The following is a 144,179-nucleotide window of genomic DNA, read 5'->3' as shown; positions in this document are numbered from 1 at the left end:
AGACAAGAAGCAGGCAGATCAATTTGGGAGTCATATAGGTTTGAATAAATGGATCAAATCCCTGTGCAGTCTCTTCCTCCTCCCATCTAGCGTAGCCCGACGCATCCACTATTCAAATAATATTGTTACTTACCCAGTTTTTTTTTAATAGATTGGCTAATGATTTGCTGGGTTGTTCATCCTCCCCATATTTTCGTGCCACTGTGTATTTATCTAAGTATTTAATTTACGTGGGAGCGATTTCATTATATTCAGTTACTTTCTCTTTTATCTTCAGCAATATCTGAGATTCCAGCATCTGAGACCATTCCCTCTCCAAGCCTCTAAATTTTAGTTTTAGGATTGCTCATATAGTTACTTTTTACTTTGAGTACCCCACCTTGTTTAGTTCTATGCAGTCCATGGACTACTGCCCTAAAATGTCTCCCACACCATACTAACATCTGATTATGAGCCGACATTTTGAAGGGAGTATTCCAGAATTTTCTGGACGCATCGCATTACGAAACACATGATCTTTAATGTATCAGGTGAGAGGCTCCATATTCTAGGTTTTACCTGGTGATGCAGGGATTTGCAGCTGCACCAGAACTGGTGCATGATCTGAAAGTGTTCTAGCTACATTTTGTGTATCAGCGACTCAGTAGCTTACATCTCTAGTAGATAGCCACAAGTACAGCCTGGACTATAAGGGAGGTACTCAAAATATATATGTACTTTCCCTTTTACTGGCATGCCTCACACAGCAAGCGTTTATGAGTGTGTGATCAGCCATTATTGCTTTCACAGCTGCAGCTGCCCTCCTGATTATGTCTGGCTGTCCCTGATGATCTATCCAGCCCCAGATCCATCACACCCCAAATTATGGCTTTAGGGGACAGTGACATCACCTCGGCCCATAGTGAGTTGAAAAATTGTGCTTCATCATTATTTGGTCCATGTACCTAGACCAATGCTATATGTTTACCCACAAGTATACCTTGTACCATGACATATCTGCCCTGGTTATTGGCAACAGAACATATGTGTTGATAATGAGTCCATTGTTTGATTAGGAAAGCGACTCCTCAGGAGCATGAAGTTTAAGAGGATGCATCAACAAGTGCTGCCCATCTGGCTGATAGGACTTTCTCTGTGGGTTTGGTGAGGTGTGTCTCTTGCAGAATCGCTATGGAAATATCATGCTGCATAAGACAGGCATCGAGCTGGTGAACTTTACGAGGGTTATTTAGCTCTCTGAAATTCCAAGTTTGAAGATTGAGTGAAGGTTTCAGAGCGGAAGGAATGACCCACCGAATGGGTTAGATGTGGAATGGGAAAGCAGCTGCCTGACATATTGGGGAGTACGCATCTATCAAACAGCTGCTGATCTACTGGACGGTAATCTCGGCCGTGCGCTATGAACCACTAAGAGTAATTTTGAATTCTGGGGGACTCTCCCGCTATCAGTGGCAGGATGGCTAGCGCTTCTAAAAATGGTCACGCTGCCGCGGTTGCTCTATTATTTTGGGTCGTTGCCACTATGGATCCCGCGAAAGTTCTTTGCCCAACTTAACACTATGGTCACGGGATTTGTATGGGGCTCCAGGAGACGCAGAGTAGCGCTCGCCACCATGATGAGACCTAGACAAGAGGGGGTCTTTGCAGTACCTTATTTGGAAGCCTACTACCATGCAGCACAGCTGCAGTGGTTCACGAAATGGGTGGCGGGAAGGCTTTGAAATGGAGAAGACCAAGGGAGCTCAGATCCGGGGCTGCGACAGCTCTCACAAGTGTTACTACGGCTCCCATTGAGCGAAAGAGACGCCCCGAGTGATCTGTGGGCGATGCGTCAATGCTGGAACCGGGTTAGTAGGAGAGCTCAGCAACTACCCCCATATGCCCCTGAGATCCCGCTGTTGATGTGCGAGGCACTACCCCATGGGGGAGACTGGCAGGGGTTGCGGCCCTGGGAGGAGATGGGGATCTCCTCTATTGGAGACCTCTACGAGGACAATACCCTGCTACCCTTTAATGACCTCGCGGAGCGTCACGAGCTTCCTAGGCGGGACTTTCTGTTACATGCCTCGCTGACGACAGCCATCCGTAAACATTGGAAAAAGGGAATGGTGGGACCCCTGGTCTCGCTGCCATGCCAGTATGTAGTATCAGCGGCTGGGACGATCAAAGCAGTCACTTGCCCCTATAGGTGGCTCACGCAGGAGAGGAGGAGGCCCTTAGAGAGCCTGAGGGTTAAATGGGAAACAGAACTAGGGACGCCTATGGATGAGAAGGCGTGGGAGGCACTAGTAGAGAGAGCATGGAAATGTTCTAGAAATGCGTGGTTCCAGCTAATTCAGTTGTTTGTCCTCCACAGAGCATATCTCACTCCGCACAAGATTAATGAGTATTTTGGGGCCCGATCAGTCTGTCCGCGATGTAAACTAGAAAACACTGTATTTTTACATATGTTTTGGGAGTGTCCACTGTTAGAGGGGTACTGGAGGGGGATACTGTCTACACTGGGCGACATAACGGAAAGAGACAACACACTGACTCTGGGTTATTGCCTGCTACATTAATTTCCTCATACTGCCCGGAATAAAGTTACCAGTAAGTTTATAGACCTAGGGTTAGTCCTGGCTAAATGAGAAATTACCAGCCACTGGAAGGCGGCCAGCGCTCCTAGTATCCCGAGGTGGCAGAGGGAATTCATGAAATGGGCGGATTGTGAGGGGATTCTTAGGCTGCAAATGGCTCAGAGACTAGATAATGAAAAAATGCTGGAGGCGGCGAGAGCGTGGAAGGCACTGGTTGAGCTGCTCAAGTGCCCGGCAGATAATACTGAACCGCACACTGAGTGAGTGGACCTGTGAGAGAGGACTGAAACGCTGCCCTCCTGGGTTGCGCCCTATGGGAGGAATGCAAACATATAGTAAATGGCGGCCTACCAGTGATTGATGCCTCCCTATTGGAATTACTGTACCTGTTGTCCTACATGGATGGGTATGATCCTCCACGAAATTACTGGCGACCGAGCGGCATGCCTCGGGGGTGGGGAGAGGAGGGAGTTGCATGGGTGGGAGGGGAAGGGAAGGGGTGTGTTATTCTTATTGGTTATTGTTTGTTGTGATCTAATTGAGTTTGGTCTGGGACAACTTATTGAGATACAGATCTCCTAATCCTACTGACACAGCGCATAACTTCCCTGAGAACTCGAGCCTGAACATTGTACTTGATCACGATTTCCGCATGGGCTACGCATGGAGGAATCTGCACCAGGAAATATGCGCCCAACATCCAGCTTAATTGATATCTGTATCTGTTACTGGTCACAAGCTAAGTGCTCTAATACCTCTGGCTACTTTATGAACTTGCAATATTCTGAATAAAGTCTGTTTACAAAAAAAAAAAAGAAAAAATCACTGCCAGTTGGTGAAGGGGTTTCTTCGTGAGAACATTTTTTTTCTCTGTGGAGAAAAAAAAGTGAAAATATATGAATTTGCACAACTGATCCTATTTCCCCTGTGCAGAGTTCTTTGCTATGAAGAACTCCATGCAGGAATATGATTCCACTGTGCATGTCACAAGACCTGCCCAGCTTTCCATGTGTATTTCTGGGACTGTTTTTACATTCCAAAAAGTTGCAAATGTACACTTGCACATAGGTGAAAATTTGCAAGTGCAGATTTGTAACTTTCTTTCTGATTCAGGCCCAGGGTATCCAGCTCAGGCGTCCAACTAAAGGGCGGAGAGATGTTATGGACTGGTTGGTCCTGGAAGGTGCTAGAGTCCGATTGGTTGCCCTTTTTCACTTACTCTGACATCCTTCCTGTCTCTTGTTCAGAAAAGAAAATACATGCATTCAGCAGAATCACTGACTTCATAGTCTCTCTTCGTCAAAGCCAACCACACTGAGGACTTGGGCTTGCACCATCCCCGTTTAGCCCATCTACCACAAATGAATGTATATATCAATTGCAATGATTTCCTCCCTGATGCTCTATAATGGACTACTGTTAGCTTACACTGTGGCTTGTTGTATAATGTTTGTAACTTTCCTCTTCCTGGGTGAACAAATCTTGTAGTACTCTCTTGTTACTTAGCCATGCCTCAAGCGCTCTCATTTCTAGGATGCTGTTGCTTCTGGGCGGATGTTGTATATTATTCTCTGGTTGCTAAACTGTGCCAGGCTTATGTCGATTTTGGGGGAACCCCATATAGTTTCCTTAGGGTGCTAACCGCGTCTCCAGGGCGTGGGCTTCTGCCAATGCATGTGGAGATCTATGTAGTATGTTACATGTGGATCTAATCATGCAAAATCATTAGCAGATCCTACTTTATATTTTAGTCCATCCTAAAGATGGTAAGTATCCACAAGCCTGTTCTCACACTCGCCACAAAATGTCACACTTATGCACAGCAACAACAACGTACCATGTTTAGACCGTATCTCCAAATCTTTCGCACCTACCCCACCACCTTCATGTAGGCTAAACTACAACTAACACCATTTTCAACCATGCTTTTCAAAATGGTACCCAGGAACCTGATACAAATCTCAGTGCTTCACGACCCAGACAGTGGAATACAGTATTCTATAAACGATACAGTCTAATATATTATAATAAATGTTTCACAGACAAATCTGCTGCAGGTGCATTAACCCAAGAAGAGATCTGACTGGTTTTGGAACCGATAGCACGCAAATCAATGTGTCAAACAGCCCCCACCCCATGTAAACTTAACTGGAATGCAAAACGTACACAGTTTATTTACCTAGCTCTTGCTAACCTGTCTTAGCCTCTTTTTATACCATACTGGGTTTGTTTTGACTGTCTTCTTTTCGCCCGTCTGCACATTGGTTTATATGAGCACTTAGATATATAGATGAGAGAAACAACATTTGTGTGGGGCATTTTGGGTAAGTTGCTTTGTAGTTTAATAAACGGCGATATTGCTTCTCGATGCGGTCCTAATTTAACCAATCTTAACAAAATACAGCCTGTGTCTCTGGTATTCAAAGCTGTGAGCGCGAAGGTAAAATGATTTATTCAGCTCATATGTTTTAAAAATGCAAGTTAGAGCACAGCCGTCAATACTGGTATCTATCAGTGCAAAATGCAAATCAAGACAGAAGAATATTGTGAGAGATCGGTAGGATGTTGCTGCGCTGTGATACCCGACTGCACTACGCAACAGGGCTGGGGATGTATAGGTCAAGGGCTGGCGGAGCTGGCGTAGTGCCTCTAGGCGTAGTTCCACTGAGTTTGAAAAAAAAACTCTGTGGAACTACGCTCCGCTCCCTCCCCCCTCCCAAATTAATATTTTTTTTTTAAAGAAGCTACTTACCTATGCGGCTGCCTCCTCCTCTGCCTGGCCGTTCTCCTTCCTGCTCCTCGCTGTCCTTCTATGAAAAAACTCCTACGTTGTACGTCTTGCACGTGTGCATGTGCACGCACAAGACGTACAACGTAGAGTTTTAGCATAGAAGAAGGGCAGCAAGGAGCATGAAGGAGAATGGCCAGACAGAGGAGGAGGCAGCCAACCAGGTAAGTGCCTTCTTTTTACATTTTTAAATAATTTGGGAGGGTGGAGGGGCTGGCTAACTACGCTCCGCCACGGAGAGAAGTTTTGCCTAAACTCCGCATTCGCAACGGAGCACGGAGTAGGCAAAAATCCACAAACTCCGCTGAGGGAGCGGAGTTAACCGCCCTGGGTTACTCTGGAACACAAGATGGCAACAGATCTGCGTAACTCTGTTGGTCCCTAAGCACCTTGGACCTGCTGGAGTTAGTCAATGATGCTGGGACACCAAGGTATGTACGCAGGAGTCGGGAAGAGCTGCATGGCTAAAAAGTGGTAGGCAAAGAGCAGCCAATAAGCAATACCCTGCGTCAGGCTGTAGAGGCTCCTGGGACTGTATCACTCACCACAGGGCACACTATTGCACCTTGGTGCACCTTTCAGCAGACAGGGAAAGTGCCCCTTTTATGCTGAATGCGGTGACCTCAGGGCAGGCAGCGCAGATGTAAACTTTAACCTGCCCTGGGGGAAGCACATTCAAGTGAAATATGGAGCAGCAGTTTCACAGTGCAGGCGGCAACCAGCATGCACTTTCAAGAGGGGCGTGAGATCCCCCTGCAGGCAGGTGCAGTAAGTGATTGCACCCTCCTGCATGAGCATGTCTGGGGGTCCATGAGACCCTCTTTCCCCTTTCCAGAGGGCTGCCCTTAGCGGGCACACTGACAGTGTGCCACCTTTTTGTTCACACTTTCAGTGCATCTCCTGACAGCTTCTTTGCCTTTGCGCCCGCGTCTATAATAAAGCATGGGTGTACGGGCAAAGAGATTTCCCATGCAAATGAGGCAATGTCCTCTTAAAATAGTGCTGGCGCTACATGTGCACCAGCGCTATCAATATTACAGAAGGGGCCGCACAAGCGTCTGCAGACCTTTCTATAACACGAAAGTGCTCTGGGGGCTCACAAAGCAGGTGCAGACGCCCGTTGTACTACCAGGGCACTTTGTATAATACCGCCCCAAGATGTTACGTGCGTACCGGAATTGATGAAGAGGACCATATCAAAAGCAAACCTGAAATCCCTGTGTTCTGAAGGTAAAGTTATTTATTTACCCTATGACCGAAGCTGACTCCATGAGTCGCTCTGGCACTTAAGAACTTGTGCTTACCCAAAGGGATCAAACAGTGCAAGATCAAAAGCAAAAGTTAATGTAAGAGAAAAAAAAGCAATTCAACTGAAGCCCCAGAAAAACGCAGGATGCTTTAAGGGACTACAGGGATTTCTGTAGACCAGGGGTCTCCAACCTTTTCTTTTGTGAGAGCTACTTCTGCTCAAGGGAAGACTTGCAGAGTTACTAGCATATTTTATCTCTGTAATATAGTGACAAAACGTGTTCATATTACACTATGTCCGCCATAAACAGGACTACCAATAGTGACCAATAAGCATTCCAGGCAAGGTGACCAATTGAAATGCCAGGAAAATGTTAATTCATATTAAAAGCCTCCAACGAGTAATGAATTTAAATTCAAATCTTCACATGCCTTGTGGCACCAAGGACATAACCATAGCAGTAAGACTCCTCAACTCACACTCTACTGTCAATAGGCTTTCAAATTTAATGTGTTTTAGAATAGCAATATTTTGTCTTTGTTAGCATATTAGTTATTAAAAATGCACATTTTCCCATCAAATACCACCTTTCTCTTTTTGGCAAGCAAACTTAATTTTCCAAAACAAAACCTTTTTCAGAAAAAATAAAAAAATTGTCATTTAAAAAAAAAAAAAAAATACAAAGTGCCCAAACATAAATACATAATTTTCATCGAGCACTACCATGTAAAAATTCCTCACATGGACAGATTAAGCTTCAAATACTCCGGTATTACAATCATAGACCATAAGTGGTCACCATAACACAAAGAATGCCTGTGTTATGCTAATATTAAAGCCACAATTATCCCGAAGCTACCACTATGCTAAGGTTGGACGCCAGACCATCCAGGGTCCCCATCCTATACCAGCCATGGCCATTATTATGCAAGAAGCTGTCACCATTCTGCCAGAGATGGCTAAAAATATGCCGGTCATGCTCTTAATATGTGAATTGTCGTAGCCAGTATAGTCTAGCTTGACAAAAGGTGACCAAGGATGGCCATTATTATGCTATTGGCACTATTATGAATGCACTGACACAATCGCACCAAAGATAAAACCCTTGACTTTAGACGTGGCTTGCGAGAAACAACACTGTTTATTCGGGAGGGGCACAATGTCAGACAGACACACACATAAATAAATGCAGATAAGGCTCTTAATTTTCTCTACCCTGGATCCATAACCTGCTCTTATCAGCTCCTGGGCTAATCATGCTCCCAACTAACACATTTTCACTCTGGTACCTGCAGTCACACAGTTTGATTGGCCAGCACTGGTAACTGCTGGCACTCTTGTTTGTTGGTGCATTGTTTGCACATGTGGTGCAACTGATAGACCAGTACATTTAACATGGTCAATATCGTTGTGACTTAGTTAGATTTCAAGTGGATACAGATGGTCATTTGGCAGACCCCATAAGCCAACACAGTGCATGTTTGAGTGTTATCATAAGACCCTGTCATTGATTTGGCTGGTCGTCACTCTTAACGGTCTTGAAATGATGATTGCTGCTTTGTTTAATGTGCACAGACTGAGATTGGCTTAGCTTCACCTCTGAGAGCCACTTTGAGGGTGCTGGTGAGCTACCAGTAGCTCCCGAGCTACTCGTTGGAGACCCCTGCTGTAGACCATGATCCAAGTTCTGCATAGCGCCTCATCCCGAAGGTGCAATTGTTATAACTCTTGTACCAGGTATAGTACTGGATCCATTGAACTACAAAATCTAATGAATCATTGGTGCTGCAATCTATCAAGGACTTGAGGCCAAGAAAGTCTTTTGAGTACCCTTTTGGAATGCATGCCTGAGACAAGGGCAACTCCTCCCAGTTACCATGGTGCCACCCAGCAAAGAATAATATACAAGAAAGGTTTCAGGTGTCTCCTTGAGAGGGTTATATTTAGGAGGATAAGCCCATAAAGGGGGAAAATTACTTTGAAAATCTTGTAATTATCGATTTGATGTTGCAAGTCAGAGCAGGTATGCATTATGAGAGTTAATTTGGTGTTTCAGAAATGGAACTATTGTGCATTGTACAGGTCAGAATAGATGCATGCTGAGGCCCTCATTGCGAGATCAGGAGTGGAACAGGAAATGGGCCGGCATCTGCCCCCCAAAGTAACTAATATTGTGGGCATGGGTCACTCTGGCTTAGGGAAAATGCAGCAAAACAAAAGGTCAAGAAATTAGGAAATGAGGAAGGACCAGGGAATAAGGAATAATGCACACGATACCCCCAGTGACTCAGCATTTCCCTCCTTTTTTCTCCTGGAGATTTCATCTACCTGTAGCATGTGAACTCTCCAGATTTAAAACCCCAGTACACCAAAAATCTGTGAATTTTGCAACTCTGATGAGGCTGGTAACAGGAGTTTGAGAGATCTGTAATATGCATATCAATAAATGGAATATCAATGCATGGAACAAGCAAAATAAAGGAGAATAATAAAAAATTGTTTATATTAATGCTATCATGAAAGTATACTTTTCAAAAAAAATCTCCAAATCTATTCTGCATTGGCAAAATCACAACACCAGGCCCGCTACCTCACATGGTGCCACTGTGTGTCACACAGTATTGGGTCACTTCACAAACAGTCACCCGGTGAAGAGTCAATATCACCTGGTGGCAGGGATGATGAGCTGAGAACCCTCTCAGTGAGTCTTTGGAAGCTCTTAGCAGCCAATTTCTTATAAAAGATGTGAAAACAACCCAGGACGTCAGCGGCAGCTTCAGTAAGCATTATTTTTCTATTTTTAATGGGGCAGAGGTAGGTGAGAGTAAGGGGCAGAGGTGTCTCTCAGGCAGTTCTCAGCATGAAGCCCCACCTCCTTCAAGGTCCTGCATCCTCCTCACATGGTGATTTTATTTTAAATTGGCAAGTCTGCAGAGATGTAAAAGAATGGAAGCCAGGCCCCTTCTCACTCCCACCTCTAGGGAGAATCAAGAGATAGCCAGAAAAGGTCTTTCTGGTTCTGTTTTGGCACATTTTTGTGTTCTGTTGTGGCTTTGTCCAGCTAACGTATGGATCTTTTCCTATTCTACATACAACTTGGACGTTTTCCAACTTGTATCCGAGGCCCATAGCCAGGGTTAGATGTTTTTGGGGGTATCTTCCCTCAATAAGCAACTACAGCATAAAAGGAGTCTTGGATGGATATAGTTGAGTCTCTCTCACAGTATCTTTTTTTTAAAACAGCACAATATAGTGAGGTTTTAGAGAACACAATACAGTTGGTTGTATTTTTTAGAGTATTCTACTTTGACATCTGTTTGTGATACATAGCACAACATGCTGCGATTAAAGAACAGTGTGAAAGGAACATTAAGACTTTTTTTAGGAAATGTGTGTCAAGCTTTGTTTTAACAGCATTTCTAGACAATAAAATTGATGTAAACTGAATAGAATACATATGCAGTTATACACGGGGTTGTGTGTTCTACATCAAGGTACCTTTGGGGAAATGTGTGTAAAATGTTGCATTTCTAGGAACATTTTAACAAAACCATTGATAATAATTGAGAAGGCTTCAAAGGCAGTTTTTGACACATTTGAACAGTTATGAATGCACAGACATGATGTATGCAAAGATATGGACTCACTGTCAATTAGCACTACCCTGACTGTAACTGGCTCCTGCAGTGCAACATTTAGCCGCACAGAAAGACATAGGCATAGGTTGTTTGGAGAGCATGGGCACAGCTCAGGGAGTGAGTGTTGCAATGTGCACACTTCCATTAGTCAAACGGATCTAGAAGTTGGCAGGCAGCCACCCATTTATCGTTCCAAAACCTTGATCATGGCGGATGGGATACTCGGTCACAAACTTGACAGATATCCGTATTACAAATTCAGTAGATAATGGAATTGCAATTTGGCAGATGGGAGATCTTTCATGTTTGTGACGGTGTAACCCTGTCCGCCAAGATCGTAATCAGGCCCTGAATTTTCACCATCAAACTTTGACCCAAACCAAAAGACAGAAAGCACACTTGAGATTTAGCATTTCTCAGATTTTTGCCCAATATTATATTCTTCTGCATTTGATGACCTACATTGCAAATGACTTCTATGTAATTTAAGGAGTTTACTGCTGCATATGCATTTTACTATTTATGTGTTGTGATAAACCTTATACCTAAACGCATACGGTCAGAAAAAATAGGAAGCTACAAAAAATATTATAACTTTAATACAGGAAATTTTACATACTAACGCGCTATTGGCTAATGTAATTGTTGATGACTTTAATCTGCACCACCTGGGAACACATAAGAATGACAGGTCGAATCTAACCAGCTCTGAAAGAGTTTTCAATTTCTTTCTGCAAAATTATGACTTAAAGTCCGCCAATGAAATCTGGAAAAGTTTGGATCCCAAACACTCAGGTATTGCCACATTTAACAACTGTTCCACAATTAATTACATCTTCGTATGCAGCTTTCTCATTCAGAAAATAGTTAATTTTGAAGTAAAATCACACAAAACTAGTGATCACAAACTGTTGCAGGTGGAACTAAATTCCAGTATCACACAGAGGGAACAAGCGGCTATAGTATCCCATTCAACAGGGATTGAAGATCACACACTAGTTAGAAGGCTAAAATGGAACAAGCATCAGGCCACGCTATTCAATGCATGGAAAGAAAAGCAAGAGTGTAAAGTTAAGCATCCTGGAAACCAACCTAGTGTGGATAACTGGACGAGGTGGATTGGTGCTCGAAAAACTATACTTGTCAACAACCACAAAGTTAGCCCACATGGAACAACAATGTACACCTCAAAACTTAGACACGACAACATAAAACTAAGCACAATAATACGTAAGCTGAAGGGGGCAAAGAGAGCACAAAGAATTGCAGGAACCCAAAAAACAAGGGAGATGTGTAAAGACCTAGCTAAAAAGCGCAGACATCTGCTATGGTTACTTAAACAAAACAAAATAGTGAAAGACTGGATAACAATACACGAGCTCTCAAAACCACATAAACAACGTCAGCTTTGGCAATTCATAGCCAGACTGGAGAAAGGTAAAGTAGACAGGCGCAACTCCGTACACGCAGATGCATGGCTGAGACACGTCACTACAATCTACATTGAAAAGGAAGGCCCCGAAGACCCTGAAAGCACTGAGATTTGTCGCTCGGCTAGCGCAAATACAGACGTGGAGGCCTCAGTGGAATTCTTGGACAAAGAACAAGAATGCACCACCATCAACCAAGTAATAAAAAAGATAAGAAAAGACGAGGCACCCGGGCCCAATGGTCTTCCAGGAGCTATCTTTAGAGAAGATCCAGTATATTGGGGAAACATTTTATCCAACCTGTTCATCGAATGTCGACTGAAAGCAAAGGTGCCTGATTCATGGCGAGGGTCATTTTTACATCCAATTTTTAAGAGAGGAGACAACACAGATTCAAAAAATTATAGATTAATTGCCCTCTTGGACATTAAAGGAAAAGCCTACGCCAGCACCTTACTGAACGAATTAAATAGATGGATTAAAGAGAACTAAATCCTCCCCCACTATCAGACCAGATTTCGCAAAGGCTGCTCCACAATTGATAACATTGTGGCCATGTCGTATCTAAGCCAGCAAGCAAACGGTAAAAATAATAAACCAGTCTTTGCATGCTTCGTTGACTACTCAACTGCCTTTGATGGGGTGCCCAGACACAAGGTTTGGGATAAATTGCGTAACTGGCATATCTCAGTAGGTCTTCTCAATGACAATATTTCATTGTACAGTAACACCTGGATCAAAGTGAAGTTAGCAGACAACACCACAACGAAGAAGTACTTGACAAATCCCGGACTAAAACAGGGATGTGTACTTGCCCCCACATTGTTTAACTTATACACCTCTGACTTGGGGAAGAAGCTTCATAATGCCAGTCTTATAACTCCGAAAATTGGAACCAACAAACTGCAAACATTACAATATGCGGATAACTTAGTGGTAATGGACCACACAAAAATTGGGCTACAAAGGGGTCTAGACACCCTCAATAATTACAACGAAAGAAATGAGCTCATAATAAATGCTCAAAAAACGCTCTATTGAAATGGCATGTGAGCAAAGAAATCATCGCTACTGCAAAATCCTACAACTACCTTGGGTGAAACGGGTAAAGCAACAGTACATCTGCACAAAATAAAGGCCAGAGCACAGTCAACAACTTATGCCCTATGCAAACTAAATGAGTTAATGCATAGTCCAACAACAGCTCCTATCAGAAAACTAATACAAGCCAAAATAAGAGCAACTGCAGATTATGCACAACAGGCATTCCCGGGCAAAATGGACTATATGCCTGGCCTATAAACGTATTTTCAAATTGCCTAAATACACTCGCAACAGCCTAATTCGTTTGGAATTCGGACTGAAGCAACAAAGTAAAGAATGCATGGGAATGCACGCGAAATATTACTATCAAGTACTAACAGCCCCAGCCGGAAGCATAAAGAGCATGCTGAAGCCAATCTACGGGGGGCAATCAACCCGTGGCAATGTTACATGGAGAAAGCAGTGGAAAAGTTGGATTTACTAATTGAAAATTGGGACCAAGGGTCGATAAACTATCTGGCCATTAAAAACTCAATTAATAAACAATGTTACCAACTGTCGCATAGAAATGACCTAGCGGAATATGTAAACAGGAAGAGGTCCACCAGGGCTGTTAAAATCATATGCAGGGCACAAAATCCAGCCCTATCTCAATCAAGCTCTGGGAAGGAAAGCACTCAAAAATATTGTATGGGCCAGATTAGTGCCCCTCCCAATTACAGAATTAAACCCTGGGTGGAAGTCCATTGAACATAAAATCAGATGTAGAATCTGCAACTTCAAACATGAATCTCTGCTACACTTGATTTGTTGTTGTCCCGGTATTCTTCAGCCCCGTCAGAACCTTTTAAAACAAATATGGCTTCTTTATGGGGTCCAGACAGTGAAAGAAGCTGCCTTGGTTCTCTTTTTCTGCACCCTACCGCTAGACTTGGCCAGGTTTGGGAGATACATGGCCGAACTCCGACATAGACTTATGGAAGAAGAGGGGCCAGGCAATACAAAAGACAATCTGGTTTATCAAACAAACAGTCTCCAGCAACTAGCCTGTGAAGACACCATTTTAACTACCAAACCTTAGTACCCGTATCAAATTTGCAAAAAGGTTGAACTGGCAATCTCTCGCGGTTTTACTAATGTATATAAGCCATCCATTTATAATGTTTGATAGTACTGTACATAAACTCACTTCTTTTATGAATGCTTTTTAATCAATGGTTGTTTTAACTCTCTTTTTAATTGTATGTAAGTCATATTGCAAATGGTTTTAAGTAACTGTGCAATATAAAATAAAAACTCATTCATTCAAAAAAGACAGAAAGCACACTTGAGATTTAGCATTTCTCAGATTTTTGCCCATTATTATATTCTTCTGCATTTGATGACCTACATTGCAAATGACTTCTATGTAATTTAAGGAGTTTACTGCTGCATATGCATGTTACTATTTCTGTATTGCAATAAACCTTCATGGCATTGCTAAATTCTAATCTCCTAATCTCAATCTCCCTTTTTTGAGTCAGTCTTTTCTTTTCGATTGTATTTTTGAAATGCTGGACACATTGCTTCATAGAACTTGAGCTTAACACCATCCTTACTAGCCCAATGTTTGGGCATGCCAATTTAATACAGATTTCTTAGGGTCCTGGGCACCCACACCAATGTCCCAGCATTACTGATGGTGCTCCATGGCAGTGATGTAGCAGTTCCAATGTCACTGTTCCCATGTCAGTGTTGGTTCTCCTGATTCAGTGGCAGTGACTTTGAATCAGTGTTGATTTGTCTTTGTCCTTATCCTAGTGACAGAGTCCATGTGCGAGTGCTCCCGTGTCAGTGTCCTCTTGTTAGAGTCTATGGGCCTGATTACGACGTTGGTAGTGCGACGATGGGTCTGCCCCTCCGCCGCACTGCCAAAGCCGTGGTCAGACCGCCGTCCAGATTAGGAGTTTCCGCCTGTCTGGTGGGCTTTTTTATATATTCCCACAAAAGTGCCCTGAAAATGGGCAGCGCAATTGGAATGTCAAAAACAAGTCCTGCACGGCATGGATTGAAAAGTCCATGTCGTGTAAGAACTGGTGTGCATGCACACAGGGGGCGTCACATGTTGTGCTCCCCTGTGTGCATCCACTTGCGGAGGAGGCACAGGAGGCCCTGCATGGCTCACTTTGTTTCCTCTCCACCACCGTGTTCATGGAGGAGAAACCGCCATGACACCCCGAGCAGAGAGAAAACTCGTAATATGCCTGGTGGGAGCGCTGCTGTCCCACCAAGTATATTACGGCCTCCTGCCTGCCACAATGCCACAAGTAGGGGTGGGCGGAATTTGCGGAATTAACCTTCGCAAATTATCGCGAGAATGTTTAAAATTATCGCAAACAAGCAGAAATATCGCGAAGATGCGGAAGTTTTTTTCCGGCATGTTCGCGCGATTTTCTGCATGGTTGCGGGTCGCCAACTTACCCATGTGGCTGCTTGCGGGCGCGGCCATCTTGTTTTGAGTTGTTCTCGCGGTGCATGATCGCGAGAAGAAAGACGTGATCGCGCGACGCATGACGTCACTGCGGGCGCGAACTGTCGCGAGACAGCGCAAATGGCTAAAAACAATACAACATCTCATGGAGAACGCGACCGGATCAAGAAAACTTGTCGGCGAACGCAGGGATTCAGGTAAGGCGATCGCGCGCGCGCGAGAATGTATCATTTTACAGCGCGAGCAAGAAACAAATTATCGCCAAGCTGCGGAAACCGGAATTTTTGACATTTTCGCGCTCTCCGCGGAACGCAAAAATGTCAAAATATCGCAATTTCCGCGAACGGAACGAAATTTTTGCCCAGGCCTAGCCACAAGGCAACTGCGGTTCCCTGGCAGCTGCAGTGGGGCTGTGGCGGTTCAACCGCCCAACTCGTAAAAGGGCACTCAGGAGACCGCCACCACTGCGCCCCTATGAGGCTGGTGGTTCGTGGCCTGCCAGACTCGTAATCGAGCCCTTAGTGCCAGTGTACATTTGATGCTGTACCCATATCAATGACCCCATACTAATGTTGGTGCTCCTATGGAAGTGAGCATGTGACAGCGTTGGTGCCCCCTTGTCGGAGGCTCTTGTCAATGCTGGGACCCACGTGCCAGTTTTCTGGTGTCATTGTGAGCCACACTCTCCCTATTCTCAGTGTACAAGCCTTAGCAGGGCTGGTTTCATCGCTGGTGGTGCCCAGTGCAACAATCTTTTTTGGCTCCCCTTGCCCCCAATAACCTCCTCCTCGGATTCCCTCACTAATACCCCACAAATATGCCCCTCATCTCTCCATAGCTCCTCTCTCACATACATTTCATTTGTTTTCAAGCACTGGTAAAGGCTGGCTTTACTAATCCACTCAACTATCCACATAAAATAAAAATCTGTTCTTTGCAGCAGGCATATTAATCCTCTGCGCTACTTTATGGTGAGTCAAAACTGGCACTAGACAAAAAAACAGCAGGAACATTAATCACAAGAGTTATCTTGACATTTTGTATTGCTGCCTGAAAGCTGGGCATCAGGAACTCTGCAGCAGGTACTTTTCAACCCTACATTATTGCTAAACACAGAGCCCCCCTCCAGGTCAGCGCCCAGTGCAGCTGCACTGGTTGCACTGCTCTAAAGCCGGTCCTAAGCCTGCCCTGAGCCTTAGAATACCACATGCTGTCATTTTATGTTTGAGTGCTTAATCTATCCTAAATAAACTGCGGAACGCAACGGATATTGATGTGTCCTGGGGACAGGAAGCATGAGGATAAAGATGGAGAGTTCTGGTGATCTAAAAATGAACCAGGGGAGAGGAGTGTTTGAACAGGATATCTTGAAAAACATTATGAAATAATGGGGCTGATTTGCTGAATTTTAGCGCAACTGAGCGCGTCAAACAAGGTTTCGGTGCACCGTTGCTCAAGGTGGAGAGTGCAGAGCAGAGCCTGTTTTCTTTCCCTGTGTTGGCACACAAACAGGCTGCCTAGCACACACACCTTTGCATCATGTTGTAAAGGTGTGTGATGTCTTGCATAGGTTTTTTGCTGGAAGTTTACTCTTGTAGTGTGAAATCCCATGCTTAGATAATTTTGATAACATTCCACACACTGGACATGTGCTGGACAGTGCAGCACACATGCAATATGTGAAATGTTAGGAGAAATAAAATAAATTCTCCAACTTTGCTCCTGCTTAAAGAAGGCCTACAATGTTGATGCAAAGCCCAGGTAGATCAGGCTTTGCATTAATGAACGAGTGGTTGTGCTGTAATGCCCAAATAATAACCATGTAACGCACCCTTGATGCGAAGTAGTGTAAAGTGCAATTTGTACCAAGAAATAGCACCGTTCCATTGCAATGTTATTTTGCACTGGAAAGTAAACGCCTTCCCCAGATTTTGTGGCAGCGCAAAGTTATAGTAAATCTGTCCCAATGCTTTTCATAGGGAGAGAGAGACGAGTACAACATGCATTACTCATGCATCACAGTGCATTGTGACTATCCCCTATACCACATTATTGTTTTTTAGATGTCCACGCAGGAAATGTTTCACTTATCATTTGGAAATGAAGGAAAGGGCTTGATGATTGCTTAAAATGAATGGCAGGCCGTTAATTAGAACTTGCATGCTGAACATATTCGGAGGTGAAGGAAGTGTTAATAAGAGCCAGGCTTTCGTTTTGAGAGCTATCTCTTTCCCTTGTCCTGTGATCCCTGCCTGCTGCCAGTTTCATTCGTGGCAGGAGATGGGGCAATCATTAGTATAGGGCCCCTCCAGGACCCCCTTGCCTTGTGGATTCGTTCCTGTTGGACCCAGTACTGCAGTCTGCAGTCCAGCCTTTCCTCCACCTTGCAACCCCTATTAAATAGCCTTATGAGTACACCAGATTGGCACCATCCCAAGCTGGGCTTTTCCCCAAGAAATACACAGTGCCAAATGTACTTGTTCTTGAATTGCTTCCCCTCCTCGTGTGCACTTTCTTCAAAAAGTCACCATAAACGGAGCCTGGACTGCGAGGAGTATTACTGTAAAGAAGTTGGAAACTGTCCCTGCATGCAGGGTTGAACCGGTGCCACCGTGTGTGAAGTCTCCTGCCAGCAAACCTCAGGTTCAGGACATTGCTGCCTGGGGAGGTCTGTCCTGGTGTGTTTTTTTATCAGACACATCCAATCTTGCCTTTTGAAATGGGATTCTATTTTCTATTTTTTTGTGCAACCTCACTTTTCAGATGGAACGTAGCTGCAAGGATGTGCAATTTCCCAATTCGCACACTGTCCCATGTAGTCATTGCTCACTTATAATTTAACTTATCTCGGTTTGTGTACTGCAGACGTGAAAATGTTGTTGTTGTGACGATTTGCATCAGCAGGCGAGCCGATATGGATCAAGGAAGAACATTGATGCAAACAGTGAAACAAAAGACTAGGCCTGCGCAGTCCTTATGTTGTTTTTTCATTGTCTCGGAAGGAGGTAAAAGTTTAGTGCTGTCAGATGGGAATGTATGCTGCGAGCGACTGAGGGTGAGAGAGCTCTGCTGAATAACCTGTTCGACAGGGTTCGCTTTGAGAAACCGGTTTCATCCGAGTGTGTGTGTGGTGGTGGGGAGGGGGGACTCTAGAAGGGGTGTGGTCATAGAAGCATAACTAGGAATCCTTTCCAAAAGGTGTGCAATTAAGGGGGGTGTCTTAAAACATGTCAACTTAAATTCTGTGCTGAACACGGCGTGCCCCCTGACCAGTATTTGAGTTTCTTTCTGTAAGTTTTGTATCGCATCCACGCATATCATACAACAAACAAATGCATAAAACAAGCCAGGCATATTAGCGTTGCCAATGCTTGTTAGCAGTATCAGATGAATGAGTAGAAAGGCTTTTGTTGTGAATTATTACAATTGAAAATATTTTAATTATGAAAATATGAGTCTGTGAATTAAACATTACTAAGAGGTGTGGGAGAAGGAATGGTCTTCAAAGTGCCCCGTCACTCCTGATCACCACTTTACTCTTCAATCTGATAGACACTTCTCCACCCATTTTTAAAATCCTTTATCTCCACACCTCACAAGTGAATTTCTTCCTCTTCATCACTGTCTTTTTTTCTCTGCTGCTCTACACGCACTTCCTTGTATCAAGTATTTCAAAAATGTAACCCTGAAAAATATTGCCTGCATGAACTTTTATTGCATTTATCTAAGTGTAAAATATTTGGAGGGCTGCACTATGCTTATTTTTGCCTTCTATCTAACTTTCTCCTTTTTTCTCTATCTGCCTTTCTTTCTATCATTTTTGTTTCTTTGTTTCTTACTTTCTTTCTTTTTCTCTCTTTCTTTCTTTCCTCATCTTTTTTCTCTATTCTTTCTTTCCTCAACTTGTTTCTTTCTTTATCTCTTCATCTTTTGTTCCCTCTTTTCTTGTGTCTTTTTCTCTGTCTCTTTGTCATCTTTCATCCTTTATTCTCTTCACCCTTCTCTTTCTCTTTCTTTTTCTATTTTTCTCTTTCTTGTGTTCTTGCTGTCTCTTCTTTCTCTGCATCTTTCTTTCTCTACTTTCATGCAATTCCTCCTTTATTCCTCTCCTTCTTCCTGTCTCATTTCCAATGTTTTACTTTTTTCTCTCCTTCATTTCTTCTCTTATTTGTACCTTTCTTGAATTCTCACTTTCTTTTTCCTTCTCTCTTGCCTTCCACCTTTTCTTTATTGTCCTCCTTCCCCTCTTCCCTTTTATTATCTTTGTCTCAAATGTGTTCCTTATCTTCGGTTCTTCTTTCCTTTCCTATCCCTCTGCTTGGTTCCTAATTTCCTTTCCTTCTCTTTTTCATTCTTTACTTCCTTTTCTTCTCACTTTCAGTCTCTCTTCCTTTTCCATCTCTTCTTTGTTCACCTTTGTCCCTCATCTCCTTTCTCCAGTTGTACCTTTTCCCTTTGTTTCTCTCTTTTCTTCCTTTCTCTGTGCCTTTTCTTCCTCTCCTTTCTTTCTTTCTTTCTTCCTTCCTTTCTTCTTTCCCTACCTTCCAGCTCTCCTTCCTTCCTTCCCTCTTTATTTTTCTCCCTGCCCCTTCCTTTCTTTGTTGTGTAGTTCCTATAAAACCTATACAGGATCTGTGCGTTCGGACAGCATACACTGTAGGATTGGTGTCGGACTGATTCTGAACACCCCCACCGGGTTTGTTGGCCTTTTGTACCAGCTAGCTCACAGTGCCACTAGAATCCCCTCTGACCAAGGAGAGAATAGTTCTTGGCAAGCATCGAACCTGACAACCCTGATCTCTCAGAACCGTGGAAACAATATACTACTCAGTCACTCGTGCTTACTTAGTCTGTCTTAGAGAGGTACACATAATAAACAGACTGGGCGTTTTCAATAAGTATTTATTGAACAGCTATTATTCTGGTTTAAAATAGATGAGCTGCAACAACTGTTAGACAGTAGCAGATATATAGGATTAGAAGCACTACAAAAGTAAACGGATGATAAAGCTCTACCATCTTGCAGTAATCATAAATACATACAAGTACATAAAATACATGATAATAAAAAGATGCGTACTCCTATGAAGTCCCCCTAACTAGATGTACCTAAGTGTACCTAGCATGTGTGTAGGTGTTAAACCAAGAATCCCTCTAGGATAAAGTCAACCCCATTACCTGAAGTGGGAGACTGTGGGACCCCGTCTTGGTCTCTAGTTGGACACCCCACGAGGGATGTTAGACCACTGCGAGCTGGAGTGTCTGAATGCAGGCGTCTCTGGTCAGTGTGTCGGCCGGAAAGTCCTAATCTCCTCTGGCTATCTTAGCAAGATGTGATGTATATATACCCATAGGTCTCCCCAGGGGTCCTACCTCGCTGTATTACTGTGTCGGACTAAGGATGACGTCGGGCATGAACTTTATACATAGATATTACACAGGAGATGGTGGTCCTGCTGTGCTTCCAAGAATCCCCATGCATAATGTATGAGATTTCGAACTAGGGAAAACCAGCGTTCTGAATGCAGTGTCGTATCTAGGTAAAAGGTCAGTACCTGAAAACCGTTTTAAGTGTAATGTAGGGAAGAATATAGGTGAACGGTTATGAAGTTACTTGGGGCTATATTATGGTACCTATATGGAATATAACACCTTCCTTCCTCTCCTTTGTTCCTTTTCTTCTTTTTTCCTTTTTTTAATTTTTCCAATCTCACATTCTCATTTTTTTGCTTACTCTCATTTTTCTCTTCATTCTTTCTTTGTCTCCATTCTTTCTATGCTCCTTTCTTCAAGAGTGCTTTACTTCCTAAAGCAATCTCTTTGTTTATTAATTTGTGTTTCATTTTTGGCTCAAAGATATACCCATAAACATGGATATGGCTGCAAAAATACAGGTATGAAGCCTGCATGTACATATTTGCTAATGTTTATGCTTAAGGATGAAAAGTATATGTTAAAATAACTGTTATTTACTGTGTGTGTTTCTGTATACGCCCCGGAGTGCTTTGGCATTTTGTCCTACACAGTAAAATGTCAAGGCCGTCCTCGTCAATAATTTTTCACATACTAACTCAACAAGTAAACATTCTTCCTTAAGCTTGAAGGGTGGGGGCTGGTTTTAAAGGGGTGGGGGCCGGTTTTGCAGGAGTGCTGCAATATCGGCCCCCTGTAACAAAAGCAGCAGTAGGTCACCCCCCCCCCCTCCCCCCTCACTGGGACCGGTCCGCCTAAATTGCCAGGGCCTGTTTGCTTTTCCAGTCCAGCCCTGGCTATAGACAAGGGCACTGCAAGGGAGCCATGGGCCCTATTGCAAGGAATGAAAATTGGCCCATCATCCCCTGGTTCGGTAGTAAAAAATACGGTCCTGTGAACTTCTCACACTTCTGAGCACATGTGCCATTGCCCCTGCTTCACCTTTGGTAGCTATGCCAAAGCCCATGGCTTTAGACATCTTTCCTATTTTCGGCTGCGTGACATGACTTCATGGACTGAGTTGCCCTCCTTCTTTTATGTATAGAAACAGTTACTTGAAATACACTGTAAATCCTTCGACTGCACAGGGGCTCTCTAGCGTTAGGAAGAAGGAAAGAGAAGGAGAAGTTTGGAGCCCTGCTGGTACTTGAATTGCAAAGCAACACAACAACTGCAGGATCACAGTTGCCTGGAACATGTTAGAGAGAAACATCATTATACTCTTGCTTGCCCTTTTGGCGTTTTATTTTATCAGCATATGTTATGTGTCCATCAGTGTTATGAAAGTGTCTGTACATTGTCCAAAAATACTTCTCCACTTCTGTTAACATGATAAATCAGAGAAGCATTGGCAAAGCCACTATACCTAACCTTCATAATGCGAGTGTTGGGCTATTGTCACTGCATTACTTGTTTATAAAGCATTTTTTTTAAAGTAAAAGAAAACAATTGAAATTCTGGAATAAAAGCAAACCATTATCCTAAAGTATCTCGAAACTGGACTTTGAATTCAATATTTGAAATGCTTTTTGGCATGAATTATTTTTCATATTTCGCTCCAGAAATTCAGAAGACAATTTGCAGGCACTAAAGTAACTATAACAAATGTAATTCATCAAAATACATGTACATTTAAAATACATTTAACAAATAATATCAACAAATTCTAAAATTAAATTATAAATTAAAATGAATTGATTGCACTAATAAAAATGATTCTTAAGTACACATTGGGTATTAATTGAAAATAAATAATGAAACAAAATAAAATATATACAATACCTAATAATTAAAAAGTGTTGACATGTTATACATGTACCGAACCATTAAAGAAACGTTTTTAAATATATTAGTAAAACTAATGTTTATCAAATACTACAACACAAAAAATAAAAACATTTTAAAAATTAAAACACAATTAAAATTGAAATAACATCTACAATCTTAGTCCCTTTCAGATGGGTCCCACATACCATCAGTTACATTGGCCTCAATATAACTAACTACCTTGATGGCTGGGCCAATGCCAATTTGCTAGAATTTTGCAAAAACATCAGGAGATGGCACGCCCGTTACATATCCTAATTAGTGTGAAACGTGATTAAAATAACCATACGCCCCAGATTGCTCCTCCTACTCCAATCCCTACAGCGGATATTAAACTTTCAGAACAAACACCAAGCATTCTTCTCGGTGGGGGGAGTAGATGACTCAGCACATCAAATACGTTTCTGTTGTCTGTTGCTGAGAGACAAAGGTGGACTGGCCTGCCCTGATCTGTTGAACTACTACTGGGTGGCAAAACATCTCTACCTTTCAGAGTGGGTAGATAAGGAAAGTGAGAAGCCCTGTGTGGTATCTAAGGTTACAGAGTCTTTGGAGTTCAAGGTTCTGTAACCAAGGGTGCGTGGTTCAGAGTGGACACTGGCTTGAAAGCGGTTGGAGGCTTCTCACTGCTTGTGCTGTGGATGAGGTCTATGTGTGAAGCTCTTGCTTTAATAAAGGACTTCAACATCTTATCATCATTATGTGGTAACTTAACACCCTGGTTTAACATGGACTGCGCAGTAGCTTGTTCTGTGGGATCCAGTATGGCTTCCCTGCCATAAACGTCCTAAGAGCTCATACATTGCTACACCCACCAAAACAGTGCTTGAAATTTTAGATCAACTGTCAGCCAGAAAGGGCCTTACCTCGTTCCCCTCTCCCAATACTCCTATAGCAAAGAATCCCAACTTCACACCAGTGAAAGACTATAGAACACTGAGAAGTGATCTATTTCAGAATGGAAATATAAAAACATTGCATGCAAAAACAAAATCCACCTTCCTGAAAAATCCCACCTCCAATACTGCCAAATTAGACACTGGGCACTGCACCTACCAAACGCCCTGGCTACCATAGCATCTCTCCCCCAGTTTGAGAAGCTGATTCAATTGAGTGCACAAAATGGCTCATCTAAAAATGTACAGCATCATCGAAGAATCTAATCCTACTACCAAATATCCATTTCAAACTCGCTGGGATGCAGATTAACCCTGGGCAGTGAACTCCGCTCCGCTCACAGAGTTTTCCGCACACCGCGTTATGCAGAGATCGCGGAGTTCCCCAAAACTCCACTTCACGTTGCGGAGCGGAGTTTTTTTCCTCGCTCACGTTCGTAAATGTCATGTTGGTGAGCGAGGAAAATCCACGTCCTGGCAAGATTTGTCCTCGTTCGCGATCGTCAACATCAAGTTGGCGAGTGCGAGCGTGGAAAATCAACCTCCCAGCGAGATTTCTCAACACGGGGAGGTCAGATTTCTCATTGCGAGTGGTCGTGTATGCTCGCGACCACTCGCGTTGAGAAACTGTCCATTCGCGTTCAGAAAGCTGCAGCTCAAGTAAAAATCTACTCTACCCCTTAATTGTTTCTCTGTTTCCCTACCTATTCCTTTTTGCTGTGTCAGATATTAGATTGGGGAATTGAGGGGGGGAGATTAATAGGGCTATAATTTATTTGATGTTGGCATTCCTTTCCTGCCTGCAATAAGATATCTAAATGCCGGAGAGCTACAACATAGCGTGATTGACAATCGAATCTTTACTTTATTCTTCAACTCACCATCCTGCAGACTCTGTATAATGATATGCTGTATGTAATATTTTGTACTGAATAAAAACTTCAAAGAAAAAGATTTAAGGAAAAAATAACAAAATTGCTAATTTTTTCAATATATATATATATACTTTATAATAAGATACCTTTAATTATTTAAAAAAATAAATAGAATTAAATACAAAATAACTAAATCCAATCTAAAAACAGCAATAAAATAGTGAGCAATTCAAAGACACCAATGTAACTACAATACTGCAGACATTAGGAAAAATACACAGAATAGGGCGGGGGAATCAAGTTTACTATTTGAAGTCCAATCTAACAAACATTATGGAGGGTAAGACTTATTATTCTGGCTCCCAGTCTAACAAAAATCGGAGGGAATACGTGCATTAGAGGCCTTTGGGGGCGATAACATTTACTATTCTAAGTGTAAACATTCAGGGTGTCAGATTTACTATTCTAATTCCATTTTAACAAAAGTTGTGGAAAGAGCATACCTTTGGGATGGTAAGATTTACTATTTTAGCTCCACTCTAACAAACATTAGGAAAAGTGTAAATACTGTTAAATTTACTATTCTAATTCCAATCCAATAAAACTTGGAAAAGGTGTACACATTTAGGGGGTGGGCAATTTATTATTCTAACTCTAGTCTAACAAACATTAAAGGGAAATACATACATGGGAAGGGGTCATATTTTGTATTCTAACTCCAGTCTAACTATCAATGGAGAAAGTGCATACATTAGGTGATGAAGGGATTACATTTAATGCCACTTTATGATGGCAGTCGTATGAGCGCCCGACCAACATCTTTTCGGGCACTCGACTGTTTAACAAGGAGTCAGCGGTCCCGACAGCCCAATTACAATACTACCACCAGGCAGGCAGTCGTAAAATGCTTTTTAATATTGTGGCTGTGCAGCGTCCCAAGAAAAGGGGCCCTGCACTAGCGGCAATAGCAAAAAGCATTTTTTAAACATCCACGCACCGTGTGCCAGGCACCATGTGGTGCCTGGCACATGATGCATGGATGTTTGTGGGGCACTACATGTGCCATCCTGGCCACATAGCGGAGCCCTACAGGTGCCCCCAAAGTCCCTTTCTGTCAGCCTTTCCATGGCATTGGGACCGCCACGAAGAGGATGTTGGAAACTGACATCCTAATCCCTACGGCGGTGCCTCTGCAGGCACCGATTCCATTGTAGGGATTAGGCCCGACTGCCACCCCGAAAGGCTCCTTGAGCCTGTCAGAGGCTATGGACTTTCCCCCCCGCCTGATGTGCGCCAGCCGCCTGTATCATAAATCGGCAGTCATACTGCTGCCCTAGATGTCGTTCGGACCGCCACAGACAGCCTGTTAGTGGAGGTATGCCCAACATCATAATCTGGCGCTAAGTATACTATCTCTAGCACAGCAAACATTGGGGGAAACACATATATTGACAGAGAAGAAAGGCCTACTTTTGTAAATCCAGTCTAACAAATATTGTAGAAAGTGTAAACATGGGGGAGAGGGATTAAGTATACTATTCTGCACTCCTATCCAAAAAAATGATAGCAAAAGTGTGTATACTTGGGGTCATATACATGATACAAGTAAGATGAATTACCCATTTGAATTTTTTTTTTACACATATTAGAAAAAACATAAAAATAGCTTGAAATTCTTAACAAATGTAAAACAAATTACAATTTTAACTATTATTATTATTATTATTTAAAATATGAACAAAACCGATTGATAAATAGTGTACTTCAAACACACCCTAGAAACAAACATGCACATGAAAAATCTCTATCACATGATTATTTGCATAATTATCTTTAACGTAACTTATATACAGTTTTACTTAATAACAGAATAATTTTTAAATTAAGAAAAAACGCAGTCAAACCTGCAACACCCCATCACCTTTAAAATAGTTCAAAGATTATATTAAGAAATATGTTTAAATAAATATCGTTATTGAAAATACAATTTAAGAATTAGAATAATTAATATATTAATTAGTTTCTCAAAATTTATAAATATTTGAAATAAAAAAACTACCCACCCAACCGCCCAAGAAAATGATTAAATGCATAATGTAGTAAACTATTTAAAATCTGAGCATATGACAATTAAAAATGTAAAAAATAAAAGATAAATCAATAAACATTAATCTACATAGCAGTGCTAGTAGATTTTAATCTAATATATGGTTTAGTATTTGACCTTCAGAGTAGGTGGGCCTGGTTGCACTTGTAGTAATCAGCACGGTCCCTGGTATCTCTACCCCTAAGTCCTATATCTGTCATCCTGCACACTGATGTATTGGTTGACCCTTTGGTCCCTGGTCCATAGATATATTGGCTGTTAACAATCAGAGAAAGGAACTGGATAAAGGGGAGGGTGGCCACTGAGATTCTAATAAAGAAGAAACATGGAATAGGGCTAGTGTGAAGAAGATGGAAGACGGGCTTGTGGTTGCTGGCACTGAGAAGGAAAGACTAAAAGAGCAGAAGAACCAATCCTAATCACTCTTTCAGGCAACAATTTGGGACGGGAACTTTCAGGTGACTTTAAGCAGTAGTAGTTACATGATGCCGCGCAACGTGCATTATTGAAAGGTTTACTCTCCACTCAGATAATACACTGTTAGCATTCCTGCACTTTTGTTTTGTTTGCCTTTTTCTCCTCTGTGTTTCCTCTACTTAGATATTTCATCTGCCTGTTGAGTGTTCTATCAAGCATTGTGATGCAGTGAGTCGCTTTGCTGGTTTCTGTACTTCTAGCTTGAAAAGGGTCTCTTGGTACTGTCTGGTTAGTCAAGGTCTGTAAGGTAGAGCATGGGGTAAGTCTTCTGCCTAATTAGAAGTTATGGTGGTTGATTACTGTTGTCATATTTGGAATCTATATTCTGTTGTTTCAAGTCTATATGTACCTTGCTGTTGGAAAAGCATACTCCATGTTGTTGGCACCATCCAACTATTTTCAGGCAATCTTCCATTATTCTAATTGCATCAGCCCAGGCAATAAAATTTGCCTCCAGACCCACCAAATGCTAGACTTCGAACATAAACTACCATTCTCTGGAATCGAATAGCTTTTTAGCATCAAGTGACCACACTGCAAGTGCACCTTCAAGATTTTTTGCCTATTGCAAGCAGTTAGAAATGTGATGGAGGTTCAATCTGGTGGCCTTATATGGTATAAGGCCAGATTGATCTGCATGATGGGGCAATTGCTGACTTGCTACTCTTGCAAATATTTTGCCTCAATATTTAGGAGTGAGATTGGACAATAAGATTCACATTGTGATTTCTGTTAGCATTATTTGTGGTTTGAGAGCTTAGTGACATTGACATATGTTTAAAAAATTAGATCAGAAATCAGTTAGGGTTGAGAACCTTCCCTGATTGCATACCGATCTTTGACTGTCATTATTTCTTCTGTGTTCAGAATTTTTTCTAGTTTACACCTATCTGCGTTTGACACTTGCCCAAACCCCAAAAACATTTTAAATCTAATTCATCGATCTAAAATCCCAAGCTGTACAGTGTCTCATAGTGCTTCCAGAATTCACTTGCTTCCTCCTCATCAGTTAGGCACTTAAAGTCTGACGAGTCTACAATATTTCGTATCCACCTAGGTATCTTTGGCGTCTGCTTAACCATGCTATTATCAATCTAGATGTATTCGGTGATTCGTATATTCTTTACCTTAGCCCATGTAAAGGTCCTAAACAGCTTCTTAGACTAGTTTTTTTTATACTTGTCTCTGTGCCATCCTTGTGTTTTGTTGGTCGTTGCATCTGGGAGTAACAGTACATCCATGTCTGCCACACTCTAAATCTATGACCATCTTTTTTTGAGATGGCTGTTAGAGATGTTTATTGATTTTTTTTCAATCTTTATTTTTTCAGTTTTTCTGAATTAACAACGTAAAAACATATATCATGGCATCAGTAACTGCTTACACATATCAGATATTTCTGACATATAGTATTTGGGATCTATATTCTGTAGCTTTTTGTTCACAGTTACATTATCATTTGATACCACTCTTTAGGTCTGATCAGTACTTATATGGTGCCTTATCTGTTCTCCACATCCCATCCATTGCTGAGTACTGCACGTCCTTCCCCTGCAAAAATTTCAATTATGGGTTCTCAGCCTAAACCATACATTACCCCTTTGGTTCCCCTACTGCGTATCATCCATCATAGGTTCTGTTGATATGTTCATCATTTTCATCCAGTCCGTTAAGTCCCCTTCTGCTTTCTCATCTCTCCTAATATCCCTTATTCTAAGCGACTGATCTTTGGCGGAATCAGTCAGGTGCCACCTGAACACTTGACTAGAGTGGTACTAGCAGGCCCTCCTGGCATAAGGTGTTGCACGTCACTCACGACCTGGGCGCAGGCTCTTCCAATGCGATTGCTCTCAATATGAGAGCCTCTCCTGGCATAAAGGGTCATCAATCTTGGACACGAGTCTCACTATCCTGGCCCAAATAAGTTCAATGGTAGCCCCCGCTGGCATACCTGTTCACCGTGGCAATGCGGTGTGGGTCTGCCACTTTCCACACAACACCCCTTAAATGGCTTAGATCATGATGGCCCTCTCCTGACATAAGGGGGTCACTGGACCATACCTGCACACGGGCAATGACCCAATCAGCTGTTCTACTAACACCTTACTCAGAGAAATATGTCGGTAGGGCTCGCAACTGGACCTCGCTCCCTAATACACCATTGCCCTCAGTGTACATTCAAGGTACACTTACTGTCCAGTACTGTTACCTTCATGCATTGTGCAACCACAGACACATATGCATTCAACACACACATTCAGCCTGCATGCACTGTTCAGGACTGTAGCCTTTTGTATTGTACAAGGGTGTGTTATTTGCAAACATACACTTTGCCAGCACACACACTCACTATGTGCATAATGCACAACACTTCACCCTTCATGTATTGTACTTCATGCAAGCACACATGCACCCAGCACATGCTTTCATTGCACACGCACTGCACAAAGCTACATCTTTCATGTCATGTATTGCTCACAGGCATACATACACTTAGCATATGCACTAATCCCACATGTACTACACTAGACTCCTCTATCCCTCTTCTGTACCATTCCCAGGCACACATACATCCAGCCCAGGGTCACTACTCCTGCGCTGCACAGCACTACACATCCAGCTGTTGTAGGCCAAGGGTGAGTTAAGCATACAGAAGCAGCACTTTTAAAAAAGGTCAGTGGGCCTGTAGGCCTCACTCCAGTAACAAAGGGTAACAAGCATTCTCAATGCAATAGGTCTCGCATTTGTGAGAGTTTCAGATATTGCCATTGTAAATGACACAGCCTTTTATTTCTGTGTTTTTAAAACACACATATAAAAGACATTGATATTTATAATGCCAATAGCTCAAACTCTCGCAAATGTGAGACCATTTTAATTGTGGCCGCGCCCCTTTCTTTAGACGCTGCTCGCTGTATTCAGCTTACAGTGAGCAGCAGCTAAAGAAAGGGACACGGCCAAAATTGAATGGGGTACTTTCACCAAAAAAGGTTCTGTAGTGCGGCCGCTAAAGTGAAAGCAGACGACACTGTAAATTAAATTAATATGCGCAGCCGCTATAGTTAAAGTGGACCGCGCTCTAAAATAAATAAGCGTGGCCGCTATATCTGTAAAATTGGGAGGGGTGAAGGCCGAAGTCATCCACTAACTCTTGGAAGGAGCACATGTGGCCATCCCTCCAGACATCTCCCAATGTGGAAATGCCAAATAAATTCCACATTCAAAACCCAGACAACCCAGCAATCTCAGCCAACCACATACCATGCCAGAGGGGTCCGTGATATCCATGTTCAGCAATTAATTAATATCCATGTGGCAGGATGGTGATGTGATCCAGAGGGAGCCCCAACAAGCTTTTGTAAAGGAATAATACTGAGTTTCAGATTCCACTTCTAAACAAATAAAAATTACAGAGACTCACAAGACAACATGAGCAATCCAGAAAAGCCTGTCCTGCTCCTTTGATTTGGTGCACGAGTACAAATCCCTAAAAACTTTGACAACTGATAAGTCAGAATCAAACCCTTTTGTCGTGCCCCCTAAGAATTCACTAAACCCTTGTCCTGAAGAGAACCCCCAAAGAAAGTGTGGGTTTGAAACGCATAGACCAGGATCAATAGGGGATCCTAGTTCAACCAGTATCAATATGGATGTATAAATTCATTTGTCTAAAGAAACTATTGGAAGCCCATATTAGATACCTTTGCACCCTTTATACGTTCCAGTACTAAGCGGACTTTCTGTGAATGTAATGCTCTGGTCTTGTAAAATCTTGGATTGGTGAAAATGTGATTTTAGCCTAGTTCATGTATACATTTTGCGTTATCACAATGTATATTTGATTTATCTTTACATATTTCACACATTTTTCAAATATTTTTCACAGTATATCCATCGAGTTGAATGTGGATTGTCCTTTCTTTTATTGCACCAAATGTGAAAGTTTAAAAAACGTTCATGTTCAATCATTACTAAAACAAAAATTGAGGTTATGGTTATTGAGTAAAATGTACCTCATGCACAAGTAAAGATATGTTTAAATCTCACAACCACCAGATGTTGTGTATACAATTGTCTAAGGCCCAAGGTGGTTGTTGGTAAGGGCCAGGACCCCCAATTCACACAGTGATATTTCATATGCTGGGAGCCGAATACCAGCAGATGATAGGGACCTGAGTAACAGGCAGCAAAGAGTACAGAGGCCCCTGACCGTGCACCCAGGAGAGTAAACCATGGGGCTGTAAAAGCGCAAGTTCCAGCATATGAGCCGGGTCTCCCCTATCCACCTTGAACCAGTCACCAAGAGAGACCAGTTGCAAGGCCCAGTAATATAGGTGTTTGTCTGCTCATCGAAGGCCAGAATCAAAAGGGGAGTAGCAACACTTCACAAAAGACACCATAGGAATCTTCCCTGCCCAAAGGAAAGCAGCAATATGCTACTGCAAGTTGGTGAAGAAAGTGGATGTTAGGGCCAGTTCCTCTGTGGGCTGGAATTCATGCTCTGCAACAGTATACACAGCTCTAAAAATAATCTAAAATGTGGGCGCTCAGCTCGAAGACCAGCATATCCTGCCAATTTTCTGCGATTAAGGTGTTTTCCGTATTGTCGCTGAGATTTTTATGAACAATCCAGTAGAATTTGATGATCTTTATCCAGTGATGGGGGTTTTCCACATGACAAAAGTTGAGTTGCGGTGTGCAGGAAGTTATCTCAGTGGGTGTGGCATAGACGATGCAGTAATTGAGGCTGAAACCTTTGGAAGCAAAACTGTCCAGTCAGTATTGAGCTGAACTCATTATGTTCGTTCATTGCAAGGTATGCGCATCATATCTGAGGGTATAGAAACATTGCTTTGTAATGTTTTCTGGAACAAGAATGACAAATTAGATCTTAAATATCTTATCTTAGAAATGAAAAAGGCACAGGGTGCACTTCATTCAAAAGAGATAATGCAAAGGCAGGCAATGTGCAATACACTCAGTTCAAAATCGGAAAACCTGAAAACCAAGTTTGTAGAGTTTGTCAAAGAATGTGAAGAAAAATCTGAACTTTGCACATACTGGGGAAATGTTTTACACATGGTAGCTCTAGTGAAAAACTTGGTACATGCTGATAGGGAAGGTCTTTGGGATCTGCACTTGAAGACTGTGGAGTTACTGATTACTGGGTTTCGCGAATTAAGTTGCATAAACTGCCTGAGATATGGGTCCTGGTATTTGGAAAGAGTGAAGAAGCTAGAGGTGGAAAAACCATACCTCTACAGAAAATTCATCCAAAGGCATTTTGTGGCGAAAGACAGAGAGAGAGGTTTCAAGCGGTGGCTCCAGATATGAAACTGGAACAGACGATCCAGAGATCACAGAAAAGCCCAGAGGGAACTGTTAGTCAGACATGTAAATGTGAATATGTTGCTCAATGGCAGCTAGTTTACCATGAAGTCCTTTCTATTTGCAATGTTTTCAGAGAGATGACAAATTCAAAATTAATGGACCATCGTGAAACAGTTCCTCATCACGAACTTGTGGTAAAAAAGAGAGGGGAATGCTTTAATCAACAGGTTGACAGCTTTCTTCATTTTATGTAGCAGCAAGGTAACCCCTTTGAAATGACTGAGTCTGTGCGACTACACAACTTCGTGACCAAATAATATGTGGATAACAGTATAAAGACTAGTCTACTAGACGTCCTCGAGCATGGATCAAAATGATATGCAGAACTGAAGCAGGAGAGATTTGTAATGAAAGAGAAAAAGCTGTTTGACATAATCATTGAAGCTAAACTTTCACACTTTAATTGCCATAGTGAGAGTTTCGTCCAACTGGCCAGTACAAAACAGGTTACAAAAAAACAACTTTTGCAGGCACATATAGAGATGATGTAGCAAAAGAAAGGGGCGAATTTATCAAGGACATTCTGTTGCATGATCTTCTTCCAACAAACGCATTATTTGATGGAGATGCTGCAACCAAACTAGTAAAGCCCAATCTCATACAAGAGCTTGAAAAAAAACTTTCACCTGAAGAATTTCAATTTGAAAAGATGTCCTCATTGAAAACTGCTGGTGTTTTGGACTATATGTCACAATTACGATTGGTCAAGATTTAATCCATGCAAAACTTCAGAGTTTGTTCAGACTGTTCTACAGATATCAAAGTCAGTGTGCATATTGCAAGAACTGCACATTGTCTATGACAGTTATCCTGAACTGTCTGTCAAAGAATGTGAGACAATCAAATGAATGTCTATAAGTGAACAATTGACCATGCCTGCAGCACAAAGTTCAACACCTATACCTGTGCAACTAGATAAATTCTGGTCCTCAACAACAAAAAAGATGAACTTGGAGATGTTAACTTGCCAAAACATTGCTGAAGCTTCAGTCATCACTGGATTTCCAATTATTGCAATTGGAATGATTGTCAATGAAGAGTTGGGTCCTTCAGTGATATATTTAAAAGGTACAGGCCATATTGTTCAAGAACTTAACAGCCAATTAGAGGAAGCTGACCTTCCTGTTTTACCACATATTGAGTGGACTTCTCGCAATGGTTCCAATCGGGTCATTGCACAGTCAAATTACACCGTTGGAATTATTGTGCTACTTAGATTTGTTGCAATGTTCATAAGTCAAGGTTTGCAAGAGTCATGGGGATACGTTACTGAACAGGCGAGAAAAGACACTTAATCCCCCTTCATATTCTGAACGAGAAACTTGACTCGGAGATGCCCAGTGTTCTTATCAAGGCACATATTCTAGCGGGTGATGACACTATTAACAAAACTGAAACAAAGCTTGGAGCTTTAACTGCTGAACCTGTGAAGTTGTTAAAAGGATTTGCTGGGACAGAAGAAGAATTTGACTATAAAGACGTAGAAAAATACCTTGTGCTCGTGACAAAAATGAGTTCTGACTGACTCATTTGTTGATCTCCCTGTCGATATGCTCTTCTCACATTTTCAACATTCTACGCATGTACCAAGAGTGATTACCGAAACAAATAAATAAAGTGAACTATGAAATGTGTCTAAAACAGTGATAAACATTATTTTTTTTCATATTCAGATCATAAACATTGCTTGGTGTATACATAAAAAGATTCAAAACCATTATTATTTATTTCATTTCTATATATGTCTCTTCTTCCTCTATAACAGCCACCATTTTGGTAGATGGCAGAAGGGCTGCTCAGAGGAGTTATTTTCTGTCTCTATAAGACTGCTTGACCCCTAAAAACTATATTCTACACCAAAATGAAGTATATCGGTCCCATGGTTCCTGAAATATCACATCATCAGTGCAACACATCCGCCATTTTTAAAAATGTCGTCCAGAAAAATTTAGTCCAGATCAGCAATGTCTACCCAAGCAAAATTACTTCTCTAATGATCCAAAAACACAAATCAAAAATTAAAATCTCTGGACAATAATTTTTTTACAGAGGTATATCAGGGTCCAGGATTAACTACTAAGAACTTGATGAAATTGGCTATGCATTGTCAAAACAAAGAATGGTATGTTCATTAACAGTAAGAGAGATGTAAAGAGAACATGCTTACAAATCAGCTGCTCGGTCACTACAGGAACTCATGAGGAGGTGAGAGGGATTATTTATATTAGAAAAAGTAAACATAGAATAACAACTTTTCATTGCGTGCTACAACTTTCACGGGAGGAGACAACCCTTAGGTTTAAGGACTGGGATGAGGAGGACCTCCTGAGGGGGTAATGTGACATCAGTGGGATCGCTACTAATGGAATTACTGCTATCTGTGTTAACGCATCCATGCTACAACATGGCAGAGATAACTGTCCTATCAGACATCTCGCCAATGGCAGATTTATGCCATTCGCTGGGAATCAGCAGACTTGACATTGCCACAAACTCTAAATAGAAACTAAAACTCTGATCAAACCAAAAATGTGGATACATATACCCAATGTCATATGTAAAGTCCTTTACCTCCGAAAATACTTTAAATACCCTACTCTTCTCTTTGGACTTCCTAAACACATACCTTTAGTATCACTTTTCCTTCTGTGGTCACTTGATTGAAATAGAGAGAGTGACCAATGAGTGACTTTAAGGGAGGTTTTGGAAAGAGTGCTAAGCCTAATTAGCAAACTTGACATGGATCCAGAAATAGAACTAGGCTGGAAATGTACATCAGGAGACAGCCCACAAAGAGAATTGTCAAACGCAAGCAGGGTAGCAATGCAACAGAAAAAAGGACCGGGCACCAAAATAAAAGTGGCCCACATTAGTAAATTAGAAAGCTAGAAAAGTAATGTATGTTTGTAAATTGGGACTGAGTTGAACTTGTAAATACACTCTGTATAAGGGTTTTGCAAGACTTAACTGACTGCATGCAATACAGGCAATATTTGTGGTAATATTAGGCAAATAAATCAACTGTACGAAGCTGCCCATAAGACAACTAAACAGGCCCAAAAACAGAGAAAAACAGACCAGCACACTGATCTGTCAGACAAGCCTGTCAGACGCTGCGTGATTACCTTATTGGCCAGACTGACCCTGAATGCAAGGTGTATTGGAGATTAGCAATTGCCAAGAAGCTAAATTCACAGTAGCCAGTGAATAACAGAATGCATTTTAAATATCCAAGCAGCAATATAAAGTAAGAATAATATTAGGATGTAATGGCCCTTCAGGCTCAGTTCCCTTTTAGAACATGTCAAGGGGAGAGTTTACATAAACTGGACGCTATAGAGGACAAAGATTTGAAGATAGCAAAGCCTGAAGTAGATTGTTAGGGCCCGATTCACAAAAGTTATCTGAGACAAAATCTTAGCTTTATGACTTTCACTATTCACAGAAGGTATTTAGGAGTAGTAAACTTAGGATTCCTAACTATACTAGTCCTAAACTGAGATGAAATCCTAATTTTACGACTTTCAGTATTCAGAAAAGGCCTTGAGTAGTAGTAAAGTTAGGATTCCTAACTTTACTACTCCTAAACTGAGACAAAATCCTAACTTTACAACTTTTATTATTCACAAAAGGCATTTAGGAGTATTAAAGTTAGGAATCTTGAGGACATTTAGAAAGCTTCCCTGGGAATACATTCCTCCCATTGTTTACCATTGGCTTTGTGGTTTGCAACTGACATTTGTTTGCTTTCTATTCACTGGCTCTATTTATTTTAGGCTGTCCAGCTCGAGTTCCTCGAGTTCGTCCCCTCCCTTGCCCAAACCCTATTTACTGTATTCTTTCAGCAGTGCTAGATTTCTGTATACAGGCCTTTAAATCTTGTTCTTATCTTGTCAAATTTGCTGTGCATTTGAAGACCGAAGTCTATGTCAGACCCTCTCTTTTATGGAGCTTGGTGTTTAATTTTGTTTCTCTAACTTCAAAGTGAGAGGATTTATGTGACAATCATGTTGGATCTGGGGAGTGCTTGAGGAAGGCTGTATGTTATTATTTATTTTCTGGGGCGTGAAAGCAAAAGACACACAATTGATGGACGGAATGCAGAACAAATCAAAACATTCACCCCCAGTCAAGAGATCTGGATTAAATCCATCATTCTTTTGCTTTGCTCACCATGCCACCCCAGTTTAGACCTGGCCATATGCAAATCAGTCTTGACCCTGTGCCTCATGGGAACAGTCCAGCCTGAACTGCCAAGCCAGGTCCTCTCTGGACCGGAAATAAGCATCCTAGGACCGGTTTCAGGGTTTCACCCCTCTTCAGTCAGGGTAGCTTGATTCCAGTGGAAAAGTGACCCCAGCCTGGGCATACCTGGCGCACTTATGGCGAGGAAGCAAAAGACACACAATTGATGGACGAAATGCAGAACAAATCAAAACATTCACCCCCAGTCAAGACATCTGGGTTAAATCCATCATTCTTTATAGCACACAACAAAATGTAAATGTCTGTGAATGAACTGTGCAGATATTTCAGAATGAGAAATGTCCAAATGAAGCATGTTTTTTGGCAATTCTGAAGTGTGGTAAAACAAGTATTTTTAAATGATCAAAACAAATCAATACTCAAGTGGGCACATTTATGACTTTTTTCGTGCAGGGCAGCGCCGTAAGTCACCCTGCTGCACTGCCCTGTGTCACAGGGAATTGGCAGGAAAGTGCTGTATTTATCCAAAATGGTGCATTCATGTCCTTTTCTTTGCACTGGCGTGTTTTGTCAGCCTATCACAAACGCGGGCACATTTGAACTATGGCGCAAGGCTACCTGTGGTGCAAGCAGAATTGATTTGGTGCAGGAAGGGGGGGAACAACCTTTACAACGCAACTTTTACAACGCACTACCATTACAACAAAACTATTACAACGCAAAATCTGTTACAACGCATGCCATTACAACGCAAGTCTTTACATCGACTTGCACTAGATGGCGTGCTAACATTAAAAATAGTGTAGTTGGGAGGAGCCTAGCGCGCAACCAAGATGGCCGCGTAGGTGCGAGGCTCCCGAGGACCTCCGCGACCTCCTACATATATCCTGACAATATCCTGTCCTAGATGAGGGGACTGTGTTGGTGAGCCCGAGCTGAGGTGGCACCCGCTTTCCGCTTCCAAATTGGACCTCGGACTCCGGCGGTAGCACCGATTGAGATTTGCGGCCTTCTCCACGCCGGACCCCGGATTGGAGTTGTGGGGTGAGCCGGAGGCAAAGTCAACAACAGCGGCGGGCTGGGCGCGGCGGCTCGCGTACCCCGCACTTTCACTTTCGCTTTTGCACCCTCCTTGCTGTCTCGGCGAGGTTGGGTCGCGGGGCACTGTGAGGTGGTGTGGCCCCGTTGGGGTGCCCTGCCGGCCCGCCGGCTGTGACTTGCCCCGCGGCCCTGTGGTGACCCCCCCCCCGGATCCCGTGAACCGGCTTGCCCGCCCTTTACGACGTGCCTGGCACGGCTGTGGGACTGGAACCATGTCCACAAAGCAAGATGGAGATCGGGCAAAGGTGAAATCGACCCGACGTGGCGCAGTCCACCAGTCTAACAGCATGGACCGCTATACCCTCCAGAAGGGATCTCCCGAGGTGCCGCGTAGGTCCCCTGAGGGCCCGACTGATGCTCCTGCTCTGCCCGTGGATCTGACCTTGCGGGACGTAATGGGCGGTGGACCAGCGTTTTGATACACTGGCGCAGAAAATTGACTCGGTCCTCGTGGATGTTGGCCTGGTACGGGCCGATCTATCCAAGACTAATGACCGGGTCGATTCTTTGGCCCACACCACATCGGGCCTCACGACGGATGTGGCAGCCCTCCAAAAGGAGGTGCGCCGGCTCGGCCAGGCGAGCGCGCTGATGGATCGTCGCCTGGAGGATTCTGAGGGTCGGGCCCGGAGGAACAATGTCCGTATTCTCGGGGTGCCTGAGGGACGTGAGGAGGCGGCGGCGGATCTATTCGTGGAGGACTTGATTCTCACCCACCTCCAGCCCCGGGGACTGAGTAAATTCTTCGCGGTGGAGCGGGCCCACAGGGTTCCCGGGGGAAGGCCCAAAGCCGGAGCCCCCCCGAGGCCTCTCATCGCCCGGATTTTCAACTTTCGGGACAGAGACGCTATCCTGCAATCCTCCAGACTACAGGGGCCGGTCAGACTCGACAATATGGATATAAATTTTTATCCTGACTTCACCCCAGCGGTCCAAAAGCAGAGACTAAGCTTTCTCGGAGTCAAACGTCGTCTACGGGACCTAAATCTCAAGTACGCTATGCTTTTCCCGGCTAAGCTGCGGGTGGAGTTGGATGGCCGCACGCACTTTTTTGATCGTCCCGAAGCAGCCGGGGACTGGCTAGATACCTTGCCTGGGGATCGGGATCGGGGGGGTGGGGGGGGAGCGGTGGGGGGAGAGGGCCCGCCGGATCAGGACTGAGGGACTAATATTATGCCTCACTCTGGACAAAATTGATGTCACTTTTGACTGTTCGCCTGTTCGAGTCAGTCTCCTCCTGTGGAGGACGTGTGGGGTCTCTTGGGGGTTCTCCCTCCTCCTCTGGGGGTCTAGTTAGTTTCACCATCTATGGGGCGACAGGCACACTGCACTTTGGGGGGGGCTGTTTGGGCTCATGCAGGGGTGCAGGGAGGGGGGAGTTCTGTTGGGGTGGGGGAGTTGGGGTGGGGTGTTGTTCGTTTTTACCACAAGGCAAACCCTTTTCTGTATTGTTTTTAAGGTGCTCTCCGGGGGACGACTGATGGCTCCTGTGTGTGATGGGGGGTAGGGATTTGACTTTGTTGTCTTGGAACGTTAATGGACTGGGGGATAGGATCAAACGAGGTGTGGTCCTGCAGTATTTGAAACCAATCTCACCCGATGTAGTCTTCCTGCAGGAGACACACCTTATTGGAAACTCTTTTTGTGCCATGAATCGGCGTGGCTATCGTTTGGTGGCCCACTCGGGCTTCACGTCGGGCTCACGGGGTGTGGGCATTATGGTGAAGAACTCGCTCCCGTTGGAAATTGATGAGGTGCGCCATGATGATAGGGGACGCTATGCTGTTTTAGTGGGGAGAATGGAAGGCAAAGTAGTGGTCTTTGTATCAGTATACGTCCCACCGGGGCTACAGGCGACCACTTTTGCAGACCTGGGGCGCCTCCTCCTGGGCCTTCCGGGGGGACTCCTAGTGGTTGGGGGGGACTTCAATGCGGTGGTTTCTGGGACTCTGGATCGTCACCCCCCTAGGGACCTCCCCCGGGCCCAGGCGTGGCTATCCGGCCTCTTGGATACACTGGGATTGGTGGACTGCTGGCGCTTAAAACATCCCACGCAGCAGCAGTACACTTTCCACTCGGGGGCCCATGGTAGCCTCTCACGGCTTGATCATGTCCTTGTCCCGGCGGCCTATGCTGGGAGTGTGGGGGAGGTGCGCCATCTGGCGCGGGGTATCTCAGATCATTCCCCGCTCCTGTTCCATTTTGATGTCCTTCCGAGGGGTGAGGGCAGGGTAGTTCCCATCAATGCCTGGTACCTGCGCGACCCCACCATTCGCGCTGATGTGATTAAATCCTTGCAGCGATACTTTGATGAGAATGTGGGGTCCGTCTCTTCGGCTATCTCCTTGTGGGAAGCCTTCAAGACAGTTCTCAGAGGAGAGGCCCTGTCCCTTATTTCCCATGCCCGGAGGCGCGAGCGGGAGGAGGTTACCCGGGTGGAGGCCGAAATTGCTGAATTGGAGGGTGATTTAGAGGGCGGAGTGACGGATGCTGCACTACATGTCCTACAACTTAAGCAGGCGGCCTACAGGGCCCTCGTTACGGAGGCGGCCAGGGGCCTCAGTAGGGAGCAACAGGGGCGACTGTATGATGTGGGTGATAAGGCGGGCAAACTGATAGCGTGGTTGGATAAAAAGGAGAGAGTGAATCGTGTGGTCCCGCTGATTGAGAGGACGGATGGTGTGAGTGTCACCGAGCCAGAAGAAATTGTCTCCTGTTTCGCGGATTATTTCCGCGAGGTGTATTCTCCGGTCTCTCCTTGCTCGGAGGAGGACTCCCATTCCCTGCTTAGGGATATCGCGCTGCCCTCCCTCTCGGAGGAGGACAGGGTGTCGCTGGATGCCGCTCCTACATCCGACGAAATTGCCCTCGCCATACGTTCGGTTGCCTCTGGCAAGGCCATGGGCCCGAATGGCATCCCTATCGAGTTGTATAAGTTGCGACCAGATGTACTGGCACCCCACCTCCGCGTGATGTCTCTGGCGGCCCACTCGCTGGGCTCCCTCCCGCCGGACCAGCGTCTGGCTACTATCGTGGTGATCCACAAGGAGGGGAGGCCTCGGGACCGGGTTACATCCTATCGGCCTATCTCGCTCTTGAATGCGGAGCCCAAAATTCTCGCCAAGGTGCTGGCCAATCGGCTGGTCGGCGTGGTGGGCGATCTGGTCCACCAAGACCAGTCCGGCTTTATCCCCCATTGCAACACGGCCCTTAATCTGCGGCGCTTGCACGGGGTGCTCGCACGTGTCCCATTCGTGCGGGAGCCGGCCATTTTGGCGTCCTTAGACGCCACTATGGCGTTTGACACGCTTGAGTGGCCATACATTTGGGCGATGCTGGCGAAGTTTGGATTCGGCCCGGGCTTCATCAGTTGGGTCAAATTGTTGTATTCGGGCCCATTGGCGCAGGTGGTGGTGAATGGAAGAGTTTCGGCCCCATTCGAGCTGGGCCGGGGCACGCGACAGGGCTGCCCCTTGTCGCCGCTCCTGTTTGCGCTGGCCTTGGAGCCCCTGGCGGAGTGGCTGCGGTGGCACCCCTCCATCCGTGGTCTCCGTTGGACCCCCGAGTATGAGGACCGTGTGTCCCTATACGCTGACGACATCCTTTTGTACCTAGCCTCCCCACGTAAGTCACTCATAGTCCTGGTTGATGTTTTACGTTCATTCGGCCGGAACTCAGGCCTTGTCATCAACTGGGCTAAATCATGCGTGTATGTGCTCTCTGGGGAGGCTCCTGTCCTTCCGCGGGGTTGTCCGATTCAGATTGCCTCTCAGGGGTTTCGATACCTGGGTGTCTACATTACTCTGGACCCAGAGGCCCGCTACGAGCGGAACTTGCTTCCCCCTCTCCAGCGCTTGAAGGAGGATGTCGTGCGCTGGCGGCGCCTGCCGCTTTCGCCGCTCGGCCGGGCGGCGTTGTTTAAGATGATGTCGTTGCCACGTTTCTTATACGCTCTCCAGAACACTATGGACCCAGTCCCGGCGCGCTACTTCCGTGAGGTGGAGAGTTTACAGCGCCGCCTGTTCTGGGACGGGAGGCCGCGCATTGCCCTGGAGAAGTTGACGCTCCCATGGTATGACGGGGGGATTGCCCTCCCGGATATTAAACGGTATTACTGGGCCTCCCAGCTAGCTGCAATTAACCATGGCCTCTATGGGCCCGCCTTGAACCCGGCATTTGAGATGGACAAGATGCTACTGCCCGGTGGCGACTACAATCGAGTGCTCTACTCTGGCGCGCCCGACGCTCGCTTGACGGGACCTACGCGTGTCATGGTCAGAGTATGGCATGCGGCTAATGCAGCTATGGGGTGGAAGGACCGTTTGACCCGGGCGTCACCGCTGTATGCGTCTGAGAAGTTGGGCTCTCTCTGGACCTCGAAGGGCTTCGAGAAATGGGACATGATAGGCATCAGTAAAGTGGGGGATCTCTGGTCGAGGGGAGGATTTAAAACATTCGAGATGCTGCAGACGGAGTTTCAGTTGCAGGGCAGTGAATACTTTCGATACCTGCAGATCCGTCATGCACTGGGCTCCGTCTTCCCAGACGTCGCCTCCATCCCGGAGTCTTCCCCCCTGGAGGATAGAGTGCTAGATGGCCACGTCCCAGACAGTACGATCTCCCTTATTTATAAAAAACTGATTAATGATCGATCGGGCCTGCTGATTGGCCTTCGCGAGGCTTGGGTTGCCGACGGTCTGGAATTGGACGATGAGGACTGGACCTCCGCGGTGGCCTCTCCGAAGGAGGTGGCTATACCGGCTCGCCTTCGCTTCGTCCAGCTTAAGATACTCCACCGGGTCTACATGACGGGGCCAAGGCTTCAGCGTATGGGCTATACTGAGGATGGATTGTGTAAGCGTGGTTGTGGTGCCGTGGCGACCTTCCTGCATATTTTATGGGAATGCCCGAAGGTGGAGCGATTCTGGCGGTGTGTGCACGAGGTCCTGCGAGTGGTTACGCGTGTTGCGCTGCTGCCGGAAGCGAGGAGATGCCTGTTGAATGTGTGGGAACCAACTGACTACTCGGCTCCGCAAACGTGGTGGGTGACTCTGGGATATATGATTGCTAAGCGTGATATTGCGCAACTGTGGGGATCCCAGAACCCCCCGGCGGTGTCGGCCTGGAAAGAGCACATGGACTGGTGCATGTTTCGAGAAAAGGTAGTGTATGTGGCGAGGGGTAAGCCTGGGACATGGGTGAAAGTGTGGGGCCCCTGGAACGCCTACCGTGGGAGTATTTGCGCGCCACCGTTGCTGCCTGCTGCCTCACTAGCCCCGTCCCCTTAGCTGACTCCTTCCCCTAGCCCCGGGCACAGGGTTCCCCCAGTCCTCGCCCTGTTTCCCTTCCCCTCTTTGGACTCCTCTGGATAGTTGGGGTTCCCCATTGGGGAGCACGTGCTGCTACTTTCGACTGTGGGTAGCCTTGTGGGTGTTGTTTTCTTGTTGTTTGTATAAAATGAAACCGTACTGTGGGGTATTATGGCTGTGGCCCATGATGTTGATAACTCCTGCTTATGCTCCTTTGTAACGCCAAGTGTTCTATGAACGTATGCCATATGTTTCTGCCATTCCTAGCGGCCGGCCGGAAGGTTGTGGGCCCATATTTGTATATTCTTGAGATTTGTAATAAACGGTTTAAAAAAAAAAAAAAAAAATAGTGTCGTTTACTATCCAAACACCTTCCCTACTGCAACGTGGACTGGAGTTAGAATAGTAAATTACCCTTTTTTAATGTTAGCACGCCATCTACTGCAAGTCGATGTAAAGACTTGCGTTGTAAATACTTGCGTTGTAACAGATTTTGCATTGTAAAAAATGCGTTGTAACGGCATGCGTTGTAAAAGCATGCGTTGTAACGTCATACATCCAGGAAGGGGCACCCTCATGCACAAAAACATTCTATGAGTGCTACAGAATGCAGCACACATAGATAGAGGAAAAATTAAAGAGAAATAAAGATATTTCTCCTTGTTACGCCTCTCCTAGGGGGGGCAAATCTTTTTGGCGCATGGGACTGCGTCAAAATCTATGGATGTTGCATGGGAACACCCATGCAATACCTACGGAAACGCCTTCCAGGTGCAGAGTAATGCAATGCATCAATTTGCGCTGCGTTACGTTACTGAAGATTTATGAAGCCACGTAAGGTGGCCTTACATGGCATCATAAATCTCATTTTACATTTGTGTCGCTCTTACACCACATTGCATGGTGCAAGAGTGACGCAAAGGGGCTCATAAATATGCCCCTATGTGATTACGTTTCCACACATTATTATTTATGTGCTGTATACATTTGTCAGTGAAACTGCATGTCTGTGCAAATGTAATGGTAATTTCAACTGAAGATGTGTTGTCTGTAATAGAAGTGTTCTACCACACCATGCATATTCCACTCTACGCCACTCCACTCTACTCTGCACCACTCCATGCCACTGCACTCTACTCTGTGCCACTCATTTTACACCATGTCACTGCACTCTGCACCACTGCTCTCTACACCACTCTGAACCACTCTTCACTACTCCATTCTATGCCACTGCACTCTATGTCATTTGACTTTACGCATCTCTACTCTACTCTACACCACTGTACTCTATGCTAATGCTCTCCATGCCACTCTACTCAACACCACTGCACTCTTTGCCACTGCACTCTACACCACTCCAGTCTAGGCCACTCCTCTCCACTCTGCAACAGTCCACTCTGCTCCACTGCACTCTATGCAAAACACTCTATGTTAATACACTCTACTCTGTACCACTTTACTCTACGCCCCTGGAACTCAATGCCAGTCCACTCCAATCTACTCTGCACAGCTTCACTCTGTGCCACTGCACTCTACACCACTGTACGAAGCCGACTCTATATATACTATACCAAAATGGTGTCTAGTGTGCACAGTCCCTGGAGTCCCCAAAGGTATGGCAGAGGTTAAAGTAGATAATACCTTACTCTCAATTTAGTGGTAGCTGGGCTGAGCAGTCAGGCTTATCAGAGGGTATTGTGGGTGCATTTGTTGTACCAACTCATACATGACAGGAATACACACTCAATGACTAACTCCAGACTAATGTTTTCCAAAAATATATCTTTAGTTACTTTTATTTTAGGAACCAAGTTGAACTCAGTTACAGGTAAGTAGACTTTTACGGGAAGTAATACTTCCACAAAGGCAGTGGAATCCTCTCTGGTCTTGGAAATGCTTTGGTATTGTCATTATGAAATAGTAACACTGATTACTTGAAAAAGATAGACAGTTGTATGCAATAGATATAATACTATGCAACCCTAAGGAATGAAAACTGGGTTATGCATCAGCAGGTAAGTACACAACTTACTTTTCCAGTCTTCGGGGGTTTTAGACCGGCCCTGGGCAAGGATCTTATGGCGGGCACTGCACCGCCAGCAGCACAGGGGCGGCCAGGCGCAGAGTTTGCCAATCCCAAGGCTAATCGATGGAGACTAGGGGCACCCAGAATGGAGCAGAGTTCAGTATCTACGCCGTGGCTGTTGGTACCGGAAATGATGTATGAATGGTAGTCAGTAGGCCACCACCGCTGGTACCGTCATGGTCGTCATCAGCGAGTTACTGTAGGTCCAAGGGAGGAACCCCCAGCCCAGCAGTCGCGGTCGTGGGAATGGAGATGTGCAGGGGATGGAGGCGTTCCGCGGATGTCGGCCATCTCGGATTGGCCGTCGTCCAGCTGTGGTGCTTTCTTCTTGCAGGGCAGAGTGGCGTCAACACAATTGACGGTCCTCTACTGCTGAGGTTTTGGAGTTCTTTTGGTAGTGGTGAGTTGCATCGACACAAGTGTCGGTCCTCAACCATTGCAGTATTTGTACAGGGAGATACCGGGGACTAGAGCATCTTGCCCAAAGGAAGATCTTTGGAGATTGGGAGAAGGCTGGAAGGTCTCTGGGGTTTCTTGGAGGCCCAGCAGGGTTTCTGGAAGGACAGCAGTTTCAGTTGTCGAACCAGCTACAGGTGGCAGCACTAAGATGCCCTCTGAGTGCATTTTATAATACATCCAACACTGGCATCAGTGTGGGTTTATTATGCTGAGAATTTTGATACCAAACTTCTCAGTATTCAGTAAAGCCATCATGGAGCTGCGGAGTTCGTGTTGACAAACTCTCAGCCCATGTATTCAAAATGGCTTCACTGCATTTACAATGTCTGTGAATGGCACAGACACTAGGGACATATTGCTCATGCAGCTATGCCCTCACCTGTGGTATGGTGCACCCTGCCTTAGGGTTCTGAGGCCTGCTAGAGGGGTGACTTACCCATGCCACAGGCAGTGTTTTTTTTTTTTTTTTTTTTTTTTTAAAAACCTTTATTTGTGCATAGTAAAAGAACAAATACGGGCCTACAACCATCAGGCCGGCCACAATACGGTTGAGCAGAGACAAACAATACATCCCCTGTGCAGCAAGGTCAAGATTAGCAACGATTCAGGATTCATACACTGGAGGGATCCTTGACACCGGGGGAAGGAGAAGTGAAGGTTAATTTTAAGGTTTTCAAAAAAAAAATTTTTTTATCGAGAATAAAGTCAGTAAAGGATAGAAACAAGGAGATTCGAGTCCGCAAGTCGGCTTCATACACTGGAGAGCAGCAGCATCATTAAAACAGCCATAGAAAATCCCATACAGTAAGGCGATGCAATTAGATAACAGGATCATCACAGTAGCAAATACGCACCCCCTAAAAGCCGCCCCCACTCAATCCACCCCACACCCGGACCCCGAATCGAAACAAGTATAGCGCAGAGACATGAAAGAAAGAGGCCCATAGAACTAAAAAGAAACAGTAAATTACCCCCCCACCCTACACCAATGCGGAGGCTATGGCCTACCCCCCCCCCAGCATAGTGCCTGTCGCCCAATGAACCCGAAATATAGACGAGAGAGAAAGGAGGAATAGAGTAAAGAAACTAAGAGAAGAAAGAAGAAAGGAGGCGGGGAGGAGCCCACGTATCCTCAGGAGCGCCCGACACCACCGGCCAACCAAGCCTCCACACACTGAAACCCCACTACACCCGAAGGCGGTCGTGGGAAGATAGCATGTAACACCACGGAAATGAAGGCAGACAGATCGCGACGAGTGCGCACAACATAAGTAGACAATTCCCGTCCCAGTCCAGCCCGGCCGTGAAGCCATGATGATGGAAAGTAATCTAGCCCTGGCCCGATCGCCGGCGTACGATTAGACCCGCCCCCTCGTGAATGCCCCTCATCCCGAACAGACAAAGACAATATGGCCACTTGGGAGAAGATGGAGAAGTAGAGTCACAAAATGGCCGCCGATCATCTATGGAGGTCCCCTTGCACACCATATAAAATCCAGACCTGGCTTGTAAAGTACATGAGTTCCACATAAAAGGAGTCATAGGCCACCGTGAACGGTTCCTCGAGGTCGCCAGGTGTAGTTCAGCTGGAAACTCCTGCGGGCACGGTGAGGCAGGCAACAACAAAGCAGGCAGCAATGACCGGGGAAGCAAAGTATCTGCCATTGAGCAGGAGAGCGATTGGTCCCGAGCGCCGGGAAAGCCAAATGCAGACACCAGTGTAGCACCGTTATACCCAGTCGTTGCTTCCCCGCAGGAGGACCACAGCACTGGCAGACTCACGTCTTGTTGATCACAAACGGGGCGCTCACGGCCCGCAGCAGACAGTGTAGAGTCGAACCGCTCACTCAGCGTTTGCAAGCCGACACACAATTGCAGACGAAAGTCCCGCAGGGCAGCCAGAACGGAGCCGTATGTCAGCGGAAGCTGCGTCCCCCCAACGGCAGCAATCCGGGACGGCACTGGGGAGCTGGAGTCTGGTAGAGGGAGGGCGAAGCGGGCAGCGGGCGAGACCGGAGCATCACCCCCCAGCAGCGAGCAGGCAATCAGCGCCATGTTTTACCGTTGAACGGTACCGTGGCCAGGGGGGGGGATCGTGACAAGGAGGCAATTCCCAACAGGTCTGCGCCGCAACAGGTGAAAGCCAGCAGTCTCTTCCCCTCCCTCGGGCTCTCTTTGCAGCCGACTAGACCATAGAAGAAGGGGGTCTGCAGCCTTCCACGGCGTGGTCCACAGAGCGGGGTAGGAGACCCGCCACACCGGGGCTTACCCTCTGGCTCCAGCCCGTCAGATGCAGGGTACAGGAGGTGTCCGGGCGTCTCTCTCCCGGCTCTTCTGGCGACCGTACGTGGCGTGAGGCGGGATCGGGACCTCGGGCTCAGATTTGCACCAGCGGGTCCGGTGACTGCGACGCTTCCAGGGGGCCGGCCGAGGCCACAGTAGAGCAAGGGTCCAGGGCAGGGAACAAAGGCACCAAAAACTCCGGCATCCGGGCGGGCTAAGACTTCGGGAAAGCGGCGGCGCAGTCAGCGCGTCGTCGCACGCGTTGCACCTCGAAAATCGGCAAGGATAGGAATCAGGATGATAGTCCGAGGCCAAGGGCCGACGGAGCCGGGCGCTCAAGCGACTGCTCCGGTCGCCATCTTGGCTCCTCCTCCCGCCACAGGCAGTGTTGGTGGGCATGGCACACAGCAATGTGTGCCATGTTGACTCTTCACTTTGGTCTGCACCAAAACATGCAGCGTGCAATGGCAGTGTGTGTGTGTTAATGTGAGGGGTCTCTGAGGGTGGCATTACATGCTGCAGGCTCTCTAGTCACAACGCCTTCGGTACCAGGGGTACCTTTTACAAGAGACTTACATTTGGTCCAGAGGAATGCCAACTGTGGAAACAAAGGTACCGTTTTTGGAAAGAACACAGGTGCTGGGGCGTGGTTAGCAGAATACCAGCACACACTCACTCATGTTGGTATCAGGTATCTCGCAAAAAGTCAGGGAATAACCATGCAAAAAGGGGCACTTTCTTACAACTACTTTTCACCATTACTTTACACCACTCTCCTGTACGCCACTGCACTTTACCCTGCACCACTCCACTCTACGCCACCTCATTCTACCCTGCACCACTCCACTCTATGTCACTTCATTTTACTCTAAAACAATCTACTCCATGCCACTGCACTCTATGGCATTGCACTCTCTGCCACTCTACTCTGCGCAACTGCACTCTATGCCACTGCACTCTACTCTGCACCACTGTAGTCTATGCCCCTTCTCTCTAAGCTACTCTAGTCTATGCCGATTCACTCTACTGCACTCTACGACCCTCTACTCTGCAACACTATACTCTCCATCACTAAACTCTATGCAGCTCTACTCTGCAATACTGCACTCTGCATCACAGCACTTTGCAGCACTCCACTCCATGCTACTATACTCTACTCTGCACCACTCTACGCCACTTCACTCTATGCCACTCTACTCTGCAGCACTCTACACCACTGCACTCTACACCACTTGACTGTACACCAGTACACTACTCCATGCCACTGTACTCTATGGCATTGCACTCTACGCCACTCTACTCTACTCTACGCAACTGCATTCTATGCCAAGGCACTCTACTCTGCACCACTGTAGTCTATGCCACTTCTCTCTAAGCTAATCTAGTCTATGCCGATTCACTCTACTGCACTCTACGACACTCTACTCTGCAACAGTATACTCTCCATCACTAAACTCTATGCCACTCTACTCTGCAATACTGCACTCTGCATCACTGCACTTTGCAGCACTCCACTCCACGCTACTATACTCTACTCTGCACCACTCTATGCCACTTCACTCTATGCCACTCTACTCTGCAGCACTCTACAACACTGCACTCTACACCACTTGACAGTACACCAGTACACTACTCTACGCAACTGCACTCTACTCTGCACCACTGTAGTCTATGCCACTTCTCTCTAAGCTACTCTAGTCTATGCCGATTCACTCTACTGCACTCTACGACACTCTACTCTGCAACAGTATACTCTCCATCACTAAACTCTATGCCACTCTACCCTGCAATACTGCACTCTGCATCACTGCACTTTGCAACACTCCACTCCACGCTACTATACTCTACTCTGCACCACTCTATGCCACTTCACTCTATGCCACTCTACTCTGCAGCACTCTACAACACTGCACTCTACACCACTTGACTGTACACCAGTACACTACTCTACGCCACTGTACTCTATGTCACTCTACAGTGCACCACTCCATGCCACTGATCTCTATGCCCCTCCACTCCACTCCTCACCACTCCATACTGCATCACTGCACTCCACACCATTGCACTTTACAATGTACCACTCTAATCTACGCCACTGCGTTCTACGACGCTGCATGGTATGCTGTTGATTTCTATGCCACTGCGCTCTAAGCCACTATATTCTGCAACACTTTATGCCATTGTGCTCTACTCTACTCCACTCCACTGCAATCCCACTCCATGCAAATGCACTCTACTCTACTCTGCGCCACTCTCCTCTATGCCACTCTACTTTGTGCCACTCTACTCTACGCTACTCTACTGTACACTACTGCACTCTACACCACTGCACTCTACTCTGCACCACTCTACTTCACTCTACTCTACTTCACTCTACTCTGTGCCACTGCAGTCTACACCACCACACTCTTTGTCACTCCAGTCTACATCACTCCACTCTACTGCACTTAACAGTACTGTACTGTACTCTGTACACTCTATGCCACTCTATTTTGCACCACTCTATGCCACTCTACTCAGCGCCACTGCGTTCTACTCCACTGTACTCTACTTCACTCTACTCTATGTCACTTCATTCTGTAGCCCTCCACTCTAGCCACTGCACTGTATGCCACTGCACTCTATGGCACGATACTCTAATCTGCACCACTCTACACCACTTTACTCTAAACCACTCTACTATGCACCACTCTATGCCACTGCACTCTATGCCACTCTACTCTGCACCACTGAACTCTGTGCCACTGTCCTCTACGCCACTCTGCTCTACCCTGCCACACTGTACTCTGCACCACTGCACTCTACACCACTGCACTCTCCTATGCAACTCTCCAATCTGCGCCACTGCATTCTACAACGATGCATTGTAAGCCCCTGAATTCTATGCCACTGCACTATACACTACTACACTCCATGCCACTTTACTCTGCAACACTTTACGCCAATGTACTCTACACTGCTCCACTGTATGCCATACTATGCAACTCCGCTCTTTGCCACTCCATTACACAACACTATATGCCACTACAATACAAAACACTATATGCCACTCCACTCTACGACACTCTTCGCCATTCGACCCTACAGCACTCCATGCCCCTATCCTCTACACCTGTAACGTTTAGCCATGCAGAACAGAAGCCACTCTGTTGTACAACATGTCTAAAACACATTAGCAAAGTCAGTAGCGCTTCAATAGGGGAGACCTATTGGCTTTGCCAGTGCTTGTTTTTCCTTTCTGTTGCTTCTTTCACTTTCTATCTCCCTTTGTATTCTCCTTCCTTACTTGTATGATTGTTGTTTTTCATTAATTTTGATGTGTACTTCCTCCTGCAGTTCGTACCTGTCTCCCACAGTCTCACAGACACTGGAAAAGCTTCTCGTATTTTTGATGTTCAGTAGCTGCCCCTCTAGTAGCAGAATGATAAGCAGCATTTCAATTTTCTTATGAATGTTTCTGCAACAATATAGTACCATATTAATCCTTTGTATCCTTATTTAGTGTGAATACCTGCGTCCTGCTGAAGTTGAGTATTGCACTGAATGAGTGAGAGTTCTGAAACCTTAGGAACTAAAAGAGAATACTGTTTCTCACTCTGTTTTCTAACCCCCCCCATTTTCCCAAAATTGCTTCTTCCTGTAGCAGGGACTAAGGAGGTGTCATGATGCTCATTGGATCCACTGTTTGCCTTCTCAAAACCTGAGAGCTTGTCAGGCCAACTTTTTTTATCCACCGTGAGCCCATGTGAGAATCCGAGGAGGTTATGGTGCAGGAGATCGTGAAAATTCAGGAGGATTTAGATAAGGCCCGACAAGAATAGACATTTGCTTTGAATCATATTGACGGAGCAGGGTTTTTTGCAAAATGAAACCTGCTCTGACTCCTAATTTGTAACAAATAACAAAACGTGTAATGTGCAAAATAGATACGAAAAAGAGCTAATACAAGGAAAATTGCACGAGCAAAAAATAAAATACTGGAGTAGGCCGCAAATGCTTATAATTAATGGAAAATAAAAGAACTAATGCTGCTTGATTGATTATTACTAATTTGTGTGGTACTAACCTTAACTAGGGATGCACATGAGAAAATGAGTCGTGTGGGGTGGATTTGTTATGACAGAACATTATAAGTGAATAATAATGCATGTATTTGTTTTCAGAAAAAAGCCAGAGAGTCTTATAGAAAATAAATGCGGTTTAAATCTGAACGAGAAAGGGAAGGTGAAAAACTGTTTATCCTTCATGGGTCCAGTGTGCCTGCCAAAGTTTGCGTGGAGAAACAAAAAAATCTTCGGAAGCGGGACACTTCCTTAGAAAGCGGCGCAATTGAACAATTGAGGCACAAAAGTTGTTACATGACTGACATGGAGGAAATGTGTATTATGACAGCAGCTTGAAATCGTATTTCGTATGATAAAACAAATAAAGAAAACAAAGGATGAATTTACAGAAGTGTCATGACAAGAGTGGTGTGACAGTACACCCCCTTCCTTAACCAATGAGAATAAGAGAAAATGTGTGTTATGATCCAATATGGGTTGGACTTGTTAGGTTTTAGGGTATTAATATTAGGCATTTAGTGGGAGGTCTAAGTGATTGTCGCGTTTCCTTGCGAGAAGAGAGGGCTGTATTGTAGTCTGCTATTTGACTGGCTGTTTCCTGTTTTCTAAATCCTGACTTAGTCTTTGCTCTTCAATTCTTGAAGAGCCTTGCTGCTCTCATGGCTAGAGAGCAGTTTCCTAACTTCCCTGTGGGTTAGTATAATATTCTGAAATTGCATAATCATTTGCCAAAGTCTTATTATTTCTAATCTTTGTCTCTATGCCTATCCACTCCCTCAAAGCATTTAATCTGAGATGTGGTTGATTAATTTCTTTTTATTTGTTAATCTATGTTGATTTGGTGATTCTATCTAAGTTTTAATAATGAGCAATCACATTATTTTAGATAAAGCATTATACATATACCAGTGGGTTTGTCTTTATTCAGTGATTCTGAAGTTGGGTTATAATGATTATTACAGATTCCAGGTATTAGTTTGCCAACCCTGATTACATAAGAAAAGATCGCATTGTCAGCAAATGATATTCTAATTGGAATTTGGTAAGTGTGGTACTTCACTGATACCCAGTGTGAAGGGGTTTGTGGGTAATGAATTGGGCCTAAGTAATAAAAAATTTTGTTAGACCCAGATCGCTGGATCAGTTTAAATAATGTACTTCCTGTTCCATTTATCGAGACAGCTTTCTTCTCCAAGAGAGGGGATTTAATAGAAGCCACATTCAGGCATAAATCAATCAATCAATCAGGGGTTTGTAATGCGTGCTACTTGCCCGTGAGGGTCTCAAGGCGCTAGGGAGGGGGGGGTCGCTCCGGATCAGTCGAAAAGCCAGGTCTTGAGGTCCTTTCTGAATGCGTGCAGGGTAGGGGAGCGTCTGATGTTCACAGGAGCTCGTCTCAGGTCTTGGCTGCGATGTAGGAGAAGGCTCCCCCACCCATTCGGCTTCTGCGGATGTGGGGGACCTAAAGACATGAAGGCCTGGCTCCGCCTTTAGGACCGACTGGTAGGTGAGATACAGAATGACCCCTTTAATTTAGCAACACCACGGAGATATCCTGATGATCCTTTCGCATTCTAGGCTTTCCTTGTGCAGTGTCCCTTACATTCCGTTTCCCAAGCCAAACAGTTTCAAAGGAGAGAGGAGTTGGCCTAATGGCTAGGGCTAGGGCGGTGGACCTCGAATCTGGAGAACTGGGTTCAAGTCTCGGCAATGATGCTGAACATCCTGTGATTCTGGGCAAATCACTTAATCTCCTAACAAAAAATTATGAATGTCCTCGTGTAATGCAACTGGTGCTATGTATAGCGCTCTGATACCCTATTCGGGTCAGGTTCACGCTATATAAAACTCTGTAAAATGAAAAATAAAATAATTATAACGACATGGTTATGTTTTGGCTGTCATATTTGACATAGGATAGCATGATGTGGTCCACTTCCCCATAATAAATCAAGCTCCCTAGTTATCAAAGTATGACAAGTTTTCAGGCCCCGTTAAAGTTATCTTCAGAAAACAACTGACCACATAGGTAGCACATTCGGATGCGCTTAGATTGAGACAAGGAGACAAGAATGGAGTAACATACATTAGCCAATTCCATAATAGTTTAGCTGAAGGAGCCTGGACTGACGCCACTGCAGCAGCCCAGGGCCTCAAAGACTTGCTCAAGGTTACTTCAGCATTAGCAATGAATTGCCCCACAACTGCAGTCTTGATTGATCTAATTCTATTTATTGATTACCAACAAAGGATCAAGACGCTAGTGGGTATTCTTGTCGCACTTGGTCAACATTCAAAATGAACCTTCAGACCCCGCTATTCACACACAAGAGCCTTTATAAATAAGGAACATGTAGAAACCTCTTACATTAGAAGAAACAGAATGAACTCTGTCAATAGTGTAGAAAAGCTGGGCATTTTGTTAAACCGTGCCCACGGTCGGCCTGCTGGAGCACCGTCATTCCTCACCCGGCCATACAGCTTCCTGATCCCTGCAGACCAGCGTGGCATCATGTAGCTGAAGGGAAGGGGTTGGGTTCATAGCTTAAGTGTATAACAGGCTTGTAGAATTAGAGGCGCAGGTACGCATTCACTTTGCAAATTAGGAGGCTGTGGTTCCCATACCTCCTTCCCTCTCAGATTTCTCAGATTCTGGAAAGTGTTCCCTTTGTCAAGTGTTGTCTTCACACTTTTACATCAAATACCCTTAAAAGAATAGTGACTCAATTATGATTCTATGGGCCAGATGTATCAGTGGTTTTCCCGTTCGCAAACGGGCCGATTCTCAGAATCAGCCCGTTTGCGAACGTGAAATTGGGATTCCCTATTTTGCGAATGCATTTAAGGAATCGCAAATTGCGATTCCTTAAATGCAATGCAGGAAGCACCCAAGTTGTGCGAATTTGCCCTAAGAAATCGCAAATTACCACCAACTTCAGGTTGGTGGTAATTTGCGATTTCTTTAAAAAATCCACTTTTTTGCATTTTTCAAAGTGGTCATGTGGCACACATACATGCCCTTGCACCCTTGCAATTTGCGAGTACCTAATGGGTACTCACAAATCGCGAATGTCTTCCCATTCATTCCTATGAGCCTCTAGGCCCATAGGAATGAATGGGAAGGCATTCCTTGATTGCGAATCGCAATTTGCGATTTACAATTAAGGAATATTAAGGAATCACAGTTATTATTGCGATTCCTACATACATTCCATTTTGCGAGTCCTTAATAGCGATTCCCTAAAAATCACTATTAAGGTCTCGTAAAACTGATTTTTCATACATCTGGACCTATGTGCGCACATATTCTTATATCAACAGAGTTTAACATATAATAATCTTTTATGTGTTATAGCTAATGTTAATACCTGAAAATTCTAATTACATTTCTTGTTAGTCTTCGTGATCCGCATTATAGCTCTCTGGGCATCGTTATGAAAGACGCTGCAATTTTTACAAGACGATTGAGTTTCTTTTGAAACTTTCCCACAGAACTGATTGTTCCTTTGTGTTAACTTTGAGTTTGCAGAATAATGTCACAATCACTTTGATTTGCATTTTCTTCAAACAAAAAAATCACTGTCTATGTCTTCCTTTTCAGAAATAAATTGTCTTGAATTCTCTGAATAATTGCTCTCAAGTGCTCTGTAACTTTGTTACTCAATCGGTAGCACTAATCTTGCCTTTTTTTATCTCCCCCTTGCAGGCTCCTTGCCAGCATGAAAGCAGAACACAGTTGAGGTTGAGGATTTCAAGAAAGGTCCCGGGTTAGTACAGCCAACAGGATTTAAGGTACTGCAGACCTACAGAGCATCAAGCCAGAGCGTGGTCCTAGGTGTGGCCATTTAAAATCTGGTGCCCAAGATGGCTGCGACACACGAACTCCCATGAAACTTTACTTGTGATTCTCCCAATATTTTTTTACTTATTTTGTGTACATGGAATATTTGTAGGGGAGTACAACAAAGATGACCAATATTCAGGGTCGGATTGGGATTGAAACCGGGCAGTGCCAAAAAAGTTGCCCACATTTGCAGATCAGGCACTTTCATGAAACCTCATTTGGTTAGTCTCATTAAATACATTTTTAGAGAAATGCTTGATAATCTAAGCCTTTTAAAGCCTATAGAATCAGTAGGATTGATAAAAACTAAAAGCACTGCATTTTGGCCATTTGGGCGAGGTGAAATAAAATGGCCCAATTACCACAATACCTGATCTGGCTAGGGTTGCCACCTAGCTGTTTTATTTTACTGACATGACCTGTATTTTAATATCCTTGCCGGTGAGAAAATGAAGAAAATCACTGAAAGTCTGTATTTTTTCCTTTGATCAGTATGTATTTTAAACAGTCAATGTAAGGTGAAAGCACTTAAAAATGTGTTCTAAAGCTGCTTTACTCATCCACAAATAATAGCTAAACTAAACAAAGACAGAAAGCCATAAAATAATATTGATATTTTTATATAAAATTGCTCTCTAATTATCATGCTCTGGTCCTTGCAGAATCGTATAACATTAATAAATTGCAGTGTTTGTTTAATAGTTTTACATGCAGTGACCTCAGCGCTAGGGCATTGGAACAATTTACATGAGCACCAGTTACACTACACAAGATCAAATTCATTTTTAGGTTTAGCCTGCTTAGTGCTTGCGTTGTGCTTGTAAAATCTATTGTTTTTAATATAAACTTAAAAGGAGCTTACATCTTGCCCCCTCTCTTTACTGGCTTTTCATTGGTTCATGTGCTTGCCACTCACTTTTCCTCCATTTCTATTGGCTGTAGCATATTTTCCTGCATTTACCAATGCTTGTTCCTCATCTGCTTCTTATATCAGTTTCCGTAGCCGAAATACTGTTAACATCCACTTTGGCGGAACTATTTCTTCATAAAGTTTTGCCTCTTTCGCCTTGCCTATTTATATAGCATAACTTATCCGGAGAGATCAAATGATTTGTCCAGAATCACAGGATGTTGCGCCTCCAGACTCGAACTGGGATCCCTAGCCCCCAAGTCAGCAGCTCTGGCCACTGCCCACATCTTCTCCACTCCCCTGATGCTTGGAGGGAGCTCTTTCCTTCGTCCCTTCATCCCGGACTCGGATCTAGCTTCCTAGGAAACAGCCTTCCTCAAAGTAACACTAGCAACAATGCTTGCATTTCACTTTGAAGTGAAAGCAGAAAGGATATGGCATTGATAGTATGTTTATTTACTTTGTTTCAAATAAGGCTGCCCGCCTTTGCTGATGTTCTCTGCCGATGAGCCCACCCGTAACTGATGCCCCCAGGACATTTACAATATTAACTCCCACAACAGGGATTGCTGCTTTTAACACTTCTGTTTTTAAAGGCTCTTGCCTCCTTCATTTCAAAGTATTAGACTGTATTTTTCATCTGGCATCAGTTTAACATTTGTTAATATAGAGACATACTTAAAGTTATTAAAGGGTTACCATAAGGTTAATAAACGTTGTCGGATGCATTTGATGTTTGCTCACCAAGCTAATACTTACAAAAAAACATATAGTTAATCACATAAGTGAAATCTATTGCATTTCATCAATGCTTGTTACTTTAGGCGTCGGGAAATAAGTGATTTGCCCAGAATCACAAGATGTTGAGTCGACGCCAGGACTGGAACCTGGTTTGAACTTGCTAAGTCAGCAGGTTTGTCTGTAACATCACCTCCTCTCAGTTTTAATAAAAGCATAATAAAGGTTGCCTCAGAGGGAGACCTATGCAAACACACCCTAGGAAGCAAGGAAGGCTTCTCTTACCTCACCCCCTCCCCAGCCCTCTATAGACTCAGGGCAATGGAGAGCTGGGGAAGGGTCAAGAAAAAGGATACAGCTACTGCTGCTCCAGTAGGGGCTGAGGTGTGAATGGCCCATAGCCAGAAAATCCTGCTGGCCCCCAGATGAAGGGCTGAAGCAACATCTTCATTAAAACCTGGGAAAAAAGATTTATTAGACATTCCACTGCTCCAGCGGGACTGCCCATCTTTTTTATTCCAAAGCTGTATAGAGAGTTGTATTGATTAAAAGAATTGAATGCTGTTTCTGTCCATTGTCGATACGATCTCCCCCTCATATCAGTGTGGTAGTATCAGATTAAGACGGCCGCCATGTTTTCCAAATGGGGTTTAAGAGGAGCACTGATCCGAATCTGAGAGGGGGATAGTGAAATAAAATTCCAAAGATATAGCACAATGCCAATAGCTTCTTCAAGTACTATTATTTCATTGCGGCAGCATACGCTATATGCAGAAGCTGAAAAGTGTCTTTTTGAGGTACCTCCGATCACCTTCTTGAGTTTTTAGATATCAGCATGGGTATTAACATGGATATATGTACAGTGCAAATAATTCCGGAATAGCCTTGGTATACTTTTACCATCATTTCATCCAGAAGCCCATTGCCAAGTTAATAGAGATAGATAAACCTGTTCTACAGGGAAAGAAACAAGAAGTATTTGTGACACTAAAAAACAGCCTAAGCCATGGCTCCAATGCATTCTCAATGCGTTTGAGACAGTAACCTTCCTTTTATTGTTGAGACAGTCGGTTCGTCCATTGCTGTTTGTGGTCTACTATCTCTTAGGCATCCAGAAACTGAGGTTGTATTCTGCAGCATAGTGTTCAAGAACATTGTCATATACAGAATGTAACTATTCTATTTAGGGCCTTGGATTGTTTGCTTTCAAGGATGTTTTCCCATACTGGGAGCACTACCTAGAGGGAGTATTGCACCCACTGACTGTACAGAAATGACCATCTGTATTTAAAATCAATGAAATGTGCTAATGGTCGTCATACTAGTTGGACCCTCATTTTTGTGATTCCAATAGTAACTTATCTATCATCCTGTAAATTGGCTTGGAGATGCTGATGTCTTGTCCCAAAAATAATGAGAGAAAAACCTCCTTTTCCTCCTCTTCCCAGCATCCTGTACAAAATTACAAACTGCCAAATGCAGCCTTCAACTTTTGTGACCCAAGTTTGACAAGTACAATATAGTCTCTGCTCACACCTATGTATTCATAGGCAATGAGCTCCATGGATTTTATTGTTGAACTGCCTAGGTCCAAAGGGTATACTGCTATACTTGTAGTAACTCACTATTTTACAAAGTTAGCCCATTTTATTCCAATAAGGAGCTTCCTACAGCAGTAGAGCTAGCTCCTGCATATATATAAAATATCTTCAAATTATGTGGTTTGCTGGACTTCGCAGTTACAGATTCACAGCTGGCTTCTGGGAGGAATCAGTCAAATGTGTGGAGACCCTACTTCACTTTTCTACAAGTTGCCACCCACAGATGGACTGATGGGGAGACTAATTCAGACCCCTGGGGTCTGGATTAGTCTCTCCATCAGTCCATCAGAATAAAATGGAGGATGGGAATTCATGGCTGGCGCTGCCAGAATCCTCCTACGGTAACTCTGTAAATAGCCCACAGGGGGTCTCCAAATTAGTTTGTTCTTATGACAGCCACCTCAGCATGCTTCCCTCCAGGGAATAACGATTTATGGTGCCTTCTGTTGCAGATTTGTTATAATGAATCCAAACTGCATAGCAAGCCTCTTCACTTATAAAGGACTAAAGCAGCATATACACGTTTTGCTGATGCACGTAGATAAATAGCCTTCTCTAACATACATGATAACTGGGTATGGATGTCCACAAAATTGCTGTTTATATCCGGCTCATACCCTAAGTTTACTCCTAGATTAATGGGTGCTTTTAAGATAGCTGAGTGGTTATGGAATTTTATTGCAAGACCGGAAGCTCCTATTATGCTTTCTAAATCTTGATTTTTTTTAACAGCAGTAGTCAAGATATCAAGAAAAAAACTACAAATCTCATAAGGCTTAGGAAACACAGCCAATAGGATAAAGAACTTAGTACATGTAAACAGCCAATACCAACCTAGCAACACCTATAATCCCGAGCTTGCCTGCCAACAGTCCTCTTTTCTTGCTGCTCGCAGTCAAGATGAGTATTTCTCTCTTTCTTTTTGCTTATGTAATGATATAATAGGTTCATGAGTACTCTTTGTCATTATTTGAAGTGTTATTGCTTACGGTTACTTTTTTACTGTTCCCGTGTTGACATGTTGCCGTACTGCCTCAAGCGCTCTCTTCCTCGCACTCTGTTCTTCCTGTTCTGCGCAACTCAGACTGCGGTTACCATTTTGGTAACCGTCTGAAATGCCTGCGTCTCCTTTCAGTTCTGCTTCACTGTGCCTGGTATTTTGGCTAAATTTCCATTCCTTCGCTTTTCCCTTGCTATTGTAGTTTCCGCTCAGGTTCCAGTCGTTTTGTTCTTATCCGACACATGTTTTTCCCCTCACATAAAAATGGCCTTAGTTCCCACCTCTTTTTCCTTATATCCTGAGTGTTTTAGGCATATGCCCACACCCATGAAGAGAAGACTGGCTTCTCTCCCCCGCTATCCTTCCTTTGTGAACTGATTTGCCTTTCACTCTTTTTTCCATACTTTTGAATATGGAGATGGATTGCTCTCCTTTGCCAGGTGACAATGAGGAAGAAGAGAAGCCTCTTAAGGAAAATTGAAATGACTTTATACAAGCTTCTGTGAAACAGGCTGTTGCAGCCTCTATGGTCAAACTAACTATGAATATTGAAAGTTCTGTGATAAATTTGATATCTAAGACGATTTTGGCCCATTCTGCGGGGGGAAAGCAGACAGCGTAAAGCAATGGGTTTTCCTTTGCCGTCTCATTTTAAACTACATACAAAAAATACAGCTGCGTTACTGACTGGTGCGGTTTCCTCACTCTTGGCAGAGGATGTGGTTCCTCCCAGTCCTCCTGTTAAGGAAGGGAATAGAATTAACAGTATGAGCAATAATAATAATACCAAATGTAAAACAAAGTCAAAACATATTGCTGTACAAACGTCTCCTATTGTAATATCACAGATTAATGAGATACATGATGATATGGGTAATCTGGATCCAGAACCATGATAAAGATGGTGCTGGGGACATACATCCTTTTTTCGCCCCTTACCCTAAAAAAATTAAGTGGCCTCCCCGTCTTACAATCCCTTCATGGCCAAAACAGTACTAGTTTCAGAGGGTGTTCCCATGTTTGACCCTAACCTTTCTTTCCATCCCAGTCATTGCGCACTTAGAAGGGTTCTACCACTTCTCCCCTGCTCTGCAGCCCTGCTCACCCCCTCATGCAAAGCTGCCGCAGCAGGAGGTGAAAATAAAATGATAATAACATTAAGTTATTATTATTTTATTTGTTCCTTTCTTTTACTAATTCAAGGCAGTGGGGCGACGCTCCTCCGCCTTAGTGAAGGAGCTGCCCCTGCACTACTCTGTAAGTTGCTTCTGATGCTTATGAGAACTTGGCTGACTTTACAGAACTACTCTTAAAGAGGAGTTTGAATTGTCATTTACCGCTTTTTCCAGCAGAACTCCTTATGGGTTCTTATTTAGAATAGGTAATTTAGTTATCTTATTTGGTTACTTTATGGAACACGTCTTGATTGTCAAATTTCTAAACTTCTTTTATATTTCTTTAAATTACTAAACTGCATAAAGATACTTGAGATCTTAACAATATAGATATATAAAGCCTGTAAAAACTAAACTTACTCTCATCATTTACTCAACATAATCCTAAATGTCCATGATATTGGACACCTTTATTTTGTAGGTGGCTCTAATTCTGATAACAGTGGAAAAGGTCCATCAACCTCTCCGGAGCCTGGAGGATTCCCCATGCTGCTGTTTGTAAGTTGGTATATCTTAAGGTCTGAACCATCGAGGAGAGTCCTTTGGGGGTTCTAGCAATTTCTGGTAGCAGATTGATGGTTTTACACCCAGAATAGAGCCTTAAAAATAAATACTGAAAAATATATCTTATTAGTCCCATTCCTGTTTCCAGTGCCCGAATCTGGATGAAGTGACGAGTGGTTACAGTTTTGGCGATTGTGGTTTGGAGTTGTGAGTATCAATAGGGAGAACATTTTTGTAATTGCGGTTGTTAGAGTACAGTGAATGTGTTATATGTGGACAAATTTATATTTACAGGAACACTATTAAAAGTTGTCGTCGTGAAGAAATTGAATTCAGGCTCCAAGAGTCAGGATATTAATCTTGTTTTCAAAGAGATTTGTCGATGTGGAGTGTGAGGTACTATCATTCCCATCAGTAACAGTAGGGACAAGTGTTGGCGGTTGATTAACTTTGTTAATGCTAGTGAACCCTAATTGCGCACTAGTGTGAAGCTGCATTAATTGGTGGGAATTTTCGCTGGTCGAGCAGTCCCTTGCGATTGTCTATTCTTTCTTGGTGAATGGAGATCAAATTATTTCTGTTAGAAAGTAGTTAAGCAAACAAGATTGGTCAAAAATGTTGTTGTTCATAGTAGCAAAGAAAGTTGTGATGGAGGGTGGATGCTGCGGAGAGTGAGAAGTTGACGTCACTGTGTTCGCACTGGGATTGGTTAGTTGGTGTGTTTTGCGCTCGCATTGAAGGGTATCTTAATGAATTGACAGCCCATGCAACTCTCCTATAATGGGAATTCAAATACCCAACGAGAAGTATAGAATAGTACAAGATTTAAGAAAAATGTATAAATTGTAGTGCCTTGTTGCCCAGTTGTGCCAAATCCTGCGACTGTGCTTTTCCAAATTACGTGTACTGCAGAATTGTTTACAGTCATTGATTTATGTCAGGCTTTCTTTTCAGTGCCTCTGTACAAAGATAGCAAGTTTTTGTTTTCATTTGTGTTCCAACAGAGTACAATCACATGGTGTCATGTCCCTCAAGGGCATACTGAGAGCGCTTCCATTTTTTAAGTCAGATCCTAAAGAAAAATCTTGAGTCTTTGCAAATGCCTTGTGATTCTGCACTAATAGTACATCAATGATTTGTTTCAAATTCTTTTTAATTGAATTTTCTTAGAGAGTGAAACAGGAGCATGACATATGCAACATTAGACAAGTAAAAAAGAGAAAAAAGCAGCTCAGAGTTACAGATCTCACATGTCGGTTACAGCTTCTTCACTAGGTCTGTGGCGAATAAGCTTTTAAAATCAGCACAATCACTGCATGTTGCATTCAGTCTATTTCTCATGAACGTCTGTCAACCCTCGGAAGACAGTAACCTGAAAAAGAAACTTACATATAATTAAAAAAAGAACAAAACTATGATGTCATGGTGCAAATCATAATACCGTGGTCAGGAGGATGGGGAAGCCGGGAACACCACTCGGGTGGTTTTTGCACTGCATAGTGCCCCTATAGCTGCGGAATGATTACATATGGACCAAGTTGAGGGCCCTAAGGCGTGGGGCGCAGGCCGTCAGTGGTAGCCCCTCTAAAAGGCAGCTCACCAATGGAGACCAAATATAATCGGAGCCTTTTATAGCGTCGTCAACAATGTCAGCCATGTGCTCCAACGCCAGTGCCCTCCACAGCCTCGCATGCCATTGGGTTAGAGATGGTGCATCCTGTTTTTTCCATGCAGCAGCCACTGCCATTTTTGCTGCCCCCAGACAAAGCCACATGACAGATCTATCACCCTGTGTTTGGCGTTTCAACGAAGGATCCCGTAACCCCAACAACGTGTGTTTCAGAGAGCTGGGAATCTGATAGCCCAGAATAAGTTTAATTTGGGATAGGACTTCCTTCCAGAAAGGCTGAATGGAAGGACAGTCCCACCAAATGTGCCTGAAGTCGCCTAGCATGCCACAACCCCGCCAGCACCGATCCGACGCAGTAGGAAAGATCTTGTGGAGTTTCTGAGGGTAGAGATACCAATCATACATAAGCTTATAATGCGCTCCCCTTAGGAACATGGAGTGATTATATTTCAATATATCCCTACTGACATGTGCCCATTGCTTGTCCTCTAAGGGGGAGTCCAAAAGTGCGTCCCAGAAACGCTCATATTCCTTGCCTGGCTACGTGTTGTGTAGTTGTACTGGTGTTCCCCTCTCACTAGAGTTTGTACCCAGCCTTCTATCTCAAGCACTTTTGCTTTGTCCCTGGGCCTGCATGTCAGTACCCTGGTTATTTTTTCTCCTTGTATTCTTTTTCCTTACATGAATGGATGTTGGGAGCTTTATGCTCAATATACAGTTGCTGTTGGTCATCCACAGTCCTGCAAAAGACTCCAGATATATTTGGCGTTCATTATCTGCCGCTCCCCCCATTTGCAGACAGGTAAGCTGTATATACATTTTTCAACAAAACACTAGTACTGTATTAATCCATTCTGAATACCTGTGTCAACCTGAAGTTGAATATTGCACTGAATGGGAGAGACAGCTGAGACCTCAAATACTACCAGAGAATTGTCTCTTCCCTATTCCCCATTTTCCACAGGTTGCTTCTTCTGGTAGCAGCTCCGTCTTGTGCCAGGATAGGGACTCGGAAAGGGTGGGGATACTTATCGGATTCACTCTTCAGCTTTTAGAACTTGACAAAAATAACCATTTTTGGGAATAAAATATCGGAAAGCATATGCAAACGCCTTATTCTGTCGATATCAGCTGGGCTGAAGCACAGGAGTGCGACAGAGGTGCTGTGGATAATCCCCCTGCCTTCTTCCGCGGCTCCAGTGACATTGTGAACCATAAAAGAAGGGAAAGATCCCTTTTTTTGTTCCCCACAATGTCTGCTTCTCTTATTCCCTTGTGTAATTCACATATTAAGAGGCAGGGCAGGGGCAGAGTTAGAGGCTGCAGACTAGGGCACTGTAAGTTTGGCAGCGACCGTACTATACCAGTATTTATAGCCTTTTTTTTTTTTGCATATTTATATAGCGCAAACTCGACCCAAAGGTATTGGAGCGCTTTACATGAGCACCGTATTTACATTACACATTCAGGCACAGGGAGATTAAGCGATTTGCCCAGAATCACAGGATGTGGACGCGACCCCGAGGCTGTTGACAACTGAAGCTTTATTTACCAAGAGGAGAGGCAGCAGCTCAACATAGCTTTTAGCTATAAGCAGGCCGTGGATGGTCAGCCAGGAGACAAGGGGGGCTTGGGGAGGTAGCCGACTGTAGTGAGGTCCCCCCCCCGGGCGGTTTTGGAGGGGCTTGTGGGGGGGGGCTGGCCTCGCGCCGGCCATTTTGTATTTGGGCTTCTTATTTTATAGCCCAAAAGGAGCCCAAGTATAAAGGCTTTGGGCTCCTGCTCCCAGCCACCATTTTAGGTTTTTTGGTGACCTGGTGGCTGGGAGCTTGGCTTGTAGTTTTTGTGTGGGTTAATTTTTTATAATTGCAGGCTTTTTGTAAGTGAATTTGCAGGGAAGATTATGGCTGCAGAAGACTATCGCGTCCTACAGGCCCTCCGGCTCCTGAGTGAGGCGGGCCGGATGGACCTTGTCATAGGGGAGGTCGCGGGGCCGTCGCAGGCTTCAGCGCGCGTGGCGGCGGCGGTGGCCGGCTGTACTTCTCTGAAGCGTCCGCGACCTGTTATGGTGAGTGAGCGGGGCCGCCCGCGCTTTAAAAAGGCGGCCCGGCTCATTTGTTACGGCCTAGTTCGAGGGGAGCGTCGGGGGAGGCGGGTGGTGCGGGCGGTGTGGAGGGGGATGTGTGGCTCGCTGGGGCGGAGGCTTTTTCCCGGGGGTTGGGAGAACGTTCTAATTTCTCCCCCGCTGCGAGAAGCAAGCGCGGGGGAGGGCGAGCCGCTAAGAGGCATTCTGCCTCGCTTCCTACGGCGCCGTCAGGAGGTGAATGTGAAGCGGAGCAGGCGGGGAGCGTCAGGGGCAGGCGGTCAGGTCGAGTGGCCTCAGAGGGCATATTGCGCGTGAGCGGGGAGGAGTTCTCACGCGCGGAGTTCGCGCTTCAATCAATTGAGCGTGGGGGCAGCACAGGGGATGTGAGAGGCTCCCGTGTAGCAGGTAGCTTTGAAATGGGGAAGCTCCCCTTGGGGTTTGTTGTCACGAGGCAGGAAAAGGTGGCTGAGCCAGTGGTAGAGATGGTAGGGGGTCAAGAGGACACAGGGCTAGATAGCCCATTATTGTTTTCTCCCCCCCCCTTCAGGGAGAGTTGAGCTGGGGTCTGTTGGGGGAAGTTCGCGTGGAGAGGGCGAGTGGGCTCAGGTGGGGGGGTGGAGCTCGCAGCAGGGGGGGGTTTCTTATGGAGAGTTTGGGGGCTTTGGGACTCCAGTTTTGTCACGTTTAAGGGGTTATGTTTCTGCTGTCAAGGGTAGGGAAGGTTCTATGTTTGTAGGGGCGGGAGGGGCTGGTTTTGGAGAGGAAGGGGGGGATGTTAGTGATTTAGAGCCTGCTGGGGGGGGCCCGGATTGGGAGGGTTTGGATATTTTTCCTTCATAGGCGGAGGGGGTTCGGGGTCTTGGGGAAGGGGATGCATGGGAGGATTTTCAGGTTCGCAGGCGCGAGGAGGGTATGGGTCAGAGGTCATTGGCAGCGTTTGGGTCTAGAGGACGTGAGAGTGTGGGTTTGGAAAGTCAATTGGTCCGTGGGGAAGGTCAGGCTTTGGGTTCTGCATCTGCGGTGGTTCAGGCAATGCTGGAATGGAGTGGGGATGAGGAAGGGGTGGTTTCTACGCCTCGGGTCGGTTTGGTTCCGTTGGCAGCGGGCAGTTTGCGGGGACCCAGCACACCAGTCCAAAATTTTTCTTCACAGGTTAGGAAGAGTACCAGCGCAGCAGACTCGGTAGGGCGAGGTGCGGCCCGGTTGCGCCGAGGAGAAGTGAGGGTGAGGCCTTGCACTGCACATTCCGTACCAGCGGGGGATCCCGTCGCGGCCAACGCACGAAGGTCCGGCGCGACTTCGTTGGCCCCAACGTCAGGCAGGTCACGGTGGTCAGCTTTCACACATGAAATGGATTTTAATGAGAGTCAACGGATGGGGAGCACCGGCGTGTACATTCGGCTCGCCCGCAAGGTAGTCAATTAGGGGCCGTTGGGGCCAGTTGGGGTCATGCAGGGTCCGGTAAGGCCCGTGCTGTGGAATTTGCTAAAGATGTTTTGCAAGTGGAGGAGCCACTTCTGCTGGACCACGATGAGGACAGCCCCGAGGAAGGGGAATTGCGGGATTGTGAGGAGGGGGGGTTCTCTCATGTGTCTCGTAGTTTTTTGCAGGTTTCAGGAGCAGTACCCCATGAACAGCCAGTGGTGGTCAGACCCAAAAGAGAGCGCAGCCCATCGGTGAGGGTGCATAGTACGGGGGATTCATATGAGAGGTCGGCGCGGCGGCTGGAGTCTGTCCGAGCATCCTCCTTAGAACCAGGTGAGTCCGCTACAACACAGGCCAAACCTAAAATGGTGTCTGTGGGGACGGGGGGGAGGGGAGTGGGGAGGTGACGGAAGGGAGATTGTACAAGGGAAAGTATGTTACAGACACAGGGGTAGGCACGGGAGATGGGGGATTAGTGCTGGGCACCAAGGTTGAGAGTGGGACTAACACGGACACAGCAGGTGGGAAAGAGCCCATGTTAAGTAAGGAATTGAAACTCCCTTACATGGGTGTGACAAAGCCTTTGGGTGCACATTTAATGCTGGCAACGAAGGAGCGCATATGGAAAGGAGAATACGTGGAGATTTTGAAGCTACTTCATAGGGAGGTGCGGTCTAAAGAGGGATCTAAAGAAGAAGAGTATGAATTAGCGAAACGCCCTAAGGTGCCATTGACAATTGAGAATTGGACGGCGGCATTTTTGATTTACGCCAGCGTTTACTGCGAGAAATTTTCTGAGCGCTGCGTGGCTATATTTAAGTATATGGATGTCATACGGAAAGCCCAAATTACGGGTAGTGGTTATGCTTGGGCACAGTATGACGAAGAGTTTTGGGCGCATATGGCATGGGATTCTGAAGCAAAATGGGGGGAGTTAGACAATGATTTGTGGCAGCATACAATGGGGGCTGCGCCTGGGGGCAAGACCATTTCCACAGCCAGCGGCTTGCCTTTAGTTTACCGGCCCTTTCAGGGGAAGCCCACCCCGTGGCGGGGTGGGAGGCACAGCTGCGACACAAACTGAAATCGGAGCATGTTGGGATTTCAATAAAGGCTTATGCACACTGGAATATTGCAAGTACCGCCATGAGTGCTCTAAGTGCGGAAAGAAACATCCCCTTGTTAACTGTTGGGGCATGAGACCGCCAGGCGGGCAGCAAGGGCAGCAGTCGGGCGCAGGTACATCTGGCACACTGAAGCAACACCAGGGTGGAAGAGGGAGTAGGGGAGCACAAGGTACTGGGCCAAAGGGCTCCTACGCCAGTTAGGTTGTCACAGCTAGGGGAGGCATTGCGGGGGTATGAGGATGTGGGGAAAAAACAGACACTGTTGGAAGGGTTTCAGTGGGAATTCCATTTGGGTTACCAGGCCATTTTGAACAGATTTTGAAGTTGTTGAGAGTGTTTGTGCTGGGCTGTCTGCGATATGATATTTCATTCAGGGCCTTGCATGTTCCGGGTGTGGACAATGACATAGCGGATGCTTTGTCTCGTTCGCAGTGGGGGAGATTCCATGGGCTGGCCAAGGAGGCGGACAGGACACCGACCCCGATGCCGGAGCATCTCTGGTATGTAGGCAACGTAGGGTATTTCAACTGGTGGTAGGTTCCCTATCTGCGTCCACGCGGGCAGCATATGCACTTGCTTGGAGGGAATTTTTGGCATCTGGAGCTTTCAGAAGGAAAAAGTCTTGGCGCCGTTCTGAAGATGTTATTCAGTTTATATTGGACCTCATTGAGAGAGGCTTGTCCAAGGTCACTATTGCCGGGAAATTGGCGGGAATTTCTTTCATGGGGAAACTCCTTTGGGGTTATTCCCCTTCTACTGGTGAAGTGGGTAGGAGGATGCTTGAGGGTTGGGCTAGGGAGCGGGGAGGTGTTCCTATGGCTCGCTCACCTCTTTCTTGGCAGACTTTGGCACGTTTGTTGGAAGTTTTACCTGTGGTTTGCAGGGATGATTTTGAGTCTTCTTTGTTTGCCACCCTTATGGCGTTAATGTTTTTTGGGGCTTTTCGAGTTTCGGAGCTCTTAGGTACTAAGTTTAAGTGAGGCATTTGCTGGCAAGATGTGTTTTTCACAGACAAGGGCTTGAACATTTGGCTGGCCAGTTCGAAAACCGATCAGAGGGGCATAGGTAAGGGGGTGTGGTTGGAGGCAGAAGCTCCTAGTTCTACGTGTCCGCTGCGGTTGGCAAGGCAATGGAAGGCTTCGTCAGGAGGGGCCGGGAGCGACTTGGTTTTTAAACATATCAGTGGCGCTCGGGTAACAGATTACCAGCTGCGTATGGTTTTGCGTAAGGGGTTGTAGAGGATTGGGTTGGACGGGGCTCAGTTTGGGACTCATTCTTTTATGATAGGGGCAGCGACTGAAGCGCACAATAGGGGTTGGTCTCAAGGGGACATTATGCGGCTAGGGCGCTGGTCGTCAGAATGTTTTCAAAATATGTGAGAGTTAATGCGGGGGAGGCACACGTGTCAACCCCCCTTTTATGAGTCTCATTCTGTTTTTCTCTTTTCAGGTTCGGTGGCTGTGCCCCATTCGAAGGAGTTGACTGTCTGGATTGTAGGGCATTCGTTCATCAAATGGGCACAGGTTCAAGCGTGCCAAAGTTATTTCGGGAACATGTTGGGGTTTAATGAGCATCTTTTCAAAATTTTGTGGAAAGGAAAAGGGGGTATGCTGTGGAAGGACCTTATTCCGTGTTTGAATAATGCAATGGTGAGGGGCCAGTGCCCGGATATTTTGTTGATACTTTTGGGCGAAAATGATCTTTGTGGAGTTAAGGGTGTGGTTCTACTACGGGCAATGAAGGGGGATTTGGCATTATTTAAGGAGCGCTGGTCGGAATGTCATGTTTTGTGGGCTGAGTTGGTCCCGCGGAGAGTCTGGAGAGGGGCTGTGAATTCCAGAGCTATTGATAGGGCACGGAGGAAAGTGAATGCTGAGATTTCCAGGTTCTGCCGCAGTTTGGGGTTTGGGAGAGTGACTCACAAAGAAATCCGTTTTGAGGCGGTTGAGTTTTTTCGAGATGATGGAGTGCATTTATCCAGGCTTGGTGTCGATTTATATTTGCTAGAAATGAGGGAAGTTTTGTCCAGATGCGTGAACGTTCAAGGGCATGGTCAGGGAGTTTAATGTTTTTTTTGAGGGGGGCAGAAAGGGGGGTGGGTGTTTCCCCCCCCCTTCTTTCTGGGTGGCGGGGGTTATTTGTATTTTAACAGTTTTGGCTGAGGTTGGTTGATTAATTGGGAAGTTGGGTTATCGACAGGGAAAGGATAGGTTGGTTATTTTAGTTCGGGTACACAGGTTGGGTGAGTGATAGCTGTAAAGGGGCAGGCAGGGGAGTTTGTTTAACGGAAGGTTTGTATTTATAGGTTTTTATGGGGTATATGGTAATGTAATGTTTGGTATTGTTTTAAATGTTGTACTGTACGGGCGGGAGCGGGGTGGAAGAAATTTAGGGGAGGGGGCGGGGTGCGGGGTTAGGTGTACGGTTTATTTAGTGAGGTTTAGTTTTGGAAGGCTTTTGCCAAGGTTGTTAATTTGTAATGTGCACCTGTTCCAATAAAAGCGGCCTTTTTCACACAATTATGGGTCCGTGGTCTGCTTCCCCCCCCCGCTCCTCCTTCCCAAAAATATCGATCTTTATAGCTTAGATTCTTGAAGGTTTTCATTATCTGAAAGAATGGGACAATACGTGTTATCGTGGTTCTCCCACCACTACAAAGTATTCTACAGTATTAAGAAAACAGAAAATTCTAGGAAGCCTCTATTTTTAAAAGATGCTGAAAATATCACACAACTGTTTTGAATAGAAGGGAATCTTAGAACAATAGTTGGCAATCTTAAAAGAACTTAGACCCAACCTCATTTCAACAATGAAAATATGCTATTCAAAATGTCCTTCTCTTTAAAATGTATCCATATATTTTCAGATGTGACGTATTCCCTAGGCAGCAGATACAGGACTTCTGGTGAATCGGGATGCAGGCTATGGACACTAAACTGTATGTTCACTTTCAGTACTCGAAGCTCTGTCTGAAAATTATGTCTTTTGTGTCAGGACTCAGTCTGGGACACTGGCATGTGTCAGGAACTCTGGCATGGACTGGTGGCAGGGAAGACAAAGTAGGCAGAATATTGGGTACAGAGCTGCCCAAGATCACACAGCGAGTTAAAGGTCAAAGGGGATGCAAAGAGAAAGCTCCTTACAAGAGAATAAGAGAGTTAAGGCTCAGAAAAGACAGGCACTCAAGAGGCAATTTAGCATCCAGAATAACTAACACCCAGGACAGATGTGCAAGATATATATATAACAACATTAATAATAGCGGGTATGTGGGGTAAAGCATTCTGGAGCTCCACATGGTTAGACAGAAGCTCAGTAAGTTCCTCACCCACAATGGCTGTTACAGATACTGACTGTAAATACTCATATTTAGGATATACAAGGAAAATGCAGGGTACGTGGAGCTGATACCTATGGTGATGTTATAAATGTACTTCAAAGACAATACTCACAGTGAACAAAAAACACCACCTAGGTTGTCAGCTGTACCCATGGGTCCTGGCAATTACACAGGAATAGGCAAGGCAGTAACAGCAAGGGTGTAGAACTAACTACCAGCACAATAGACAAGGAGCTAGCGTTGAGGAGTGCTTAACAGAAAAAGAAAGGAAATCACAGGGCACACTTGGCAGAAAGCAAGTAACAAACATACAAGGAAACTAGAAGTGAGACAGTGAGAATAGAAAGACAGCAACCTAGGAACTGGAAACAAGAAAATAGGAAGAAAGGCAGAGACTGGAAAAGGATATGCAGAAGGAGAGGCTACAAAGATATACTAGAATAGTGCTGGTTAGGGAATCAAGGAAACAAACTGGCACTGAAGGCAGTGCTGGTTTAGGAACAATAATTTAGCTAAAGCACAGGAGTCAAGGTAGCAGTGCTAGTTCAGGAACAATGAATTACTATAGCTCAGAAACAGGAACAATGAATGCTAAGACTCAGGAGTCAAGGTAGCACTGCAGGCAATTCATTTTCATGTTTCATGCATTGTTGGTAAGGCAGAGGTTGAGGTGGAACCACCTCAAAAGTCAGATTTGTGTATGGGTTGAAGTACCACAAGTTTAATTATCTAATTATGAATATACCAATACATCACTATATAATTACCCTTTACATGTGAAGGGTATGGGATACCACAAATTTCTTGATTCTCACCTAGATGTTCGAAAACGAAGAAAATTCACAGAGGACTAAAAGAGATCAAACAGTTTTTGCAAGCCACAATTAATTTACTATTTTGGACTTAGATACGTGTAAAAGCAGAGGTTATTTGTTGCAAGACCTCTTTGTCTTTGTTTTGAAAGGAGGCTTTAAAAACATACAATGTTCATGGGATGTTATATATTTTGAAAATAATAAACTCTAAAAATAAGGGCCTAGATCGGGACACAGGATTTATTGGGTAATGTGAACTTTATATCAGTGAATTTTTATCAGCCATGTATCATTTGCACTGCACTAATGCTTGCCTTGGCTAACATATAAATAATCAAATTTACTAGACCAAACCATTCTTTGAGGGTGGAGCTTTCCACTTCGTTGGTGGCTCTGGTGAAGTGGTATCCTTCCGGCCTGTTACTGGCACTCGGAGAGAGAGTCTGGCTAGGACGGCCTGACAATAGAGAGTGAAACCTCATCGCTGGGGGCATCCACTGGTACAGGCTCTGCCAGATGCCTTAGTTATTTTCCAGAGCAATGACCCACCATGAAACTCAAGATGGTGGTGCATTTTTCATGCAGTGACTCCTTGGTGAGAGAGCGGTTCAGGGAAAGGATTTACCCAGAGCTTTTCCTTGGTCTCGGGGATGAAACAGAAATCCCATTTGAAAATGGGCACTTGCAGAAGATCTCTGAAGCCTGGAAAGATGAGTAGAGACAAAGCTGATCCTGAGGATTGAGCTTCAGTTGCAAGTTAGACCGATATATGAAGTTTGAGCCAAGTGGTGTCAAGAGCTTTCTCGATGTGAGCACGAAGCACATGGATAGGCGTCAACATTGCTAAGATTCCCACTAAGGAGCATGCAGCTAAAGTCAAGTCTGATATTTTTTGCTTCATGAGCTTCTACATCTATAGAGACCCATAGAGAAGCTAGAGAACCAGCTATGGGGATGTGGAGCGCCCTCGCATTTAGAGTAAGGTGCAGCTTGTGCTTGGCCAAGGAGAGCTTGTAGTTGTCGAGTTGCTCCTTCTTCTCTGCGTAAATTGTTACTATCTTTGACCACGAGCCGATATTGACAGACTATCGGGCTCACTTATTTCCATGTAGTGCGCAGAGCCTCCCCTCGTCATTGAGTGGCATGCGCTAGGAGAGAGCTAAGGTTTTTTGGACAAAGTCATCATTTTTTCCTCTGTCACTTTTTTCTCTTCTAATTTTATTGTGGTTTTCAATTGATGCTTTTTTATGTTGCGGTGCTGATAAATTATTGCAACAGTGTTTCATGTTGAATGTTATGTTTCATAATGTTTCTATGTGCATATGAAGAAATTGCGACTTTTCATATTTGCTATACTGCTGCTAAAAGTACAATTCACAATGTTTTGAATTTATCACTGCACTTTCGTACAGGTTGTTACTCTTCATGTGCGTTGTCTTATGTATTGTGAAATTTTTTGATGCATGTTTATCCTAAAGCTGAGCTCGTAGTAAAGTAATCCCTTGTACATATTTTACCACAATCAGTGTAGAATTTAGGATTATCTAAAAAGCTTTGAGAAGTTAGAAGTGCACTAAATCCCTTACAAAGTTCTCAAACCATCATGGAGTCACCTTTGAACCACATGCAAACTAGATTCTCCACGCAGGCTAAAAAGCCAGATATATTACAGTGTGAATGGCATGCACACACTACGACGCACGTGTTCTCCTGGCCAGAGGGGGGAACATTTGACACAACCATAATAAAACACACAAGGGCGTACATTCAGATCAAATACATAGGGTAGGAAAAAGACTAAAAGAAAAGAACTGTTAGAACTATGGGCCATTTTCAAGTTGGCTCCACCTACAATTCTGTCCCAGAATCCGCAAACAATGCGTCCACACCTCCCCACGATACACAGGCACAGAGATACTCTCTCTAATGCTTGCCATCCCTGTCGTTTCTGCACTAAGTTACACCAACCTGCAATATGAGGGGGCCAAAGGGCCCCATACCACGCGGCAAGCCACTAGATCTAGGACTGAGAAATTGGCCCGCCACCTAACCCAGGAATCTCCAATCTCCCCCAGGTTTGGCGCTAAGTTTACCTCAGACTCGACCCCCCATCTGTCACAATCAAAACATCAAGCTCCAGTGGCATCGGAAGTCGGTACACAGACCTGGTCAGTAAGACAACCTCAGGTGACTGGGGGATTCGAAACAATCCCAGATAGCAACACTGTTAGTCGGGGTACTGAAAGGGATCCCAGCCCTCTGAGATCTAACTGCAAGGATAGCCACTGCCGGTCCCGAGCACATAGCAAATACAGACTGAACCCGAGAGAGATAATAACGAGAGACAATGAGGAAGACTTTTCCCGCCCGTTCTGAAACCTACAAGCAGATTGGACTAAGGAAGGGAAATGATTTGAATGGTCCTGGCCTAAAGGGAAGTAAAACAAGTTGAGAAAAAAAGGGAAACAAGAGTAAGTAGAAAGAGGTTAGATCGGGACAAGGACACCAATGCGGTAGCCCTGAACAGGAAGGAGTAGATCCTAGTCAGAACAGCTGTAGCGTGAAGGCACAGAAGGCAAAGGCACCAATGAAGGTTGCATCAGCAGAAGTTCAGGAAGGATCTACCAAGTAGCAACAGGATTCGAGGACGTTGTGTAGAGAACCCCCTAGGCTAGGACCAAGTCACATCCTCCCCCACCATCACAGACCCCATTAAGTAACAAGGCCAATACGGGTCAACCCCATGCTCATCGGGCAAAATAGACACCCCCGTTCTCATGTGTCCCTTTCTATCGGTGACCCGATGATCCGCTGAGGAGCCCACTGTGACGATATTGATAAATAGCACACCTTACTATTTCCTGGTCGACACGGGGCAACAAAGTCCTGTCTAAAAGAAGAGATTGTACCCCTGTCTAAAGGTTCCATGGACACGCAGGGGTCCTTCGGTGCCTTCATGAGGGTTCCCTTCATGAAACTGCTAGAGTTAAACGTGGGAGGCAGTCGTGTGAAGGGGCAACTATTATATCACCCCTCATCCCCGACTAATCTTTTGGGATGGTACCCAATGACCAAACTGATAATGTCAATCCAGTTTGCTTAGAACGGGGCTATGGCCAACTCCTCCTTTGGAGTTTGCCCCTCAGGGCACCAACCAGCAATACCCTCCCAAGCCATCTGGACGCCAGCCTGGGTGGCCTAGGCCAGTCGGCCCTACTCCACATGGGTGGCTCTGGCATATAAGGGAATCTCCTCGAGCTATGTAAGTTAGCTCGAAGGGGGGCATGCTGCGCACACCACCTCTTAGTGGAGACCGCCCAATTGACAAAAACTTTGTTAGCCAGTAAGGTAGATGAGGAGCACTGGGACATGGGACCTCGACATGTGCATGCCTTCTGAGTCCCCTGAGGCTAGGTGGGGAACCGGTCCAAGGCACATAGGGGCAATGGCGGGGACAAACAGACCACATGTACCCCTGGGATTATCAATCTTGACCTCTATCACCACCCTGGCACTTCCCTGAGTGAGATAGTGGCGCAGACAAGTTTGCCCGGCACTATGCAGTGTGTCCCCCATGCCTAAGCCCCCTACCTGCTACCGAATACGTTGCCCAAGCAAGTGATTATTGGAGGGAACTCAGCATGCCCAGCCAATGATATACCACCCATAGGAAGCGCCCCCACCGGCCCCATGGGAAGAGTCCCAGAGCCGTAGGGGCTGGCCACCACATGCACCCCCAGGCAATGGCCCACTAGGAAGGACCAAAACCAAGAGCAAACCCATAAAAACTCCACAAACTGAGTAAATCCACCCCCAAGCGGGCCGCATTGGCCGCAAGTGTGCAAATGGCACTAGTCTCGAAAGGGACTACACTGCAGAACTCTATAGGGTTCCGGCCCAGTTTTGGCGGCAGAGGTCAGGAAAGCTGGCGGCAGCCAGACCCGAGAGAATGTTTCTACTGCCTCAGAATGGGCCACCTGACTGACCATTGCTGCCTGAAGGGGTACCATGAGCAAAGATTCGAAAGGCTTGGGCCAGTACCCACAAACTCCTCATCCATAAACCCAAGCCTATATTAACCAGCACGCACCACACATTCAACCACATGGAATTCAGTCAGCAAACAGTACCATACCAAGGACCAGATGGCAGTAGCAGCAGGCAGGTAGCTAAGACCAGCAAGCACTGAGGCCACAGCCATGGCAGGGAGGGTTGACTGTCTAGGAAGGCAATGCCTTCATGCAATCACCCAATCCAAATACGCAGTAAATCCAAACACCCAATGTGACACATCCACTTCACACCAACTTCAGAAAACTCACCACAACAATAAAGACTAGTGACTCTGCCTTAGGAGAAAACTCAAGCCTTTACTTACATTCAGGAAAAACTGAGGGCTGCTGTATGTTCTGTCGATCAGTAATTTGTGCTAAAATCCACGATTTGGGTATCAGTGGGGCCTAGGCTCCACTCTGCTGCTAGTCCCCCATGGCGGGGTTGGCTTGCTGCACCCCAGGGAGAGGGCAGTCGGATAAGGGGGCAGGGTGGTCTCAAACCGGAGCATAAAAACCGGCAACCAAGTCCCTTCACCCAAGTCGCTTCGGTGAGCCACCGATCAAAAGGACCCCATTCTCCAATATTTTTAGGCCTCCAGGTAGTTGAGGCCCCCTTTCAGTTCCAAAACGAGGCGACACTCAGGTTCCTGAATCCAGGTTTTCCGTGCACTTGGGATAATGGTGTGTCCCATAGAACTCCATAGGCCACGCAAAAAAGCAACAATTTGACAACAAGTCGGTAAGGAAATTCACCAGGACAATCATAACTCGCAGTACGACACGCCCCATCTGCACACCTGACTCCCATTGTAAGCAAGATATCTTGCCTCCTCCTCTCCCCTAATGCTTCCAAACATCCAAAGTCTTTTCATTGGATCATGTCCCTCCCAAACAGCGGGAGTAGCATGTCACCGGGTAAGAAGTCCCTGATCCCTGTCGACGGCGGCAGACCCAAAGCATCCTAGATCTGAATGAGAGAGGGGCACCAGGAGGAAAGGGGTTCTGCAGATTACCAACGCAGACCCCACACAAGGTGCACAGATTCGCTCACCAGTGCACCCAGCTTGCCGAATCAAATAACATAGGGTCTCACGAACATCGTCCAAGGAAGCAATTGGCTCGTTCCCACTCATTGCCACAATCGAATCACATGGGGGCCACAGAGCAGCTTCTCAACCCTCACCGGTATGCCAAAATATAAGCAACACTACATGAGACCTTAGGAAGGCACCCGATTACCTGCAGGAAACTGCCAAAAACTAGCACAAAACAAAGATTCCAGAAAAAGGGCCTAATCAAAACACCCAGCTCCATTAGAGAAAAACCTCATTACACACCACGTGCAGGGACCAGAGGGGTATACACATGTCCTTAGGACACATCGCAATTACCGACAACTCCCAAATTTTGACGTGCCCAATTCCTTCCATGGCGCATCATGCATGTGTAGGTCAAAAGGTACCATCCGCAAAACTACACACACCCACGCTAAGGAAAGTAGAGTATTAGAGGGCGGACAACACCCATAAAACAATAGTTTTTAAAAAAAACGTTATTTTCATTTTCAAACAAATATTAGTATCAGTAATCATTACATTACATTCAGCTACAGCATGGGGCAATGAAACGCATCCTGAAATGAACAGTCTACACAATACAGCATTCTGCCATATGAGCTATGGGGGTACAACCGTTGTATATCAATACAAATATAGTACTGTTAAGCAACCTGGGGGCACAATATCGCATATTCGTTGCCAACATGCCCGTTCTTGTTACAGACGTACATTAAACACTGTGCATATTAAAGTTTTACTATTGTGTATCAGGAAATCACCCGATCCCCTCCCTGTTCTGTTCATCTTCTGATTCGGATGGCGCAGCCTGCTTGGCCAAGTAAGCCATGTACGGCTCCCAGATGTTCTTAAGTCTACTTCACGCAGGCATAAGTGCGCTAAAGATTCCAGAGTGTACACTACAGTAGGTTAAAACTGCGCACCAATCCTTGAATGTGGGCGCAGGGCCTCCCATCCACTGCAATGCAATCCTGCCCTTAGCCATTAAGATGCCCAGAGACAACAGCCTCCTTGTGGCTTTAGGGTATCCCTTAGTGTTGCCCAACAAGGCCAATAATGGCGTCAGCCTCAGACCCACCCCCGCCATGTCCTGTAAGGCTAAGCGCACTGCCTCCCAGAGCCTGCTTGATCCAGGGCAACTCCAAGCGAGATATGTGAAGTTAGTGTCTGGCACCCTACACCTCGGGCATCTATCGTCCTCTCTGAGCCCATATTTGAACTAGCGGGCTGGAGTGTAGTAAACTCTTTGTAAAAATGTAAAATGTATAAGACGATGTTTGCCGTTTTGGGAGGGAGACTTTGTGCTTGTGCAGCAGTATACCCACTGCTCTTCTGTGATGTCTATCTGTAGTTCCGCCCGCTACTCAAGTAATGTTTTGACATCTGAGGCCCCAGCCACTGTATTGGAGAGGGTGTACAGAAGAGATATCATATGGAGTGGAGATTTGGCTCTTAGCAAATAGGTTAAGGAAGTGTATTACTGCGTCTCCCCCAGCACTGCGCGGAGTGCATGGCGCACACGAAAAAAATTAAATTCAGCGAGCGTGGAGGCATCTAGTGTGCTTGATTGTATCTTATCCCACTGCTTAACCACACCGTCTTGGAAGAGGTCACCAACAGTATTGATTCCTATTCCGCGAATTGCATTGAGAAATTCTTTCTCCTTCCCCATTGGTAACCAGCTGCACTGTTCAATCGGCAGTTTGGTAGAGTAGAGTCACGTCTCGCTTGCTAGCAACTCTCCAGAACAGGTTCCTGGTACATCCAACTGGGTCTATAATATGATAGCGGCGATGTGGCTCTGCCAACAAAAACTGTGGGAGCGACAAGGGGTGCACTACCTCCCTCTCGATGAACCATTGAGGGCTATCCCGAGGCCCGTGCAACCATTGGTATGCTTTAAGTCCGCAAGCAGAGTATGGTTTGGTTAATACGTCAAATTTCACTCGTGGCTGCTTACCGGCCCATACCATCCGGATTAGGAGGGACCCCAGTGTGCAGAAGAAGGAGTTTGGAAGTAATATGGGGATATTAACAAATAAGAACAGAAATCGTAGAAGTACGAGCATTTTCAATAGCGATACTCAACCCAGTGGGCATAGCGGCAGCTTGATCCATTTCTCAATTAATGCCGTGAGTTTCTGTAATGCTCGCACGTAGTTTTCGCAGACAACAGTGTCTGGGTCAGTATGAACCTGCACTCCGAGGTAGAGAGTTGGTTTCGTAGTCCATACGATGGGATAACCAATCACCACTGGGTGAGTGAAAGAGGTCAGTGGGAATGCAATGGATTTGCTCCAGTTGACGCGCAAACTCGAGTGCTGCCGAAGCGCTCTACCGCCTGAAGCATCGCATGAAATTCTTTGCCGGTTCATTAACATAAAGGAGCATATAATCTGCATAAGTGGTGATTATCAAGTTGTATTGTGAGAGTCGTATACCGCGGTGACCATGATACTCACGCTATATGCCTGCTAGTGTTTCTGCCACTAGGGCGTACAGCAGGGGATAGAGGGGGCACCCTGTCTAGTGCCCTGAGTGATATGTATATGCTCTGAGAGAAGCCTATTTCCGCGTACCCTCGCTGTGGGTTGCTCGTATCGAACATCCACTAGTTTCATTAAAAATCTCACCACGCGTCTCAGCACCGCTCCTAGGAATTGCCACACGACGAAATTGAAAGCCTTCTGGGTTTCGAGAAAAATTGCAGCAGCACTGGATTTTGTGTCGTTTCCGACCATTGCGCCAAGGACGGTTCCTAAATTATTCGGTAGAGACCTGGTAGGCACAAAACTCGTCTGCTTGGGGGCCACAACTATAGGAGGTAAGGGGTTGAGCCTATTCGCTAGAATTTTGGCAAATATTTTAGTATCCATGTTGAGCAGAGAGAGTGGCTGGTACGATGAACATTGTTGTGGGGGCTTGTCTTTCTGTAACAAGGTGATTAGAGTGGCTTCACTCATGGTTGGTGGCATGATGCCATCTATTGCCATTTCCTCTAACAAATTTACCAAATTTGGAACCAACTGATCCTGGTAGGCTTTGTAAAATGCTACGGTAAACCCCTCCGACCCTTAGACATTGTACTCAGCGCCGCAGTTATTTCCTTGGGGAGTAATGGTGCCATTAAGTGTTCCCTATGGGTTTTTGTAAGCCATTTCATGGCTATGTATGACAGATATTCCTCATCAGTCTCTTCTGAGTCAAACGAGCAGGATGTGTATAGTTCTGTGTAGTAAGAGCGGAATCTGTCCACTATCTGCGCAGCCCCGTTCAGCGGTGTGCAAGTCTCATCCCACAGTCTCAACACCTCGGGCGAACCTCCGATTGGTCGAGCCAGTGCTGCCAATGTAGCGCCTGGCCTCTCCCCCTCTCCATAAATCTTTGTAGTAGCATATTTCTCCAAATGAACCACTTCTGCTTAGGCCTCGTCATTACACTCATCTATCTTAGTTTTAATTTGTACTAGGATATCAGGAGAAGCCTCCCCAATTGATTGTCGCTCCAATCTGATAATTCTGCCTCTAATTTCTTCATTCTACCTCTAATGGAGCGCAGTACCCCTGCATGTTTAGATATAACCGCCCCTCTGATGAAGACCTTAAATGTCCTCCATATTGTGGATATTTTAGGGACACTACCAAGGTTCGTAGCAAAGAAAAGATCTATTTACTTTGATACTTCATCCCTAAACACCTCGTTTAGCAATGAGAACTGTGGAAAGCGCCACAATCGGGTTCTGGTTTGAAGGTCATCTATTTTTAGCCGTAGTATAACCGGGGAGTGTTCCGAGTACGTTCCAGTCAAGTGTTCACATTTTGTTATGAATGGTAATAACTCGTGGGATGCTAGCCAGTAGTTTATGCGTGTATGTATGCCGTGCACAGACGAATAGTGCGTGTACCCCCACAGTTGGAGAGTAGTTGTGCCACACATTGACCAAGCCATCAGTCTCAGGCAATAGCCGCAATCACACCTGCTGCTGCGGAGGGAGAACGTGTTGGGCCCTTTGACCTGTCCAGGTCGGGAGATTGTATGCAGTAAAATTACCACGGCAGAAAGCGGGCATTTTCGAATGTGTAATGAGTTCGCTGTGAAAGTTACGATAGAATTGGGGATTATCATAGTTTGGACCATATACCCCGACCAAGCGCACATCTAGGTTCCCACTACGGCAGTTAACCACAACATACCTTCCCTCAGGGTCTGTGTCAACAGATTGTATCGAGATGTTGGCGCCCTGACGGACCCACACGAGAACCCCCGCGCATGTGATGTGAAACCAGTCACCACACAAAAGCCTTTCATTCTTCTCTGCGTAAGTAGCCCTGTGTTAGGCGCCAATTGGGTCTCCTGTAACACCGCCACATCTATGTGATGACGTTGCAGATATAGAACTACTTTGCTGGTCTTGTGCTGATCATTTAACCCTCATACATTCTGGGTTAAGAAAGTCAAATAGTGACCCCCCTGCGTGGTTGTTTGGTCACCCCTTGCGCTAATATTCTAACCAAATATCACATTTCACAATGATCACATGAATATTATGTTAAAGGCATATAATTGTATCCATGCTGTCGCCATCAAGCAATGCATAATCAACAAAAAAAAACACCCCCTCCCACGTTGCGTCCCCGAACGTTTGACATGACATCATTGTTGCCACTCTCAAAACTTATCAACCCTTCTACTGGTGGTGTGTGTCACACTATGGGGCGCAGAGTGCCCGACCTGATATCACAAACTTAACATCGCTATTACTATACTTCTTTTACAAGTTATCATCCGTAGTTGCAATGGCTGAAATATGCTCTGCACCAATTAATAATATCCGATCAATTGTGTTATAGCTTACAATTATTAGCCTTCTACGCATCTCGCCCCCAACTGAACCAATATATTCCGATGACAAACTGGTATCGGTTTGAATGTAATCTGGCAAAACTGCTGAACCAGCCTCCCGGCATGCCGGCACACTTTGGAGAGAGGTTCCACGCCGGGAGGCTGGTTCGGCAGTTTTGCCGGATTACATTCGATCAATACTCTCTTCCTAAAGTTTCTACACATGGTCCTTTCATTTCGGAAGGCACGGGAAAACGTCTCTTTTTTCGTTCATAGTGAGGTCACCCAGACATTAACGTTAAAGTTCTACAGGACGGACAATACAGCTTTTGAGCTTCTCTCTACACCATACTGAGATTGGCCCCTGAGGAAGGGACTGAAACGTCCCGAAATGCATCGGGCATCTATTTGAACGCTACAGGAGAGTTGTTTATGAACTATTACGTTACCAGTAGAATTGTTAAAACCCATGAAATTACAACGTATTACATTTTTATATTTCCTTCATGTTTTTTTTTTTGGTTACAACAATTGGAATTTCATGATTACATGAATAATATTCTTTGACAAATGACAACAAAAATTGATCATATTTTGTTTAAATCATTTTATTGTGGTATAAATTAAGGAGTCTGATTGAAACTCAGTGAACAGTGCACAGTGCATTCAGGTTATCACACTTGTAATAGCGACTTGATAAGAACACACAACATAATTGGGTTTAAACGCCTACGTTTACTGTAGGTGTTCCATACCACGATTTAGCATATCCCACATCCAAACAATAGGGACATACGCTTGAATCTGTTTGAATCATCCATGGGCACCCCTTTTTCAGTAATGTTTTGTATTCTTTGTGTAACTATGTATTGTCTTGTGTATTTAAATGTGTGCAGTTGTGAATCACTGCACCAATTTTGTGTCTTGTATCTATTATTCTTTGCATTCTTCTATGTCCATGCTAAACAATGGCCCTGTGTACTATTATGAGATCTCACTGTATTTAATTATTAATATTTCTCATTTTTCCTTTAGAATCTTATGCGTCAATGACTTATTTTATAGCTACTAACCCAGTGGGCTGGGCCATACAGGTGGCAATTCCTAGTTAAACAGGAAACGAAGTGATTTATAAGGAATAATATTGTATTTCCCTACAGAACCAACTGTTCTCCATACTTACTTACTTCCCAGGTTCTGCAGGATACTGGGTTACCCCATTAGCTATAATAGTCACAATTAGCCTACCTCAACATTTGTACAGTGCTTGCCTATGGACCTCTCCCACCTCACTTACACTTACACTGAACCAAACACTAGTATTCCACACTCACTACACAGTGCACTCATACACAACACGTGGTATCAGTAAATGTCTGCTCCCTGATACCCTACGCCGTGGGCACAGATGGACTTTAATTATCCCAAGTAATAGCTCCAAAAAAGCAAAATGTCTCATCCACCTGTACCTATGTAGGATTAGGCCAAGATACAACCTAGTAGAGTAGAACCCCATAGAGTAGTAGTAAACGTCAGTCGGTATGAGATCAACCCCACCGCACTGTACCTTCTCACCGAGCCTAGCAATATTCAAACTGAGTAGACAGGATTCTAAGGCGGGGCACCATAGGAGAGGACACTCTTTGGCCCCAAGATTTTATAGAAAAGAGGTTCTTGGAGGTAAAAAATCCACTGCATTAGTGCACAAACACGTCCCCTCCCGCCTCTGTCTGTGGTCCCAGGGTGGCCCTTAGTATTGTCTGGGGCAGTCTTCATTAATAACAAATGTACTGCAGGCATGGACTTCCAGTGCAGGGACATCCACCTCGATGATGCAAGGGGAAATTAGTCTAGAAGGCAAGGACTGAATCCCAGCATAGATACCTCATGTCAGGAAATCTGGAAGACTGAGATAGATAGGTTCACAAGGCTAGAAGGGAAGGGGCAACCCCTAATTATAAGAACACTTACTTCCTTGTGATTCAGAGGCAAAGGAATGATCCCGCTTTGCACAAATGAAAATTGTGGAGCAATACTACACGTACCAGACATGCAATGGGACACCTACGTGCTGATGGATATCTAGTAGCAATGTGGAGAGTTTGCCTACGCTCAGCTCATCCCCGGATGGCAGGGCCTCTGCGCCCTCGTAACCATACACACCCCGACCCTGGTCATCCTTGGAGAAGACCTGTCCTAGTTGTTCAAACATCCTCTACTGAAGAAAAAACTATATTGCATCAGGCTTGAGAAAAAAGAACTGCTGATTATTTTGGCTGGGCTCAGTACAAGGACAAAAGAATTTAGACTGTTTTCTGACACCTAAGTAAACGCGTGCAGGTCCATACCCTTCTTCACCCTACAAACAAAGGCGAACACCTACTGATTACAAATAACCAGGTGGGAGTTGCTGAAGATGATAAACAATACTGAGCTCGGCCTAAATGCTATTAAGGAAGAACTAAGAGTCATCCGCCTCATGATGATGCAACATCGGTATGTGCTGGACTTGATGACCGCAATGGAGGTTGGGGTGTGTGCCAAGATCTGTGCATCCTGCTGTACAGTTATCCCTGGAAATGATATGGACAATGAGATGCTAACTCTTGTCATCCAAGCATTGTATCGTCTACAAGCTAACATGAAGAAGGATGGAGGTGCCCCTGAGCAGGACTGGTTTATCGATTTGTTTTCCTGACTCTCCCGGTGGTTGACCTTACTGTGCAGATCATTGCTCCCAATTCTAATTTTTGTGCTGTTTTTGTGTGGTTTCCTCCAAGTGGGGGTTTCCTGCTGTAAAAGCACAGTTCAAATTAGGTAGACTCTGTTGCCTGTTACCCCTGCCGCTGCATTTAATTAAACCAAATGTTCCTGTTTTGCCAAACGCCTCTTTTCTTTCATTTTTCAAGGTAAATTCACATTCGAGCAACAAAAAGATCACAGTACTTTTACATACAGAATCTTTGAGGTAAGACCTACAGTAGCACAGTTTGAAATACTTGGACAGATTTTCCAACAAACGTGCAGATTCTCAGGGTGGTACTATTGCATCATCAACAGACAATGTAGCAGGAGGGCCCATCACAAAGTGGCAGATTTACTAAAATTTCACACAACACAGCTCAGCCAGACAAGTTGCTGAGCTGTGTTGCGTGAGAGGGATAGAGCTGGAGAGCGGCATATTTACAAAGTTATGGCACTCTTCAGCTCTCTCCCTGCGCTGGTGCAATTTGGGCTGTCTAGTACCAATGCAGACACCCTTATGCCATACTGCAAAGATACCTGCAATACAGGCTGGATTATTTTTAAGCAGGAAGGAATACCTTCCTGGACAAAATCAATCCAAAGAAGCATTTTCCGCTTTCGAGCATGATACAGAATTCATTACGCATAAAAGAGGAAGTAACAAGGAGAAATACACATATTTCTTCTTGATACGCACCTCTGTGGTAGACGTACCTAATTCACGCAGTTCTAGCCTCACAAATCTTAGCAAATCTAGAATTGTGTGAAATCCATGGGTTACCAATAGGAAATGTAGCACAGCGCAAGCCCCTGTGTTGCACTACATTTCCTTACATAGCCGGGCAATAAGGCCACGCAAATCAAGCCTTGCATGGGTTTGTAAATCACAGAAAAGTCTCTGCTTTGCCTTGCGTTAAGCAAGGGGGAGACATAAGCTTTATTAAATATGGGCCATAATGTTTACCCAACAATGCATCAGGGTAACTAGAAGATAAGGCTGATGCTCATATGCAGCTTAATCAAACTCCGCTGTTAAATGTAATCTTTTTATACCATTCATCATGTGGACACACAATAAGCTTCTTCCAATTTGTTTTGTTTGTTTAACATATAACAGTCTCTGGTTTGTCAGTCGAAAATTACCTTATTTGTCAATTGGAAAAAAACATAAAGCATGCTGTTTTTTCCCAGTTGTTTAAGGTCTTGGCCAAAAGCATTCCTTTTGCATTTCAGCTAAGCATTTCGTAAGCCTGAAGGGAGGCAAACAAGCAAAGGAATTTCCCATTGCTGACCCTGAATTCTGCTAATGAGCGCTAAGGTTACATAGAACAATCGTTCTTTAAAATGTCAGTAAGCTTTGGCTTGGGCAATACTTAGTACATGGCACGTGATGACGTCACGATAAGTTGTAAAACTGGCAATCCGATCTCGTGGGTCTGATTCAGAATAGGATGACTGTAAGAACAACGAATGCAGGGAAAATCCAAACTGACCTTTTAAATTAACATCCTACGTGATCTGAGTCAGTTGAAAACCGGTAACGCAACCCAAAAAAGTGCTATATAACAAATCGTACGGGCTGCGGGCACGCGACGACCATTTGGGCTGAAAGGGCTTCAGCCCCCTCCCCCACAGGTGTGATGGTCTGGGCCTGGACTTCTGCACGGTGATCCAGTTACATGCAAAGAACTGAAGTAACCTTTCCAAAGCTGTACTGCACTCAAACAGGCAAGCTTCTGCTGTCATTTTTAGGTCTCGCCTGACCCAGCGCATGCGCTGGTCTGGCGAGTCTTTTTGAGAGGGCTCCAAAAAGTGCTACCAGGCCAGCCTAGAGCTACAGTGCATGTGCGCCCGCTTTTCCCGCGATTACTTTCACTTTCGCGGCCGCTTTGATGTTTGATCGCGATCGCGATCACTTTCAGATTTATTCGGACTTGGCCTGGCCCGTGCATTTCAACCCTGAACCATGCTTTGCAACTGTACTTCGCTGTCACTGTCCCATTCCTGTCCTTAAAACCAATGTAACCTTACTAACAGGGCGCTTAGCACATAACCTTCCCAAAGTATCCAGTGCCCGGTTTCCAGGTGCATAAATGGCGCTCTAATTTGTCAAAAAAGCAATATGTCGGCGCTTATAAAACACTGACAGTAGGTTAGGGTGCATAGAGTAAGTATACATTGTTTCGCTCCTCACGCGCCACTGGGATGGATGGCAAACATAGTCGCTATACGCCCCTCGCGTTCGCAGTTTTCTTTTCCTCCGTGGTCGGTAAATCAACATACTATACATTGTGTCATAGTAAAATGGTATTTATAATGCTTAGAAACGGCGTGTTTGTTAAAAAGCGCTAGTTGTGTAAAAAGCCTTAGACAGCGTGTCACCTCAACCCTGCTAGCAGGCCCCCCCCGCTGTTCTAGTACACATTGTGCTCCCAGTGTGTGGTGGCCCCAGACTGTCTCTCCCCAACGCTGCAGTGTCTGAACACCCTTGAGGTCTCATACTCACCCTCTAACCAAACCATTTGCTGGAGCAGCCTTAATTTGAAGAGGGGAAGGGGGGTGGGCAGAGTTGCTGCTCGTGTGATAATTAAGGGCTGCGCCAATTTGCTGGAGACTAAAGTTTTAATTCAGGGTAAACCGGAGTGCAAACTGACTTCAGACTGCTTATCTTCAAAAACAAACACAGGCATTGTCTCCACTTTACTGATGTGAATAATATAGCTCAATTTAAGGCAAGAACTCAGCTCTATTTGTTTTTACATAAGTAATAAGGACGGAGCGAAACCTCTTTAATGCTTTTCCCGCGATTACTTTCACTTTCGCGGCCGCTTTGATGTTTGATCGCGATCACTTTCGCGGCCGCACGGCCGCTTGGCATAACCAATAGGTTTCGCTTTTGGGACCTTATAAGTATTTAGTTATGCAACTGTTGCATGGCTAAACACTTATAAGGTCCCAAAGGCGAGACCTATTGGCTATGCCAATGCTTGTTTTCTTTATTAATTTACCTGCGTCTTCTGTCAGGGCCTTTCTGGGCCTAATCGCTGCAGCTACATAACAGCGAGGCTACGTTTACATGACAACAGCGACGAGTTGGGCACCTAAACCGCCCATAGGTGTGAAGTCAGCCATCCTTGTGTACTAAAAAACAGCAGGGTGTCCTGCAACAACCCCAACAAACAAAAGGCAATGAGCCCCTTATCACGCTGGGCATTCCTCCATTTAGTTGAGGAGAAATGAGAAGACCAGGGAACGAGTAGGGCAGGTGAATGTAAAGCAAGGTGAGAGGTGACTATGGAGTTGCTCGATTTTCCAGATAAAAACACCAGACATTTGCCCCAGTTTTGAGATTCTCAACAGGCATGCATCTGGGGCTTAAATGAGAATTTATATATAAAACCACACATTCACCAATGGATGTTGGCATATTCCAGTGGCTTAACAAGGGGTGGGCGGTCTGCCCAAGACGGCACTAGTTTTGTGGGCGGTGGCCTCCACCCACGCCTACTTACTGTCTTGGGGCGGCAATCCCCCCCTCACAAGGCGGCCGTCGTGGCAAACAGGGACCGCCAAGGGCACCCAAAGGGCTAGCTACGCCACTGGCGCATTCCCAGATTTACTGGTAGACCTGGGAATGCTTCACAATGCTACACCTCCCCAGGAGAGACGTAAAAAGGAGAAATATCGTTATTACTTCTAGTTCTTTTCTCTTTCTATAGAGGAAAATGCTTCAGAGGATTGTTTTAGTGCAGGAAGGTGTCCCTTCCTGATCAAAAACAATCCCGTTAACAACACAGTCACTGGCGCTAGGCAGTCATGAGTGAGCCAGCGCAGGGAAAGGACAGGAATGTGCCATATACAGGGGCAGCTCCTCTGCTACAGTGGAGGAGCGTCGCCCCACTGCTTTAAGGCAGTGCAAGGAAAAAGAAAATGATAATAACGAAATGCGTTATTATCATTTCCTGTTTCTGTTCCTAGGTGCGGGCGGAGCTGGCCAGGGTAGAGGCCAGGGGAGGAGTGGTTTGCCCACTCAAAGTGCGCATGAATGTTTTACCGGCCATCTTGGGCCAGTCCTACATTCATGCGCCTTTTGCAGGTTCCCCACCAGGCTGTGTAATACAGGCTGCCTGACCCCGCCTGAGCGCCGAATCACGGCGCTCAGCCCAATCACAACGCTGCGATGCAGCACTGTGATTGGCTTAGGGGAACTTAGGGGAACTAATGACACTGCTGCATTGCAGCTTTGTCATTGGCTTAGGGAGCCTGTGAGCCTGGGTACTTCCCCTGCAATGAGGAGTGGCCTCAGAGAGGCGGCGGCTGGCGGCATGAGCAGCAGGTAAATTTTTTTTTTTTACATTTTTGGTCTACTTTTTTATTTTCTACAGCCCCCGCCTCCCCCAGCCACCGTTCGCTACCAGCCGCCACTGGCCATATAATGTTAATACAGCGCATTCCTGCTCTAAAAACCTATGGATGAGCTGAGCCTTGAAAATATTACGTATGTAAATCATGCAACAGTCATCATGTTAGAATATGATAAGGTGTCTTCAAAATTTAAAAAAGGGTATTTCTTTAACATACAGACATTTTTCACCTTAGTACATCAGATCTCTGAATTGAGAAGTCTTTATTAAAAGTGACACTTTTCAAACCTGCACTGAGAAACTTTCCTTCCCCCACCCACCCTGGTGACAATGCTATTAGAGAACTAAGAGGCAAGTCAGTTGTCATGTGTACCCTGTATGTTGTCTAAATTCTTATTATACATAGAACAACTTTATAGGCTAATAAATCATACACAAGAGAGGTATGCTTCCTTATTAAAATCATCTTCCCCACCCCATCCAAACAATGTTCTTTTTAGGCCTTTGGGAGCTATAATAGGATTGACCATTTCCTGATTTATATTTCCCCCCATTACATTCAAGTTATTCGAGTTATTGGAACTGAAGTCCCGTAAATTACTGCAGGCAGGATTGCTAGGTATACTTGATGTTGCATTTAAAGTTGTTCCCTCCAAGTCGTCAACTGGGTGCTGGATCATATTTGAGATAGCGGAAAGCGTATTTAAGGTTGTTGTACTAGGGTCCACTGTGGGTCTCTCCTTGTGTGTTAGTGGCTTTGGGGCCACCTTTGGGCCAATCTTTGTTAGTAATTCCTCTAGTACGCATGAGTTTTCCTTAGCTTTGGATTCTAGGTCAGTTAATTTCTCCTCTATTTGACTTAGTCTTTCTGAAATGGGGTTGAGCATAGTGGAAACCAGTGTTTCTAATCTCTGCCACATCGCCTCATTCATCAGAGGACACAGGATTGTATTTAATGATTGCAGGCCTATTAGGTTGCTTGGGTCACATTGTGCTTCTTCTGTTGTTACCTCCCCCTGATTTTTATTTGGTCTCGGGGCTTTCGCTGGTTTCAGTCTTTGAGGTCCACCACCCCTCTTTCTCTTTACCGCAGTGTCGGTACCATTTCCTGGAAGTTTTTTCATGGCTGCCACCCTAGTGGAAGCTCTTTGTAAGATTCCAGTAGATTTCAGTTGGAGACTAGAGAATAGATTTGCGCCTCTGTCCGACCTTGATGCTTGTGACTGACTACAGTTAGCACAAACAAGCTCTCAAGGGAACTGTGTAAGACAACGTAGCCTGACTGGGGCCCCCAGCGAGAGTGTACAGTCACTTCTAATACATCAGAAGCTTCATAGAATGGCATTAAAAATAGCTGTGTGGAATGTGGCCGGCATCGCCCCAAAATAAGTGATATAAACTGGCTAAAGCTATGGCAAGAGTATGAAATAGTATGTTTCCAGGAAACATGGACCATGGATCCAGTTTTTCTCAATGGTTATAGATCTTTTCAGACACAAGCAAATCCATCTACCTCAGGGAGGGCGAAGGGTGGCATTCTGACCCTAATTTGGAACGATCCATCCGTAAAAGTAAAGATGCGTGCCCAATCAAATCTAAATGTTTATATCTTGATACTGGAGGTACAACAGACAGGGACATGGTTATTAATACATTTTTTATAATAACAGATTTGGGTCAAAAATGCACTCAATTGTGGTGGAAGTTGACCAAGCAATTGCTGATACTATACGTAATGTTAAGCCTTAACTTAACTAGCCCTGCTCGCACCCTGAGCCAGTTTAGCTGCTAATCTGTTTTAAATCTCTGACACTGTTTTTTAAATATCTGTGTACTGTACGACTTGCAGGGAGGATCGTTGCTGCTAGGGGTTCTTTTTAGCTGCTCATCTGTTTTCAATTTGTTTTTACATTATTGCACTGACCTACTTACACTTGAGCTCTTCCTCGCTCTCCTTGCGTTCATTTGCACTGTGCTTGCGGGTTGTCAGGGCCGCCCCGTTCCGCCACGGCTGACGTGCCGATTGAGCGGAGGGCGGACCCTTCAGTACTCAGTATTCCGGCCATCTCACTTCCGGTGAGGACGCGCTTCTGGCGTTCGTCGGAAGGGATATAAACATTCATGGTGCGGACGCGCAGCGGACGCGCGCTGCGGGCGCACCGAGGCAGCGCCTAAGGCAAGCCCGTCTGCGCCCGTCCGCGCTAAGTCCGTGCCCAGGGCCCACAACTCTGCATTGTGGCCCCCACCAATCATTAAATATACGAGTGGGGTATTGCGTGCCTTGGACAAGCAAGGTAGGGAGAACTCCTGTGCTATGCGTCCTGGGGTTAGCACGGCAAGCTGAGCTTGTGGTTTTGTCCTTCCCCACCCTGAACTAGTCTTGGCCTTGCAATTACCCCAGCGTCTAGCGAACGACATCGCACATGAACAATCTATGCTCTCTGGTAGCCTCATTAATGCCAAATCATTGGGTAAGCATAGGTATGAAATCGCTCACAGCATAGAAAGCCTGAGTCTAGATATATTATTCATAACAGAGACCTGGGCAGATGCCGCATCAGACCCCGACTTTATTACTGCAACACCTGTTGGGTTTAAAGCTATTAGAGTGGACAGGTCTTTTAAACGAGGGGGTGGAGTAGCTAATATTTTTAGGGATCATTTTTTGGTCACACACCATCCTGTTTCTACTCCATCTTATGATGCTCTCCATTTCTCGTTTACACTCAATCCTAAAGTGACCTTTAAGGGGATTCTTCTCTATCGTCCTCCAGGCACCCACAACACTTTTTTAACCAATCTGGACACTCTGCTTGAGCCAGTTATTTTAAATTCAGATTTTACTATTCTTGGAGAATTCAACTTCCATCTGGAAGAGTTAGAAAATAAAGACACAATGGGGTTATTAGATACCTTAAGATCACTTGGACTCACTCAATTGGTGCAGTCACCGACACATATAACTGGACACAAGCTGGATGGGGTTTTCTCTTCAGCCTATGGCCTCACGGTTAAGGAAACTCTTCCACTAACATGGTCAGATCACTCACTAATCAAGTTCAACCTTCCTTTTTTCAGGGTGGGAGCGGGTGGCACTACCAAACGGCCAGCTTCCACCTGTAAAGCTTGGAACAAAGTGGATAAGTCATCCCTTTATACCTACCTGGAAACCTTTCGCCCTCCCCCTCAGGACCAGGTGGACTTAGCCGTCACCAACTATACTAATTGGATTTTGGGCGCAGTTAGCGCCTCGGTTCCTTTAAAAACATTCTCAGGCAATATGACTACGCCTTCTGCCCCCTGGTTTTCTGAACGTCTTCGGAAAGAAAAACAGATGTGCCGACGTCTAGAACGGCGTTGGGGTTTAAATTATGATGAGCCGGGTAAATTAGCTTACAAAATAGCGTTATCAAACTATAAAAAACTTCTTATCTCAGAAAAGAAAAAATATTTTACACAACAGATTGATTCGGCTGCTAATTCACCCAAGGAATTATTTGTGGTGATTAACAAACTGGCTACACCCAATAATTCAGGCAGGAAGGTCAATCAGAAATTCTGCAATGACATCGCAGATACTTTAAATCTAAGGTCTTAGAAATCTTTCAAGCATTCAAGGAGGCTCCTGATTCCTGCCCTTTACCACACTCATGCGGCTCAGACACTACTAATCACACGTTATTTGCGTTCTCCCCGGTCTCCTTAGAAAATATGTTCATCAATCTAAGTCAGGTTCACCATTGGATCCATGTCCACCGACCTTCCTCAAAGGACTGGCAGATTTGGTGAGTCCAGGTCTTACAGATATTTTCAATCTGATGTTTTCCTCTGGTGTTTTCCCAATCAATTGGAAGGAGACATCTATTTTGCCTTTATTAAAAAAATCTACCTTAGACGCCACCAATCCCATCAACTATTGACCTATCGCTAGACTGCCTTTGCCTGCGAAAATAGTGGACAAAATTATGAACAATCAACTGTCGCAATTTATTAACACGAACAGTTTGTTGGATCATTCCAAGTTCGGCTTCCGCAAAGATCATACTACGGAGACCGCACTGATCAAAGCTACAGAGGAGATAAGAGCAGTAATGGATGGAGGAGGCGCGGCGGCCCTCGTGCTTCTTGATCTATCCGCTGCTTTCGATACGGTGGATCACTCCCTCTTGCAAAGTTGTTTGGAGAAGTTGGGAGTGGGAGAGGTGGCGCGGGCACTTCTGGCCTCCTTTCTCACTGATCGAAAATTCACTGTATCTATCGATTTAATTCAGATCCCTACATTCTACCTTGTGGTGTCCCTCAGGGCAGTTCACTAAGCCCTTCATTGTTCAATATCTACGTCTCTGAACTGGCCCCTCTCCTCCGGTAATTTGGCTTCAACCTGACCACGTATGCCGACGATACCCAGATTGTGATAGCGGCACATAAACTTCAACACTCCCCGGCCTCGCAGTTTAGATGCTGCATGAGTGCCATCAATAGATGGATGATGGCACACTGCCTTAAACTCAATTCCAATAAAACGGAAGTTTTGATTTTTGGCAGTATACAGCCCCCCTGGAATAATTTGTGGTGGCCAGCGGAGTTGGGCCTACCACCAAAGCCAGTGGTTAAAGTAAAGAATTTGGGTGTGCTAATGGACAATAGACTGACATTTTGCCATCAAACGAATTCCGTGGTGTCTGCCTCACATTTTCTCATAAAGAAAATAAGGAAAATATTTCCGTACATCCCGACAACACCAGGAAAACAGTAGTTTCTTCCCTTATTCAATCTAAGTTAGACTACTGCAACGGCCTTTACCTGAACGCCCAGAAGCAGTGTCTGAGGAAACTTCAGATGATTCAGATTTCGGCAGCTCGCCTTTTGTCTGACATCCCCAGACATAGCTCAGTTTCTAATGAAATTCGCAATCTCCATTGGCTTCCAGTATCTCGGCCCATTGAATTCAAGACATTATGTATTGTTTTTAAAGCTCTGCATCACTTAGGTCCACCTTTTCTGCAGGATCTTTTCACATGGTACCAACCGACCAGACACCTTCGGTCTATGGGGGCACGATTACTGTTGGTACCAAGAATTCATACGGCGCACTGGGGAGACCGTAGTTTTTACTATGGTGCAAGAAAATTGTGGAATTCCCTTCCCTTTCAACTTAGAAATGTTAGTTCATTGATGGTTTTTAGAAAGCAATTAAAAACCTGGCTCTTTCAGTACTAGGGGTGAGTTTGCGGCTGGCACTCCCTAGCGCCAAGACGTGCTCTTACAAATCTCTTTAACATAACATAACATAGCATAATATAAACATTATATGGTTAGGTGACTTCAATATACACCCCTGTAACCATAATGCAATGTCTGTCTGTGGCTTAGAGGACTCAGAGGGAAACCCAATTCATCATTTTACACACAGTGAGTATGGCAATGGCTTAAACAAGTTATTAGCTTCCCTTAATATGGAAATATTTTGCGACCCAGACCCCGTAACAGATATTTTGCCGAAAAACTTTCACCGAAATGGGGTGGAGTCAACAATTGACTATATACTTTTAACCCCCGCTCTCGGTGCAAGAGTCAAGAAGGTAGAAACTTTATTTACGACTTTTAGTGATCATGCTATTGTCTCAATAGAGTTGAAGATAGTAATACAGGAGAGACAAAAGCGCAGCAATGTTGAAACACCGATTGTTACAAAGAAAAATGGAGTTCAGTTAAAATTGGCACAAATAGACACAATTAAGGTGATTCCAGAAGTTGTATTAAACTTCTGGAATCAAACTACTGTGCTTAGACCCAGAAGCTGATGCAGGGGAAGTCGTGCTAGCTTTCTGTGATATCCTAGGAAATATAAAAACAGCCTTTACAAGGAAAAGAGCGCCAAATAATGCAAAAGGTAAGGGCTGGTTTGATTCAACAAGTACAAAGGCAAGGAGGGCTTTGTTGCATGCGTTAAAGGCTAGGCTTAGAAGCCAGGAACAAATAAAAACATTGCGGGTATCGTACAACCTAGCACAAAAAAAGAGAGAAAAGGAAATCAGGGAGGACCAATGGGCCGACCTTGAAAAGGCAGCTATTTCGGGAAATACCTGTGACTTCTGGAAGTTGGTAAATGCCCCATATTTTAAAAAAGCCCTAGTGATCCGTCAACAGACATAAATGTCCATGAGGAGGCATGGGTTTCCCATTTTGAGAATATTTTTGCCTCAAATCCCGATACCTTACTGCAATATGTGGCAGCACAGGAAATACACCCTGAGTCGTTATCTTTTTCTTTTATCGAAGTTAAAGTAGGGTTGGAATCATGTAGTATGGGAAGGACTCCGGGACCCGACGGTGTCCCAATTGACTTTTTTCAAGAGAACCCAGACTTACAGATACCACTCCTAACGAATGTTATGAACAGCATAGCTTCAGCAGGCCACCCCCCCCCCTTCATTGTCCTTGGGGGTCATTGTACCCATTTACAAAAAAGGAGACAGGGCCAACCCCCAAGAATTATAGACCTATTTCCCTGCTGGATACAACATCGAAGCTTATGGGCCGCTCCTCCTTTCCAGGCTAGAGGGATGGGCAAAGGAGAATAACATCCTAATCCAGGCCTAGTATGGATTCTAGCAGGGAAGGGGTACTGTGAACCAATATCTGAATTTAGCATTGACCATTGAAAAGTACTTGAGAATGAAGGATGGGAAAGTATACATGGCATTCATGGATCTGAGCGCTGCGTTCAACTGCGTGATCCATGAGAAGTTATGGGACATAATGCAGACGATGGGGGTCGATACCGCCATATTAAACTTCATCAGGCAGTCGTATGTAAATGCGACAGCATCAGTTCGTAACACCAAAACTGGAGTTTGTACGTGTTCTTTTAAAATCTCCAGGGGAGTAAGGCAGGGCTGTGTATTGGCTCAATTTCTCTTCTGCTTATATACTAATGGAGTAGAGAAAGCATTAACTATGACCACTAGGGATGTTCCCCTCTTTGAAAATCGAATGCTACCTATACTGGCCTATGCGGATGATGCGGTTTTAATAGCAAGAACAGGGCTTGGGCTACAAAAGCTGATAACAGCGTATGTCTCTTTCATGGATTCACTACAATTGAAAGTGAACCAAACTAAGTCTTTTGTAATAGTAGCCGGGGCAACAAAAAGAGAAACAATGCTGTATTTTCATGCGGCTGGGAAAAGAATAGAGGTAGTGAACTCCTTCCCCTATTTGGGGATCCTCTTTGACAAAGATCTGTCATGGGTGAAACTGATGGAAGGAAGGAAGATAGTGATGGAGAGGGGTATCATTGCTGTAAAATCCTTTGCCAGAAAACTAGGTGCTAAACCCTTATTACCGATAACAAATATTTATCAGGCCAGAGTGAAATCACTAGCGCCTTACGGCACTGGCGTTTGGGGTGTGGTAGCACCGACACCCTTACAAACCATTGAGAACAAATTTTTAAAGTCTGTTCCTCCCTCTTTCACTAATTGCATTTTACATGTGGAATTGGGCTTGTCTTTTATTTCAGATTATATACAATTAGCACCACTCCTTCTTTGGCATTCAATCTGGAGGAGAGACACAGTGCCACTCACTAGTTAATAATAAGGAGCTGCTTAGCCATGGATAAGTGGAAGAGGTCTAGATGGCTCAGTTATGTAGAGCTGGTATTAAGGGAGATAGGTCTCCCGGAACAGTTTAAAGACCCATTGGTCTGTAAGAAAGTTTCTAAACAGAAGGTTACTAACATGTTTTTGCTGATGTCTGAGTACAAGCGCAAGGAACAACATAAAGAGAAATACGCTGTCAGGATATACCGCCTCATTCCATCGTTAATAGAGGGGGGGTTTTCTATTTAGCAAATGTAAATAGGCCGCAACATAGATTTATATTGCTAAGGTTTCGCACTAACTTGATCCCTCTCATGATAGGCTATCCAGACAAAACATATAATCACTCAGATTTAAGCACATGTCCAGGTGACAACCTATCACCCCAAACAGAACTGCATCTAGTCTTATTTTGCAGGCTATACGAGAATGAAAGGAAAGTCTTCCTCAAACCAATTTTAAAGAAAGGGAATTTTAAACAGTGCCGGGTGGCACTCTATTTTCTAAAATCATTACCTGACCCTTTGGTTTGTTACTCAATGGCGTCATTCCTCTGGGCCTGCATGAGGAAGAGGAAGGGGACGGCAAATCGACCAGTGATATGAACTTACCTGATCTAATTAAGCACAAATCCCATAGATCAGCGAGAGACCTAGTACATGAAATGATTTTAAAGATATGAAGGCACATATGTTTTCTCTTTTACTTTAGAATTATTGCTGAAATGTTTGTAATTTAAAAAAACAAAACTGTGTATAATTTTTATGACGATGTATTTATTTGTACTTTTATGATCATTTTAAATCTGATCGAATAAAGAGAAATTGATTGATTGGTCTTCTCAAATATTTTGTTCACTGATTGTAGTTAGTCCAGAATTCTGCTGCTCGGCTTCTTTAGTGATTGTTGTTCCTGTTCCGTATTTCCAGGTGCCTAGTGGAGTTTCGCTGGTTTCATATTGAGAAGGATTGCCCACTTTAGCAGCAGCCGGTAAAGGTAAGCGCGGTGGGGTGGTGGGGAGGAGCGGAGAAGTCGAACGACAACGGAATAGGGAAAATTAAATAAATAAATAATTCATATTCCTTCGTCTGTCGACTTCCCTTCCTTCCTTACCCACCCTGCCCCACCACGCTTACCTGCACCAACCACCCTTGGCCCACTTAAGTCGCTCTGCTTCTGGTACAGAATAGTTTATGGTCTAGGCCCTATATATATCTTTGCTCTAAATGGGATGCGTATGCCCAGACATGGGTCCAGTGCACACTGTGCCACTGGAGCCAAGCTATACTCACCTGATGAGCCCTAATAAGGTTGCTTGTGTTCTGGTTCATGGAGGACCTGGCATGGAAGTTCAGGCTGGACTATTCCCATTAGAGCAGGGTCAATACTGGTTTTCATATGCCTGGGCCCACACTCAGGTACCATGGTGTGCAAAATAACAAGATTGGGATGTGGCTCTAAGAAATTACCAATGGCTGAGAATAACTCAAGCATTCCACCCATCACTGTTTTGTGTGCTTCAGTGTCACGCTCCAAGTGTAACGGGTTTGCCTTAATAAAGGTGAAAACAGTCTTGGGTTGCCTGTGTTCTGGTTCAGGGAGGACCTGGCCTGGTTGTTCGGGCTGGACTGTTCCCACTGGGGCAGGGTCAAGACTGATTTACATATGGTTGGGTCCAAACTGAGGTAACATGGGGTGCAAAATAATGATGGACTGGGATGCAGCCCGAGTGATTGTCAGTTGCTGAGATTAATCCAGGCATTCCATCCATCCAAAACCTTGTTTTGTATACTTGAGAAAATATAAGACTGCAGTGGAGTGTAGGTAGATATAAGATTGGCAGAACCAACAATAGAAGGCAAGGCCCTGGGGGAAGATGAGAGAAAATAGGGAAGAGGTGGATAAGAGGGGCAGAACCGGCAAGAGAAGGGAAGATGCTGTGAGGAAAAAGGAGTAGGGATAAGTAGAGAGGAAGGGGAGAAGTAGATGTAAGAGGATCAAAACCAGAAAGAAAAAAGTGAAAGACTGGGGAGAGGGAAAGTGGAGAGATGGCTGGAAGACAGGCAGAATCAGCAAGTAAATATAAGACGCAGGGGGACAGATAAGAGTACAGTATGAGAGCATGGACGGAAGAGAGACGCAACCAGCAAGAGAAAGTAAAAGGAGAAGAGAGTGGAAAGTGGATGTAAGAGGGCAGAACCAGCAAGAGTAGATAAGAGGCTAGCAGAGAGATTAAAGATTTAGGGCCTCATGTAGGAAGCCACATACCGGTCGGTAACGGCCGATTTTCGGTAATTATACCGTTACCGACCGGTATTTTGGCTTTTGGTATGTAGGGGGACAATTTCTGTATTCGGAATTTACCGAATCGGTAAAATTACCGATTCGGTAATTTTACCGATTCGGAAAATTCCGAATACAGAAATGAGATGTAGGGGGAGTGTGTGGGTGATGTTTGGAGTCGGTATTTACCACCAACTAATAGTTGGTGGTAAATAAAGTATGGATGGTGAAACGCATTTCATAGCGCCTACAAGTGTGCAATGTGGCAGACATACATGCCCTTCGGGCATGTATGTGTGCCACATGTGCACACATGGCCGTTTCAGGGGTGCAACAGGGTGTCAATGTGACACCCTGCCACCCTTGCATGTGTTCCCCCCATTACCGAATCGGTATTTACAGATTCGGTAATGAGGCATACCTTCCCATCAATGGGAAGGTATGCCTCATTACCGAATCGGTAAATACCGATTCGGTAATTACCGAATTATTCCGAATCGGTAATATTTACCGACCAATTACCTACATATCATTTACCACTTCATAAATACCGAATCGGTAAAATTCGGTATTTATGAAGTGGTAAATGTGTCCCTACCTACATATGGCCCTTAGAGTAGAGCAGAGGCGAGAGAGTGAATCTAAGAGGGACAGAAACAAAAAGTAGGTAAGAGTCTGGGGAAGAAAGGAAAAGTTAGATGTAAAAGGCACTGAGCCAAGAAAAGAATATTAATAACAGATAGTGATGTGAGAGAAAAAAAATTACATTATTTATTAAATCAGAACATAAACAAGTGTTTTTTAATTACTCTGAATCCAATGATAATGTGCCACTCTATTTAAAAGTAATATTGCCTCTAGTATAAGATTAAATAATGTTTTATAAAACAGTCTACGTGAAGAAAGTGGTGTATTTTATAGTGTGGTTGCACAACCTCACCATGTAATACACTCACAATACTGTCTTGGGTCTCATCAGGCTCGTTTGCCAAACCTTAGGTCAATCCTGGGTAACTGTGGCTTCGAGCAGTCAGACTTAAACAAAGGAACAAGTGTAAAGCATTTAGAAGTATCAAAATGAAATAAGAAAGTCAGCCAACATAAAAGAAATCCAACAACAATTTATAAACATGGCTTTTATTTTTATGAATTTTTAGACATCAAAATGAACAAAATCCACTGGAGGGTTCCGGCAATATCATTATTTAAGCAAACAGTAAATCACAGCTTTTCACTAGCAATGCAAACAAGCATTGGCAAATGCTGCAGTTAGTGGTAGCCTTTGAAACTTTGGAAAACTTTTGTAAAGTTTTTGTTCAGTTACTGTGGCCGACTTAGGATGACCAAGTCTGGCAGGGAGCAAGTCAAGGGGCCAATAAGGGTTTGTAGAACAGTTACTTAGTCACCAAAGCAGTGTCAAGTATGTACTGTTCCAGGCTCTAAGGGTGAACTGCCATACACATCAGTGGAGTGTTCCTGCTGTAAGGGATACAAGATTCTGAAAATGCTGTATGATGTTGAGGATGCTAGCGGTCGACCTGGGGATACTCTTTGATCCGCAATGTTGGTGAGGTGACTTTGGCTACAGGGATCAATGACCCTTGAAGTACTAGTGGGGTCCATCAAAAGTCCAGTTGCCACTACACTACTAGTCTCCAGTCACAACAAAACCTTTGGTGGAGACTACATTCCTTCTTGGGCAACCAAACTGCACTCCGACGACTCTACCAGGTCCAGGGCAGGACTGGCTGTAACAGGCACAGAGTGTTTTCCTGGAGGGAGGGAAGGGGGAGGACCAGTTATGGACAGGTGGGGGCTGTTTTTGCTACTGGGGGCCGGTTTTGCAGCAGCGCTGCAATACAGACACCCTGTAACAAAAGCAGCAGCAGTGTAGCAACAGCAGTGTTTGCTACCACACACCCTGCCAGGGGCCAGTCCAACATAATTGCCAGGGCTGGTTTGCGTTCCCAGTCTGACTGTGACTGGGTCGAGCGGACTGAGGTGCAACTTTTGAGTACTGGGAATCGGTTTCCTAGGCTGCACGTTGGTGGTAAGTGGTGATCAAGCGATTGTAGCTACTGACCAGTCTTCATCTTTTGTGGCCCTGTAGCTGAGAACAGCAAAGCAGCCAAATGACACTTGAAGTCATCTCTTCTGTCTGGGGCTCACTGCCTATTTTTCCGAGAGCCAAACACCACAAGCACATTCTTCTATGCTAGACCAGGAGCAATCCAAATTGGGTACTCTCCAGTCCTGATGGGATCTAAGGTCTGGGTGCCAGGGATGCCATATTAATGCCCAAAAAGTCCCCTCAGGGATGCAGAGGTCCCTTGTCCTTTGGGCCTCACAGCCCCACACCATGGCTGTGAGGCAGGTCCCCATTTGGCCAGTTTGGCCTGAAACTGGGAATCCTGTTCCCCTGCCCAATCAAAGGCACTACATGATGCCCATCGCCCCACATTTTGGTTCCATGATACTTTTAACTCTTTCAAAGGGCAAACAACTCTCAGTCTTCCAGCCCTTTATGAGATGAAAAAGAGATTCTTGTCAGTAGCAGGCAGGGAGGCGTTTCAGCACAGCAGGGGTCCTGCAGGTTCATGAGCACCTTCAAATATGCAAACAGCCTTGCTTGAGAGAATGAAACTTATTGTTTTTTTGCAGTTTTATGTAGCACAAACTTGATGCAGGTATTTGAACACTTTACAGGAGCACTGGTTGCATTACACAAGGACACATACATTGTTTTCGGCACAGAGTGATTAATTGATTTGCCCAGAAACACAGGATATTGACCCAATGCTGGTACTTGAGCCTGGCTCCCCAGTTCCAAAGTCGGCTGCTCTGCCTTCAACACCACACCGTCTCCCCTTCTCTACCCAGGCTCAGGACCTGTCCAGAGAGTATACCCGTGGTGATTATTTCTTACATTAAACCTATTTCAAAGTGCTTTGATATTGTCACATCAGTGGACCAGGCACAAGGAGAGTATTATTTGCCCTGGTTCAAACAGTTGGTTAAATTCGTAGACTCAGGACTTCAGTGCATTGCTACTTGGAGCAAAGGTTATATATTTACTTCTGTAATGCATTTAGGTGACTATACGATGTGACTGAGCACCTTTCTCCTCAAGACTAACATTCAGTCTATTTTTACATCATGCTGACTAGCAGCTTTTACATTGAATCAAAATACTTCCAATCTTGCCAAAAAGGTGGCAGCTGAGCATTCATTTCAGAAAAGTGGTTGCCTAAGAGCACACAATTTTGCCCGATGGGAGGATGGGATTGAAAACTGCATCTAATGGTTCCACATTTCCAACGAATCCACAGGATCACAACTGGGGTGTCAGTGATTAAGATAGCAAGGTGAAGGGGCTGCACCTCCCAGGAAGCGGTCAATCTGTTATGGGCCCTGTCCAGCTTTAGACCATTGTGTTTATTTCCATTATAACGCTGAGAAGGATGTAAAATATCCTAGATCCATGGCTAAAATGTACCCAGTGGAACAGGTACTGTGGCAGTGGGTACTTACTGGACAGTATGCATGGTAGATACTGATATTTACCACTGATGTTTCAAAGTTTAAGATTATTTCATTCTGTTTGGATACCAGAGTTCATTTTCTAAATTTATCACTCAAAATCCGCAATAGCAAGTTGTCAAAGCTTGCTCGAGGAGCAGGTAAAGGGATTATAGTATGAAGTGTAATCACTTGCAGTAAACTTATTCTCCAGTTTTAGAGGAGAGATTTAGAATGAAGCCACAAAAAAAGACTCCACATGGACAGTGTGTCTCCAAAGGCACAAAATGTCCTGTCAAGTGAAAATGGAAAACTGGCCAGCCTATATGGCTCTCGCAGCGATGGCTGGGGACCACAAGAAGGGAACTCTCCTCTACTGGGACTAGCAGCACCAGGCTGTGGATGCGAGGCCCAGGGTAGTGGGGCCACATCCCATGGGCATTGTAATACTAGACCATAGCTATGAGACCCAGGGGATGGAGACCACACTCCCCTAGGTATTGCAACTCTGGATCATGGTGGGGTTATCCAGGGTAGGGAACACCCTTACCCTGGACTTGCATCGCAACACCATTGTTGCGAGGCCCGTGGAAGAGTTCTCCCCTATTCTGGGTCCTCTCTCCTGGGCCTCGCAACACTAGATCATGGTTGTGATTCCTAGGGCAGTGGTGTCCTACTGCACGCCTAGTAGCTATGTTGTAGAATTGCTAGGCTTAGGGGTGGGTCCCTCCCCCCTGGGCCTCACAGCCATGGTTCAATGCTGCGAGGCCCATCGAGAGTGGGCTCCCTTTCCTAATCCTTGTCGAGCTGCACTCTGAAACCATGTAAATGTATACTAATAAATAGTTTCAGAACATTTAAAGATTTTAGAGGACATTGATAGGGGAGTTGTAGCTATGGCTCATGGCACATGATATTAAACCCTTTTTTTTAAACACACTTTATCGTATTTTAGTTGTACATAGACACAATTATACTTCTGTAACAGCCAGGTACTAATAAGGCGTGTGTCAGGCAACAATAGGCCTGCAAAGAAAAAAAAATAATACATAAACCAAACTAAAACTATAACACAGGTAGTACATTACACTCCCCAGCCTCATGGAAATTGAAATAAGATTGGTATGCGGCCGAACAATAGTACAGAAGAGGGAGTCGACACCTGGAGTGTATGCTGCCCAGATGTGAGGAAGTTGGTCCCCACAACACAGGCCTACCTCAATATAGTTGTATGGGGGATCATGAAGACAGCCGCCGGCGCCCCCCAGGCGGAATCAGGGAATCAGGGCCGCAGACCAGCAACGCAAAATCGGTGGGCCCCTCACAGTGGCAGGCATGATGACTTCCCTGAACCCTCACAGGTGTCCGCTAGCCCCGGTGGGGCGATTCCAGCTCACAGAGGCAGCTGCAGGGGACAAGCCAGTGCCACAGGTCTGCCCCGAATCAGTCACTGGCGGCCCCTGCCCCTGGCTCCAAGGTGCGTGGCGGGCTCGAGCAAATGGCAAAGCTGACGGCACACGTCCCAAATCCACACCGAGGGACACCTGGGAGGCAGCGCAACCTACATCGGCCTCCCCGGACCCGGCTGCACTCACAGCAGTTTGTCCCCGCAGGAGCCGCAACCCCACCAGCTCAAACGATGTTTTACCGCCCGGACTGTGGCCCCACTCCAAGGGCTCCGGCTGGGCTGTGCACCACACAGCCACACGCCGGGCAGCCCCGATAGGCCACAGTTGATGCCGCAACCTCTTCTGCCGCTGGGTGCTCGCATGGCACCGCAGGCCCACCCCAGGACAGAGTGCCACCCAGCTGGCATCAGACTGCAGAAAATGGGTTACTTTGCAGGAGCCACCAGCCGGCGGTCACACATCCGAGGATTGGAGGATTTTTGGCAGATTCCGAGGTTCAATGGGGCAGAGCTCGCCTAGAAGATACCCGCCATGATGGCTGTCTTAGCTACTCCCCCACATTAAACCCTTTTAGCCTGCAGATGATTGTGTTCTGGTAGCTTCCGATATTTTACAGTGACTTGGATGATGGCTTTAATATAAGTCAAGCTATTTTCATCAATTGTATTTGCTTTCATATCTTTCTTGAACATACCGTATCTTGCACTGTCTATCTGAGAAACCATATTGGAATTTTAATCCACACTAGTCCCTCTTAAGGGCATTCTACTTTCTGCAGCACACCTCACTAGGGCATGAAGAAATATGACCAAATAATTCCATCGTGATGGAACTCCACAGATTCCCTTTGCTAGACCGCACTATCTTCAAACCCAGCTGCACTATCTAACAGAGCCATCACAATGCATTAACAGTCCACAAGCCAGCTACCTTTCTGAACACTTCTTGACTTTATGCTTGTCATTGACCCTGTACAGTGCTGTGCTGCCTTTTGGCTAGGTTTGCGCTATAGAAATACCAACTACATGCAACTGGCACCTCTGCTTACTTGCATGACAATCTCACCATCACCAGTCGCTCTTCACACATCCGCAACATGGCCACTTTCTAACGGATAAAGTGCTAAAAAGAAAAAACAAGCAAAAGCCTTTTACATATATGCACCAAGGATCTGTAACGATATCCACATATCCATACCTGACAGCCGGAACCCTGCTCCAATTTAGGAAAAAGAATACTTATCTCTTTATATAAACTACATCATGATACAGTCGCAGTCTACAAACCATCTACTCCTCCTATCACTTGTTGACTGTGACTTTGGATTTGACCCTGTACAGAGCTTCACAGCCTTTCGGCTATGTTTGCGCTATACAAACAATGCATACATACATAAGTATGTAATGGACTAATCTGGAAACAAATTATTTACATTTGATTAAAAACATACTTTCTGGAGATACATAGGCCAACCCTTTCCACCTAGTTTGAGAGACATTTGGGGCCAATTACGATGTTGGGCGGGTGACACCCTCTCAGTGTGAGAACCGAACGACCATAGGTCGGCGGTTCCGCACCCCCTATTACAATGCATCCACACATGGTGGGGTCGCAAACTCCCTTTTCTCTATGGGAGCTTGTGCTGTGGTCGGACACTGGCCGCAGCACAAGCTCCCATAGAGAAACGGGAGTTTCGGTGAATCCATGCACTGCATTGCTGGCCCCTCACGATGCCTGCCACACAGTGCAGGAATTCACAGGGGGGACCATAGGTGCCCCAAGGTGCCCGCCCAGAGGCCGCCGAGGAATGGGGGCCCAGCTAGGGACCCCCTTTAGTCGCTTTCCGGCAGGTTTTTCATGTCAGAAAGCCTGACATGGAAATCCTGTCTGAAACCGACATCCTAATCCCGACGGCGTAAACGCCGTCCTCAAGTGGATTATGAGCAGCCTCCAACTGGCCGACAGGCTCTTTGAGCCCGTCGGAGCCAACCAGAATGACCAGTGAATTTAAACTCTGACGCTTTCTTTGTAATAAGGCGGTTGGAGTTTAAACCAAGGCTGTCGGTCCGAGGCTTTCCAACCAACATCCTAATCGGCCCCATTTTGTATTTCCACTTAAAAGTAAAGTTGCTTCTTGTAAAGTCGCTTCAACAATAGTCAATTGATGGCACATCCTGTAATTATATTTCCTGTGATTTCACATTGAATGCAAATTCAATGGGGCCTCACACATTTCCTTTCTGCCCTTGTTGTTCCTACCTGGGAGCCATCCACACTCCTCCACAGGAGGGCAGCAAACTGTGCTCTGGTCAGCAACAGTAATGGCCCCTGGAAACTTGGACAACAGAGTGGCAACTTTCTAAAGTTGCCTTTTACTGAAACGTTACATTAATTTCACCTTAAACATCAAGACAGATTTAATGTCACAATTATTTTGAAACCTTGAAGTATCCTTTTTAGTAATCTCATTCAGAAGTTAGCACTGCTGAGTTGTCAGCATGTAACCCTGCACTCGTCAATGGGGCTACTAGCCTTGTTCACAGTAAAAATGACAATTTATGGTTTTTACTGTCAGAACATGTAAAACACTTGTCCTGCTTCTTTGTATACTGCACCCAGCCTTTGGACTCAATAGGCCTGCTTGAGGGTTGTTTTATATATATTAAAAAGTGAGGCTTGGGCTTTGCCATTAACTTAAATGGCAGAGTTGAGTTAGCAATTCGTAAACTGCTCTGCCAGCCTGCAGTGGTGTGGTGGGAGTCATGTTTCACATTGTAACACTCGTAGTGGCAAAAAAAAGTGCTTCAGTCCATGATGGGCACCTTAACTTATAGACCCTATATACTCCTGGTACCATGCAATTGTGACTTTTAAGTAGGCTTACGTACACCACTTGGGTATAAGCCAATGAGGCATGTGTTTCAGAGGTCAGAGCACTGGCACAGAGACATGCTTGGCAGAACTCAGTCAGTGGCGTAACGAAAATTGAAGGGGCCTCCCTGTAAGTTACACATAGGGCCCCCGCTCCGTCTTTAATTCGGAGCTGTCAGGCTCAAGTACAGTGCCGAGGGGGCCCCCTGCACCACGGGGGCCTGTGTTGCACCCCTGAACTCAGTGCTCGCTCAGAGTTAAAAAAAACCAGCAGCATCAGTCCAAAACTTTTGGGATGATCAAGCAAAAAGAAGCATTTCCTTGCACTACTTATCACAACTTCATACCCATCTGTTTGTTTCTTTTTTCTCCTACAGTACATGAAAAAGAAGATAGCCACCGAGTCTCCTCTTCATCAGAAGTAATTCACCACCTGACCATGAAGTAGCTGGCTTTCTCTCACTCCATGGACGATTGCAGCTCTTCTTGTAGTGTCAGACAATTTACGCCTGATTCATGAACAAGGAAGTAGAGCAGTCATGATATTATTTGATCTTAGCCCTGTGTTCTCCTACCAGTACTATCAAGCAACAGCTTAGGATTCAAAGTAGTGCCCTAGTATATTATATTTGTCTGATTGGTCACAAGCAGCCCACATGCTGCCATTTCAGTCATGTGCTAATCCTTACTCTAGCAGAACGCCTCAGGGGTTATTTCTGAGCCCTAATCTGTTTACTCTTTATCTTATCCTATGAGTTTTTTCATACAACCCTTTGGTATCTCTCTGATGTGGTCCACAGATGATACCTAAATTGTGGTTTCCTTCAGCGATGATTTGGGCTCTGCCCGAGTGAAACTCTGGTCCTGCAACCTAGCATTTGCCTCCTGGATGATGATTAACAAAACCTCAACCTCAAAATGACAAAGATGAGTAGCCCTCATCTTCAGAGGACTGCCTAAGATTTAAACAGTCTTCCCTCGATGGCTAGTGGATCTTGCCCTATGGCCCACCCACGGCAAGGCAGCAAAGTATCTTGGATTCATTTTCGACCATCACCTTCCTCCTTTGAACAGATCTGTCATATTTAGTGCACTTGCTGTCATTACATCCGTGTACTATGCAAAGTCATCCATTTTCTTCCCTCTCAATTCCATAAGACTGTCGTAAACTCCATTACCTTTTTCGCAGGTAAATTATGGAAATTATTTTCAGCTTCCTGCCTTTCGTGTTCGCTACCTTCAAATAATTCAAAACACCTCTTTATCTGAGGGCTGTCGCCTTGTCCTGGCATCTTTTCCAACCTTAGCACTCTCCCTTAGATTCCAGTCACCAAACGATCTAACTTTAAAGCGTGGGTAATGTCATTGTGCACTCCAGGAAACAGTTATTCTTTCTTCAGCATTGAATTCCCCCTGATGTTCATTCCAGCTGCTCTGAGTCAGCCAGCCACCATTGTACGAAAAAGTTTGTGAATACTTACATATCTGTGGGTGTTTAACTTTGCATGACATTCACACTCTGGAGCTCCCTTCCTGCTCCAGGCAGAAGATTTACTCCCACGCAATATTACAACACACCACTAAATCAAGTTAGAGTGAATGCAAGACATGAATTTGCACTGGTAACTCATGCCATATTGATGCTTACGTCAGGAGCATAACACAGGCCCCCGCAGCCCATGCGGAGCGGGCGGCCCCCAAGCTCCAGGGCCCCCCCCCCAGCACAGCACTTCGGCCGGAGAACTACTGATAGAGTCCGGAGAGGGCCCCTCCACGTACCTTGCAGGGGGACCCCCTCAATTTTTGTTACGCCACTGGCTTACGTTCAATTTACACGCAAAATTGGCTTTGTGAATTGTGCCTCTACTATTTGCCATGGGTCAGGTGACACTTCCCTAGTTCACTGTCCTGCTCACATACTTTTTCATGACTTGCTGTCAAGTCCCCTTTCAATTAATCTCTACAGGTGCTAGAAATGCAGGTCTCTTCCTCTTCTGCTCTACTCACAAAGATAGCTTGGATTCTGTGAAAGTCTCCCGACTTGGTTCCCTCTCTGGTGTTGTGGTCACTTTCTGTCTTTGATACATTGGTAACATCTTAAATGTGTGTTTGCCTCTATTAATTCCAGCTTTTTAAATAATTGTATTGCAAACTGGTACCCACAAAAATATCACTAAGTGTCAGAACTTAAAATACATATAAAATAAACGTAAGGCCAAAAGAGCAGAAATAAAAAAGTAACCAGAAATAAAGTTGGCAATATTTACATTTCATAAATAACATATTTAGTTCATAGACACAAATTCCATAAATTTAACATTAACACAGGGTTATTAAAACCCTGTGTAAACGGGGAGAGGAGTTAGCCAAACGGCTAGGGTGGTCGACCTCGAATCTGGGGAACTGGATTCGAGTCTCGACAATGACGCTGAACATCCTGTGATTCTGGGCAAATCACTTAATCTCCCTGTGCCTAAAAAAATGAATGTGTGTCCTCATGTAACTGGTGCTATGTAAAGCGCTCTGATACCCGATTCGAGTCAAGTTTGCGCTATATAAAACTCTGAAAAAAAAACCCACCTAAGCAGACCATGGCAGTTTCATTTACTTGACCTAGTTTCCATAGGAAGAGCGTTTTTTCACTTGCCAATAAGTTTGGCGCTGTTTGACGAAGCCTAACGTAATTTCAAAGCTAATACGACTCGCAGTTCAGCTGCTGTCTTGAAAGTTTCGGGTGAGCTGTCAACTGGGGGCCGAGAAAAAGGTGTTTTTCCCAAGTTAATTCCTATAGGACCTTTAGACAGGGCTACAGCTCGAACAGCTGAACGGAATTACACCAAATTTGGCAGGTCGGTAGATGTTGGTCCAGGAAAGTGCCTTTTTGTTATTTGTTGTAAACTCATTCAGCAGCTTTAGAGATATTAACCAAAATCCAAATTTGTATATCTAGGGACGCGGACGACCTGCGACCCCTCCCAATCTCGTGCTGAGATCTGATTGGCTGCCAACACTTCAAACCAGGAAGTGTTGGCAGCCATCTTGGGACTTGGCTTGAGCAGAGTCCCAGAAAAAATATTTAAAAAAAGAAAATGGAGCAGGATAGAAATACCCTGACCCTCTAGGCCTCTTGGTGGAGGGGAGGGGAGACCACAGGGACCCCATAGAGCCACATAATCTTTTTTTTCTTTAAATATTCGGCAGGATTCATGGACCCCGCTGAAATTTTTTTAAAAAAAGAAGCTCGGGCTACTGCGCTATAATAATTATCGCCCACCGGGTGGACCAGGTCTCATGGGCATTTTCAAAATAAAGGTGAAGGGGCGCACGGGCCCCCCATCTTTTGACTTGTCATGTCCCGGGGACCACCACCTACCCAAGGCATGATTAATGATAAATGTTGGGGCCTCGAGGACCCCCGTTCCCAAGCGACCTCCACCTCCCCATGGCCAAAAACAAGTTTTAGTGGGAGGACCTCAGGGCCACCCCAGGTCCCCAGGGACCACTACCTCTCTGGGGCCAAGTGAATTTTTTTTTTTAAATGAGAGGAGGGCAACGTGGTTCCCCTCCTGGTTCGTTCTCGGCCCCGGGGACCGCCACCTCCCTGGGGAACGCCCTCCACTAAGAAAGTAGGGGGGACGAGCGGCTCGCCTCCTGAAGCCAAAGATGGCCCTGGGGACTGCCACCCCGGAAGGGGCAGCTCCTACTATGTCCAGGGGTTCCCACCCCAGGGACATAGCTGTTTGCTATGGCTTGGTGGGAGCTTTATCGCTTATATGTTTTTTTTTACTTTATTTTAGGACACGGGACTTTACCAGCTTGAGCCCTTTCTCTTCACTATGGTAGTTTGTGATAGGTTTAGTAATAAGATCATTTAACCTCCCAAAACAAATGGAGGAGGGAGCCTTTCTCACTTCACAGAATATATCTTCTTTCTTTGGGGGCAATGATAGCTTCAAGAAAATGTCTCTGGGTATTATAGAGTACCCATTTCATTCTGTACATGTATGAAGAGGCTTTAATATCCTCAGTCACATTCTTGAGCTGTATATTTTCTCTTTGTGCTTTGTTCCCCAAAGTTTCCCATTTTAATTGTAGGACATCTACTGATTCAAGTATTCCGCCATGTTCAGAAAGTTTGGTAGCGAGTCCCTTTACAGACTCCATCTCCACCACTCTCGATCCTTCTTGCTTTATGACTAAATGCAGCAATGTGACTGCCATACTCGCTTTTTTTTGTTGTCATCGCCTGAAACAGATCTATCTTTCATTCCTGACATAGATCTTGTAGACAGGATCTTGGGTAATCTTACCTGATGACTATATCTACCTTTCTCATATTGATCATTTCCTTTGCAGGGCCCACTGTGGCCTGTATTCATTAGCACTCTTGATTTTCTAAAGTGAATCAATATTTTGGGTGTTTTTATTCTTCTAGGTAGATGCCTGCTTCATACAGGCAGTCTGTCACTGCTCAGGTTTTGCAAAATGGAAAAAAGACCATCGCAAGCAAGGAAGCCTTTGATCAGGAACTGCAATAATCTCCTGGTGAGTGCCTCACCTCCTCCCGCTTGTTTTTGGCCTAGCAACACCTGGCGCACCAAACAGCTTTAGAGATCTCCGTTGTGGTAGACCCTATTGGGAATATAGCTCTGTGGTGGTCAACTCCTTACCCCACCAAGACCACTGCTGTTTCTCCTCTGCAAGGTGAGCCTGAAAGTAGAACATTCTCTACTCTCTCAGTCTTGGTGATGCAGTGTCACCATATGCGCTTAATGAAATGTTAACCTGTAACATGCATAGCCTTTACTTACATGTGTGCACACACTTTATTAAGTAAAGGAGTGCTTTATATGTTTTCTGTTAACTACAATTAGAGCATGTGCATATTAACACTGACATGAGTGGGCCTAGGTGACTAACTCCTTCTTGAAAATTAAATGATGCATTTTGCTTGCTGGCATAACTTTATTTTTCGTTTCAGGCCCCAGAGTCACCATGTTCTTGCTATAAATTGTTTCTATTAGATTAGTTTGTGAATGCCATTTTTTTGTACAAGTAATTGGTTTGACAATTTTTCTGAGTACCTGCACATGATGGGAGGCAGAGGAGGTGAATACTTGTTTGTGTGCTTCTGTGAATGCCGAGGAGATAAAAGAAGTTGCCATATTTGTGAGAAGGAGGCCGACACCAAGTACAGGGAGGACAATGGTTTTGTATTGGTTCTTTCCTAGTGGGAACCTGTAGAATGATCACATGGATGAAAATGCATGTTTTTAATTGTGTGAAACGGATTTAGTTAGTTAGTATTTGCCTCTGTCCACCTTTGCAGGCAGTTGATCCTTTCCCTTTCTGGAGACTCAATTCTCCTTATTTTTCTGCTCATAGAGTTACATTTGAGAGCAAGCACATTCCTTCTCATTCTAATTCGAACTTTAATTTGGTTCTTCTTTCAGTAGGATATTTGCTGGCGCATGCTGCTTCTGAACTTTTCTGGCTTACCCAAACCTTAGTTTCGCATTAGGGAATTTCCCTTTATGGGAACGGAATTATCTTAATTTGCATATGCTGTCTTTAATAACATGTATTTGCATTTGCTGATTTTAATTGCCTGGTTTATATTCTTACATGCTGTAGTCAGATGACTATTGATTTATGCATAGTTGATTCAATTTGCGATTGTAACTTTCTTAGTTTGCTAAGAAACCTTCATGGTCTGCAAATTTATGTCTCTGTCATTACTGTGGGGCAAAATCTCCTTTACTGTCATCAAGATGCTATTGAATTTGTGATATCAGCCTCAGTTCGAGATAAAGTGCCATCCTAGTGGACATAGTGAAGTTTAGTGTTTGAGCAAATACCAGCTTTATCTATCCCACTATCAGTCTTAGCTCGCTCATCATTCAAGCACTATCTTTTTTCTTCCTGAGGGCGGTGGAGGGGTAAGCCGTTTAGAGCAGCCTCCAGTCGTTCAATACACTGCAATTTGGTATATGCCTACCACAAGCAGTCTCTCATCGATTCCTACAGTCTTCCTCAAATGGCATTGTGACTTTTTGGTGGCTTTGGCCTCTCATAATCTGGCCAAATCAGGCAAATGGTGTGGAGCTTCAATTTTGTAGGTTACGTTGCAGATCCGGCTACCAATTCTTTACCAGAAAATACCAATACATTTGATGGAGCACTGCAATTGGCAGTACAAATGCCTGATGCATTTCCTGACCTAGTTCCTTTGTCAGAAGATTAACTGCACATATACCCTGTGAACAGAATCACACATTTCTATCTTGAAATACCACCCACAATGCCAAATAGTATGATATTCAAATGTAGCTGATTCTTATTTAGCATAGGAAAGAGCAGATCCAAAATTTACATATTCCACATAGCTAAGTTTCATATAATTTCTCTGTAGAGCAGTATAATCAAACAGGTTAATCAAAAAACACTCACCCACATCCTTTAAAACCATTGAAGGGAACCATAGATGACACCAATGGAAGGGTATATCAAATGATTCAACAATGCTCTGTGGTGAACCTACCCATGCTGCCTCTCTGTCCTTCCACTGCTTGAGGCGATAATTCACACTGACCACCACAGAGAATTGGGAACAGCGTACAACTACGAGAATCCATCTTTAGGGCTCTGACTAAGGTGGCCTCTTCTCGTGGACTCTAGATACTTCTCTGCAGCCTGGACCTGTGTAAACATATGAACTCTTACATCCTTTTCTTCATACAGCTGGGCCGGTACCTCAGAGAAGCAGAAGTATTCATATGGGGAAGTTGTGTTTTTTAGGGTCTGCAATTCCTACCGTCTCTGCTTTCTACTTAGGTCTGGGAAACTCAGAATCTGATTGTCTCAGAACAGAAGCTCACTGCTACTGCATGGGTTACCGTTTCTCTTTGCACATTGGTGCCCATCTCAACTACGATGGTGCCACCACCTGATAGATTTTGCTTAGAACCCTTCGGGGGTAACTTAGTCACATTGTGGATTGCAAACTCATTATTTTGTGAGTATCGCAGTACCTCTGTTTTGAGGAAATGTAAGATCAGTGATATCAGCAACACCATGTCCTCCCTTTCGAGAGTTGGATGACAAATATCCTGTTAACTCAACGTCTATTCCGCAGACTCTCAGCCTCGGATTGCATTTGTGTCAGGAATGCTTTAACATTCTCTCTCTGAATGTGGTGTTCTGCAGCACTTCTCGAATTGTCTGTCCCCAAGAGTCTGCAGAAACAAGTTTTTCTTCTTGTGTTCCAACTCTGTTTTCCATACCAGTGATTCTCAATGCTAAGTCTTCAAAGTGGGCATCCATGTTCACTACTTCCTTGTTGGTATTACTCACTGACACACTCAAATCTTTCAGTATGGCCAAATGAGCGCTTAACCCATGGTCAGCTGGGCCACCGCCAAATCTGTTTCTCTCTCACGGTGCCTGAGGTGTCTCTTGAACACGGGGCACCTCCGGGGAAAAAGTCTCAGCTGTCCGTAATGTTTTTAGGTCCCGCCTCAGCCAGCGCGCATGCTCTGCTCTGCGAGGCATTAGTAAGGGCTTTTAAACTCTGAACACACGCTCGTGCGGGTGATTTTTTTATCACCCGCAATTGGCCTTTGCATGCGTCTTTCTAAGAAAGACAGCACGCAATTGGCCAAAGGCGGGTGCATGTCCCGGCTTCTCTGTCCCCTGGCCTAGGGTGCTCAGGAGCGAGCAGCAGCACGGCCGGGTGCCAGCTGCATACCTCGCAATCCTGCAGTGTGCGCGCACCGCACATGTTCTCAATTACAGACACAGCAAAGATGGGGCGGAAGACAGCAGCGCCTAGCAAATACACATCATTGTTATGCAACATCAGAAGACTGCATGTTAACCCTTACACTTCTCAGATGGTACTGGGGCGCTTTCCCCGTGCAAACCCCTCCGTTTGTACAAGCCACTTCTCACCCCTACCGTGAAATATTATGGAGTCCCACCTCCAGCCCACACTCCGCCATCAGTCTCGTGATCCTGGCAAGCCGCCCGCGAGATCCTGAATTCGCCACCTAAGCAGACATGGCTCAGCCAGACAGCCACCGTCTTGGAATCAAAACTACGGTCCAAACTGTCACTGTCTAGCAGCAGCCTGAGACAAGTCTATTGCGCCTAGACCTTCTTCTGAAACAGCGGTACCTAAAGTAAACACGTGTGCGTCTCAGATGAAACTTAATTGTAGCCCAATCTTTGTACCATATATCGCATTTAGGGATCAAAGTCACACTTGAGAGACTAAGTCGCTTTTCCCCAACCGGAAGCTGAGCGCCAGCGCTATAAGCCTCAGTTTGAGACACTTTTTGTGCGGGTCACGCGTCTCTTTGAGGCAGCCTTTGCCCCTCAATTTTCCTTCTGTTTCCGTGAAAGGGAATATTTTCATTTAATAGAGAGCCACTCGTACTCCCGGTTTGGAAGTCATTTGAGAACACATTTAAATTACGCTCAGATTAAGTATGTGTTTATAATGAGATAAACAAACCTACACTTGGCAGCACTGTGAGAGTTAGTGCTCCTGCTTGCTCTGTCTTGTGTCCCTCCCTCTAAATTCTGCTCCTCCGCACCTTCTTTTCTCCTGCACCCTCATGGTGTTTTCGTTCGCCCCCCCATGGGGTGGGGTCCCAGTAGCTGTCGTTTGATGAAGCTCCACATTGCGAGAAATGCCTTTGCACTAAAGAACAGGTCAACAAGGCAAGTCCTATTTGCTTTGTGTTTACGCTCTCTACGAGGTCCATACCTACTGCAAGCACTCTGTGTTCTTGAAGTTTCTCTTCTCTTTTTGTTTTATGGACCTGAGAAGATCATTTTAATAGAAGAGTACCAGCACTTATCAATAGCAAACAAGTGCCCTGAGCTAGTGAGTACCGGCACTTCTATTTCTTTATTAGAAACCATGCCTGCTACTACTCATGCTGCATGCTAGAGGTGCTTTTCTTCCAGTGACCTATGCTTTAAATCTTAGGTAGTGACCCTTACAGTCTGAGGTGTTAAGGTGCCATGTATTTCCTATTTAAAATAACCCTGTCTTTGACATTTAATTGGGTTTCTGGATGCAAAGTGACATATTACAATCAATGACACAAACATCAAAATTATCTTTTTCCAGCACAATCATAGGAAGGTCTCAAGTCTAAGCGTTCTGCTGTTCTAAACACACTAAGAGCCCTAATATAGAATGTGCTGCACCTGAACCGACGAGGTCAATTCCAGACAGTTGGCACCCCGCCCCCAGGTGCACAAATAAACGTAGTCATTATTCCTCAAGATCCCCTTCGGATGCAACAGTGTTCTGCAAAGGGGCTGTCACTGGTAATATGAACCATTTTCTATTGAGTGCAAAGCTCTGGTGGGTCTGATGAGTATACTGGATGTTATGGCAGTTCTTCCACTGGCAAACTTTGAAACAATCCATCAAAATAGTCCATCTTAAATCATAATTTCACTTAGCACTGCTAAAAGCCAAAAGTTCTGAAGGACACATTGGATAGTCCAATATTTTCACTGTGTGTCAAGTAACTCTTCCCCTTCCATGTATGTTTCAGTTTTACTGCCCCTTGAGAACGTTTTGAAAACAGTGGAAAAATGCTGCATTTTCCATTACAATTGCCCCAAAAAGCCTAAAAACTCAAGGGTGAAACAGGAAGTTCAGACATTGCAATTTCACATGGCCTAATATTTGCATAGCTTTTATCTACACTTCAACATTTTGCTTTACTTTATTTACTTCCTTTCATTTTCTCGCCTTGCCCCGGTATATTCACAATGACATGTATGGTCACTCACATTGTGAGTCTGTAGATGCGTAGTTTTGCGCCTAATTATGCAGTTATTGCAATTGCCACATAGTCCACCATCTGCTGCATAATATGCAGATTGCAACCAAAAATAGCTCTAACAAATGGAAAGTTATGAATAACAAACATTGGCATAGCCAATAGGTCTCGCCTTTGGGACCGTATAAGTGTTTAGCCATGCAACAGTTGATGTTGTTGCACCAGGGATATTGTGCTGCATAACTAAATACTTATAAGGTCCCAAAGGCGAGACCTATTGGCTATGCCAATGCTTGTTTGTTTTTACTTGCAAGGCCCCAAAGGCAAGATCTATTGGCTATGCCAATGCTTGTTTTCATGATGGCCTAATTTTCAAATTATGTGAAAAACATACTTAAGATCGGGGACTCTCTTACTCGCAGCTAGGTGCGGGAATAATATGTATATCTGTAGACCCCGTCATCGAAAGTATTCTATATTTGAGGACATAGAGTACTTTTTTTAATGCATCATTTTGTGTTGATTTAGTGAAAATAACACGTTACAAAATGACTGTGATGTTTATATAGGTGAATGTATTTGTGAAATTTGAACTATGTGGTAACATCCTTGGGATGTTGAAACTCTCTTACTCTTAGCTAGATGTGGGGATAGTATGTATATTTGCAAATCCCCTTTCTGAGAGAAATAATATATAGTTGTTAGAAGAAAAAACATGTTACAAGATGGCCGTGAGGATTTAGGCATCTTTGGAACTTTCTTGTTTACATCGACATATGACATAAGAAAAATATTACGTTTAGATATATCAAATAGAGAGGATTGTAAATGTGTTTTCGAGTGTCCGTGATGAAAGAAGGCTGCACACCTAGGTTGGTGTTGACAGCTTTTTCACATATTTTTTGATTGGAATATGTTAGGTTGATTGAAGTTTAAAAAATGGCCGCGATGTTTTTGTAAGAGAAATACCAGAAATTCAGGTGCAATGAAAACATGTGACTGAACTCTCCTATCACAAGAAAGAGAGGAATATTTAAACGAAATTGGTACTGGGTCTGGCGTATACACCTTGCCGGAGGAGGTCCCGTTAAGGATGCGGACAGGTAACTGTTTTCGTGTTTCCATTATTATTTAGCTTCACATTATACTTTGTTGGGCGGAGGTTTGTAATGAATAGGGATGGTATTACACCTTGATTTGTATACAATAACGATCGAGGCGGGACTGGGGTTGTTTTATTTTTGTGCAAAAAACCAGGTGCTTGCAGTGATTGAAGCGGTAAAGGGTTCACTTTTAACTCTTAAGACAATTCGTTGCAATAGTGTGGCGAGTACCATTTGGGACTTATCTGGATCACTATTTATCAAAGGAAAAGAGTGTTGGCTTTCATGTTAGTGCTTTGAGGGTTATTGAATTGTTCTTTTTGACATTATGAAATATCTATTGTGAAACATCAAGCGTCCTATGTGAACATTGATAGTAATACCAGGTTAGATCTGATTAGTAGAAAAGTAATGACAGGCTCACTGATTTACTGTTTTAGAGCATCTGAAATGCGGATTGAGTGTTTGGGGGTCGTAATAGGAAGTGCAAAACAAGCGCGGGTGCCTCGCGCTGCAAGTAAAAAAAAAAGGGAGGCACGTCTGGTGAGTGGTGTGTGATGTGCGCGCACTATGATGAGAGAGGAAAGCCAGATGGCGCCTCTGCTCGTCATTGTGCGCGTAACCGCATGCTCTATGCCACCCAAAAAGCTGTGGTCGGCTTTTTAAAGCCCACTCACTAAATGTCTCGCCATGCAACGCATGCGCTGGCTCAGGCGAGACCTAAAAAATACCATATGTGGTGCTGTTTTGTGCCAGACCCTTTTCAAAGGTTAACTGGTCACCGTCTAGTTGCTGATTACAGCATTCTGATGCTAAATTGGTAACACTTGTTAAAGTTGCAAAATATTACGGTCATAAAATGAGCCAGATAGTGCTGCATGATTTGCCTGGGATGCCACTTTCCCTAGGACACGGAGAGCCCATGCGGCAGAAATGCACAGCACTACGCAAGACAATGTTCCTTTCCCCTAATCCCTGGTATTGTATGTTCTTATGAAGTCCTGATCTCCATTTGGGTGGGGTGTGTGGTGGGGGGGGACAGTTAGGTCTAACTGTTATATCTTACACGGACTGCTCTCTACTCAATGCAACATAAATACACTCCACATAATACCACTCAGTGCCATATGATTACACGCCACATACTTACACTTATTTATTTATTTATGAGTTTTATATAGCGCTAGCCAGACCCGAAGGAATCGGAGCGCTTTACAACATAGGTTACGGGGAGATCATCAGACAGAAAATAGAGAAAACAATGGTATACATGTTGATCCCATGTGAATCTAAAGTCTGAGAGCACATTACAGCTAAGTTAGCAGGAAGTCACATAATATAGGAGTAAAATACACACTGACTGCAACATAAATACACTCCACATAATACCACACAGTGCCACATAATTATATGCTACATAATTACACTGCACTCAATGCAAAATACACTCCAAATATCACTCAGTGCCACATAATTACATGCCACATAATTACACTCTACTGAATCCAACATACACTCCACAAAACACCACTCAATGTCACATAATTATATGCTACATAATTACACTGCACTCAATGCAACATACACTCCAAAAACCACTCAGTGCCACATAATTACCCATGACTTAATTACACTCTACTGAATGCAACATACACTCCACATAATACCACTCAGTGCCTCATGATTACACGCCACATAATTACACTCTACTGAATACAACATACACTCCCCATAAGACCACTCAGTGCCACATAATTACACGCCACATAATTACACTCTACTCAATGCAACATAAATACACTCCACATACCATTCAGTGCCATATAATTACACGCCACATACTTACACTCTACTCAATGCAACATAAATACACTCCACATAATACCAAACAGTGCCACATAATTATATGTTACATAATTACACTGCACTCAATGTAAACGTAAATACACTCCACATATCACTCAGTACCACATAATTACACGCCACATAATTACTCTCTACTCAATGCAACATAAATACAATCCACATAATACAACTCAGTGCCACATAATTACACGCCACATAATTGCACTCTACACAATGCAATATAAATACACTCCACATAAATGCACTCTATACCACATACCACCAATCAACATAAATGCACTCCACACCATGACACAATTTCACTAAACATAATTTCACTCAACACCACAGTTCCAGGCCACACAATCCAACTCCACACATTTCCAATACACCACATAATTACACACCAAACAATATATTTCAACTCCACAATCCACAACGTACCTCCAATCCACACCATATAGTATCAACACCTGAGCACCAAACATCATTCACCACCACCATTTTGCATTAGCGCACCACCTAAGCATCACGTCAGTCTGCCCCAGTAGGTAGTTATAGTTAGGACCTAGTTTCCAAAGGAAAAGCATTTTTTGTTTTGCCAATACCTTTTGCACCATTTGACGAATCTTCACAAAACTTCCAAATTTAGTTTGACAGTCGTTTCAGCTGCTGTGTTGAAAGGTTTGGGGTGATTCATCAAGCGCGAGACTAGAAATAAGGGGGGTCCTAAAACACGTTTTCCCCATGCAATTTCTCATAGGTATTTTAGACACGACTATGACCCGAACTGCTCGAATGGAATTACACCAAATTTGACAGAAAGGTAGCTCTTGGTCCAGAAAGCGACCTTTTTGTGAATTGGTGTAAATCCATTCAGTAGTTTTTGAGATACTAAGGGAAATCAAATTTGTATATCTGGGGATGCGAAGGCTCCTCGAACCGTCCCAATCTCATGCTGAGATCTGATTGGCTGCCAATACTTCATCCTGGAAAAGCCTGTGTCAGCCTGTGTGCTGGTGGTACACCATCTCTTCAGGACCTTCCTACTGGGTCTGACTCATGACGTGCCTTTGGCAGGACATTTGGGGGGGGCCAAGACCTTCGACAGGCTTGTCGCCCACTTCTTCTGGCCCCAAATGCAAAGGCAGTCAGATCTTGTAGGTCTTGCCAAACTTGCCAAGCAAGTTGTAGGAGTGGGAGAAAGGTCAAAGCTCCTCTCCAAACTTTTCCAGTTGTTGGAACACCCTTTGAAATGGTAGGGATGGACATTGTGGGGCCACTGGATCCCAAGACAGCCATGGGCAACAGGTACATCCTGGTCTTGGTGGACCATGCCACCCGGTACCCGGAGGCAATCCCCCTCAGGACCACGACTGTACCAGTGGCGGGCTGGGCATTAATGGGGATCTTTTCCCGCGTGGGGTTCCCCAGAGAGGTGGTTTCTGACAGGGGAACCAATTTCATATCCAAGTATATGACATCCCTGTGGAAGGAGTGTTGTGTAACCTACACGTTCACCACTCCTTACCACCCCCAAGGTAACGGGCTGTTGGAGAGATTCAACCAGACCTTGAAGGGCATGATTAAGGGTCTAACGGAACCCATTAGGCATAAGTGGGATGTCTTCTTGCTATGCCTTCTCTTTGCATACAGTGAGGTGCCACAGTAGTCTCTTGTGTTCAGTCCTTTTGAGCTTCTGTATGGTCACCCTGTGAGAGAACCTCTGAGTTTGGTGAAGGAAGGCTGGAAGGCAGCACCAAGGAAAACTCCCCAGGATGTGTTTAGTTACATGCTGGCCTTAAGAAACCAAACTACCTGCTTCAGGAAACTTACTCAAGCGAACCTAGAAGCAAGCCAGGAAGAAATGAAGAAGTGGCATGACCAGAATGCCACTCTGGTCAAATTTCAACCTGGGCAAAAAGTGTGGGTCATGGACACAGTGGATCCTTGTGCCTTGCAGAACAAGGGGACTGGGCCGATTGAGGTGAGGGAGCGCAAAAGTGATGTCCCCTATCTGGTGGATTTGTGGGCTCCCAGGAACCCTTTGAGGGTCCTGCACGTGAACCGCCTCAGGCCCACTTCGAGAGGTCCGAAGTGAGCATGCTCTTGGCAATAGATGATGGGGTGGAAAGGAGAGTGAACCTCTCCCTGACCTCCTATCCACCAAGGAGCACGATGGGTCAGTGGAAGGTGTGATCCTCTCCCCTACACTGACCACGAGCAGCAGAGCGACTGTCACCAGTTGTTGGAACAGTTTGCCTTTTCTCTCTGACCCCAGGTGTTACCCACTAGTGTACCCTTGACGTGGACACTGGTGACAGCCCTCCTGTAAATTACAAGATTTACAGGTTGACTGACCGGGTCAGGGCTAGCATCAAAGAGGAGGCCTCTAAGATGTTGGCATTAGGGTTGATTGAGCCCTCCAACAGTCCTTGGGCCAGCCCAGTGGGCTTGGTCCCAAAGGCTGCTGCACCCGGTGCCACTCCAGAACTGCGGTTTGTGTGGACTACCGTGGGCTCAATGCCGTCACCAGAACTGACGTGCACCCCCTCCCCAGAGCTGATAAGCTCATCGATCGGTTGGGACCTGCCAAGTTCCTCAGCACGTTTGATTTAACATCTGGGTACTGGCAGATTGCCTTAGGCCAAGGAGAGGTCAGCATTCTCAACCCCAGAAGGACATTACCAGTTCCAGGTGACGCCCTTTGGGTTGAAGAATGCCTCTGCCACCTTTCAGAGGTTGGTCAACCAGGTGTTGGCTTGACTGGAGGATATCAGTGCTGCATACCTGGATGACACTGCAGTGTTCAGTTCCAGCTGGGAGGAGCACTTGCAGCACCTCAGTGAAGTGTTGAGGGCTCTGCAGAGGACAGGCCTCACGATCAAGGCCAGTAAGTGCCAGAACGGGCAAGGTTCCATGGTGTACTTGGGACAACAGGTAGGAAGCGGCCAGGTGGCGCCCCTACAGCCCAAGATTGACAACTTTCTGGCTTGGGAGTCCCCCAAGACCCAGACAGAGGTGAGAGCCTTTTTAGGCCTCACGTGTTACTACAGGAGGTTTGTGATCTGGGCTGAGTCCTGCCAGAAGGTTTTTGATGCCCTGAAGGCCGCCATGTGCACGGCGCCCATGCTAAAGGCACCCGACTTCTCCAAGGAATTCATCGTGCAGACCGATGCTTCAGAGCATGGTGTGGGGGCGGTGCTGTCACAACTGAATGAAGAAGGCCTAGACCAACCTGTAGTCTTCCTTAGCAGGAGACTACTCCCCAGGGAACAGAGGTGGAGTACCATAGAAAGGGAGGTGTTTGCACTGGGCACTGAAGAAGCTTAGGCCCTACCTGTTTGGGACTCACTTCCGGGGTCAGACGGACCACAGGCCCTTCAGATGGTTGATGCAAATGAGGGGTGAGAATCCAAAACTGTTGAGGTGGTCCATCTCCCTATAGGGAATGGACTAACTCAGATGGTTTGTCCAGGTTCTCCCGCCTTAGTGAAGAGAACTCCCAGGACGTTGGGTAGTTCTCCCTACTTTCAGCTGGAGGGGACATGTGTTAAGCTTGGCATCTTTTGGCGTGTTTCCCATGAGTTTTTGCTTTCTGACCTCCTGGTTTTGACTCTGTTTGTGCTGGCTTAGTGTCTCTGCGCACTTTTTCAATGCTGATCAGTGTTTTAAAATGCAAGTGCTCCTGTTGTAAATTGTGTTATCGATTGGTGTTTCCATGATTGGCATATTTGATTTACGTGTCAGTCCCTAGTAAAGTGCAGTGAGTGAGCCAGGGCCTGTAAATCAAATGCTGTTAGTGGGCTGCAGCACTGGATTGGCCACCCAAACAAACAACCTGTAAATGTAACTCTGGCCTGCCATTGCAGAGCCTGTGTGCAGTCTGGGACTGCCATGCTGACTTGGCAAGTGTGCCCACTTGCCAGGCCCTAACCTTCCCTTTTCTTACATGTCAGTCACCCCTAAGATAGGCCCAAGATACCCATGTGGGCAGGGTGTAGTGTATGTGAAATATAGGACATGCCCTGGTGTGTGTGGCATGTCCTACATTTCACATACACTGCTCTATGTGAATTACTGCCAATTTCGTTTTTCACTATTACAAGGCTACCTGTTCCCATAGGAGGGAATGGGGAGTTTGTTCATAACATCTTATAAACATATCTGGCCCTGGGAACAAGGTAGAGAAATAAAGTTTAGTATGCCTGAATTAAGAATCTAAAGATGCATCTTTTAGTGAAGGTGTTTTTTTCATTCTTTGTTTGAAAATACCACGTTTAGAAAGTAGGTATTTTCTTGCTCAGCCATCCAGTAGGCCTCTGCTAGGTTTGTGGATTGACAGTCTGGGTTTAGGATGACAGGGGCTGGGCAGGAGCAGTTTCTCCAGATAGTCTAGGTGGGTCAGGAAAGAGCTGAATAGACCTGGGCTGCAATTAGAGTAGGGGGAGGAGATTTCCTTTCACCTGATCTGCCTCTGACAATGCCATCTCCGCCTCCTGCCAGGAAGCCACACCAGAGAGGGCAAAACTGGTTCTGGCTGGGCACAGACACTCTCTGCCTGACAGGACAAAGGATTTTGGACTATAAAAAGTGGGGACCAAACCCCTAAACTTTAGAGCTCTTTTGGACCAAGAAGACTGTCAAGAAGAAGAGCTGGAGAAGCTGTGAGGAGGAACTACCACTTTCCTGAGTGCTTTGTTGTGTTGGCCTGCAGTGCCTGTTTATGTCTTCGGCAGTGAAAGGACTGGACCGAACTTTCAACAACTTCTTTCCTTGAGTATCTCCAAGAGCTTGAGGTAGAGCTTGCCCCCTGTTCAAGAAGTCTCAGGAACAGTAAAGACTTCAAGTTCTTCTGCCCTCAGTACTGGGGACTGTGTGTTTTGTGCTGCAAAAGAAGAAAAAGCAACCTGACGCCGTCTACAACACCGCTGCCGACTCCGTGTCCTGAAGGCACTGCAAAGGGCACCACTGCAACGCCGCACTGCGACCCTGGTCTCACCGGCGACACCATCTGATGCTGCCACCAAGCCACTGCTCACACCACAACCTGTGGGCACTGCACTCTGCACCACTTCGCTTCACGACACCACCTTGGTATCCCCGACAATGCCGCTTCACGTCGACATCGACGGCGCTGCCTGCACTGTGATTCGAGGGCACCACTCGTAAAGCTACACGATGCACCACCCTTCAACCCGCACCGCTGCCTTGGCCTACTGACGCCGGCGCCATTGACTCCAGTTCGTCAGCCGACGACAGCGCTTCATCAACGACGCCGCCATTGCTTGCACCATGACCTGCCAGGACCGTGATGAGCAGCAACTCACTTCGCACCGCGACCCTGGTCCCACCGACGACGCCATCTGACACCACCACTGAGCTGGTGCACGCACTGTGACCTGTGGGCACCGCATTCCACCTCGCTTCACGATGCTGCGTTGGTATCCCCGGCGACGCTGCTTCACGCCCACATTGATGCCGCTGCCTGCACTGTCATTCGAGGGCACCGCCCATAAAGCTACACGACGCACCGCCCTCATCCCGCACCGCAGCCTTGGCCTACTGACGCCGGTGCCATCGACTCCAGTTCATCAGCCAACGACAGCGCTTCAGTAACGATGCTGTCGCTGCTTGCACCATAACCTGTCAGCACCACGGCGAGCACCGCATCACTTCGCACCGCAACCCTGGTCTCACCGCCGACGCCATCTGACACTGCCATCGAGCCGCGCGCGTGACCTGAGGGCATCGTACGCTGCACTGCTGCACTTCCCACCGCAGCACCCGACGCCCACCAAAGTCAGCGCTCCTGACTTCAACCGCGAGGAGTTCGATCTGCAAAGTGTGTGACTTCAAGGGCCCGATGAGTCCTGCACCGACCTCCGTGACCGACGCCTGCTGACACCGTGGTTTTGGAAGGTCAACGAAGGTTGGCAATGCCCTGCATTTCTAAAGGTACTGTTTTGCGGGTCTTCCTGACACCATAGCTGCCCCGCGTCGCCCTGGTCAGCCAGAACTCTTTGGATTTGTTTGTTCACTATGCCGTAATAGCCCCAGAGGGAGTTATTGACTTAAGGAACTGTTTTTCAAGGTTATTTTGATAACTGAAGATTTCTAAGTACTGTATTGTGGAATGTTATTGTTTTTGGTCTTGTCTTAACCCCTTCGATGCTGCGCAGATTCCGCCGCTGTGCTGGCGGAATCTTGCGCGGGTGTGGTCATGACGGAATGGTTCCGTCATGAGCACAGCTCAACCGTGGGTCATGACGGAACTATTCCGTCATGAGCACCGAAGGGGTTAAGTATAAAGAAATATTGGATTTTTTTCTAAACTGGTGTGGTGTCCTTTTGTAGTGCTTGCACTATATTACTGTTTGTTATGTGCAAATGCTTTACACACTGCCTCTAAGATAAGCCTGACTGCTCGTGCTAAGCTACCAAGGGGGTGAGCAGGGGTTATTTTAGGAGTGTAACTCCCTTATCCTGACTAGAAGGACGGGTCTACTTGGACAAGGTGCAAACCATTGCCAACTAGAGACGCCCATTTCTAACACCATGTTATGTATCCATTTTAAAATTTGCACCTTTTTTGCTCTTTTTTACGCTTTGCCACGCTTTGCGCTGTTCATCTTCATACAAACACTTTGTGTGCACTATTTCCTGGATTACACCTGCATATAATGTAATAGTGCTGTTATAACTAATACATTTGATATTCAAAGATTCCAATACAGATCACATTTAAAAAAAAAAAACTGGTGTTGCCTCCCTGTTTCTGTTCTTTCTTAATTGATTTTGCAGTTTACTAATTGGTCCTGAAATTACTACCTGTTGAGTCATTGTTTCTTACCAAATTCACTCAGATCTTAACTGGGTTTATGGGTTGTCACCTGTCATTATATCTGTGACTTCTATCATGTGGTATGGATCTGCTCGGCGTATAGAACCTTTTGGAAAGGGGTGCGATGGGAGATATCAACGGTTCTGGGGTGCTCAATTGATCTAGGTCCCCAAATGGCACTAGTGGGGCTGTGGGAGGAGCTGGGGGGATCATGCTTCCAAACGATCTTTATAGGGGTGGCCTGTACGATAGCCAAAAGAGATTTTGCCTGCCTGTGGAGGCAACCTACATCCCCTTTGATCCAGCTGTGGAGCAAGGGGGTTGATTGGTGCGCACAGCAGGAAAAAAGAATTTATGAGGCACATGGCGTACCTCATAAACATGATAACGTTTGGGGTAAATGGTGATCTTAATATGGATTACCATCATGAGGGGACTGCTTTCCGAAATAACTGTCTCATACATTGCTGTAACCTTTAATTGCTCTGCTCTTAATGATTGGTTTGCTTTTGATGTTGGTCTAGCCATGTAAACACAATAAAATGTGTTGTAAAAAAATATACAAAATAATTTAAAGGAGCTGGATATAAGGGATGTAGGGGTAATGGGTGGGAAAGTGTATTAATACTCATGTATCAATGTTATTACTTGTGTATTAATATCACTAATATAATTAAACATTACAATTATTTTTTAAATGTAATGCATAGTTAGAAAAATGAAAAAGCTAAATTAAACTTTTAATATGGGAGAAAGAAACATACCGGCGGCAACATTTCCAGACAATAATACAGGTTAGGGTGACATTTTCCTATTGTAATGTTAAAAGAGTTATGCCAACCCTCAATGGAGTTATTAATCTTTGCACCACCCTCTAAACAGTTGAGCAGCAGTTCTACCACTTTATTGGAAAACATGGTTTCCTTCTGCGATCTGTCCTATTTAGCTTGCCAATCCAGGTTTCAAAGTGATTTAAAAGTGTTACCAAGGTTTCTTCATTTTGGACAAAAAAATCAGATTGTATAATTGATGTATAGAATTTATCTACACATTAAGGAGGTACAAAGCATAGTGCCGTTTGTTTTCTGGGCTCGCATTGTCGTTTGCTAAATCTTTTTGTTTAATTTTTTTATTTGCATTTAATGGGAGAACAACAAAAAGGCAGAAATTATGAACAGTGGGGAGGGAGAGAGGGAGGGGGAGAGAGGAGGCAGAAAAACATTGGAAAGGCATTTCATCATCCCAATAGTATTACCTATACAAAGACTATATAGTCGAATGGCATCAGGTTAACAGCTTAGAGGCAATACTAGGACATTATTCAGTACAACAAACTGTGATGCAGAAACACACTCCAGCATATTACCGCATTGAAAAGAGAACGACAATCAGTATCAAGACTCATCATAATCACTGAGTTGAGTTTTCAGCAGCAGTGTTCGGCGAGCAATCAGTGGCCAGTAGTTACCTACCTATGTGATCGGGATGGGGAAAAGCCTTGTGATCGTAAGTACATTAAAAACGCCTCCCAGATGTCTATAGGGCGAGAAGTCGGTGGCATTAATTCCCAATGGTAGGCCAGCTGTTCTTGGCAACAAGCAGCATCTAACAGCCATGCCACGGCCTTAGGCGCAAGCCTTCTCCCCCAGTGCATGGCAATTTGGCGCTTGGCAAGAAGTAAGAGCACAGCCATGAGGCGCCAATGTTCAGATGGGACATCTTTGACATAGCCTATTAAGCTAATCAGGGGAGTTTGCGGCAGGGTGTGGCGGTGCCCTGAAGGACTCTCCTCAATGATTCAAACCTTTACATACACCCACTTACAAATGGCACTATGAGGAATCCTCTAGGCCTCAGAGAGGTCGATGGACTTTTTCCACCGTGCTCAGAAATAGAGCTCCCTGCAGAATAAAGTAATCAAAACATCATGGTCTTTTAGAATTTACAATGAATCAATGATGAGAGGTTAAGATAGTTTTAAAGGCTTTATTTTTATCTATAAGGTTAGAATCTCAAATATCTTTATTCAGTTTAGTAATTTACAGAAATAATGAAAAAAAGATTAGTAATCAGCAATCAAGATATGTGTCACATAAAGAAACCCATTAAGCTAGCTAAGGGACCTAATCTACAAAAAAACCCATAAAGAGTTCAGTTGGAAGAGTGGTAAAAAAAACGGACGAACTTCTCATGGAGTAGTTCTGGAAAACTCAGCCGAGTTCCCCACAATTGCAGTGGCAGCTGTTTTAGAATGGCGATCTGTGCAGTAGCAGCGATCACAAATTACAAGGGATTCGGAAAATAAATCAACTCTCCATAAAGAATAGTCTCGGGCAGAGGAGAAATCCAGCAGTAAGACCACCAGACGGGCAAAGGGAAGGTAGAGGTGTGGTGTTCGTAAGGTGGTGTTGTCAGTCAAATCAAATCAAAAATATGCTTTATTCGATTTAAAAACAATTAAATCATAAAAGCACATCATAAAAACAAAGACCTAAAAACATGATGTATCAATCCATGTAAGAACATCAAAAATACAATACAGATTTCTTTAAACATCCCAAACGTGAATAAAATCGAGAATCAGTTACGCTGGGCGCTTATTACATCGAGTTTCTAGATTTAACCACCCCTTTTAAAAATATAGCTATATGGCCAGTACTGATTTCATCATCCAAATATTGCAGTTTAATGAATGCAGGTCGACACTGTCTCAGACCATGTGATTTTAAAATGGGTATGATCCATCTCTTCCTGATTATGATGTAAAACTTACAGAAAAATATGACATGTATTGTCGACTGTGGGGAGATGTCATCGCACGGGCATGGGCACAAAAGATGTGACCAATCATTAATTTGGGGGAATAAAACCATGTTATGAAAATTGCCTAGACGCAAACGCGTCAAAAACATCCTAGCGTATATACTCAAAGTAAAAGACAAATAAGGTTGTAACCCTGGTTCGGTCTGGATCAGTTGATTAGCATTGACCGTTGATTTCATAATGTTAGAGGAAAATCTAAGCATCTCCAGATGACTAAAACATAGGGACTTTAACTCCTTCCTCGTAATTGAAGTCAAACGGTCAGGTTTATCAAAAAACTCGGGATGACCCATGTCATACAGGCTTTTTTTGACATACACCAACCAGGGAATACTTAAAACCCCTTGTAAATTCAGACAGTCGTTTATCACATCCCGTTTGAGACTGGTGGAAATACCATTCCAGACTTTATGCCACAATAGTATTGGCTGTATTTTTATTAAGTCGGACACATATGGTAGTCCCAGTTCGGCGTGACAAACATGGGGAACAACCTTTACAACGCAACTTTTACAACGCACTACCTTTACAACGCATTTTTTACAACGCATAATCCATTACAACGCATGACATTACAACGCATGACACTACAACGCATTTTTAAAAACTACCTTTACAACGCATTCCATTACAACGCATACTACCATTACAACGCATACCATTACAACGCATAATATTACACTACACTATCCAACACTTACCCTACTGTTGTACCCCCTGGAGTTAGAATAGTAATTTTTACCCCTATACTATCCAACACTTACCCTACTGATGCACCCCCTGGAGTTAGAATAGTAATTTTTACCCCTATACTATCCAACACTTACCCTACTGATGCACCCCCTGGAGTTAGAATAGTAATTTTTACCCCTATACTATCCAACACTTACCCTACTGATGCACCCCCTGGAGTTAGAATAGTAATTTTTACCCCTATACTATCCAACACTTACCCTACTGATGCACCCCCTGGAGTTAGAATAGTAATTTTTACCCCTATACTATCCAACACTTACCCTACTGATGCACCCCCTGGAGTTAGAATAGTAATTTTTACCCCTATACTATCCAACACTTACCCTACTGATGCACCCCCTGGAGTTAGAATAGTAATTTTTACCCCTATACTATCCAACACTTACCCTACTGATGCACCCCCTGGAGTTAGAATAGTAATTTTTACCCCTATACTATCCAACACTTACCCTACTGATGCACCCCCTGGAGTTAGAATAGTAATTTTTACCCCTATACTATCCAACACTTACCCTACTGATGCACCCCCTGGAGTTAGAATAGTAATTTTTACCCCTATACTATCCAACACTTACCCTACTGTTGCACCCCCTGGAGTTAGAATAGTAATTTTTACCCCTATACTATCCAACACTTACCCTACTGTTGCACCCCCTGGAGTTAGAATAGTAAGTTTTTACCCCTATACTATCTAATACTTACCTTAAATGTAATTTAATATAATGCGTTGTAATGGTATGCGTTGTAAAGGTAGTATGCGTTGTAATGGCAATGCGTTGTAAAGGTATTTTTTAAAAATGCGTTGTAGTGTCATGCGTTGTTATGTCATGCGTTGTAATGGATTATGCGTTGTAAAAAATGCGTTGTAAGTGCATGCGTTGTAAAAGTGTGCGTTGTAACGTCATACATCCGACAAACATACGTAGTGGTGCTGGCTGGGACAGCTAAAAGACATTTTAAAAAACTGTTCTCGATTTTCTGAATAGACTCTACACTTGCATAGCCCCAAATGCCAGCTCCATACAGTGCAGTTGAAATGCATTTGGCCTTGTAAATTGTCAGTAGATCTTTAATGGGACGCTTGCCTAGCTTCCTAGCAAAATTTAAAAGAGCTCCCACGGCTTTAGCAAAGAGCAATTTTCTGGAATTGATAGCTGGAGCCCACAAACCCCTATTTTCAAACACAATACCCATATAAGAGAAGGACTTGGCAAATTCCAACCTCTTGTTACCAATAAGAATATCACGGCACTTGGTAGAAGGCTTAGTGCATTTCATTGTAAAAGTTTTGGCGATATTTACATTTAGGTCTAAATTAGACATATACAACACAAAACTCGTGACTAGTCTCTGCAGGCCTAGTGGTGTACGAGCTATTACAACTGCGTCATCAGCATATAAAAGTACGCCAATAGACTGTTTGCCAACAATGGGTATATCTAGACAATCCCTAGATAGGGTATGCCCCAGGCTATTTATATAGAGGGTAAACAGGGTGTTGTCAGTCATATGATGCATCTTCTTCTGATTTTCTCAGTCTGCACTCTTGTCATCTGGATTGATACGGTTTTCTAACACAATTGTTACATGAAGGAAGGTTCCCATGAGAACCCTCTTACCTAAGCTAAAGACACACTATGAGTTTCAGCTCAGAAACAAAGGCTAGTCAACAAATATGAAAACATATATATAATTAATTTGAAGCAAGATTTATAAGTTTGTATCAACATTTGTTCTTTATAATTTCAATAAGTCTATTATTTTTAGTGGAAATGATCTAACATGGGATGAGAGGAACTAAATGAACATAATATTTCTAGAATGACATCAATGTTAGGCTGTTGCACAGAATACTATACTATGAGCAAAGGTCGATAAGAAAGCCTCGGGCCTAGTCATTTCTAATAACGTTTTTCACGTCTTCATTTGTCTTCATTTGTCACTCTACATTATATTTTGATTTTATTTATTTGTTTTATTAATGGTATTCACACAATTTGTGAGTCTTTTCTAAAATATGCATTTCATTTGTATTTTAAAATGTTCTAAATTGCATTTCTAATATACTAAAATATGTCCATTTCTAAATATATAGTCATTTCTCTCAGGTGTGACCAACCAGTAATCTGGTCAATGATGTGGTGTACTTCGCTCCAGAAATCTGCTTTTTTAGTGCAATCCCAGGCTAGATGAAGGAAGGAGGCCTTTTGTGCTAAGCATCTCTTACAGCGCACCTCCGCCAGTAGGCCCATACACTGCATATGTTCGGGAGTGCGATATAACCTGTGTAAAAACGTAAAATAAATAAGTCTGAGTTTATAATTAGAGAGGGCTGCAGTTTATCCGCAGCAATAGGTCCATTGTTCGTTCATAAGTGGGGGGTCTATATGTCAGCCACTCATTTAACCCAGGCAGTGGGGTAGCGAATGTGTGCCTTATCGTGCATGATGGCGTACAAACGTGTGACTAGTCTGCGAGGAGTGGCATTTGTCAATATGTGTTCAAGGGCATGTAGTGTGGGCGGGGCGTGGGGAATGTGGCATGTTGCGCCCGACATGAGGCACGGATCTGGTGGTAAAGAAGTATGTCTAGCATAATGGGGGATGGAGTCTCCTCAAGCGCGAACGGGGGAGGAATTGTCTGTCTAGATTCAGATCCCCATATGTGAATATTTTCCTCCTGTGTGCTCATGTTTTAGCACCATCATCCTGTAGGGATGGTAGCATTGGTTTTGTGGCTAAAGGAATGGAGGAGGACATAAAGGCAGTGTAGATTAGCACGGCGGCGGAGGCCGTCCCACGCTCACCGAACGCACCTCAGAGTATCAGTATCCGCGGAAGGAGGTTTATAAGGTTGATAAAGCGCAGTTGATAGGGGCACTGGGGAGGCTGCATCTGCCTCAACCATCACGTACAGCTGAAATTGTGTAGGGTATAACCAAAAAGCACATAGCGTGTCAAGCATCATGTCTGGTTTAACTTAAACACCCTTGTCCTAATGGTAGTGTTAGAATTTTGCATGTGACTTTGGCCTGTTCCGGGCGGTAGGGGAATATTGAGACAGTGACAGAGGGAGGCAGTTCCACACTGGAATTCTGTCTTCCAGCCAAGACATCACCCTGCCATAGTTAGCACACCACAACACTTCTCTATCGTGGCTGAGCCGGGTTCCGAGGTATCTTCCAGGCTCCGTCGCCCACTCCAGGGGAAATCCAGAGTCAAAACATTGTGTGGTATCAGTGAGGGGGAAGATGATAGACTTGGCCCAGTTTATCTGTATACCAAACTGGCACCCGAATCTAATAACTTATAGAATAATGGGGTCCAAATTGACTTGGGGTTCTCAGCCATAGAGGGCAATGTCGTCAGCATACATGGAAATCACAACTCTTCGACTGGTAAAATTGAGCCCCCAATGCGCGTGGTGCTGCCACAGACGAGCCGTAAGAAGCTCCATTGTAATGGCAAATAAAATTGGGAAGAGGGGGCATCCTTGCTGGGTTGCCCAAGAGATCGGGAAGACATCCAATATCATCCCATTTAAATGCAGCATTGCTGTTGGGCAAGTATACAAGAGTTTGATAAGGCACACAAATTTCGGGCTTGGGCCAATGTGGTTGAGGAGACAACACATAAATGGCCATTCTAATGAATGGAACATCTTTGTAGCATCAAGGAGGGCAGCTATTGAAGTGAGGTGGGGCTCCACGCTGTGCATGATGGCAAAGAGTGTGCTTAAGTTGTGTGCTGTAGCACGGCCAGGCATGAACCTAGACTCGTGCGGGGGCATACTATATCTGGCAGTAGAGCCAGGAGTCGGTTCGCAATTAGCTTAGCTAATAAAATATTGTCACTATTTATCATCAAGAATGGCCTGTATGAGTCGCACCCACTTGCCAGCTTATCTAGTTTGAGTATGGTGACAAGAACTGCCTCACGAAGCAAAGGTGGCAGTTCGACAGAGTTCAAGGAGGCCTCAAACATGGTGAGAGGGTGGGGAATTAATAGGGGAGTGTAATCTTTTTAAAAGGAAGTTGTAAGGCCGTCTACGCTGGGCGCTTTATCACTGGAAAGGCTCCGTAAAACTTGCAGCACTTCTTCTTCAGTGTAGGGTGCATCCAAGTATAAACAATGTGCGTGATCTAGCCACAATAACTGAACCGTGTCCAGGTAGGTGTCATGTTCATCGCCGGTAGGTGATATCGTGGCTTGGTATAAGTGGGAGTAAAAAGACAACATCGTCTTGAGAAGATCAGTGGGCATAGATTGCCTCTCCAGTCGGTCATCAAGGACTTCTACCACATACTCCAAGGCACTAGGTCTTCGAAGCATGTTAGCTAATGTTCGGCCAGGCCGATCCATATTGACGTGCCATTGTCTCGCGGAACAGATAGTGCAATTTACGTTTTGCCTCTTCATTGATTTTTAGTGAGTTTTCCGCAAATGTCTGCCAACAGAACGTGATTTTTAGAGGTAAAGCATTCATGTTCGAGTCTTCGCTTTCAATCGTGAACCTCCATTAATTTCAAAATAGTCCACTATGGCGGTCTAGATCTCAGTGCGGAAAACCTGGTCACGAAGTGCCCTAGATGACAGGCACCAGGCAAAAACTCACGGGATAGCAAGTGGTGGGGAAAGTTCTAAGAGCACTGGTGAGTGGTCCAAAAGTGTACAGGGAGGTGGGTCACACCAGTAGTCCATGTGAAGGCATCACAAGGGATCAACGAGTAATCTATCCACGACCAGATGTTGCGGGCTGATGTGGTGCACCTACCCTCCCTTAGGCCGCTGTGTAAGTCTCACCAGGCATCAGTGACGCAGTTATCGCTACACAGGGTGTGTAGTTGTGTGGCTGCTCCATGGTGAGGGTGGCGGACAAGAACCCGATCGATCAAAGATTGGGTCTCTTGCTACATTGAAGTCCCCTCTCCATATCACAGTGCCTGATCCTAAGCTGGCTATCTGGCGCCACACCTCTGAGAGGAATTCAAGGGAGTCTATGTTCGGGCCATAAATGGAGGCAAGTATGACTGAATGTTGACCTAAGGTGCCTGGCAATATGACCTATCGTTCTTCTGTGTCATATGTAGCTTGGGTAAGGTGCCAATGGAGCCCGTCTCTAATTAGTATGACGTTTCCACAGGCATAAGTTGAGTAGACCGTTGTGTGTATCTCTGAGCACCATCGCACTCGCAGCTGGGAAGATGTGGTAGGGGTTAAGTAAAGTTCTTTTAAAAAACAGATATTAATGTAGTGTCGGGTAAGATAAGTGTGTACAAGTCTGGCTTCGCCACATACGTTCCAGGTCAGGCATGTATTAGTTGTTGTCATGGTGTTTGTGTTTTAATAAATGTAGGCCTGCAGTATTTGCTGAAAAATTGGGTTGTGTTGCACAAACAGGTAAAAGGGAATAACTTGCCATTAGGGGTTGTGAGGAGAGAAAAGAGACTTAAGTGTGGCCTACCCGCAATAGAGGAGATAAGAAAGGGACATGAGAACATTTCACGATCCTGCCATAAGAAGAAGAAAACAGCATACAAATGCATATAGAAAAACAACCACAACCCACCCACAACAACTCCAAAAAGTGATTGAGAACTAGGAGACATGACACAGTCCCAAGAACAAACTAAACATGTGGGATTCATCTCTGAAGGAGAAGTAGAGCCGGGTGGACTACCCAGTGATGGGTCGTCTGGGTGACTGAAGTGGCGAATGTCACCCAAGTTGTAAACCTACGGCTCCGGATCTCCGCCATACAACTTATAGTGCTGTGAACATTAGAAACAGAGGCGAAGAGCAAACTGTGTGACAAGGAGTATAAAGTCCTCTCACATAGGGGAGAGAGTCAAAGAGAAACAGCAGAACATTTTATGGAGATAGTCAATCATTGTCATCGAGGCCTGCCTCCTCCTGCGAGCGCAGGTATCTCCTGGGAAAACTCCTCTTAACAGTTATACTTTTTGTAAATTTGAGAGCGGCTTTTGCATCTGTAAAATGGTGAGGTCTACCCTCGTATGAGATGCGCAATTATCGTATTGCACCGCCCTCATGGGCCAGTCAGAGGACAGTATCTTGGTCCTTGTAATTAAGGAGTTTTGCGATTATTGGGCAAGCTGTGGTGACAGAGGCTCACCAAATAGATCTTGCAGCATCGTTTTGACTTAGTTACCATCTTATCAATAGCCGTGGAGTCCAGGACACCCATGATGCAGAGATTATTTTGCCTCAAGCACACCTCCAGATCTTCATTCTTAGCTTTTATCACCTCGAGGACTTTATTAATCCATAGAAGATGTTCGTTGGTCTTAGCGCATGCATCATCCGTATCAGAGACTTGTGATTCCAGGTGGTCCAGACGGGCATAATGTTTATCAACATGTTCCTTTATTCAATCCATGTGACGGGCCATGAGTCTAGCTTAGCATCAATTGCCCGCAGGCTTGATTTCACATCAATCGAAATTGCCTTTAGGTCATCATCATAATCGGTGACCTCAGAAGAGGGCATGGACGTGGCCTCCTGCGTTATCTCCAGGTCCGCCTGGCGGGTCTGTCTCTTGCCTTCGAACATAAGTTTAGATTGTCTTGCATCATGTTTGCCCATGTCTACCGGAGGTGAGTCGCACGCAGGGCGGAGATCCTAGTGGCCCTTAAGAACTGATGCTTCGCCACAGTCCCTTCTACTCTCCGAGCCACCACCGGTGTTGTGGCAGGGCAGTCCAGGTCGCACTACGTAGTAGGGCCCCACCAACGTCCTGCAAGCACCCCAGGCCGGGGAGGTGAGGGTAGATGTTGTCCCAAGTCCAGAGGGTAGCGCATGACAGTAGGGCATACCACTCCCTTAATCCCAGCAAATGGTCTGGGCCCTGCCAGCTGCCACCCTGAGCACACAGCAAGGTGCAGTCACAAACCTGAGTGGGCACTGGGGCCAGGAACCTTCCCCACCCCTGGGGGATGGCAGAAAGCATGGGGAAGCACGTAGGGTTTGATCAGGGAGGAGATCAGGAGCACACAGCCACCAGGCAGCAAAGCAGCATGAGGCAAAAAAGAGTCAGATGCTTATGGGCAGAGCAGAGTCATTTAGGCCCATTCAGTCATGCAGGTGGGCAGGGGCCTGTTGCTGTAATATAGAAGCTACACACTAGTGTCTCTGTGTAGCGGGACTGGGTGAATGCAGACATCTTATGCAGATGGGCCGCTTCAGGACCCTAGCCCACGCGCAGCACGGATGCTTCACCTACCACCACCTCGATCAGGTCCGCCATCACGTTCAGCGCCTCCCCTCCAGACGCCGCACCTGAGGGCACCGGCCAGGGGATCTGGTTCTAAGGCTCCTCCACCCATGAGCAGCAAGGCACCCCAGCCGCTCCACGTACTGGCTACACGGCCATCCACACTCAGCTGCAGCAGACAATCCACCAGCATCAGTCTCTCTTGGGGGAGCATGGGAGGCACGGATGTGCCATCTCACACAAACGACCCGGCAAGACTCGCGTAGGCCGCAGCTCTCCCAGCCTTACCAGTATCCCGGGGATCTGCTCTACACAAAATGTAGCCCCACGCAGTACGTGGAGACAAGGACTGCGTGTGGTTTGCAGGAGCAGAGCAGATGAGGCAGGATGTTGCAGGATAGTAAATTCTGCCAACAGAGCCCCTCTATCGAGTGACCATCTTGCTGCCCGGCTAGGCTCCGCCCTTCAAGTTTGCTAATTCTTAAATCATTTTTAGCTTAAGATGTTTTTTAAATAAAATTTCCAGTATGGCTGGAAAAATTGAAAAAATAAACATACATTTGGGTGGTTGGATATCTTTAAAAAATGATATTGGTCATTTGCAATTCAAAGTCAATTAATATTTTACTGAGATTTTTGTTGACTCTCAGATTTTATTACTGATAAAAATGTAGGGACAAATTTATGACTTTTTGGTGCAAGGCTGCACAGCAATTCACCTTGCTGCGCTGCCCTGCGTCAAAGGGAAAGGGCAGGAATGCGCAGTATTTATGGCATACAGCACATTTGTGTCCTTTACCCCTGTGCTCGTTGCATTTTGGCAGCCTAGTACCAACACAGGCACCCCTGCACCATGGTGCAAGGGGGTATGTGTTGCATGTAGGATTGTTTTTGTGCTGGATGAGCCACCTTCCTGCACAAAAACAACCCTGGGGTGCATTTTTCTCTTTCTATGTGTGCTGCAGAATACAGCATACATAGAAAGAGCAAAAAGCATGGAGAAATAGTGATATTTCTTTTCATTGAACCTCCCCTGTAGAGGCGTAAGGTTTTGGCGCATCCCCATGTTAACAAGGTCTTGTAAATCTGGGGATACATCATAATCCATGGGTGTTGAGTGTGTTGCATATATATGAAAAAGGAGAGGGACCCCTTGTGTTTACCAAGGGAATGGGGTACTCTTGATAAGTAAAGAACAAGTAATCCCTTAGATTATGTAAAGAGTAAATGCCAGAAAGCTCAAATCACCACTGAATCATACCTTTAGATAATTACAATAATACAGCCCATGCAATAGACTCCCACAATTTTTTTTTACCATTTATATTATGACACTCCAAAGTTATCAAAAATCTTCTTTTTATTTAAAAAGCCTTTTTACAAATTACAGTATTTTATCAAAAATCATCACATACACTATGGTGCCGATTTCGATCGGGTAAAAAAAATTTCCGTACGACTCGTATCCGTATATTTTTACGTACGAATCGTACAAGTCCTGTCCCACCGGTGAAGTACGATTCATACGTGAAAAATACATACAAATCGTATCAGGAAAATGTCTACGAGACATACCCGGACAGTTTTACGTACAAATCGTAAAACTGAAGTCCGAGAGCACAAGTGCGAGCCGTACCGCCCTTCCGAATACACAAGCATATTTAAAACGTCCAGTACGGAGCGAACTCTGTACCACTCGTATTGTGCCCGGGATACAAGTCGTACAGCTCCCCCCACGCCCCAGCGTATGTACGCACGTACCCCCGTATGTCAGCACCGTACCCCCCGTATGTCAGCCAGGATTATATGTGCAGTGCATATTCTGTTCCCCAAAGTCAACCGGTGCTCTTATTCGTCCCTTCCCCTCCTTGACATGTGTCCCCTGGTCTGTGTGTAATCACAATTGCACATGGTCATCTAGGCTGCCAGTTAATCCAAGTGCACATTGCTTTCTGCATCATGTGGGAGGGTGGTCTGTGACATGTGTTGGTACCTTGCCTGTGCCCTGTCCTGTTCACTCTGTTGGGGGTCCATATTTGTTGGCACTGATGATGAGTCTCAACATGGGAGTGTGAGGTTTCAAATGAACACACTTGCAGCATGCATGTCAATGTTGTGGCCTCAGACATGATGTGCATGAGTGAGAGATATGCATAGTTCCAGGGCGGTTGCTCATGTTACAGTCAGATAATTCCAGGAACAAGGAGCAGTGTGCCCACTACAGTCCCCTGAGACACCCTTGCCTCGTAATCATGTGTGTCATCCAACACTGTGTCCGTTCTCAGTGTGTTCAGCATATGTTTGCCTCTGTGGCATTGTTCCCTGGCCTCATTTGCATTTATCCAAAGTGTGCTACATGTGTCCACTGGACAGGGAGACCCCATTTGGCTTGTGCATACTCACACTGGGCAGTGCCTGTGTGTCTATTCACAACTATCTGTCGATGGTTGTTTGTCACAAATATGTGTTGGCAGCCTCACGAGGTGATGTGGAGTACATTTGGGAATTCTTGCAGCATATTTTTGTAAACCCTGATTAAGGGGTGTCACTTCTTGATCAGTCTCAATCACATTGTTTCAGGTATGGGGGATTTGTGCGGGCGAGGCCTACATAGACAAACCTTATTTCTCCTTGCCACGTCTGACCTGTGTGTGATAATTGGCTGGACAGAGACTCAACGTGCAGTGACCCAGTGATGTTGTGCAGGGTTTAATGTTTGTGCTTTGCAGCATGTGTCAATTGTTTAAATACATGATTCCTGCTCATACATTTTTAGCACCAGTGTATGGTCCAGATGCTACGTAGTTTGGTGTTTGTGTGCTGACATCTGTGTGGACATTCTGGCTTGCCATGAGGGTGTCTCCTCAGTGCAGGTATGCCTTCTTACGACACAATTGCAGGCCTTATGCATTGCTCTGGGTTTGGACATGTGTGCCACTCCATATGAAAGGCAGTGGGTCAGATGTGTTGCCAACTGTGTCATCAGGTAACGGATGGCCATGTGACAACTGACATAATTCAAGTTGTTAGTCAAAAGGTATTGTACCTTGGCACTCACAACACTTGTCAACAGGTCTTCATGTTTTAAATGCTTTAGTTTGATGTTTTGTTGTTTAGAACAATAATGTGCCTGCATGACAGATGTCTCCCAAGGAAGTGCACGACAAACCACCTTTACACTTTCAGGGAACACGCTGGCACATTTTAAAAGAAGGCACTGTTCTAATGAGACTGTTTTTCAGATTATACATATACATGTTCCCCCAGTGTTGTGGAATTTGGGTAAGTCCTTGGTTGTTGGTGATACCAACTTACGAGTGTCAAGTCATCAAGACCTCCGTGGGCCCATGTATATGTACTTTCTGCAACACCATTTCTTTCTAACAGTGGCTTCTTTAAAGAAGGCTGCCAGCTTCTTCGATGACTGGGTAAATGTAGTTTTGTGTGCACCTCCTTGGGAGCCATCTTTTATGGAGGCACATGTGTGTTCTGTTCACAAAATGGCACATTCCCACATTCTGACCATGTCGATTGTGTAAAGTATTGTAATTACCAAGGGACCAACATTTTTCCGTTTTGTTTTCCTAAGTACTTACAGGTCTCGGAGTGTGGGGACACCTTTGGTATTGAGGTGTGTTACTTTGCCTTGTGTGCACCACTACTGTTTCTTTCTGGGTAAACAAGAGGTGGCATGACTTCATTGTATTGCTGTGCTCACCTGATCCCAGACACTAGCTCCTCAGTGTATTTCTCATTCAAGTTTTGGGCAGGTGTGTCCTATTTTTCCTTGTGTCCAAGTGGCATGGTGGGTCTAACAACTGGGAAGTACAGGGCTTACATATGTGCGGAGTAATCTAGCTGTTACTCATGATGCATTGCCTGACATGCACTGTGACCTATTGGTTTTGTACTCATGTGTCAGATGTATACAGGTGACTGATGTTTTTCTGTATCTTCACCTTGCCCACAGCATCATCAATGGAAACCGAGGGAGACACCTGCACAGACCTGGATAAGGGACCCAGCACCAGTGCCACCAGTGCTGGCGAGTCTGCGGGAGCCAGTGGCACGGAGGGCGAGGGGAGTCAGTCGGAGGACCTGTCTGGTGGCGATTCCAACTACGACGCAGACGGGTCTGAGGCTGACCTCATCGAGGGGGCGGAGGCTGCTACAACACCTGGCAGCAGCCCAACATCTGTCCCCGCCTCCTCCATTCCCATCACCGCCCTCCCAGTTGCTCCGGTCCCTTCTGTCCGTGCAGGGCCCCACCATGTCTCCTTCGGGACAGGCATCGCACCCCCTGCCCCTGTCACCCCTGCTGCCCTCAGTGCAGAGTCTGTGGACATACTGCAGCAGTGGCAGGATGGGCAGGCATCGGTGCTGACTGTCCTCCGTGGCCACAGCGCACTGCTGACACAGATGGTGTCGTTCATGGAGGGCATGTCAGCAACGATGTCTGAACAACGCAGGTTTCTGCAGTCCATGGACTCTTCCCTGACGGCAGCAGTGAGTCTCCTGCAGCGCTTCGTCCCCCCCCACCCAAGCCCCATCCACACTTCTCTTTCCCATACCTGTCCCATGCACACCCAGACATTCCCAAGCACGCACCCCACCAGACACAGGCAGCACACCACCAAGTAAGGGCAAGCGCACACCTCCTGGCACGCACACTCAGGGGGATGTAGGCACACCCACTGGGTCTGGGGCAAAAAGACATACACACAGCCACAGTCTGAGTCCGCAGGCCTCACAACCCAGTCCCTCCAAAAGCACTCCCCTTGGCTCCCCTGCCAAACTGTCACCCAAAGAGCTCTACATGGTTGGGCTGACCCTCACCCCCACTGTGACACCACCCCCCAAAGCGGGCGAGGAAGTCCCCGGGCAGGGTAGTTGAGTCCCCCCCCTGTCCATCCCCTCTCCCAAGAGCGCTGCACCCCATCCCTCGGCCACACCGCCCCTCCGTTGGCCCTGGGGTTTCTTCCGGTGCAGGGGTTACCCTGGACGCCCTGGCAGCAGTGTGCAGCGCCGAGCTCACCTCCACCTTTGGCGCTGCCCCACCCCCTGTGGTGGAGATGTCCACCCCTGCACCCACCACACCTACCCTTCCCCCTCCTGTCCCTGCGGTGCCTGGTCCTTCCCCACATGATGCCCCCCCCCGGTCGACGAACCTGAGGGTTCCACTGTGCAGGCAAGCTAGGGGAGACGCGTGTCCATGTGTCCCCCCAAGGACTTCTATTATGGACTGGCCATTGGCCTTTGTATATAGTGTGATTTAAAAATGTGTTTTTTATGCTGAATAAAGCATTTTTTTTTTACTTTGAACACTATTGCATTTCAGGTATTGATGTTGGTGCTGAGGGTCCAGGAGTTGGTGTTGTGGTAATGTGTTATGGTTCTGAGAAATGTTCTAGTCTGATGGTCATGAGGTGGACCATGGTATCTGCGTGCCATCACAAGGTCTCTGCAAAGAATCATTGGTAGTGTGTATTATTTTGGTTTTGAGACATTGTCCTAAGGACGGTTCCTTCCTCTGTGGCACCTGACATCTTCCCTGCAAAGAGTTGCACAATTGTTGTGCTGACCTGTGTCTACATTTCCTTTGTTGGTGACGGATCCCTTCAACTATGGCCATGCCTGCTCAGCAAAGTCTCCGGCTGCATCGTCTGTGCCATCCTTGCTAGTCACTGTACTTGTGTATTGAGTATGTTGAAATGACTTCATGGAGAAATTCTCCCTTTTCAGCACTATGCATGTGTGTACTGCCGGCCTAGCACACATATGGTACTTGTTCTGCAGGGTATTTGGGCACCTGACTCACAATTGTGGGCATTGTATCTGTGGGAACACCACCCTATTCCTTCCATGAGAGACAACGTCTTGGTGGCTGGCCCAGCACCTGTACATTCCTATCAGTCCTGAGATGTGCGTGACAGTGTGTGTTACCTTTGGCTCTCTTAGTTTAGTAGGCAGTGACATGACTATACAGTCTTGTGGCATGATCTCAGTGTGTGTATTGTGCTGCATCCGCCAGGGGTGGGTATGCATGTGTTATTTGTCCTCACACCCACATGTGGTGTGTCATGCAGTGGGGGAAAGACATCCATCCTCCTGGGAGTGGGACACTGCTGTCAGTGATGTGTTGTTATGGCACTATCATCATTGTCCAAAGTTAGGGATGCGTACATACACCCATGGTTTTGTGGTCATCTGATAATGATGTACACCCCCATGTCTCTGTCCACTGCTAGGAGTCCTCTGCACCCACCCCCATGTCTCTGTCCACTGCTGGGAGTCCTCTGCACCCACCCCCGTGTCTCTGTCCATTGCTGGGAGTCCTCTACACCCACCCCTGACATGTCTGTCCACTGCTGGTAGTGATATGCACCCACCCCCATGTCTCTGTCCACTGCTGGGAGTCCTCTGCACCCACCCCCATGTCTCTGTCCACTGCTGGGAGTCCTCTGCACCCACCCCTCAAATGTCTGTCCACTGCTGGGAGTGATATGCACCCACCCCCATGTCTCTGTCCACTGCTGGGAGTCCTCTGCACCCACCCCTCACATGTCTGTTCACTACTGGGAGTCCTCCGCACCCACCCATATATGTCTGTCGACTGCTGGGAGTCATATACACCCACCCCTGACATGTCTGTCCACTGCTGGTAGTGATATGCACCCACCCCCATGTCTCTGTCCACTGCTGGGAGTCCTCTGCACCCAACCCTCACATGTCTGTCCATTACTGGGAGTCCTCTGCACCCACCCATATATGTCTATCCACTGCTGACAGTCATATACACCCACCCCTCACATGTCTGTCCACTGCTGGTAGTGATATGCACCCACCCCATGTCTCTGTCCACTGCTGGGAGTCCTCTGCACCCACTCCCATGTCTCTGTCCACTGCTGGGAGTCCTCTGCACCCACCCATATATGTCTGTCGACTGCTGGGAGTCATATACACCCACCCCTCACATGTCTGTCCACTGCTGGTAGTGATATGCACCCACCTCCATGTCTCTGCCCACTGCTGGGAGTCCTCTGCACCCACTC

Source organism: Triturus cristatus, chromosome 2_1 (assembly GCF_964204655.1).
Source record: "Triturus cristatus chromosome 2_1, aTriCri1.1, whole genome shotgun sequence".
In the NCBI taxonomy this organism is placed as follows: domain Eukaryota; kingdom Metazoa; phylum Chordata; class Amphibia; order Caudata; family Salamandridae; genus Triturus; species Triturus cristatus.
This window is presented reverse-complemented; position numbering follows the sequence as displayed.